This window comes from Oncorhynchus clarkii, chromosome 32, assembly GCF_045791955.1.
Source record: "Oncorhynchus clarkii lewisi isolate Uvic-CL-2024 chromosome 32, UVic_Ocla_1.0, whole genome shotgun sequence".
Lineage (NCBI taxonomy): Eukaryota > Metazoa > Chordata > Actinopteri > Salmoniformes > Salmonidae > Oncorhynchus > Oncorhynchus clarkii.
The window spans coordinates 28,217,568-28,351,872 of NC_092178.1; the positions used below are offsets into that span (position 1 = coordinate 28,217,568).

The 134,305-nt window shown below is 41.6% G+C and overlaps 5 protein-coding genes across 9 annotated transcripts in view; 1 reads left to right on the top strand and 4 right to left on the bottom strand.

Moving 5' to 3' along the window:
- The window catches only part of LOC139391849 (metaxin 1b), a 30,955-nt gene extending 18,241 nt beyond the window's left edge, over nucleotides 1-12,714 (bottom strand). The window contains exons 1-3 of the mRNA XM_071139442.1: nucleotides 12,611-12,714; nucleotides 3,197-3,266; nucleotides 1,636-1,721 (exon numbers count right to left, since the gene is read on the bottom strand). Of these exons, the coding sequence (XP_070995543.1) occupies nucleotides 1,636-1,721; nucleotides 3,197-3,266; nucleotides 12,611-12,691 (237 nt within the window). The 5' untranslated portion in view covers nucleotides 12,692-12,714. The remainder of the gene's footprint in view (nucleotides 1-1,635; nucleotides 1,722-3,196; nucleotides 3,267-12,610) is intronic.
- A 46,071-nt stretch (nucleotides 12,715-58,785) lies between these two features.
- LOC139391991 (membrane-spanning 4-domains subfamily A member 4A-like) lies at nucleotides 58,786-71,275 on the bottom strand. Of its 3 annotated transcripts, none has more exons than XM_071139605.1 (9): nucleotides 71,131-71,275; nucleotides 70,149-70,280; nucleotides 68,506-68,619; nucleotides 68,072-68,128; nucleotides 67,661-67,798; nucleotides 62,131-62,178; nucleotides 61,553-61,669; nucleotides 60,427-60,510; nucleotides 58,786-60,206 (listed from the first exon to the last, which is right to left on the bottom strand). In XM_071139605.1, exons 2-9 carry the CDS (start codon nucleotides 70,242-70,244, stop codon nucleotides 60,105-60,107), a joined length of 756 nt encoding a protein of 251 aa, XP_070995706.1. In that variant the 5' UTR covers nucleotides 70,245-70,280; nucleotides 71,131-71,275; the 3' UTR covers nucleotides 58,786-60,104. The 3 variants fall into 3 exon arrangements, with proteins under 3 accessions (XP_070995706.1, XP_070995705.1, XP_070995707.1); XM_071139604.1 differs by having other exon boundaries at nucleotides 59,965-60,209; nucleotides 71,131-71,262; XM_071139606.1 differs by lacking the exon at nucleotides 62,131-62,178 and having other exon boundaries at nucleotides 59,965-60,209; nucleotides 71,131-71,262.
- Nucleotides 71,276-81,214: 9,939 nt separating this feature from the next.
- On the bottom strand, nucleotides 81,215-96,752 carry LOC139391993 (hepatoma-derived growth factor-like). 2 transcript variants are annotated; one of them, XM_071139609.1, is made up of 6 exons: nucleotides 96,268-96,752; nucleotides 92,776-92,852; nucleotides 92,283-92,427; nucleotides 91,831-91,989; nucleotides 84,572-84,745; nucleotides 81,215-84,172 (listed from the first exon to the last, which is right to left on the bottom strand). In XM_071139609.1, the coding sequence occupies exons 1-6, from the start codon at nucleotides 96,352-96,354 to the stop codon at nucleotides 84,152-84,154; spliced, it is 663 nt and encodes a 220-aa protein (XP_070995710.1). In that variant the 5' UTR covers nucleotides 96,355-96,752; the 3' UTR covers nucleotides 81,215-84,151. The 2 variants fall into 2 exon arrangements, with proteins under 2 accessions (XP_070995710.1, XP_070995711.1); XM_071139610.1 differs by having other exon boundaries at nucleotides 94,944-96,742.
- Nucleotides 96,753-104,966: 8,214 nt separating this feature from the next.
- Nucleotides 104,967-113,171, top strand: LOC139392174 (proline-rich protein PRCC-like). Of its 2 annotated transcripts, XM_071139949.1 has the most exons (8): nucleotides 104,967-105,066; nucleotides 105,585-105,831; nucleotides 105,968-106,015; nucleotides 108,365-108,844; nucleotides 110,460-110,558; nucleotides 110,817-110,963; nucleotides 111,235-111,300; nucleotides 111,632-113,171. In XM_071139949.1, the coding sequence occupies exons 1-8, from the start codon at nucleotides 105,029-105,031 to the stop codon at nucleotides 111,716-111,718; spliced, it is 1,212 nt and encodes a 403-aa protein (XP_070996050.1). In that variant the 5' UTR covers nucleotides 104,967-105,028; the 3' UTR covers nucleotides 111,719-113,171. The 2 variants fall into 2 exon arrangements, with proteins under 2 accessions (XP_070996050.1, XP_070996049.1); XM_071139948.1 differs by lacking the exon at nucleotides 104,967-105,066 and having other exon boundaries at nucleotides 105,275-105,831.
- A 210-nt stretch (nucleotides 113,172-113,381) lies between these two features.
- LOC139391981 (mitochondrial ribosomal protein L9) lies at nucleotides 113,382-120,847 on the bottom strand. The gene is made up of 7 exons (XM_071139592.1): nucleotides 120,541-120,847; nucleotides 115,983-116,142; nucleotides 115,755-115,879; nucleotides 115,528-115,581; nucleotides 115,185-115,286; nucleotides 114,509-114,592; nucleotides 113,382-113,742 (listed from the first exon to the last, which is right to left on the bottom strand). The coding sequence occupies exons 1-7, from the start codon at nucleotides 120,637-120,639 to the stop codon at nucleotides 113,602-113,604; spliced, it is 765 nt and encodes a 254-aa protein (XP_070995693.1). The 5' UTR covers nucleotides 120,640-120,847; the 3' UTR covers nucleotides 113,382-113,601.
- Between the last annotated feature and the right edge of the window lie 13,458 nt (nucleotides 120,848-134,305).

A 134,305-nucleotide genomic window follows, 5' to 3' on the forward strand; every position in this document is an offset into this window, starting at 1 on the left:
GTTCCAGTCATTGGCAGCAGAGAACTGGAAGGAAAGGCAGCCAAAGTAGGTGTTGGCGTTGGGGATGACCAGTGAAATATACCTGCTGGAGCGTGTGCTACGGGTGGATGTTGCTATGGTGACCAGTGACCTGAGATAAGGCAGGACTTTACCTAGCAAATACTTATAGATGACCTGGAGCCAGTGGGTTTGGCGACGAATATGAAGCGAGGGCCAGCCAATGAGAGCATACAGGTCGCAGTGGTGGGTAGTATATGGGGCTTTGGCGACAAAACAAATGGCACTGTGATAGACTACATCCAATTTGCTGAGTAGAGTGTTGGAGGCTATTTTGTAAATGTCATTGCCGAAGCCAAGGATCGGTAGGATAGTCAGTTTTTAGTAGTCATGTTTTTAAATGTATGTAAAGTTTTTTGTCTGTAATGTATTTTTTGTTATGTGTCGGACCCCAATAAGACTGTTGCCATTGGCCCTAACCCCTCAATCTGTAAGGTCGAAGCAATATGGGAGACGCTTTACCACAACACTGCTAAACAAATCATCTGTTGCTCAACCTGTGGGGTATACTACAAAGTAGGATCAATGAGTTAGCCAACTAATTTGATAAACAACCAGAAACAACTATTGATTGATTTCTGAAAGCTAAACTTAGATGTGTTTTTGGTTGTTGTAGTCAATTAGACCATGTCTAAACTTATCTTTCTAAATTGTAAAAGGTTATTTCAGAATATTAAGGCAAGTTAGCTGGCTAATTTATTCATCCTGATTTGTAGTATACCCCTCTGGTGACTTGATGAGAGACCCCTTCCATCTATGCAGAGTTATGGCCAAGATTTCTACACCAGAGGCTCACAACCCAGCCTAAACCACAAAATTAAGCCTAGTAAATCACTATGCCAAGACTTTCTACCAATAAAGGTCAATGCAACAACTCATAACCAGTTAATCTCCACCCCCAAGACTCACTGTCCCTGGACAGCAATATATTTAAGGACCTCAAGTTTTGCCTACGGTCTTCCTTTTGCATACCAGTTGTATCAGTTTGGCAGACGAGAAAGACCCCTGCACTTATGCAAAAGTGTGCCTTTTTTAAGTTTCTTAACCATACTTCTTAATATGGTTGGTTAAATGGTTATATCAAATAAAAAATTGTTTAACATAAACTTTAAATCCGAGTGTGTGAACCTCCACTTTGAGTACTGACAATTTAACTTGAACGCACCAACAAAATAACTAGTGCCCAACCCAACTATAGATGTGGAGGTCTTGTAGAGATTACCATGTTGTTACTGGAGCTCAAGAAAATACTTGTGTAACTAATTTGTAACTTGAATCTGCATGCCCAGAATTTATAAGCAAGGGAATATACCTTGAAGCCAAAAGCAGTACACATTGGAAATATATCTACAAATGGCTCCGGATGTCACTCACCTGTTTGTTATTAAGAATGTCTCAACCTTTTAGTGTTACATTAACACACGTTTCCTATAGAACAGCTCATAATTTGGAAGAGCATCATCACCCACCTGTTCCCTCTCCAAAAGGATGGGGGTGGAGGGGGAGGTTGTCTTTCACCTGCTTACCATTCATCTCCCCTGTGGGAAGAGGAAGAGACATGGTAGGAATAGGACTCACCTGTTTTCTAAGGTGAATGATGATATTACTGGGTTTGGAAAGACTACGAGTACTTTCCTCCGTGGTCTTCAGTGCCGGCAAGGTACCTGAAACGAGGGACCAGAGCAGTCAGCCGAAAGGGCGCAATCAAGGTCGTCTTTATTGCAATCGCTCTGCGCAGATTATCTGACCTCACTCACAACGCGTGGAAAAGTGTTTAACATCTCAGGAAACACATTAAAATGATATAGCGATCTTCTGAAATGGATAGCGGGAATGCAAAAAACAACGATCCAGACAGTAACCATAAAGACCTCAGAGTCGTCTGAACCCCCTGTGGTGTGAGGAAGCCAGGAGGGTGCAGCAAAACTGGGCTGGCATACAAAGAAGGTGGTACTGAGAGATATGAGAACGTCAGGTGCTCGCTGACCTTTTGACTGTTACCACACGACCTGTGACCCCTGTTCTACTCCAGTGAGAAGAGGGGGAAAGTAAGAGCTTCCTGTTCTCATATATCAAACCATGGCTTTCTTCGTTCCTAAGGGTGAGTGAACGCAGACGGTAAAGTAACGCTATGGGAGTTGTGTGATGTGTGAGCCTGTACTGAGTTCAGTGAGTTCATTCCAAAAAAGGCATGTGAGTACTAGGGCTGGGAATTGCCAGGGACCTCATTACGATATCAAAATGCTTAGATGCTGATAAGATAAGAATTGCAATTCTCCCTATTCTATATGTATTGTGATTCGATTGCGATTTGATGTTCCAAACATATTGCTCACTATACACTGTGTACAAAACATTAGAAACACCTTCATAATATTTACATGCACACCCTTTTGCCCTCAGAACAGTCTCAATTCGTCAGGGCATGAACTCTAAACGGTATCGAAAGCATTCCACAGGGATGTTGGCCCATGTTGACTCCAATGCTTCCCACAGTTGTGCCACGTTTGCTGGATGTCCTTTGGGTGGTGGACCATTCTTGATACTCACATGATACTGTTGAGTGTGAAAAACAGCAGCATTGCAGTTATTGACACATTAAAACCGGTGTAGCTGGCACCTACTACCATACCCTGTTGAAAGGCATTTCAATCTTTGTCTTGCCCATTCACCCTCTGAATGGCACACATACACAATCCCTGTCTCTTAAAAATCCTTCTTTAACCTGTCTCCTCCCCTTCATCTAGAATGATTGAAGGGGACTTAACAAGTGACATCAATAAGCTTTCACCTGGATTCATCTGGTCCAGTCTATATCATGGAAAGAGCAGGTGTTCCTAATGTTTTGGACACTCAGTGTGTGTCTGCTGAAGAGAGACGACAGCATAAGAAAATGACTTTTGATCAGTCATGGAAATAAAAGTGCTGAAAACGTATTTAAAAGAAGATAAATACTGGAGTTTTAGCGCAGGCAATGCCGACTAGCGCTAGCCAAGCTACCTAGCAAAAAAATACAACATTTCAAATTGATACTTGAAGTCAAAATATCAATATAATATCATCCAAAATAATATTGCAATATGTATCGATTTTTACGATAGTGAGAACAGAACATAGCAGTGCTCTGGGTTGGAATTACCTGTGGGGCTTCTCCAGGGGTTGGTGATCTTGTGGACTTTGAGTGGAGCACCAGCAAACTTGGCATAGGCCTGAGAGAAAGAAAGACAGAGAAACAGATGAGCAAACAGTTTCCAATAAAGTTTATGACTCAATATAATAAATGCCATTTAGTAGAAGCTTTTATCCAAAGCAAGTTACAGTAACGCGTGCATACATTTTACATATTGGTGGCCCCGGGAATCAAACCCAGAACCCTGGCTGTGCAAGCCCCATGCTCTACCAACTCTCTATCAACTCTGCCATACAGGACCACAGTAATGGAGTCTTATGGATTACTTTGGTACCTTATACTTTAGGACAGCGAGATGCCTCTTTCACCACAGAGAAACTATTCAAGCAAGAAGAACACCACTTCTTCCAGATCGCACTGAAGAAATTACATGTCTTTGGAACTGAAGAGAGGTGCATGACTCTTTTCCGGCCAAAATACCAGATTACAAAGCTCATTACCTTCTTGAAAATTCAGTGAATGTTTAAATAACACAACGGCTCCTTCAAAGACCAAGAGATCTTGTTAGGAAAACTCAAAAGGCAAGAATATCCTGACATTTTCAACCTCCCCTGTCAGAGTCTGTAATACCAACATGTTTCAAGCAGACCACTATAGTCCCTGTGCCCAAGAACACTAAGGTAACCTGCCTAAATGACTACCGACCCGTAGCAATCATGTCTGTAGCCATGAAGTGCTTTGAAAGGCTGGTCATGGCTCACATCAACACCATCATCCCAGAAACACTAGACCCACTCCAATTTGCATACCTCCCTAAAAGATCCACAGATTATGAAATCTCTATTGCACTCCACACTAGAGGTCGACCGATTAATCGGAATGGCCGAATAATTAGGGCCGATTTCAAGTTTTCATAACAATAACATTTTTTTTTACACCTATATTTAAATTGGCAAGTCAGTTAAGAACACATTCTTATTTTCAATGACGGCCTAGGAACGGTGGGTTAACTGCCTTGTTCAGGGGCAGAATGACAGATTATTTATTACCTTGTCAGCTCAGGGATTCAATCTTGCAACCTTACGGTTAACTAGTCCAACGCTCTAACCACCTGCCTCACGGGGAGCCTGGGGAGCTTCAAGCATTGAGCTGTTTATGACTTTAAGCCTATCAACTCCCGAGATTAGGCTGGTGTAACCGATGTGGAATGGCTAGCTAGTAAGCGGGGTGCGCGCTAATAGCGTTTCAAACGTAACTCGCACTGAGACTTGGAGTAGTTGTTCCCCTTGCTCTGCAAGGGCCGCGGCTTTTGTGGAGCGATGGGTAACGCTGCTTCGAGGGTGGCTGTTGTCGATGTGTTCCTGGTTCGAGCCCAGGTAGGGGCGAGGAGAGGGATGGAAGCTATACTGTTACACTGGCAATACTAAAGTGCCTATAAGAACATCCAATAGTCAAAGGTATATGAAATACAAATCGTATAGAGAGAAATAGTTCTATAATTCCTATTATAACTACAACCTAAAACTTCTGACCTGGGAATATTGAAGACTCATGTTAAAAGGAACCACCAGCTTTCATATGTTCTCATGTTCTGCGCAAGGAACTTAAACATTAGCTTTCTTACATGGCACAGATTGCACTTTTACTTTCTTTTCCAACACTTTGTTTTTGCATTATTTAAACCAAATTGAACATGTTTCATTATTTATTTGAGGCTAAATTTATTTTATTGATGTATTATATTAAGTTAAAATAAGTGTTCACTCAATATTGTTGTAATTGTCATTATTACAAATAAAAGATACATTTATTTTTGTAATTTTTTTATATATTTATTTTTAAAATCGGCCGATTTATCGGTATCGGCTTTTTTTGGTCCTCCAATAATCGGTATCGCTATTGCCGTTGAAAAATCGTAATCGGTCGACCTCTACTCCACACTGCCCTTTCCCACCCGGACAAAAGGAACACCTATGTGAGAATGCTATTAATTGACTACAGCGTTCAACACCATAGTGCCCTCAAAGCTCATCAATAAGCTAAGGACCCTGGGACTACACACCTCCCTCTGCAACTGGATCCTGAACTTCCTGACGGGCCGCCCCCAGGTAGTAAGTGTAGGTAACAACACATCCGCCACGTTGACCCTCAACACGGGGGCCCCTCAGGGGTGTGTCCTCAGTCCCCCCCTGTACTCCATGTTCACTCATGACTGCACGGGCAGGCCCGACTCCAACACCATCATTAGGTTTGCTGATGACACAACAGTGGTAGGCCTGATCACCGACAACGATGAGACAGCGTATAGGGAGGAGGTCAGAGACCTGCCCGTGTGGCACCAAGACAACCACCTCTCCCTCAACGGGATCAAGACAAAGGAGATGATTGTGGACTACAGGAAAAGGAGGACCGAGCACGCCCCCATTTTCATCGACGGGGCTGTAGTGGAGCAGGTTGAGAGCTTTAAGTTCCTTGGCGTCCACATCACCAACAAACTAACATGGTTTGAGGGCACGACAAAACATATTCCCCTTCAGGAGACTGAAAAGATTTGGCATGGATCCTCAAAAGGTTCTACAGCTGAACCAGAGTATCCTGACTGGTTGCATCACTGCCTGGTATGGCAACTGCTCGGCCTCCGACCGCAAGGCACTACTGCGAACGGCCCAGCACATCACTGGGGCCAAGCTTCCTGCCATCCAGGACCTCTATACCAGGCAGTGTCAGAGGACGGCCCTAAAAATTGTCAAAGACTCCAGCCACCCTAGTTATAGACTGGCGAGCAGTACCAGAGCGCCAAGTCTAGTTCCAAGAGGCTTCTAAACAGCTTCTACCCACAAGCCATAAGACTCCTGAACATCTAATCAAATGGCTACACAGATTATTTGCATTGCCCCCCCCCCCCCCCCTCTTTTACACCGCTGCTACTCTCAGTTATTATCTATGCACAGTCACTTTAACTCTACCTACATGTACATATTACCTCAATTACATTGAATAACAGGTACATTGACTCTGTACCGGTACCCCCTGTATATAGCCTCATTATTGTTATTTTACTGCTGCTCCTTAAATTATTGTTTGTTTTGTTTATTATTCTTTCTGTTTTTAGGTACTTTAAAAATGTTAAACTGCATTGTTGGTTAGGGCTCGTAAGTAAGCATTTCATTGTAAGATCTACACCTGTTGTATTTGGCGCAATAAAATTTGATTTGATATCCAGGATTATCCTACCTTTACGAGGTAGAGTTTACAGCACTCCGAAACCCTTAAGGGCACATCACTTTCATTATGCTGACAGGGCAAGTGTCCAAATATTTCCATTTACCTCAACTTTAAGTTAAACCCCGAGGACGTCAGGCCAACAAAATGAAACAACCAACCTGCACTCCCTAAATTAGGTCTACATGTAGGCTAGGCCTCTTGAAAGTTGAGGAGGGATACATTCAATATTCACGAGACTCAAACTAGCTGGGTTTAATTGAAAACAAAGATGTCAATCATCGCTTTGGCATAAAGTAGCCTAAAAGTAGTCACCCTTACAGGGGAAAACTTCAAATCTATCTGGGTGGTGGTGGTAGGAGGGGAAAGAAAAAGAAAGGAGAGGAGGGGTGACGAGTCCCTAAGTCGTCTTCCTGAGGTTCAAACCCCCCATTTTCGGAAACCCCTAGGAAACCGCAGTTAAAAAACATAAAAACGCAGATACCCTCATCCGCGGAACTGTTGGCAAATTTCACTGAGGATTGAGGTACTCTGTGGCGCTCGGAGCACTCTATAAATCATCTTCCTTTTTGGGTGTCCATAGGGATGGAGAGGAATGCATAGCCTATTTCACATAGAGCAATAAAAACCTACAGTACCCTAAACAAACACTGACTGACATTTACAAGGATATACAAGCCAAGTATGCTACAGCCTAAACGTGGCCCAGCCATCACATTCATTTTGAAATCCATCCTGGAAATGTTTAAAACGAGGGCCTGAACTAAACTCAGCAAAAAAGAAACATACCTTTTTCAGGACCCTGTCTTTCAAAGATAATTACTAAAAATCCAAATAACTTCACAGATCTTCATTGTAAAGGGTTTAAACACTGTTTCCCATGCTTGTTCAATGAACCATAAACAAAACTTAGGACACTAAAGAGGCCTTTCTACTGACTCTGAAAAACATCAAAAGAAAGATGCCCAGGGTCCCTGCTCATCTGTGTGAAAGTGCCTTAGGCATGCTGAAAGGAGGCATGAGGACTGCAGATGTGGCCAGGGCAATAAATTGCAATGTCCGTAGTGTGAGACGCCTAAGACAACTCTACAGGGAGACAGGACGGACAGCTGATTGTCCTCGCAGTGGCAGACCACGTGTAACAACACTTGCACAGGATCGGTACAACCGAACATCACACCTGCGGGACAGGTACAGGATGGCAACAACACCTGCCCGAGTTACACCAGAAATGCAAAATCCCTCCACCAGTGCTCAGACTGTCCGCAATAGGCTGAGAGAGGCTGGACTGAGGGCTTGTAGGCCTGTTGTAAGGCAGGTCCTCGCTAGACATCACCAGCAACAACGTTGTCTATGGGCACAAACCCACCGTCGCTGGACCAGACAGAACTGGCAAAAAGTGCTCTTCACTGACGAGTCGTGTTTTTTTCTCACCAGGGCTGATGGTTGGATTTGCATATATCGTCAAAGGAATGAGCGTTACACCGAGGCCTGTACTCTGGAGCGGGATCGATTTGGAGGTGGAGGGTCCGTCATGGTTTGGGGCAGTGTGTCACAGCATCATCGGACTGAGCTTGTTGTCATTGCAGGCAATCTCAACGCTGTGCGTCCTACTCCCTCATGTGGTACCCTTCCTGCAGGCTCATCTTGACATGACCCTCCAGCATGATAATGCCACCAGCCATACTGCTCATTCTGTGCGTGATTTCCTGCAAGACATGAATGTCAGTGTTCTGCCATGGCCAGCGAAGAGCCCGGATCTCAATCCCATTGAGCACGTCTGGGACCTGTTGGATCGAGCGGAGGGCTAGGGCCATTCCCCCCAGAAGTGTCCGGGAACTTGCAGGTGCCTTGGTGGAAGAGTGGGGTAACATCTCACAGCAAGAACTGGCAAATCTGGTGCAGTCCATGAAGAGGAGATGCACTGCAGTACTTAATGCAGCTGGTGGCCACACCAGATACTGACTGTTACTTTTGGCTTTGATCCCCCCTTTGTTCAGGGACACATTATTCAATTTATGTTAGTCATATGTCTGTGGAACTTGTTCAGTTTATGTCTCCGTTGTTGAAACTTGTGATGTTCATACAAATATTTACACATGTTAAGTTTTCTGAAAATAAAACGCAGTTGACAGTGAGAGCATTTATTTTTTTGCTGAGTTTACAAATAAGCTAGACTGCTAAAGAATTGAGTTCCTGCAAGGATCTAGCGTAGAGTAGGCTATACCACGAAAATGTGCCAACATTAGATGTTGGCTATCCCTGGATAATAATAACAAAATCAATGACTTTCCCAGAATTACCAGTTTTTCCATAAATCCTGGTTGGGAATATCCTGGAATCAGGAGAGAATAAGTGCAAAATCCAGAATTCAGGATTTCTAGAAAACCTGTGGATTGTAGGTAAATTGCAACCCTACACCTGACCAAGACACCTTTATTGTTAAGTAAAAAATAGGTAGCTAGAAAGTCAAATTAGGTAAACTGGCCTGGATGTTGATACTGTGAATGCATGCTGTCAAACAATGGGGTTCTTAATAGCTTAATGTGTTTTGTGCCCAGTATGTGTGGGTTCACATAGCAGGACAACACTGACACAGCTTTAGAAAACGGCCCATGACTTAGGAAAATATCTTAAGTGAAAGAGTTGAATTCTGTGGCCTGACAAAATAAAGCCCTGTCTGCCTTGTCATGGCAGATCATATAACACTGCCAAGTAGCCTCCAACCCCACAGTGACTGCTGTGCAGCTTTAGAGCAGCTAAGCAGAACATTCCTCCCTCCCTCAATCTGAGTGTGATGAAGTCCAAACATCACTTTCTCAGCACAGTAACTAAACAGTAGATTCCCTTATGTCTGAATGTAGACAGTTTGGGCCTATAGACCTCTCATCTCTCTTTGAGTAGCTCAATTATCATAGCCTACCCTTTAGGCACTATCGTGCTGACCCGAACTGTGCTGGTCTGACTTGGATATGTCTTTGACCCTAGATTGTAATTTCTAGCATGGTTCAAGCAACTAACCTATGCGTAACCAGGTCAGCACAGAACAGTTCATCTCGGCTTGTGAAATGGCTATTAGATCACTTTAAGCTCTCAGAATGAAGACAACCTTAATACTTGGATGTGTATACAAGAAAATCACCTTTACCCCTCCCATATGGCCTCTGTGTGTGACTGTAGTTATAATAAGAGAGGGTTCAGGACATTGTACCATTTGTTAGAAACCATAACCCCACCCTCATCCCGCTCGGGTGTGGGTTTAGTAAATGGAGACCCCACTTTGTTGCAGATGAGAATGAAAGTCATTACATTTTTCCCTGCCACAGGAAAAATAATGGGAGTGTTTCCTTCCCACTGTGGGATTTGCCAGACGCTTTTAAATCCCATTTCCTTCAGGAAAAAAAGCTATTTGGGTTTGCCAGCTGAAGTGTGTCTGGCTCGAGGGAAACGAAAGAAACACTAAGGTCTAGATCACTATCCTAGTATACCTAAGTCATTAAACAGAAGCTGTGGAATGAACATTGTTCATTAACATGGTTTTAACTACTGTCGATTATGCCAACACCTGCCTGAGATGGGGAGAGAGAGAGATGGTAGTCTGTGGTTTATGCTGTATAGACGGCATTGGAGCTTTAAAGTAAGAGTGTGGTAGTATTGTGCAGTGCAAATCATGTAAATTGAGAAAGCTCGACAAGCATTGGGTTTCAGATCCCCTAAAAATACAGACAAAGGAGGGAGCCACAGTAATTGACAGACCTTTGTCAGGCAGTAGGAAATTTCCTTGTGGCTCCCAATCATGTCTACACATATTTTGTTGGAACTTACAAATCTTATCCCAAAACCATGGGCATTAATATGGAGTTGGTTCCCACATTTGCTACTATAACAGCCTACACACTTCTGGGAAGGCTTTCCACTAGATGGTGGAACATTGCTGTGGGGACTTGCTTCCATTCAGCCACAAGAGCATTAATGAGGTCGGGCACTGATGTTGGGCGATTAGGCCTGGCTCGCAGACATTGATCCAATTCATCCCAAAGGTATTTGTTGGGGTTGAGGTCAGGGTTCTATGCTGGCCAGTCAAGTTCTTCCACAGAGAGGTCAGTACAGGTCCATCAAAGCTTGGACCGAGAGCGTAAAAAACAGCTTCTATCTCAAGGCCATCAGACGGTTAAATAGCCATCACTAGCTGGCTTCCACCCGGTTACGCAACCCTGCACCTTAGAGGCTGCTGCCCTGTATACATAGACTTGGAATCACTGGCCACTAATAATGGAACACAAGTCACTTGAATAAATGTTTAAATAACACATACATACGGCTTTACTCATCTCTTATGTATATACTGTATTATATTCTCCTGTATTTTAGTCAATGCTCGATTTTATAGACCTGTCAGCAGCGGGTGTGGGGAGGGGGTAACAGGGCATCTTTCCACAGGAAACACCATTTTTTGTAAATTATACAAGGGGAAGAGTGTGTGCTTATTTATGTTTTCTTCCCCTTTCTTGGCTTTTCTCTAGTTTCTTAGAACCCCGCTAGTTGGGTGGTGGTGGTGATGATGGCTGCATGCTGTTTAGACAGCTGCACTGGACAGTGAGATAATCCATGCTGGGTAAATTAAAACAAAGACAAGTAATAACAGGCTAGCCAGGGTTCAAAGCAAGTCCCTATAACACCATCTAAAGTGAGCTAAAGTGAGAGCGGTTCCCTTTCCAGTCGCCACCATTCACAATGACATCAGCATCAATTGTGTGTTAGTTAAATGAAGTCTGCCATAGAATGAGGAATTATAATAATGTAATAAATAGGATCTCCATGTTACCAGCCCTCCAATGTTCACTGGAGGAATGAGCCTCCATATTAATTACCATATGCCGAATACAAAGAAAACACCAGGCTAAAATCGGTTAAATTATTGACACTTTTTCTTACAGTCAAAGATCTCAAACACCATCTGGGAATTAAAGTGTGCACAAATATTTGGGTGTATGAGAACACATTCTCATTTGCAGAAACAACCCGGAGAATAGTTACAGGGGGATGAATGAGCCAATTGTAAACTTATTAGGTGGCCAATATTTAACATCCTGCGATAAAAGTGCCATGGGACCGCAGAGGACACCGTTGATTTTTTACCTTTATTTAACTAGGCAAGTCAGTTAAGAACAAATTCTTATTTTCAATGACGGCCTAGGGTTAACTGCCTGTTAACTGCCTGTTAACTGCCTGTTCAGGGGCAGAACGACAGATTTGTACTTTGTCAGCTTGAGATTTGAACTTGCAACCTTTTGGTTACTAGTCCAACGCTCTAACCACTAGGCTACCCTGCCGCCCCTAATGCAGGGTGGTATGCTGCTGGCGAATTGTATGCTTAGTTAGAAGTAGTGAATTAAACTAACTCTAAACTACAAATTATTGCCATAATAAATAATGTAAATGTTTCACTTCACAAATGAATGCGTATTGTGAACTGGACATTGCAGTGGCCACTTATTAGTCACTTTAATAATTTAAAAAATGACACTATAAATGACATTTATTTTAGGCATAACTATTTTTTTTCCGGGGGCAAATTATGAAATTGGTGTCTGAGCAAAGACAGTTGAGCAAAACAGAATGGAAAGCGTTTAACATAACCTTTGACAATTTAGGCCATTACTCGATCCTTGGCATTAGCTAATACCAAGACATGTAGCTAGTTCAAACTGTCATCAAATGCGGCACTAGAAATTCTCAACACAATATTCCAACAGAGTAGTACAGTAGGCCGTTTAAGTCATGTCACACTTGACTTGTCAAAAGCAAGCAACCAGAAACCTGAAATTGGCTGTTCCCTGACCAAGTTGCATATCCAACTAGTTAACGTTACCTGGCTAAATAATAAGAGCATGTTTTACTGGATTTGAGCTAAATGTTATAACTGAGCTAACATAATGGGAACGTGACGATCATTGACCAGCCTAGGATTGTTGGATCAATGCATGTCATGTTGTCAATAACACATGATGTAGTTAGTTAGCTAACTAACATGAGTGTGCATTCAAGTCATTCATCAAAGCGGAGCTAACCGTTAGCTAGCTAGCTAGGTCACCTCAGTCCTCACCCTCTGTTGCCTTGTGTTGAAGGGAAATTATTTATGCGACGACAGTAACGGTGAATAATAATTTACGTATTGTAATCACCTATTGTATTTCTTACCAAAACGGTTAGACAGTCTGTATCAACTGAGGGTAAACCCCAATCTCCTTTCCAGCAGTACAACTCCAAGGGGGCAGCCATCTTAATTTGTTAACCCTTCACTCGGAAGCTAAGCTGTGAACGCCTCGATAACATCGACAGTGTCATTGTGCAAAATGGTACGCAGCATCATCTGGATGTGTGCAATAAAAGTTAAACATTCACATTCTACTACCATTTCGGTCAAGCCTTCTCTGCATACAATTTGATGCATACGTTCGATAAATCCACACATAACGCACTGCTTCTGCAACGCAATGCTGCAAGGTACACGCAGCGTTCCATTGGAAATGAAGTACTTCTGGGGTACCAAAACCCTAAACACTGTCGGTGTGCTCAAGGCGTTCGCGCCTCTGTAACCACTGACAACAATCTCAGGATTTCCTTAGCAACGTTGAATGAAGGAACAGATATAACAATGAGCTATTTGATGAAGACACAAGAAGGGAGGACAAAGATGGTGAATACATGAAGATACTGGTAATTCACTGAGGCTGTTTACCAATTAAAAAACATATTTTTAAAAAGTATTTTTTTAAATCCAATAAATGTTGTATTACCGCCACCTACTAGCCTGGAGTACAACCCCGTACACTTTGCTTGAATAAATAAATAAACACATACCCTACCATCTAACACCACACTCATATTTGTATTTATTTTTATAACAAATAACACCACCCTACCCTATTTAAATCTATTTAGTCCTACCTCAGGCCAACAACCTGAAAGGCTGCGACACCACCACTTAACACACCCAATTACTTCTCTGCAGCTGCCACTACAACCTCAATTTTCTGCAACCTACGTTCCATCCCTGCTGTACAGTTGATAACCATTGCTATAAATGCTAAAAATCCAATCTCACTGAAACATATATCACTTGTTGGCCAATCCATATGTACTGGTAAAGATCTACTACTCACACCACTCCTCTAATGATCCTGCCCACTTTACCCATCTACCTCTACTTTCTTCACTGCCTCACCATATGACAACTTCTGCACTACTCTAACCCTGGAAATCTCAACCTGCCTCTCTCACACGGGACATTTCTGATCCCCAGCCCCATGGGCACCCCTACAATTAACACATACCACTACTTTCCCCTATGCTACACATTCATTTATCTCATGCCCTTCTGCACACTTCTCACACCTATGATAAAATCAAATCAAATGTATTTATATTGCCCTTCTTACATCAGCTGATATCTCAAAGTGATGTACAGAAACCCAGCCTAAAAACCCAAAGAGCAAGCAATGCAGGTGTAGAAGCACGGTGGCTAGGAAAAACTCCCTAGAAAGGCCAAAACCTAGGAAGAAACCTAGAGAGGAACCAGGCTATGAGGGGTGGCCAGTCCTCTTCTGGCTGTGCCGGGTGGAGATTATAACAGAACATGGCCAAGATGTTCAAATGTTCATAAATGACCAGCATGGTCAAATAATAATAATCACAGTAGTTGTCGAGGGTGCAACAAGTCAGCACCTCAGGAGTAAATGTCAGTTGGCTTTTCATAGCCGATCATTAAGAGTATCTCTACCGCTCCTGCTGTCTCTAGAGAGTTGAAAACAGCAGGTCTGGGACAGGTAGCACGTCCGGTGAACAGGCCAGGGTTCCATAGCCGCAGGCAGAACAGTTGAAACTGGAGCAGCAGCATGGCCAGGTGGACTGGGAGTCATCATCAAGGAGTCATCATGCCAGGTAGTCCTGAGGCATGGTCCTAGGAACCTCCCTCCTACACACTGCCGCCACATGCCCAGAAGCTTGACAACTGTAACAACATAATTTATTCGGCACAAAAGCTGAATAAATGATATATCCTAGCATCACTTTGTCGGGCAAAGTCTCAACATCAAAACTCATAAGAACAGACAATGACTCTTCTGTTTCCCCACTCACGCCACCCTGTCTGTTGCACCAAATGACGAGCATCACAAACACTGGGAATCTTCCCCTTCAGTTGGTCAACTTTTACATTTACTGTTACCCCGGTAATCACTCCTTTCAATGGCACCCTTTTCTTGAGAGCAAAACAATTCACATTTCTTGCCCCCATTCGTTTAATGTGGAACGCCTCTCCCTCTGACCAGCAGAAACACAAACAATTATCACAAGACCACTTCTGGTTACCTTCACCGATTCCACAGCACCCAACTCTGTTTTCACCGACCCTGAAACCACAAATGGATCAGCCAAAAGGCAAGGGTATACTTTTCCAAAAACTTCACTTCTACTGTCACAGACTCATCTTTATCCTGACCCTCAGTGCAAGCCTCATGCTCTGAGAACTTCACCAAGCCTACCATCTCCAATACTTTGACCTCATTCACCTCCTCCTCTGTATTCCAAGTATACGTCTCCTTATGATAATACTGCACTTCTCTTGACATACATCTTGTTCTTGCCTTCTCAAGAGACGCCATTTAACTGGCTGTCACAATCTCCTTACAATCAGCACGAACCCCTCGAGATGTAGCGCTCAACAGTGCATCCCACTAATAAAGCAGCTGCTTCGTCTTGATGTTGTTCTTCATCAAAAGCTACCGCAACGCTTTTCCATTTCAAACAAGCGCGCTCTTCCAACCACCATCTCGCTTCATGCCATTCATGGAAAAAATTATCAGTTCCTGTCTAATTAAGGTGGTGGTTCTCCCATTGACACAGATGTGACAGCAGCCTGGTCTGGTTGACTTAGTTCATTGACTTCCATTGAAACAGAAAAAATAAGAGAATGGAATGTTTCGCTTCCTCTTCCATCTCTGGAGAGGACAGGATACATGTTTCTTGAACTAAAAATATACTTAATTTATGATACTTGTAAAAATAGATCCAGACTACAGAGATACAAGTGTCAATACATGTGAGAGTGTAAGAACCATAGTTTTGGTCCATGTTTCCTAGGGGACCTTAATTGGCAAACAATATGTGAGATGTAGCCTATTAAACCACCAGGGGTGTGTTCATAAGTCAGATTCTGTTGCAAAACATTTAATCTGTTGCAAAACTTTGCAACGGAAACTGTTTACTCTGAAGAAGTTTTGCAACGCAAACAAGAGTTTCTGTTGGATGCAGGTCGCCCGCCCAAAAAGGCGCTGTTGCGCCTTCTTCACCACACTGTCTGTGTGGGTGGACCATTTCAGATTGTCAGTGATGTGTACACCAAGGAACTTGAAGCTTTTTACCTTCTCTACTGCGGTCCTGTCGATGTGGATAGGGCCGTGCTCCCTTTGCGGTTTCCTGAAGTTCATGATCAGCTCCTACGCTTTGTTGATGTTGAGGGAGAGGTTGTTTTCCTGGCACCACTCCGCCAGGGCCCTCACCTCCTCCCTGTTGGCTGTCTCGTCATTGTTGGTAATCAGGCCTACTACTGTTGTGTTGTCTGCAAACTTGATGATTGAGTCGGAGACGTGCTTGGCCACATAGTCATTGGTGAACAGGGAGTACAGCAGGGGGCTGAGCACGCACCCTTGTGGGGCCCATGTGTTGAGGATCAGCGAGAGCCATAACTGGCATAGGCATAGGCAGCGTGTGAGTTTCAAGTTTGGGGAAGATCATTTTCACCATAAAAATGCATCTCTATAATAAATAATTACATGGCAATCTCATTTACGGTCACTTTTGAGAGCAGTGTTTTCAGCTAACTGATTGCATTTTGGAACATTCACGATTATAGCTTATAATGTGAGGAAATATCCTAATATTTTACCAACATTTTGAGCTAAGCGTTCTGATCTGTTGCATCAGCCTCATTGCTTTTAAAATGTTTTTTGATGCCAGCGGTGTATTAATTTGGGATCTACCGCATCCTACAACTGAAGATTTGTCTCTACTCGGTTTTGGACGTAGATAAGTTTAATACACACTAGTACGGGTTAGTACGGGTTAGAGGGCCTTGTCATTGCGTGTTAGGGTCTGCTCATGGACTCGACGACTGACCTGTCGTTGAATTTTAGAGCAATGCCTGTTTGATTAGCTTGCCAGGTGTGATTATTGACACTTTCGGACGAGTGTCCTTATATTCCTCAATTTTTTAGTTTTGTTTCATTATTTATTCATTTATCAATTCTTACTTATTATCATTATCATACCTTTTTGTTTTGCAGGGGGTGATGGTTGGGGCAGGGTAGATGGGGTAGCATCAGACACCTGGAAATCGTGTTGATGTTTTGTGCCGTTCCGCTGGTTCCGCTCCGATCATTTCCGTGGGCCCGTTCTCCCCAATTAGGTTCCCACCAGCCTCCTGTGGTGTTTGTGTATGTATGTATGTATGTATGTATGTATGTATGTATGTATGTATGTATGTATGTACAGTATGTATGTACAGTATACATGTGTGTGTACATATAAATAGTATTTGTACTTTATTTTTTCTCATCGTTTTGTTATTATGTATGTGTATATATATTTTAATTTAGTGTAGATTTTTTTATTAGTATTTATTTTATATATATGTAATTTCTATTTATACGTTTTCTCTTTCTATTTTTTGGATTGGGGGGTACGTTTAATTTAGCAAGATCCTTGTTCCGATTTCCCAACCCACAATATGTAAATGTACTGCTGTCTGTATCAGTTTCTGATGGTTTATGTTTAGATCTGCATTGCTCTGCAATATAACCTTGAGCTGTTACATCTTGCTTATCGCATGGAGTCAATCCAGGATGGAGCTTAAGTGCGTAATACATTTACATTGCAACTTTTTTTGTTTTGGTTTATTAGATGCTAAATTAACACTTGATTTGCGGGATCCTCCTCAATTCATATGTTAGTAGAAGTTCTAGGATAGTGAGTGGTGAACATACTGTATATTTGGGATTTTATTTTTGTTCTCGTTTGAGGTCACGCCGTGAATTTTTGGCATCAGCCAGACAGTGTGTTCTTTATTTAAATTTGTAATCATTTGTTTCCTATTTGTATATGCTTGTTCAAGGTTGGTTGAGGGGGAGGGTAAATGTTGGGGAAAGTTGGGGGACAGGGTGGCTAGTAAGGGTGTTTGCTGGGGGAGGGGTCAGTGTAAGTGCTACATATGCTGCTCTTGATGGTTTGGTGGGCTTTCATACCTTTTTATTGAGTTGCATGTTATGCAGGTCACCATAGGAACAATAAACGAGAGGCGGGCGGGGCTTACATTTATTTCCTGGAATGTCAAGGGTTTAAATGAACCAGTCAAGAGAGGCAAGGTCCTAGCCCACTTGAAATCACTCTCGTCTGATATTACGTTTTTGCAAGAAACCCATCTGAAAAACAATTCTTATAGCAGACTTAAATGTTGGTGGGTGGGTCAAGTGTATCATTCTAGCTTCTCCGCCAAAACGAGAGGCAAAGCAATTCTGGTACAGAAAATCATTCCTTTCTACTGTACATAAAACCCCTATTGCGGATAAAGAAGGTTGCAATGTGATCGCAATAGGAGAGATCCATTCTACTTCTGTAACTTTACTGAATATCTATGGGCAAAACAATTGATAACCCCACCTTTTTCAAAAGAGTCCTTGTCCTAATTCCAGCTATCTCCCATACTAACCTGGTTATTGGAGGGGACCTTAACTGTGTGCAAGACCAATATTTGGATAGATCCTCTACCCGGCATACCCCTGCCCCCTATTCAAACAAATGTTGAATACCTACATAAAAAAATCTAACTTATTTGATATTTGGAGGATCTCCAACCCTACGTGAAGGGAATAGTCCTTTTATTCTCATGTTCAAAATGTTTATACCCGTATTGACTACTTTTTGGTTGATGCTAAATTACTCCCGGATACCTGTAATGTGAGGTATCATGATATTATCATCTCTGACCACAGTTCACTCACCTCTTCCCTGAGATTGGGTGACATTGTATCAAGCGAGAGTGTCTGGAGGTTGAAAAGTCAGCTCCTCACAGAACTGATATTCTGTGAGCATCTTAAAGACCAAATTACATTTTCCTTTGATACCAACAACAACAAAGAGACTTCCCCAGCAGTATTGTGGGAGGCTGTATCATCTTCTTTAAGGCTGCCAGAAGAAGGTAAAGCAGAGAAAAATGTGTAGAATTGGAGGAACAAATTCACTTACTGGATTGGGAGAATGCTAGTCATCCATTTATAGAGAAACAAAATAAATAACCTCTTTAAAATTGGAATATATTGCAAAATCTTTTCTCTATTCCAAGCAAAAATATTTTGAGTTTAGTGACAAACCGCACAAATGACTTGCCAGACAACTCTAAAAAAGTGAGTGACCAAATGATTCACAAAGTTAAATCTGAAAATGGGGAATTACTCTCTTTCCCCAAGGACATAAATGACATATTCCATCAGTTTTACGAGACTCTATATACATCTAAAGCAGATTCTAACCCCTTCTCCATGCCTTGAACCAGGAAGATTCTAACTTCCTGAATGAGAAAATATCTCTCTGAGAAATTCGAGAAACAATTAAATCTCTAAAGAGTGGCAAGACCACGGGCCTCGCTCTACAACAAAGCTTTCTTAGTGTCCAACAAGCTTTCTCTGCCCTTAACCTTGTTCTGAACACCCACAAAACAAAGGTCATGTGGTTTGCTAAGAAGATTTCCCCTCTCCCAACAAGTGTGATTACTACCTCTGAGGGTTTAGAGCTTGAGGTAGTCACCTCATACAAGTACTTGGTAGTATGGCTAGATGCTACACTGTCCGTCTCACAGCACATATCAAAGCTACAGGCTAAAGTTAAATCTAGACTTGGTTTCCTCTATTGTAATCGCTCCTCTTTCCTCCCAGCTGCCAAACTAACCCTTATTCAGATGACCATCCTACCCAAGATAGATTACGGAGACATAATTTATAGATCGGCAGGTAAGTGTGCTCTCGAGAGGCTAGATGTTCTTTACCATTCGGCCATCAGATTTGCCACCAATGCACCTTATAGGACACATCACTGCACTCTATACTATTCTGTAAACTGGTCATCTCTGTATACCCGTCGCAAGACCCACTGGCTGATGCTTATTTATAAAACCCTCTTAGGCCTCACTCCCCCTATCTGAGATATCTACTGCAGCCCTCATCCTCCACATATAGCACCCGTTCTGCAAGTCACATTCTGTTAAAGGTCCCCAAAGCACACACATCCCTGGGTTGCTCGTCTTTTCAGTTCGCTGCAGCTAGCGACTGGAACAAGCTGCAACAAACACTCAAACTAGACAGTTTTATCTCAATCTCTTAATTCAAAGACTCAATCATGGACACTCTTACTGACAGTTGTGGCTGCTTTGCGTGATGTATTGTTGTATCTACCTTCTTGCCCTTTGTGCTGTTGTCTGTGCCCAATAATGTTTGTACCCTGTACTGCTGCCATGTTGTGTTGCTACCATGTTGTTGTCATGTTGTGTTGCTACCTTGCTGTGTTGTCATGTGTTGCTGCCATGCTATGTTGTTGTCTTAGGCCTCTCTTTATGTAGTGTTGTGTTGTCTCTCACATATGTGTTTTTTCCAATATTTTAATTTAATTTATTTTTATTTTGAATCCCCCGTCAGTGCAGGAGGCCTTTTGCCTTTTGGTAGGCCGTCATTGTAAATAAGGATTTCTTCTTAACTGACTTGCCTACTTAAATAAAGGTTAAATACAATAAAATTAATAAATAAAATGAAATAAAATATGGATTCCCTGGTGAATTCTATAAAACATTCAGTAACATTCTCTCTCTCTACCTGCACAAACTGTTTGTTCAGGCCAATGAGGATGGAGCTCTCCCACCTACTTTGGATGAGGCGTTTATTACAGTTATACAGAAAAAGGGTAAAGATCTGTAAGAAGTAGGGTCATACAGACCAATATCTCTCCTCAATACAGACCAAAAGAGCTTAGCAAAAACTCTGGCTAACAGGCTTAGCACTTTAGTGGGCAAATTGGTTAATTCAGATCAGACCAACTTTATCCCTAACAGAAACTAATTATTCAATCTCAGGCGCCTCTTCAACATTATGTATTTTCAGAGGTTACCGAACGTGGACTTTGCCGTTATATCGCTGGACACCGTTCCATCTACCAACTTATGGCTCAGCGATTTGGCAAACACGCTACACTTGGAAATAATTAGATACATTCTGAGCAATAAATTATCAAAATGTTATCAAATCTTGCAACCTCTCCTCTCTTATTTGGACCATTTCCATGCACCCTTCCTTGTGATATTTTAATCTACCCGGCATGCGCTTGCCGCCCAAGGGTAGATTAAAGGGGGGATGATGAAGGGGGTGTTGATGAAAGGATGGATATGGGGGGTGACATCTGCCCTATTTCTGTTTACCTGTCCCTGTTCTGTATATCTTATTATGAATGATTTATTATTTTTGTATCTGTCTGCTCTTTTATGTTTATATATGAATTGTCTTTTCTACGGAGTACCTACACACCATTCTTGTGTGCGTTCAATAACAAATATTTCAGTAAAAAAAAAGCTAAACCACTCTCCTAAACATCCTAAACACCCGCCTGCTTAACCCGGAAGCCAGCTGTACCAATGTGTTGGAGGAAACACCATTCAACTGACGACCGGTGTCAGCATGCAGGCGTCCGGCCTGTCACAAGGAGTCCCTAGACTGCGATGAGCCAAGTAATGCCCCCCTGGCCAAACCCTCCCCTAACCCGGACGACGCTGGGCCAATTGTGCGCCGCCTTATGGGACTCCCAGGCACGGCCAGGTGTGACACAGCCTGAGATCAAACCCGGGTCTGTAGTATTTTTATTTTTATTCATTAGGGATCCCTATTAGCTGCTGCCAAGACAGCAGCTATTCTTCCTGGGTTTCAAGCACACCAAATCATCGACATTACATATAAGACAAAAGATAAAACAGTGAACTATGTTTGTACATCTTATAACATCCCTAGACCACCACATTTCCTCAACACAAAATGTTCAATACCACCATACAACAGTATCACAATGTGTGCGTATGCATGTGTCTGTACCTTTGTGTGTGTCTCATGTGTTGGTACCTTTGTGTGACGCCTCAAGCACTGCGATGCAGTGCCTTAGACCGCTGTACCACTCGGGAGGCCAATGCCACGGAATTCTAAGCAAATCTTGTCTACTAAATGAACTAATCTAGCCCACAGCCATATGGCATAGCCATATCAGGTTCTAACATGCTATTCTGATTTATTAGACTGTAGATGTTCCGAAGGTCTGCATCAGTGGCTTGTAGGCTCTGCAGGGGAGCCAGGAGATGCTAAATGTGTTGATGTTAATAAACGGTCAATTACCATGAGACAGGCAGTTATTTGCTTGACAATCACCAGCTGACAAAATGTCATTACCGCCACAGTACTAATTCTGAGAAAAACATTTTTCTTCTTTTAAAGACTTATTTTAAATTGCATGTACCCAGTTAAGATCATGTATGTGTCTAATCTGTGATATGTCTCAACAGCTCTGCCCAAGGCTTCACTGACTAAAGATCCAAGAGACAATCACTCTGACCTGTACTGTGTGATCTCACAGTGACTGGAGCTATCAGTGGTTCAAAGACAGCGGTAACAATAGTGTTCCATTAGTATAGCTTCTGTATCTGACCAGGGTCAGTACTGGTGTGAAGGGAACAGATTCTCTAGACCCACATCTTCATAACCAAGTGACGTGTTTACTCTGACAATAAATGGTGAGTTACTCTCTTGTGTGTGACTTTTTGTCATACAGTTGGACATTGAGTCAATGTTGAGTCAATCATAGACATGTTATGTGTCAGTAGGCTATTCTGCCTCACTGAATTTTGATCAGTTACTCATCAAGAGGACATATCAGGCAGCAGATTCAAGAGATGTTTTCCTGTTGCATAACACCCTTTCCTAAATTCCAAAAGATAATCGTCCGACAGCCACACTGAAGTCCGGCCAAAGGGCCTTATTCACAGGCGATACAGTGACACTGACCTGTACAGTCGAGTCTTCTGGGTGAACAATCTACTGGTACAGACACAGCCAAGGCTCTGACCCAGTTACTATCGCTGGATACTCCTACACAGCCGAGTCAGTGTCTCAGATGGAGGGCAGTACTGGTGCAGAGCTGGGAGTGAGGACCCTGCCTACTACACCCTGTACAGTGATCCAATCCAGATAAATATTAATGGTGAATCTGAAATAAACTATATTTTTTACCAAAACATGAATGGATGATGCATTTTACTTAATTGTATTGTCTACACATGATCCATTTACGGTTCTTAATGTAACCTCAAGCTTTTTGTCATGAATATCGATGAATATATTCAGAATTGTAAAACTGAGATAATTGTGTGTGTTGTGTTCGTACAGTCAGACCCAATGCTGTTGTGACCTTGTAGTCTGACTGGACCCAGATATTCAGTGGAGAGATAGTCATTATTAGATGTAAGAGACTGGGAGTATAAGTGGTATAAGGACAGGATGTCCGGCTACTCCAGTACAGCGCCCTAGTACAGAATCAGTCCTGCCAAAATGACTGACAGAGGTTCAAGCCCTGGAGACTCAGTGATTGAGCTGTGGAGTTAAAGAGTTATTTACAGGCTGGAGATTCTTCTGGAACAAGATTGTTCCCTACAGAAAATAATAACCTCTTGAGCCCCTATATGACATAAGTAATGGGCATGCAGGGAGATTCTACACTCTTATCCCTGCTGGTTCTACTCACAAAGGAGGGTATGTGTGTGTAGCTGGGAGAGGCAAATAGCAAACTTCAGTTTCTCTGGTCAGGAGGTAAGCGTCTATGGTTCTGTCTGTCTGCCTGCCTGCTTGTCTATCTCACACTACTGTATCTCAGTTGAAACTCTGACCAAGTATGTCTTTGTATTAGATATGCATCCTCCTTAAGTTTATTTTACCACAAGTCCCAACAAAACCCAGCATTTTGCATGGAAATCTCTCACATTGAGCTCTGAGGAGAAGGGGAACGCTACTGGATGGAGACTGAAAAGGTACAGACAGAGGATACCTGTCAATGTCTGTCTGACCATAACAAGGGGTCAGTAACAGGGTCCACATGTACCATCAGCTACACACTTGAAGGGGACAGTGGAGTAATACTGGCGTGAATCTGGAACAGGAGAGTACAGTACTGCTGTCAACATCACATTGCATGGTATGACTGTTGTACTCCATGACAATTGTAATTGTAGAGTTCAATGCATTATGAGACACAAGCTCAAACAAAATTGTTCAATTGTGTGTGATGTCTGTCTATGACGTCTACAGTGATGTTGATTAATGCATGCCGATTTACAGTGTAAATATGTTTTTGCTGCGATCCGGGAGACGGAGGGAGAATCTACTACTATGCGCTGTGGATTTAGATATCAGGACTGAGTACTTACAAAGACGGATTACGCATCAAGAATGAGACCAACAGAGAATTTAACTATCCCCATAGTGGCATAATCAGGCAGGTGAAAGCTCCTATAAGTGTATGTCTAATGAAGGAGAATAACTAGAGAGCTGGGTGACAGTTGGAGGTGAGAGAACCTATTTGACCACTTGTTATCTTTTCATAATGTCTTTGATAGTCTAATATTTGTTATGTTAGTGTTAACAAGCATAGGTTTGGAGGTGCAGCCTTTGCCAGTCAGTTGTCAAGATATTTATTCTATATTTTATCTACAGCAATGTGTCCACTTCAATAAATTATATTTATTCTCTATTTCATATACATTTTTCTTTGAGTATTGGTCTGATGTTTTGCGGTCCTTAAAGTCTCATCAGTCCCAGCTTTTGGATCGTCTTCATCAGTCCCAGTTGTGGGTCTTGTGGCCACCTGTGTTTTACTGGTCATTCTACTGATACTGCTGTGTTCATATAAATATGACAAAAGTGAGACCTTTACTAGAATTCAGATGTGCTAGCACTACTTAAAGACTTCTCTGGAATGGGGTACTTTTTTTGGTATTCCAAAAAAATGACCGTAGCAACAATGTTTTTAATTCATGGTGCTCTTATTATTTTTAAAACCTGACAATGCTTGCCATGCTTTAAAAATAGTTTGAAATGTCCAAACAAACTCCATGTGGTGATTTGTTGAGGGTACTTGAGGGGGATGGAGGGACACCCCTTCAGAGGAGGAGCATGAGAAAACGAGGAACATTCATGTTTTTATGCATGCACACACACCCACGCAGTTATGCACACAGGGACGCAGCCAGGTATACACACACACACACACACACACACACACACACACACACACACACACACACACACACACACACACACACACACACACACATGCATGCATGCGGCTATGCACACACATGCAGCCATGTCAACACACACAATAACAGCTTGTACATTAAAGATTTTAAACTTATTTTATAAGCTATATTTTATTGAATTGTGGATTAGTTTGTGTTGATTGTGTTGAACTATATGCTTGTTAATATGCTATGCTATGTTTATATGCTATTCTCAGTTTTTTCCATTGTGGTCTGAGAGGCATTTGAGAAGAAGTCAGTTACAGTTCATACGATGTTTGATATTATCAGATGTGTGGAAGGCTGAAGACTCCGGGTTGGTTGCCTCTGACAATGGCACTTGCCAATATCCCTTACAGAGGTCGGGTATAGTGAGGTACTTGTGTGCTCAATATGTTTCACCCTGATTGGTTTCACCTGTCTTCGTCCTTGTCTCTACACCCCCTCCAGGTGTCGCCCATCTTCCCATTGTCCCCTGTGTATTTATACCTGTGTTCTCTGTTTGCCTGTAGCCAGTTCATCTTGTCTTGTCAGGTCTTACCAGCATTCTTTCACACCTTTCTGTTTCTCTAATTCTGTTTTCTATTTTTTTCCGGTTCTGCCCCGCTTGCCGTCCTGAACCTGACTCTGACCTGATCACGAACCTCTGCCGGCCCTCGACCTGCCCTTTGCCTGCCCCGTGTTTCTAATAAATCATCTGAGAACTGTACTATCCGGCTCCCGTGTCTGCATCTGGGTCATATCTTGAGTCATGATACAATAAGCTTAGTAATATCATCCTTTCTAAGCAGCATAGGGTAGAGGTAAAATGTTGAAATGGAGATTTCATCCTGACCCCCATACAAAACCTAGGCATGATGTGGAGTGTTTGGTTTCAATCTTTTTTAAATGTATTTCATTTATTGTTACCTAAACCCAACCTTTTCGCGGTTCTTGCATCAAAAATTGCATCAAAATTCAACGTCTGTGGTAAGCGAGATAAATAAAAAAAAACATGGACACAGAACCCTATAGAGGCTCTTCAAGGACCACGGTATAGGTACTGTATATAGCAGACAAGTTGGGCAAGATATTAATCACATTCTTCCACTGGGCGGCACTAACTGCATACAGATTGCGGGCAGCTAGAATGGAAACATAGTTTTTTATAGTTGAAAATCAACAGAAAGTCTGCACCCAATGTATTACTAGCCTGTGAGTAATATGATGTTCATTTGGTCATACATTGGTTAATACAATCCCAGCCTTGAAACATTTTGTGGCCATGGAAGAAAATTCAAGATTACAGGTACTGTACCTCACTTGTGTTGTTGATTATTAGTGTTGTGTTGGATAGTCAATCACTCAGCTCAATCATTGTCTAGACAAAAATAATCCATCAAATGCATTTGGCATTTCATCATAGTGGTCTCTGACTTGTGGCCAGACTCGCTCAGGTGTAACAAACTTAAACTTGAGCCTTTTTTTCAATGGTGAATTGAATGTCATTGAGAAAACAGAAAAGTGTCATAATCAAAACATTTTGGAAACATCCCATTCTGAAATTAAAAGTAATCCAATGAGTAATCATCAATTTTTTCTAAAGTATCTGTAATCTGATTACAATATTTTTGCAGGTAACTGATTACAGTTACATTTTTTTTGTAATCAGTTACTCCCCAACCCTGGTCTTATTCATAGTTTTATTTTCTGGTTGATGAATTGCATCCCACGGGGTTTGCCATTACGCAACAGTGTGTAAATCGTTGGGTGGATACAAGGACCTAATAACAGTAAGCAAAGGCTCCAAGGCTTTGCGACAGCAAATACAACCTATTATAGATGGATTAAAAAGCAATTTTACATACTGGTGACAAGCTACATACGTCAAAAACTTTCTTTGTGTCCTCCTTTGCCACACAACTCCCTTCCCCTTTGAAGCACAATTATAAGAATAGGTTAGGCAAAAACTAACGTCAAGGTGATGTTTTGTTTGTGTATAAACAGATCCTAATCAATGACAACATTTGAAATTTAGTTATCAAGAGGTTTAAGTTCAATATAAAAGAGCTGCATCATAACCAAAGATATTAAAGCATTTTGATTGAGATACTGAAAATGCTGATTTTAGAATGATTTAGAATGATTTAGAAAATCCCTTTTCTGTTTTAGTCTAACTGAGAAAACACAAAATCAGAGTACATTGTTTGAAAAACACCTATTTGGTTAGCCTTCTCAAGTCTCAATTGCATGCCTTCCTCTCTCCTCTGTCTAAAATGTTATTTAATAATGCTATCCGTACGCTAACACAACTATTTAGCTATCCAATAATAAGCAAGTTCTGTCTGACTGGCATCATAACAGAAGAATGGGATAAATGATGCTTTTAATCATCATTTTTATCTCGGTAGGCTTTTTATTTGAGAGAAACGGTGGTGTAGTTGACCCTGGTCAGTAAATCAACTGCTCTTCCCTCTGCCAGCCTCTAGCTGACTCGACAGTTAACCTGTTAACTTCTGGTGAATCTTTCATTTCTACAATTGACTATCTGTGATGTGCTAGATGTCTTGCTTAAGATGTATGTATAACAAATCCACTGGAGCTGAAATGCTTGATCCATTGATTATGATTATATCTGGTACTATCCCCAAGGTTTGGAAGGCAGCCCATGTACTCCCCCTTCACAAAGGTGGTGATCCTTGTGACCTAAATCATTATCAGTCTAACACTCTTGCCTAGCTAAACTATTAGAATCCTTGATCAATTCTCACTTAAGATCTTTCTTATCTTTGAAATGTATTCTAAATGTCCATTAGTCAGGTTTTAGACCAGGTCAAAGCACTATCTCTGCTGCATCCCTACTTATAAATGAGGTGGTTAACTGTATGGATAAAAGGCAACATTGTGCTCTCTTCTTCATTGACCCGTCAAAGGCTTTCGATACTGTTGATCACTCACTGCTAATTCAGAGGCTTTCCTCAATTGGCCTAGACCAGGCTGCATGTAACTGGTTTAAAAATTGTGTCCATATTGATTGTGTCCCTGCTTCCAAATATCTGGGCATCTGGATAGATGAAAAGCTGTATTTTAATAACGATACTGAGGAGTTTGTTAAGAAGCTGAGCTCTTCTATAGAAATAGGTCCTGCCGCTAAATAGTTGAAAGCAGATTATTCAGTCGAAGTTCCTACACTCTAAAAATAAAAGTTTTTTGGAGTATCATTTAGGGGTTCTTCACATTGAAACTTTGAAGATCTTCAAAGAACTGATTTTAATGGATCCTCGAGGAAGAACCCTATTATTATTAATAATAATAATAATAATAATAACATGCATAATAACAATAACACAATATTTTAGTTGTCAGTGATTATTATGATTTTAGAGGCTAAGCAAATATGAGATAAACTCCCAGCAGAGCCCCAAATGCAATGGGAATACCCTCTTGCGTGTTGATGTTAATGTGTTGACGTTCTACGTATCCACAGCCAGAATGATTTTGCAGTGCATGGTGATCTAACAGGTAGACTGTTATATTCATCAGAGGTGTAGGGAGGGTGAAGTCTGAGAATTCAAAAAATAGTAATTATAAAGATGATTAACAAAACATGCACACAACAGCATTCATAACTTGTTTTTTTGTGGTAAATGTGAATGATTTTGTTTTTTTATATAATGGTTTTCATACTCATACCTTGTCCAGAATGTAGAGGCCTATGGAATTTTCATTGAAGATGTAAGGGAGGAGGATGGTACATGTGATCTGCTTAACATACCAATACCAATTGACATACCTTTGTGTGCCCCCTTGTCTGCATACCTGCAGACACAGACACAAAGTGAGTAGTTCTGCACCCAATACGGCTAGCCTTCAACATATGCTTATAGCCTACATATTCTTACCTCTTTCTTGATTGATATCTATTGAATTGTGTCCATTTTCTGTTTTAGAAAGATTTGCACAAATATGTATAGATGGTATTATAAAACAACATCAATTTAGATCACACAAGGGACAAACCTTACCTTAAAATGAGGAGATCTTAAAATGTTTCAGTTAAGTGCCTACACCAGCTATCGTTCTAAATTCAAATGTTTCATTTGGGCAGTTAGGTTCCTGCAAGACTAAGGAGGGTGGTCGATGAACCCCATCTCCTATGGGGTTCTTGGAAGAACCTTTTGGTGGCAATTTTCAGTACCAAGAACCCTTAGATTCTTGAAGAACTTTGAGGATCTTAGAAGAACCCTTGTTGAACCCCTAAGTATTTGAGTTAATCGGTCCTAGACTATGGCAACATCCTCTATATGAACGCAGCTGCCACTTCATTAAAGCGCTTTATTACGGGCGACAATTTTTGTACTCATCACTGCATTCTCTACCAGAAAGTTGGTTGGCCCTCTTTGATGTCACGTAGGTTGATACGAACTATGTTTTCGTGTATAAAGCCCTTTTTCAAAAGGTCTCACTCTACCTAACATCCTTATTAAACTTTAGACATACGAGTTACCACACCCTGTCTCAGGGATGTCTAACTGGGAATTACTTTGGTCTCTACTGAGTTAGGTAAATCAGCTTTTAGTTTTTGTTGCACCTTATTTGTGGAACAATCTTCAAAATGTTGTTAAAAGTGATGTTCTGGTGCCTCTAGGGTAATTCAGAAAGCTGATTGAGGACCTTTTTACTGATGAATGTGTTTGTTTTTTACGACCATGTTTTTGTTCCTGCTTGCATTTTGAATTTATGTTTTAAAGTGTGTATTCTCAGTCATTTATGTAATTCAGGGCTCATCTGTAAATGACACCTTGGTCTCAGTATGACTCCCAGATCAAATAATTGTTAAATAAATTGCAGCCCAGCCAACGATTTACACAAGTGTCAGGACAAATATAGATATAATTTTTTTTCTGATCCAATTCAGTGTATTGTGTGTACAGGTCAAACAAATGTGCCTTGATGCTATATCTCAAGAATCACAGAAGCAAACAGAGTTGAGGTATGATTCACCTCTCACTCAGTTTTATCCCGGCCCAGCCTCAGACCCACGTGGCAATTGAGTTAGGTTAACCCATATAAAAGACTGGTACCTCACCCTGCAGATGACAAATTCCACTCATCATTGAAAAGTCCATACTTGAGAAGTTAAATAGTTTGTATAATATATTTGGTTGAATTTGTTTAAATAGCCTGACTTTAATCATCAAGATGGTACGACCTTCGACTAACCTTTTGAGGACTACACAATGCATTTTAGTATTTGCCATCTCAGGTAAGAAAACTCATTCAGTTAAGTAAATACAACATTATTGTTGCTTTATGGAAAAAGGAAGGAGAAATGTTTCTGTAGCTTGAAGTTGGAAAAATGTCACACTTGACTTGCCCTAACATAAAATGTATCAACCCCTACAAAATAATGGACTGGTGATTGTCTTGGTAATGATTCAGGTATATTTGACTGATTTTAAGTGGGAAAAGATGGCCTACTTTCTATGACTTGAAAATACAATTATTTTGAAACATATCCATAATTCAATTCAATCTACTTTGGTTTGGTTAATTTGAGCTAAAAGGACAATGGTCCTTGTATTCTGTAGTCTTAGTCCCAACCCTAAATGCATATTAATGACAGTGATGGAATCGCTTGAGTGTTCTCTACACTCAGATCTCCATGAGTTGATCATCCCACAACAACTAATTAGCAAGTCAATCTAAGTGCAAACACGTTTGAGAGGTGTATTGTTCTTCAATTGATGTCTGATGCGAATATAGTAATCTAAGCTAAAGAGTAATGAGGATAGAGTAATCCGGTACACATTGAATTCTATGTCGGGCATAAATGAGTGTTTGAATAGGAAAGTTTCCTTTTATGAACTCTACAGGCCTGAATGTTAAATATAATAAAATTTAACTTTACGGGTTGTACGTGTCCTTTTACAGGTAGGAATGTGACACAATATACAGTATCCCCAGAAAAGTATCATTCCATCCAACTTTTGAAAGCGCAGGTAATGCGTTCAGATTTATATCACCTGAAGCATGCGCACAAGATGAAAATACATGCAAGAGACCTATGCATACTTCCCAAGATCGTGTTTACATGGTTCTCCGCATGCGTCAGGTGATAGAAATCTGAAAGCACTACCAGCTCTTTGACAAGCTGATGTAATTATACTTTCCTGTGGATATGTTGTCTCACATTCCTACCTACAAAAGGACCAACCGCACGGACAACTGGCAAAGTAAGTCAAAATAAAATGTTATTTAACGGTCGTCAGGCTATCTTAAACTATACAGCCAACGGCTAACTCTATGTGTGTGTACAGATGTAGGATCTTAATCTCTTTTGCTGCTGAGAATTTTCCTGCACTTTTACTTTCCTGACTTTACTGTCTCCACAAGTCAATTTTATTGCAGTATCATGTACACGTTTAAAGTGGCGTTTAAATACAGTAGACAACAAATGGATAATACAAAAATCATAACAGTTACATACACAGCAGGAAATGCAAACTTGTCATGTCTTCAAGATTTTAAAAGGCTTCTAAAAGTGTGTAATTGATCTAGTTGATTTGCCCTCACAGAAAATGTATCAACCCCAACAGGAAGTGTCCATTTAATTGTAATACGTTTAATAATTCACATTTCCTATTGCTGCAGGATTATTTTCTTGCTGTAGCAAACTGGCTCAAATTAAGACTTGACATCTATCTGTTAGCACTTTAGGCTCCCTCAAATATCCTCTGACTCCCAACATGAAAGTTTACCTTACACTTTAGCCTTAATTTATCGACTTGAGTAAGGTGTATCTTTTTGCTTCTCACAGGTGCCCTGTGTGCCAGCTTCTTTCGAGTGCCCCGTTCAGTCACCCCAGCGGGTATGAGCACCACCCCCACAGCAAAAATGGCCTACCAGATCTGCTTGGAGATCATCAATCGTGTCTTCAATGACTCCCTGTTGAGTCCAAATTCTAAGGACTACAAGAAAATGTATGACGAGGTCAACCAATTGGTAAGCTTGAGAACCATGCCTTGAATTAAACAATACCACTATACCACAGCAAGGACCTATGGGCTGTTCTGGCCTTGTCCAAGGCTGACTTACTTCCTTACAGCAATTATAACAGCGGGAATGATCTCGGAATGGGATGGTCTCATGACAATGATGGAAATAGGGTACTAATGTAGTATTTTGCAGCTTGCTGAAGTCTATGGGTGTCGTACGTGCTCAACAGGATCCGTTTATGAGGGCATTGCAACAATGACTTTCAGGTACAGTAAGCTTGGCTGAGTCACCTGGATCCTCAATCTGCTTTTAAGAGGATGTGTCACTAAAGTATAAACACTGTATTTATATCTGTCCTTGACTTAGATAGAAACGTTAAATTATGACTTGGAATGACATGTCTCGTCTAAACTACATAATCTCATAAAAATTATAGCTTCAATGACGCAATATCCTTAATGTTACATTTTGGTGGGTTAGGGTAGAGACATATCAAACTTTGAAACAAAACAAAAACATTGAAAATGGCTGTGCCTCACGCAGGGCCAAACTTATGATATTCTGGTTTGCAAGCCGTGTTTAATGCCCGCAATCCACCGGATCAAGGTTGGGTGTTGGATTTGTTATTATACTGTATTATCTTTAACTTTCTTAATTTTCTGAATCTTATCTTTCACAGTCATGGATCAGTGATAGCAAACGCTACCATAGTTTTCTACACAGAGGGTATCAATCAATGGGTGGTCAAGTATCTCTTCCTGAAACATATCAAAGACAATCCTTCTGCCGTTCTCCAGATAAATTCAAATTATACCGAATGTAAGACATACAAATATACCAATTGTATTTTTACATGATGTAATATTTATTGATTCATTACTCTGATTGAATGTTTTACCTGAGTGAGTTCCTCTTTTCTCTGTTCAGTTCAAGCAACACCAGTACCAGCCGTGGTTCCAAACATAACCATCCCCACCACACCTGCTAAAATCATAACAAATACGACTCCCATGTCTACAACCACTACTACTAACCAGCCAACAACCACTACTACTAACCAGCCAACAACCACTACTACTAATCAGCCAACAACCACTACTACTAAACAGCCAACAACCACTACTACTAAACAGCCAACAACCACTACTACTAAACAGCCAACAACCACTACTACTAACCAGCCAACAAACACTACTACTAAACAGCCAACAACCACTACTACTAAACAGCCAACAACCACTACTACTAAACAGCCAACAACCACTACTACTAATCAGCCAACAACCACTACTACTAACCAGCCAACAACCACTACTACTAAACAGCCAACAACCACTACTACTAATCAGCCAACAACCACTACTACTAAAGAGCCAACAACCACTACTACTAAACAGCCAACAACCACTACTACTAAACAGCCAACAACCACTACTACTAAACAGCCAACAACCACTACTACTAAACAGCCAACAACCACTACTACTAAACAGCCAACAACCACTACTATTAAACAGCCAACAACCACTACTACTAAACAGCCAACAACCACTACTACTAAACAGCCAACAACCACTACTACTAAACAGCCAACAACCACTACTACTAAACAGCCAACAACCACTCCATTGGCTACAACTACGAAATATCCCTCATTTGACAAAACCAAAGAAGGTCCAATTGGCGTTGCAACCGTCTCTACCACTATAGGCAGTGGGAAGAGAAACGATAGTGCACGCAGTACATCCAGTGCTACATCTACTTTATCTTCAGTGATAACCGATGGCTCAGGAGGAAACAACAGGACCAATACAACTTTTCCACCAACCACAAGTCATGGTGCCAGTACTTCACCTGGGAGGGTGGACTCAGCAAAAACCAGTAAGAGATCAACCACCTCCCCATCTGGCGGTTCTACTAAACGTCCCCTGAAGCCTTCCACCAGGCCTCAGTCAAGCACCACAACTAAATCTAGCACAACTGCCAACGTTGCTTCCGGGGGTAATGGTGGTGGTTTCAGAGACTGGGTACCGGGATGGGCCATTGCTCTGTTGGTGTTAGCCGCTGTCATCCTGCTACTCCTCATTATCATCTTCATCATGATGGTGAGTAACCTGCATTGTATTTTGTGTCCATTCGGAAACAAATATTTTGTGATACTTTAACGCAAACAGTTTCCCGCAATGTCTTATAGCTTTCTTATATGTTGCTCTCTCAACAGGTGGTGCGTTGGTGCTGTAAAAGGTCAAAAGATGAAAAAAAGAGCACCCCCAACATCGGCTCTTTCCCCGGACATGTCTCCCATGGCCCCCAGTACCAGCCGGAGCAACCCAATGGAAAGACCTTTGAGACCATTGTAAGAATACCTCTAAACATGAAATCTGATCATCTGATCATGCACTTATAGTGGTCTACCTCAACATAGCCTTTATCTGCCATTGGCGCTGGAAATGTTGAATATTACAGCAGCTAATATTACTAATACCACATTTAGTACAATACAGTGCCTTGCACTGCAATACAATGCCTTTCATCCCCCTTGGCGTTTTTCATATTTTGTTGCATTACAACCTGTAATTTAAATAGATTTTTATTTGGATTTCATGTAATGGACATACACAAAATAGTCCAAATTGTTGAAGTGAAATTTAAAAACGACTTATTTCAGACAATTCTAAAAAATTTAAAACGGAAAAGTGGTGCGTGCATATGTATTCACCCCTTTTGCTACGAAGCCCCTAAATAAGATCTGGTGCAACCAATTACCTTCAGAAGTCACATAATTAGTTAAATAAAGTCCACCTGTGTGCAATCTAAGTGTCACATGATCTGTCACATGATCTCAGTATATATACACCTGTTCTGAAAGGTGTGCAACACTACTAAGCAATGGGCACCACGAAGCAAGCGGCACCATGAAGACCAAGAAGCTCTCCAAACAGGTCAGAGACAAAGTTGTGGAAAAGTACAGATCAGGGTAGGGTTATAAAAAACGATCAGAAACTTTGAACATCCCACGGAGCACCATTAAATCCATTAGTAAAAAAATTGAAGGAATATGGCATCACAACAAACCTGCCAAGAGATGGCTGCCCACCAAAATTCACAGACCAGGCAAGGAAGGCATTAATCAGAGAGGCAACAAAGAGACCAAAGATAACCCCGAAGGAGCTGCAAAGCTCCACAGCAGAGATTGGAGTATCTGTTCATAGGACCACTTTAAGCCGTACACTTCACAGAGCTGGGCTTAACAGAAGAGTGTCCAGAAAAAAAGACATTGCTTTAGAAAAAAATAAGCAAACACGTTTGGTGTTCGCTAAAAGGCATGCGGGAGACTCCCCAAACATATGGAAGAAGGTACTCTGGTCAGATGAGATTAAAATGTAGCTTTTTAGGCCTCCCAGGTGGCACAGTAGTCTAGGGCAGAGACTTTGGGTTCGAGCCCAGGCTCTGTCGCAGCCGGCCTCGACCGGGAGGTCCATGGGGCGACGCACAGTTGGCCTAGCGTCGTCCGGGTTAGGGAAGGTTTGGCCGGTAGGGATATCCTTGTCTCATCGCGCACTAGCGACTCCTGTGGCGGGCCGGGCACAGTGCACGCTAACCAGGTCGCCAGGTGCACTGTGTTTCCATCCGACACATTGGTGCGGCTGGCTTCCGGGTTGGATGCGCGCTGTGTTAAGAAGCAGTGCGGCTTGGTTGGGTTGTGTTTCGGAGGACGCATGGCTTTCGACCTTCATCTTTCCCGAGCCCGTACGGGAGTTGTAGCGATGAGACAAGATAGTAACTACTAACAATTGGATACCATGAAATTGGGGAGAAAAGGGGCTAAAATTCAACAACAAAAAATGTTTAGCTTTTTGGCCATCAAGGAAAATGCTAAGTCTGGCGCAAAAACAACACCTATCATCACCCTGAGAACACCATCCACACAGTGAAGCATGGTGGTGGCAGCATCATGCTGTGGGGAGGTTTTTCTTCTGCAGGAACTGGGAAACTGGTCAGAATTGAAGGAATGATGGATGGCACTCAATACAGGGAAATTCTTGAGGGAAACCTGTTTCAGTCTTCATGAGATTTGAGACTGGGACGGAGGTTCACCTTCACCTTCCAGCAGGACAATGAGTCTAAGCATACGGCTAAAGCAACACTTGAGTGGTTTAAGGGGAAACATTTAAACGTCTTGGAATGGCATAGTCAAACTCCAGACCTCAATCCAATTAAGAATCTGTGGTATGACTTAAAGAGTGTTGTACACCAATGGAACCCATCCAACTTGAAGGAGCTGGAGCAGTTTTGCCTTGAAGAATGGGCAAACATCCCAGTGGCTAGATGTGCCAAGCTTATAGAGACATACCCCAAGAGACTTGCAGCTGTAATTGCTGCAAAAGGTTGCTCTACAAAGTATTGACTCTGGGGTGGTGAATAGTTATGCATGCACAAGTTTTCGTTTTTTTGTCGTATTTCTTGTTTGTTTCACAAGAAAAAATATGTTGCATCTTCAAAGTGTTGTGCATGTTGTGTGAATCAAATGATATGAACCCCCCCCAAAAAATCAATTTTAATTCCAGGTTGTAAGGCAACAAAATAGGAAAAATACCAAGGGGGGTGAATACTTTCGCAAGCCACTGTACAATACAAATGAATCAAATTGGCCTGGCCCCCTCTGTACATTTGATGATACTTAATATGATCAACAACAAAAGAATAGGAACAATAATATTTTTGATAATCTACAATCCAGCTTCCTCTTTAATCTTAGTGGCCTTCCTTTTGGCCTTCGGTCTTCCTTTGGGGCTATCTCTGAGTAAAGTATGTTATCAAAGCACTCTAGTGTCCGGATGTAAGAACTCAAGTGCATCTTGAAGTCAAAAGCTGTGGTTATCTGTAATAGCAACAAATAGAAAGAACCATATAGTGGGGGAAACAATGTGGCATACCTCTACAAAACCACATCATGGCAACAGCTGCAAATTGAAAAGCCAGAGTGAAAGACTTTAAACCAAATATTTGAATTACTGTGAGTGTTAAGTGTATTGGACTAACAATGCTGAATGGATTTCATGAACTTCACCTACATCATTTTGCATACGTTTAGTGAGGATGGGATAATCTGACAATAGACATTAGAGGAAGGGTTGTTTTGAAAGGAAGTTCTGAAATGAATGCATCTGTCTGATACTGAGTTATATCTCTCAGCAGGATGAGCCCCGAAAGAAGAATAAAACAGGCATGTACATAGTGAACCCCTGAGCAGGAAGATGTGGAGGTGACATACCAACAGGTACCTAAATCCAACACAGCTCCTGATTGGTGATGTTAACAGATCCACAATCTAAGACCTTTCCGGATTGGTTGTGAATTTTATGTCACTAAAATATGGCTTAAAATATCATTGACCTGTGACATGCAAATAACATATTGCTCAGGATTGTTGTGACAGCCACATTTTGCGTATTCAAGTTCAGGTACATATGGATACTTGATTGAATGATGTCTGCAGGTTCCACCTATTGACAGTATCCATATCCCATTGTCCCAATCTATTGCTTTTCCCAGTTGTCATCATAGCATCAAGAATAATGTTCCAAGACACTTGCAAAACACAAAGAGCAGTAACGAAAGGACTGAGAAAGAAGGAAGGGCCAGAAAACTTCGGGCTCAAGTGCTTACCACAGGGACAAATGGGTAGAGCGAGCCCTTTCAGCTTAAACAAATGTAACCAAGCCACACAGTACACAGCCATATAATCCAAATAATAGGAGAGAAGCATAATGCAAACAAATGCATTCAGCTCTGCCCTTTGCTGTTGTTATTAATACATATCAAGTCAACCTCATAATACTGCTCTTTAATGGCTTTTACATTGCAGCAGATTACACACAAGCAGAGCACACACACACATTAAACTATTTAAAATACACTACACAGCGGAGAGAGTTACAGGACATAGTCAGGTAATCACATTACAGGAATTTATGCAAATAATTTGCAGCACAAAAATGAAATACATATGTTTTCATTGTGTTGAGTGTCACGTGCACATTGATGGAATGATAGAACACATTCAATCTAATTTGCAATCTGTAGCTTAGTTTTGTTGACATCCAATTGGCCTGCTATGGCCAAAGAGGAGTCCAATTAGAACAGTTGGTCTTTCCTATTTGATATCAGATTATGTTGGATCAGTACCCAGCTTGTCCATTCACAGCAACGCCCTACAATCTTTTATGCCACTATATGTCACTCTTACAAAGGCTTATAAGGGATACTTCCTGTGAATGGCACCCAGCACCATTGTTGTGTTGGTGATTGATACCCCTGTACTTACTTTGGTAGTAAAGGCGGCAGATTGACTCACACCTGCATTCTAGTGGCCCTGCCCAGTGCATGCCAATCATATTCATAATATCCTTAAATGTAATGGATATATCTTGTATGGGAAGAAGCCTATACAATGCTGCCTCTCCCCACCTCCCATTGTGAGTCATTCATTGGCCAATCTGTTCCCATATGAGGCTTAATCGAAATGAGTCATTATTTTTGACGAATGGCAAAAAAACATTGATTGATTGTCCACCTTGTGTGTGTGGTTTGAATAACCTGTCATTTTCAGTGTAAATGACCAGTAAATTGGGTTCAATGAGAATATGTAATATTGACATGAACAAGCAATTAAATTATTGTGAGAATCAACAGTAGGGCCTTGGTTCCATACTATGGGGGAGAATGTTTATTAATAGGTCTGGTCAAGCCAAACCCCCTTGAACAATATTACTATTTTCTTGCTTGATCAAGAAAATAATAATCTATCTGATATGACAGATATTAATGATAATCATTATTTATTTTTTCAGGCAAACTCTGGTCAACAGAACAAGAGCAGATAAGGATGAGCTACAAGCAAAATCAAATCACAGCCCCTGTAGATATGTATAGTTTATCAGGAATTTAGTGTGTTATATTTTAAGAATGAAAATGATCGGAATGAATGGTTTCATACTTTTTTATTTATTACACTTTTGTTTGTGCATAAATATTGGGCAACCTTGCTAGTATTTGTATTACTCTATATGACGTCATCATCTTTGACCCTGTTATCAAGACAACCAGCATCTTTATTACATTCTGGCTTGTCCATTGGTACAAAACAATGTTGGTACACACATCTCAGATGTTTTGCTTTGCATCTTATGTACCTGTTCAGTTGTATAATGTTAAAGATTATTGTTAAAAAAATATATGTAAAAATCAGAGTGCATTCCTTAATTGGTCAGATATTTGAATAGGGAGTTTACACTAATAATGTGATAACTTGCAAAATGGAAATGAATCCTAACTTGACTTGAGATCCCATTGATGTCAATGGAAGATTTGCAAAAACTCAAGTTACATGCACAGATCTTAAGTTAGTTTTGGGAGTTGAGCACTACACATCATTAGTGTCCTTGATTTCTGTGTATTGAGTTTGTATCACATCATGTTATATACAGTTTAATAGAAGACTTCTTTGAAGTGTCCTCATTAAAGTGACAGTTCACTCCAACATCAAAGTTGCTATTTTTCTACCTTAAAAGTCGTTTCATGTAGAAATAACTACATGCTTCAAGTAATCTAATCTGAAGTCATTCAAAATGCATGCAATCCCAAGTATCCTTTGATTTACATGAAATTTGGTTTAGGCTTTATTGATTTACAGAAATAGGATGTGGGCTGGTACAAAGTAGATTCATTAATGAAAATGCATTCAACCGCTTACCTCTGTCCATGTAATCTACACACCCCACCCTTAAAGGAAGGATACGCCTTTTAAATGGCAATTTCATATTTATTTGAACCCAATGCAAATACCATTAACATTACGTAAGCAGACAGGTTGTTTAGCATGTGTGGTATATGAGTAATGTGTGAATGACACGATGCTCCAAGAAAATGATATATCTCTCCATCCATCTCACTGTAAGATGCAAGTGTCGTGGAGGTGGTTTGATGAAGTACTTGATGAAACATGAACTATCTTTGCATGATGAACCTGGCTGAGATCTGAAAACCTGTGCTTAGTATTTATTTTTAATCATTATTAAATATTAAATTAAGATAAATGCTTTATTAAACATTGTGGCGTGTTTTGTTTTGTCTTGCAATGTATTTATTTTTACTCAAATAAAATATATGAAAACCAAATATGTACTTAATGCTTTAGCTCAGCAGGCTAACCGTCTGTTGGAGTGCAGACATTCAAAACGAGGTTCAAACCCAGTTGGTATTATAGGTGTATATACTTTATATATCCGGAATAAGAAGGATATATATATATACTGTACATAAATATAATAAACCTGTTAAAATCCTCCTTTACAACCATGAACACCAAATCCACATTGTGCTGGTGCATTATGAGTTGTAAAGTACAGAGTCAATACACGATTGGGAAAGTAAACAGTCTACAGACTAAAACAGTCCTTCAGGCCATAATCCCTCTAAGCTTTACACAAATAATCAGGTGTGTTAAGCTGAGCTCTTCCTGTTGTACATGCTCCCAGTGTGATTGAAATCAGATGGTTTTGAGGAAACCTCATAAAAACCCTCAACCAGAACCGTGTAATCCATCTAATATATTTCTATTCCATTTTTTGTTCCATACACGTTACAAACAGCAAAGTTACCAACTACGAACGCACATACAAAACTTGATATGCCTATTTTGGCCCAATCATTGAGAATTCTTCAATATCTAACTTTTATGTGCATTCCTTATCAGTGACTGTGTTGTTAGGAACATGTGGAACTAGAAATGGAATGAAACCATTCTATGGATCACACAGGCCACCCACAATCACGGGTTTCTGATGTTTTGGAGCTCACAGCCTTCAACAATTGTTTACTCCTCCCCATACCCTAAACATCATTATAACCTTCGAGGCTTGTGTAACATCGCTTGTATAACATCAAATGTGATTATGTCAGTTTAAAAACTATAAAATACCTGGATGTGTAGTTTTTATATGATAGTTACACAGATAACAAAGAGAGCCAACCCAACTTAATACTATCTTACTACATTTGATTTATTTTTCATTGACTGACATTGGGTACTGTTGTATTCCTGTACATTGTTCATTTAACATTGTTTCTGTTATATACACTGAACAAAAATATAAACGCAACATGCCACAATTTCAAAGATTTTACTGAGTTACAGTTCATAAAAGGAAATCAGTCAATTGATATCAATTCATTAGGCCCTAATCTATGGATTTCACATGAATGGGAATACAGATATGCATCTGTTGATTACAGATAACTTTAAATAAGGATAGGGGCATGGATCAGAAAACCAGTCAGTATCTGGTGTGTGACACATGCGACACATCTCCTTCGCATAGAGTTGATCAGGCTGTTGATTGTGGCCTGTGGAATGTTGTCCCACTCCTCTTCAATGGCTGTGAGAAGTTGCTGGATATTGTTGGGAACTGGAACATGCTGTTGTACACGTCGATCCAGAGCATTCCAAACATGCTCAATGGGTGACATGTCTGGTGAGTATGCAGGCCATGGAAGAACTGAGATATTTTCAACTTCCAGAAATGGTGCATAGATCCTTGCGACATTAAATAAACAAGATGTGAGGAAACAGGCAATGTGCGTTTCAGCATTATCATGCTGAAACATGAGGATGAATGGCACGACAATGGCCCTCGGGATCTCGTCACGGTATCTTTGTGCATTCAAATTGCCATCAATAAAAATGCAATTGTGTTCATTGTCCGTAGCTTTTGCCTGCCCATACCATAACCCCACTTCCACCATGGGGCACTCTGTTCACACTGTTGACATCAGCAAAGTGCTGGCCCACACCATATCTGCGGTTCTGAGGCCGGTTGGACACCCTACCAAATTCTCTAAAATGACGTTGGAGGCAGTTTATGGTAGAGAAATGAACATTCCTGCAGTCAGCATGGTGGACATTCCTGCAGTCAGCATGCTAATTGCACGCTTCCCCAAAACTTAAGACATCTATGGCATTGTGTTGTGTGACAAAACTGCACATTTTAGAGTGGCCTTTTATTGTTCCCAGCATAAGGTGCACCTGTGTAATGATCATGCTGTTTAATCAGATTCTTGATGAGCCATACAGTCAGGTGGATGGATTATCTTGACAAAGGAGAGATGCTCACTAAGAGGGAAGTAAACAAAGTTGTGCACAAAATTTGAGAGAAATTGTCACGATCGTTGGAATAAATGGACCAAGGCCACATGTTTAATTGAAATGAAACTCACAAAAACAATAAAGAGCAAAATGAAACATGAAGTCATGGAGTGCTCACAGGCACTACACACAAACAAGATCCCACAAAAACCCAGTGGGAAAACGCTGCCTAAATATGATCCCCAATCAGAGACAACCATAGACAGCTGCCTCTGATTGGGAACCATACCAGGCCAACATAGAAATACAAAAACTAGAGTACCCACCCTAGTCACACCCCGACCAAACCAACATAGAGAATAAAAGGCTCTCTATGGTCAGGGCGTGACAGAAATAAGCTTTTTATGCGTATGAAACATTTCTGGGATATTTTATTTCAGCTCAGTAAACATGGAACCAACACTTAAATGTTGCATTTATATTTTTGTTCAGTGTATACAACATATACTTATGATAGCATAAAGAGTTAAACCTATCTGATGCTGATGATGCCAGCCATTCATTGCCCTATGTTACTACTAGCATACAGCATTACAATACTGGACAATGTTACATTTTATTATTTCAATGGACACTGTAGCAATGTTCTATTGTTCTTAAATAGTTAATTATCATGGCACTGGTCAAAATGATAAGACACTTATCAGCTACTGCAAACTGTTTCACACTATCACGTTTTAGGGAAGACCCAGATGCAGACAGTGTCGAAGTAACAAAAGTTTATTACTAGAACAGGGGGCAGGCAAAACAACAGGTCGAGGGCAGGCAGAGGTCGGTAATCCAGATCAGAGTCCAAACGGTACAGAACGGCAGGCAGTCTCAGGGTCAGGGCAGGCAGAGTTCAATAATCCAGTGTGATGTGACAAGGTACAGAACGGCAGGCAGGATCAGGGTCAGGGCAGGCAGAATGGACAAAACCGAGAAAACTAGAAAAGAGGAACTAGAAACAGACAGGAGCAAGGGGGGAAACGCTGGTACACTTGATAAACAAAACTTACTGGCAACAGACAAACAAAGAATAAATACACTGTGTATAATGGGGAAGATAGGCAATACCTGGAGGGGGGTGGAGACAAGCACAAAGACAGGTGAAACAGATCAGGATATGACAGTACCCCCAGGCGCAACCTGCGTCCTACCTGAGCGCATACCTAGTTGAATGGGGTGCCTGCATTGGAAATCAGCGATGAGGCCTGGGTCCAGGATGTCCTTAGCGGGGACCCAGCACCTCTCCTTCGGGCCATAACCTTCCCAGTCAACCAGGTACTGGAATCCCCTGCTCCGAGGTCGAACCTTCAGGAGACAGGAGACAAAGGGCTGTGAGACATGGGTTTGATTCTAGACACAGGAAAAGTGTGATGTATACGGAGGGTACGGGGCAATAGAAGATGAACAGCAGAGGGGCTAATGACCTTGGAGATGGGGAAAGGGCCAATAAACTGGGGGGAAAGTTTGCGGGACTCCACTCGGAGGGGCAGATCCCGGGTGGAGAGCCATACCTTCTGCCCGAGACGATACCTGGGATACAACAGCGGCGGATAAACATCTGGGCCGAAGGTATGCCGACCTCTTCCTCTTGCTCAGGGAAGAGCGGGGGCTGATAAACCAGGGAACCCATATCAGGTACCCATCAGGACGGTAGCGTCCCACCTCAACAACAGCCAGTGAAATTGCAGAGAGCCAAATTCAAACAGAAATCCCCAAATTAAAATTCCTCAAACATACATGTATTATACACCATTTTAAAGATAAACTTCTTGTAAATCCAACCACAATGTCCGATTTCAAAAAGGCTTTACTGCAGAAGCACACCATGCGATTTTGTTAGGTCAGCGCCTAGTCACAGAACACCATACAGCCATTTTCCAGCCAAGGAGAGGGCTCACAAAAGTCAGAAATAGTGATTAAATTAACCTGCTGAGTATAGGGGGCAGAATTTTGACGTTTGGATGAAAAATGTACCCAAATGCAACTGCCTATTTCTCAGGCCCAGAATTTAGAATCTGCATATAATTGTCAGATTAGGATAGAAAACACTCTAAAGTTTCCAAAACTGTCAAAAATATTGTCTGTGAGTATAACAGAACTGATATTGCCGGCGAAAACCTGAGGAAAATCCATCCAGGAAGTGCTGTTTTTCCTGAAAGCTCTCTGTTCCAATGCATGCCTTCCATCCATTTAAAGGGATATCAACCAGATTATTTTTCCTTCGGCTTCCCCATGGTGAGAACAGTCTTTAGACATAGTTTCAGGCTTTTATTCTGAAAAGTGAGCGAGAAAGATCACATCACGTCAGTGGATGGCTGGGTGCCAGCAGCGTTTTGCATGTGCCAACAGAGTGGAGCAGACATTTTCTCTCTCTCTCCTATTGAAGAAGCTACGGTCCGGTTGAAATATTATCAATTATATATTGTAAAAACAATCTGAGGATTGATTATAAAAAATGTTTGACATGTTTCTAGGAATGTACGGATACTATTTGGAATTTTCGTCTGCCCCGACATGACCACTTGAGCCTGTGGATTTCTGAACATAATGCGCCAACCAAATGGTGGCATTTTGGATATAAAAATAATCTTTATGGAAAAAAAGGAGCATTTATTGTGTAACTGGGAGTCTCGTGAGTGCAAACATCCAAAGATCATCAAAGGTAAGCGATTCATTTTATTGCTTTTCTGACTTTCGTGACCAATCTACTTTGCTGCTGGCTGTTTGTAATGTTTTGTCTGCTGAGAGAGATGTCCTTACATAAACGCTTGGTATGCGTTTTTTGAAATCTGACACGCCAGGTGGATTAACAACAAGCTAAACTGTGCTTTGCTATATTGCACTTGTGATTTCATGAAAATTAAATATTTGTAGTCATTTAATTTGAATTTGGCGCTCTGCAATTCAGCGAATGTTGATGAAAATGATCCTGCTAACGGGATGGGTGCATCAAGAAGTTAATCTGCAACATGTTTCATAATCTTCTGCAAGCCTAACAGTTTCTCCACTCCACGGGTGGGGAGAGAATGTCCTCTAAGGAACACAGTAGTACAACTTGTCTGTCGATCGCTCCTCTTATCATTTGTTTCACACTTGCACCCTGCTTACCTACTAAAAAGTAGCAAAGGTCCTTGATCTAATTCTGATTAAAACTACACACATCATCAGATTATAGTTTTATGATTCTAATACATTTCATACAATTATATGGTTTCAGGGTGGAATTCTTTAGTCATTATTTTTAACATATAAATTCCATTATCAGGGTCCACTCCAGGACCGAGGAGCGGACCTCGTCAGGAGCAAACATCCGGTTAACGTCTAATCTACCACCACTCTCACCTTCCCGGGATCCATCTGTACACTCCCTGCAGTAATGATGTAACCCAGGAAGGGGATGGTGGAGCGAAAGCACTTCTCTGCTTTCACAGAAAGCTGGTTCTCTGGGAGGCGTTGGAGAAACTGTCGGACATGGAGCACGTGTTCTTGGGCAGAGCAGGAGAAGGCGAGGATGTCGTCAAGGTAGACGAAGATGAACCGGTTCAACATGTCGTCGCAAGGAACATAATTAACCAGAGCCTGGAACACAGCTGGGGAGTTGGTAAGGCAAAATGGTATGACCAGATACTCGTTGTGATTGCTGGCCATGATGAAGACAGTCTTCCAATCGTCCCCTTCCCATATCCTCACCAGGTGGTAGGCATTCCGTAGGTCCAGCTTGGAGAACACAGTGGCCCTCTGGAGCGACTCGAAGGCCGATGAGATGAGTGGTAGCAGGTAGCGGTTCTTCACCATGATGTTTGTCCTTCTTCTCCACAAAGAAGAACCCTGTGCCAGCGGGGGAGGCAGAAGGACAGATGAACCCAGCAGTTATGGAGTCCTCAATGAAAAGGGGTGCGAGTAAAGGGAGAAGAGAAGTTCTCTGTATGGCCCACCAGAGTACTCGCTCCTACCGGTGAGCCTGGTCTTTTAGTGGACAGGTGGAGACGAAATGATCAGTAGTTCTGCAATACAGGCAACTCTTACTGTGAAGCCTGTATAGCCGTTCTGCTGGAGACAGCCTACTTTAGCTCTGCCTAGTTGCATTGGCTCGGGAAGGGGTGAATTGGTAGACTTCGGAGACGCTCAGGAGAACCCGGGTAGCCTCGGGTTCTCTCGACAACGGGGATGGGGTGTCTCAGAGGCGAGTTTGAATCCTTGGGCAGGCGAGTGAAATCGAATCCCCTCTCCTTCTTTCGTTCCCGAAGGCGATGAGCGAGTCGACATCTGTCGGTAGTTCCCTGGCTGCAAGCTCGTCCTTTACTTCCTCCGAAACTCCATGCAGGAACATGTCGAACAGCGCTTCCGGGATCCAGGGATTGGTAATCCAGTATAGAGTCCAAACTGTACAGAACGGCAGGCAGAGGTCAATAACCCAGTGTGATGTAACAAGGTACAGAACGGCAGGCTCAGGGTCAGGGCAGGCAGAATGGTCAAAACCGGGAAAGCTAGAATAAAGGAACTAGAAACAGTCAGGAGCAAGGCGGAAAACGTTGGTCAGCTTAACGAACAAATCAAGCCGATAAACAGATAAACAGAGAACACAGGTATAAATACACTGTGGATAATGGGGAAGATGGAAGACACCTGGAGGCGGATGGAGACAAGCATAAAGACAGATGAAACAGATTGGGGTGTGACACACATACACAGTTGTTCTTAATGACGATAGCCTGACAATAGAGTGGGCAGTACTTTCAGTACCATTTGCATGATGATCAATTGTTACTCCATTGAGAACGGAGAGTCAAAAATTGAATTAGAGATCATAGGATCCAAAAGGCCTCGTACACAATGCAGCTTGTAGACAAGTACAATCCCAATATGGCCATAAGCATGTGCCCACACTTAGAAAATAGAAAAACATATTCACACATCATGCACACTCAACATGGGCTCAGCTTTGCATCACATTTCAGAGTCTTGAGTGCCATTCAACTGTGTAATGCAAAGGGGATTAATTACAGAATTTGGAAATTGAAATTATGACATTATTTACTCTACCATGTTACAATCCATTATTAGATAGTACTAGCTTCACCGAACCAAAAGTTGTATTCTGTAAAGAATGGAAGTCTGGCTTTCAAAACTTTAGAATGTTTTAGCTTTTTTCCTTTACCTGTCAATGTTTAGAGATACTGTACGCAAGAACGTGTCTGTGATCATTCATTATTACCTTTTGACCTTACTTTACACATTACCTCCATCCTGTCTAGTGACCCCAGTTATGTTTTAGAAATAGTAAGCTAACATATGATATGTTTTTGATACGCATTGAATAACATTCATAAATGGCGAAAAAAGACAGTCAAAAAATGTAACATAAGGAATAAGCTTTTGAAGTGTCTGTCCTATATCAAGGAGATAAGAGAGCTCAGGAAATATTTGTGTTTTTTTGGACACATATTTAACCCCTTATTTTTGTTGGCACAAAACTACCTCCATACTTCCATTTGTTTGTAGGCCAAACCATTTGGACACTACTGACGTTTTTGTGAGAAGACCGATATTCGGATGTCTCATGGTGACAAACACCATTGTGAACGGGGCGGCAGGTAGCCTAGTGGTTAGAGCGTTAGACTAGTAACCAATAGGTCAAATCCCCAAGCTGACAAGATAAAAAAAAAACACTGTTCCTAGGCCGTCATTGAACAAATAAGAATTTGTTCTTAACTGACTTGCCTAGTTAAATAAAGTTTCAATGAAATTGTAGCTCAGCCACCTTCCACTGCAGATGCTGACATAGGAGAAAGTGGTGGATTGAGATGCAACCCATGCAAAAAAATATCTATCTTAAATTGAAAGATTTTGATGAGGATATTTTTATTATGTTACTTAGATTGACGTCCAGGTTCATCAATAGGACCTCTTAAGGAGTTTTAACTACCATTTATTCCAATAGCAAAAAAATGCAAAAACTGTTATTATTCTGAAATTCTGAATAGAAAGAATAGTAGATGGTAAAAATAATTTTCTATACAGTCGTGGCCAAAAGTTTTGAGATTGACACAAATATTAATTTTCACAATGTTTGCTGCTTCGGTGTCTTTAGATATTTTTGTCAGATGTTACTATGGAATAGTGAAGTATAATTACAAGCATTTCATAAGTGTCAAAGGCTTTTATTGACAATTACATGAAGTTGATGCAAAGAGTCAATATTTGCAGTGTTGACCCCCCTCTTTTTCACCTTTGCAATCTGCCCTGGCATGCTGTCAATTAACTTCTGGGCCACATCCTGACTGTTGGCAGCCCATTCTTGCATAGTCAATGCTTGGAGTTTGTCAGAATATGTGGGTTTTTGTTTGTCCACTCGCCTCAAGACCTTTGCAATCCGCCCTGGCATGCTGTCAATTAACTTCTGGGCCACATCCTGACTGATGGCAGCCCATTCTTTCATAATCAATGCTTGGAGTTTGTCAGAATATGTGGGTTTTTGTTTGTCCACTCGCCTCAAGACCTTTGCAATCCGCCCTGGCATGCTGTCAATGAACTTCTGGGCCACATCCTGACTGATGGCAGCCCATTCTTGCATAATCAATGCTTGGAGTTTGTCAGAATTTATGGGTTTTTGTTTGTCCACCCACCTCTTGAGGATTGACCACAAATTCTCAATGGGATTGAGGTCTGGGGAGTTTCCTGGCCATGGACCCAAAATATCAATGTTTTGTTCCCCGAGTCACTTAGTTATCACGTTTGCCTTATGGCAAGGTGCTCCATCATGCTGGAAAAGTTATTGTTCGTCACCAAAGTGTTCCTGGATGGTTGGGAGAAGTTGCTCTCGGAGGATGTGTTGGTAACATTCTTTATTCATGGCTGTGTTCTTAGGCAAAATTGTGAGTGAGCCCACTCCCTTGGCTGGGAAGCAACCCCACACATGAATGGTCTCAGGATGCTTTACTGTTGGCATGACACAGGACTGATCGTAGCGCTCACCTTGTCTTCTCCGGACAAGCTTTTTTCCGGATGCCCCAAACAATCAGAAAGGGGATTCATCAGAGAAAATGACTACCCCAGACCTCAGCAGTCCAATCCCTGTACCTTTTGCAGAATATCAGTCTGTCCCTGATGTTTTTTCTGGAGAGAAGTGGCTTCTTTGCTGCCATTCTTGACACCAGGCCATCCTCCAAAAGTCTTCAACTCACTGTGCGTGCAGCTGCAAATGCAGTTCATTTGCATGGCAAAGAGGGACTTTGCAATTAATTGCAATTCATCTGATCACTCTTCATAACATTCTGGAGTATATGCAAATTGCCATAATACAAACTGAGGCTGCAGACTTTGTGAGAATTAATATTTGTGTCATTCTCAAATCTTTGGCCACGACTGTAGAGTACTTTACTTTCAAAATACAAAATTCTGGCCCGTATGATTCTCTTGAAAACTTGATTGCTGACATGTAAAACATTTTCTGACTATATCAACATTGGAATAATGAAACAAATACCAAAGGATTTGGGGTTTTGGGCTTTTGGGTGGAGTTTTCCTTTAACGTGTCAAAATGGTCTAGAACATATCAATGGTTAAACAATTGGAGGATTAATGGAGGAGCAATTCAGCAGGTCGGATACGTGTGTGGCAGGGGCTTCTAAAGATCACGGATTACAAAAAAAAGCCAGTCATGTCGAAGACACCAACACCGCCCTACTGGATGAGCTAAACAACTTTTTCTTACGCTTTAAGCAAAATTACTCTGAGCTGCTGAGGAGAGCCCCTGAGGACCAAGAGGACTACGTGTAAGTCATTCAAATGGCATCCCTAGTTGCAGACCAACTAGCTGTTGTGTTTTCAGACATTTTATGTCTCTAGTTCTCCATTATAGCCACCTGCTTCAAAGTGTCCATTACCATCCCGTGCCCAAGAAAGGGAAGGTAACTGAACTAAATGACTACTGACCTGTAGCACTCACTTCTGTTATCAGGCTAGTCAAAAACTACATTGAAGAGGGTTGATTGTGTCATGGAGGGAAAAGGTCCATGACACAATCAACCCTACAATTCGTCTACCGCCTCGACAGATCCACGGACGATGCAATCGCCATTGCACTGCAAATTGACCTCATCCAGATGGACAAGCGGAATGCATATGTGAGGATGCTGTTCATCAACTACAGCTCGGCCTTCAATACCTTAGTGTCCTCTAAGCACCACAAAGCTCACAGCCCTGGGACTGAACTCCTCCCTATGCAACTGGGTCCTGGACTTCCTGACAGGCCGCCCCAATGTTTTGAAGGTAGGCAACATTACCTTCTCCACACTGATCCCCAACAAGGATGCGTCCTCAGTCCTCTCCCATACGTCCCTCCTGGGGCGGCAGGGTAGCCTAGTGGTTAAAGCGTTTGACTAGTAACCGGAAGGTTGCAAGTTCAAACCCCTGAGCTGACAAGGTACAAATCTGTCGTTCTGCCCCTGAACAGGCAGTTAACCCACTGTTCCTAGGCCGTATTTGAAAATAAGAATTTGTTCTTAACTGACTTGCCTAGTTAAATAAAGGTAAAATAAAAATAAAATAAATACCCACAACTGCGTGGCCTCCACACTTCCAACTCCATCATCAAGTTCGCTGACAACACAACAGTAGTAGGCCTGATTACCAACCATGATGAGATGGCCTACAGAGAGGAAGCAGGCATTCTGACAGTATTGTGCCAGGAGGAACCAGGCGGGGCATGCCCCCAACTTTGTCAAGTTCCTCAGCGTACACATCTCATAGGAGTTGAAATGGTCAAGCCACAAAGACGTTGTGGTAAAGAAGGCACGACAGCGACTCTTTAACCTCAGGAGGCTGAGGAAATTTGGACTGTCCTAGAGGGCACTCACAGTGTTCTACAGGAGAATCATCGAGAGTGAGGTGAAGATGCATTTTCTCGGTGCTCCAATCCAGGGCGAACAATTTACTATTCATGCCTGACCAACACTTCCCCCACAGTGTTCATTTTGTAACATTTAATTTGGAATCGAACCCAATGTACTAATCTGGCTTTTTTTCCTGAAATTGTTGGCGTTTTAATCATAAAATGTCTAGACAACAACGGCTACGGGTCACAAAAGAGTTGGCCTCTGCTGAAGCCTCGGGCTCACCTGACAAGGACTCTGATCCCCTACGACCTAGCCGTGGTAATGGCGGCTATCATTAAATCTGAACAGACTGTGCTGGCTAAGGTGGAGTCACTATCCACTGACCTATCCGCACAAATAGCTATTCTTTCCACCAAGGTCAACATAAAGACCAACTCCGTTAACGAAGACTTGGCGAGACATGGCATCCGTCTGAATAGCCTGGAAGATGCTGCAAAGTGGTGACACTGGAAGAGCAAGTCTCCCGGCTATCATCAGATGTCATCAAACTCACTTCCAAGGTTGAGGACCTCAAGAACAGACAGCGGTCGCATTTTTGGTGTGAGAGAAGGGCTCGAGACAGTAGGTGGAATGTGGCCTACCCTGTCCATAGCTAAACTGCTACAGGAAATTCTAGGCCTCGATTACGCCCCCACCCTTGACCGTGCGCACAGAAGCATACAGTCTGCACCGAAGAATGGGTAGCCGCCCAGACCCATAGTAGTTAAATTCCACTACCTTCAGGAGAAGGAGGATGTCTTCTTCCGTGAGGCAGCGCAAGTGGCTCCCATCACCCACGACGGCCAGAATATTAGCATTTACCCTGACTACACGGCAACAGTCATGAAGAAGAGGTCAGTCTTCAACGAGGTGAGGGGGATACACTGGATACACTGGATACTGTCTGGATACCAACTGTACCGAAGATCACTACTTCCTCCTGCGAGCAGAAGACATTCTTAGACCCAACCAAGGCCAAACAATACATTGTCGTGCACATACATCCACAGGAGGACAGGCAATATTATACTAGCTAGCCATTGTAGGCTCATACTCTGACCCTGCACTAGCCGTGCTAACGCGACCAAGGACCAACTAGTGAATTCATATCTTGATTAGAAACGTGCCTCCACCCTGCTGCCAAAATATTTACAATTATTCATCCAGTAACTTAATTAACGTTATGAACAATGATGGTATGTATAGCGTGACATGTTCTAACAAGGACAATATAGTTAGAGTAATATTTTATTCACAGTATATGGCACAATTAGCTTTTACCAACTCGCTGCGGTGCTAGGTGGTGCGGTAATAATTAGCCTAGTCGCTACCTAAGGCTAGCCACTGAGCTCTCTTTCCATGCCTTAATTAATAGGATACCCTACTAAGATACTGTGAGCATGTTTAATACATACAAGTTTATACTCCCAAAGGACCATGTGTATTATTCTTTACTATTTGACTGGTTGGTCCGCCCTGGTGCTTGGTGGCGGATGGCATGGGTGTGCAGGTTGTATAGCCGAGTGGACACTGCAGGACGGTTATTAATTACCAAGCGTTTGCCAGTCATTTTTCAGTGTTCTGACTTGTTGGGGTGTTCAACAGGGGGTTACATTTATACAAATGTTGAATTTTACTGGGTATGTTTTCCTATTTACTTATTTAATTATCTTTTTTTTTAAGTATGAGTGTGAGTTTTTGTCGCAACCCAGCTTGTGGGAAGTAGCGGCCAGATCTAGGAAAAGTCTTGGTGGTTCCAAACTTCTTGCATTTAAGAATTATGGAGGGCACTGTGTTCTTGGGGACTTTCAATGCCGCAGAAATGTTTTGGTACCCTTCCCCAGATCTGTTCCTTGACACAATCTTGTTTAAGAGGTCTACGGACAATTCCTTTGACCTCATGGCTTGGTTTTTACTCTGACATGCACTGTCAACTGTGGGACCTTTTATAGACAGTTGTGTACCGTTCCAAATCATGTCCAATCATTTGAATTTACAACAGGTGGACTCCAATCAAGTTGTAGAAACATCTCAAGGATGATCAATGGAAACAGGATGCATCTCAGCCCAATTTCGATTCTCATAGCAAAGTGTCTGAATACTTATGTAAATAAGGTATTTCTGTTTTTAATTTTTCATAAATGTAAAGAAATGTCTAAAAACCTGTTTTCACTTTGTCGTTATGGGGTATTGTGTGTAGTTTGCTGAGGATTTTTATTTACTTAATACATTTTTGAATAAGGCTGTAACGTACCACAATGTGGAAAAAGTAAAGGGGTCTGAATACTCTCCGAAGGCACTGTATATATTATTTCTTCATTCACACCTGCACTGTTGGAGCTCAGATCTAAAGTATTTCACTGTACACTACATCTACATCTGCGACCCTGTGTAAATTACTAAATAAAAACTGTAATCAATCCAATCTAACAATAAGCACAACATAGAGGATGTTTAAGGAAATATATTGAACATTTGACATGTAGGTAACACTTTGTTTGGACAGTACATCCGTAGATGCTCTACAGATTATCAGTAACATTTCAACTAACTACAGTGTCTACTAAGCCTAACCCTAGTGCTAACCCTAACCTTCACCTTAACCCTTACTCTTACTTTAAACCTAACCCTAATCGTAACCCTAGCAAGCAGTTGCATATCAGCAGATAGTTTGATAATAGTATGACCATATGTAGAGCATCTACAGATCGAAAATCCGGACTATCCAAATAAAGTGTGAGCTTTTAATCACTCTTTTGTTGCTGAGACTGAAAACCCGTAGTGTATTCAATGATTAAAAAGGCTTCTAAAGTTTGTCATTTCCATTTAAAAAGCCAGACTTGATTTGCCCTAACATTTTTTTTTAGATTAGTTATATACCACATAATTGTTCACATTTCCTATTGCTGCAAGTGAAGATCCTACATCTCTGTACATGGTAAAGTATACAGTAGTCCTCGTTTCAGGTTAGACCCTGCTAAAATATTTTACTAATGATTAGTCAATGGTTTATAAGGGCCTATAATAAACATCTTATGAATGAGTAATGATTAATACATGATCAGCAAACTGTTTGCACATTTCTTATACAAGTTTATTACTGAACGTTATTATAAAGTGTTACCAAAGAGTTTGCTTTATGGATAGCTGTGTAAAACCAACTTGTTGTTTTTTGGAATATGTTTAGTGGTTGGTTTCCAAGGGAGAACATTGGCAAAGGCCACCACCACTTCACCTAGATCTATCAATAGAAGATTCTTTACGTCAGAAGGGGAGAGGTGGGCAGAACAAAGGTCTTATTTGTGGATCATTTATCAACATGCTTTTCCTTTATTAAATGGCCATCATTATTCATTGAATTGGAAACCCGCCCTAAGTGCTTGAACGTACTGTAGGTATCAGATCCTAACACACACGCACGCACGCACGCACGCACGCACGCACACACACACACACACACACACAAACACACACACACACACACACACACACACACACACACACACACACACAGGACCGAAGGACTGAATGTTCTATATCGTACACCTGGATAGGTAATTATGAGTGCCCTTGTGAACTACTGGCAGCGTACGGAGGATGCCGGTATCGCTATAATCTTGATATCAATAAAATAAAACAATCTATTTTACACATTGTTATGTAAAGAATGATAATTACAGTCTGTCTTCCACAAAAAGCAAAAAGGACCTGTAATTAAATTAAAATAAAATAAAATCGTATTGGTCACATGCACATGGTTAGCAGATGTTATTGCGAGTGTACCGACAGTGCAGCAGTATCTAACAATTCCACAACAACACCTAATATCTAACAAATTCCACAACAAAACCTAATACACACAATCTAGTAAAGGAATGGGATAGGAATATATAAATATAAAACATATGGATGAGCAGTAACAGAGCGGCTAAGATGCAATAGATAGTATAGATTAGATAGTGTAGTGTACAGTATGGTCCAGTATAAACATATGAGATAATTCATGCGAGATATGTAAACATTATTAAAGTGACTAGTGTTCCATTTATTAAAGTGCCCAATGATATCAAGTCTGTAAGTAGGCAGCTGTGCTAGTGATGGCTGTTTAACAATCTGATGGCTTTGAGATAGAAGCTGTTTTTCAATCTCTCTGTCCCAGCTTTGATGCACCTGTACTGACCTCACCTTCTGGATGGAAGCGGGGTGGACAGGCAGTGGCTCAGGTGGTTATTGTCCTTGATTATATATTTTGCCTTCCTGTTGTAGGTGTCCTGAAGGGCAAGTAGTTTGCCCCTGGTGAAGGGTTGTGCAGACCGCACCACTCTCTGGAGAGCCCTGTGGTTGTGGGCGTTGCAGTTTCCGTACCATGCTGTGATACAGCCCGACAGGATGCTCTCGATTGTGCACCTGTAAAAGTTAGTGAGGGTTTTCGGTGACAAGCCAAATTCTTTCGGACTCCTGAGGTTGAAGAGGCGCTATTGCGCCTTCTGTCTGTGTGCGTGGACCATTTCATTTTGTCGGTGATATGGTCACCGAGGAACTTAAAACTTTACACCTTCTCCACTGCTGTCCCGTCAATGTGGATATGGGGGTGCTCCCTTTAATGTGTCCTGAAGTCTGTTGTTCAATTTCTTCAACAAATGTTCATGTCAAAATAATTATCAAACACACATTAGTAATGGAAAGGAAACACAGACTCTTTATTTAAGTATTAAAATACTCCTTTTAGTACTACAATTGTAGGCAGATGTTGATACAGAGTACAGTATAAAAGTATATGATAGTTCTCCCTAAGTTCTGCAAAATGTCTAAGACATCCTGTAACTCATATAGCCTCCGCAATTCCCCTTACGTAACTTTCCCTAGCAACAACATATTAATAATTATTGTATGCATCGCAGAAGTTAGAGTAGCAATGGTCGAGCGTGTTACTCGCTCATGTACTGCAATCGATATGCTGATAGAATTTAGGTAGCTTTGTTCGCAAATTAGCTTTGTTAAAATCCCCAGCTACAATAAATGTAGCCTCAGGATATATGGTTTCCAGTTTGCATAAAGTCCAGTGAAGTTCCTTGATGGCCGTCTTGGTATCCGCTATACATGGATATACATGGCTGTGACAATAATGGAGGAGAGTTCTCTTGGGAGATAATACGGTCGGCATTTGATTGTGAGGAATTCTAGGTCAGGTGAACAAAAGGACTTGAGTTCCTGTATGTTGTTACAATTACACCATGAGTCGTTAAACATGACAGAATACATCCCCGCCTTTCTTCTTACCGGAGAGATGTTTATTCCTGTTGGTGCGATGCACTGAAAATCCCATTGGCTGTACTGACTCTGACAGCATGTCCCAGGCTAGCCATGTTTCCGTGAAACAGAGTATGTTACAATCCCGGATATCTCTTTGGAAAGCAACTCTTGCCCTAAGTTCGTCGACTTTGTTAACTAGGGACTGGTCATTAGCGTGCGCACATCCGAAGCTTCGCTAGAAGACCACTCCGGCTCCCTCTCCTCTGGTGGCATTGTTTTGGGTGGGCCTCTGGAATCAGTTTGAATGTCCTGGGAGGTGCAGACAAAGGATCCGCTTTGGGAAAGTCGTATTCCTGGATGTAGTGCTGGGTGTGCTGGTAAGTTGACGTCTCTCTGATATCCAATAGTTCTTCCCAGCTGTATGTAATAACACTTAAGGTTTTCTGGGCTAACAATGTAAAAAATAATACATTAAAAAACAAAATACTACACAGTTTCCTAAGGGCTAGAAGCGAAGCTGCCATCTCCATCGGTGCCATCTTAAAGTTAATTAACAAAATTTATGGAAAGTCTCAAAAACCTATTAAAATCTATAAGTAATGTCAAATTAAATTAATTTCCCTGTATCCTTTGGCATTGAACGTGGTTTTTCAAAGACCATGTAGTGCAATGCCGTATGGATTAGTAAACACTGACAATCAACACAATCAGAATGACAGTCTCACTGGATTTACAATATAAATGTAAGGATTGTTGAGGAGGACCCTATTAACATACAGTGCCTTTGGAAAGTATTCACACCCATTGACTTTTTCCATGTTGTTATGTTACAGCCGGAATTTAAAATGGGTTAAAAATGTCGATTTTTTTGGTGTCATTGGCCTACACACGATATCCCATAATGTCAAAGTGGAATTGTGTTTTTCAACATTTGTACAAATTGATTAAAAATGAAAAGCTGAAATGGCTTCAGTCAATAACTATTCAACACCTTTGTTGCATGGACTCACTCTGTGTGTAACAATAGTGTTTGACCAGATTTTTGAATGACTAACTCATCTCTGTACCCCACACATGCAATTATCTGTTAAGTCCCTCAGTCAAGCAGTGCATTTCAAACACAGATTCTAAATAAATACAATTATTTAAAAAATGCAGACATTAAATATCCCTTTGAGTATGGTGAAGTTATTAATTACACTTTGGATGGTGTATCAATACACTCAGTCACTACAAAGATACAGGTGTCCTTAACTCAGTTGCCGGAGAGGAGGTAAACTACACAGGAATTTCACTTTGAGGCCAATGGTGACTATAAAACAGAGTTTAACGGCTGTGACAGGAGAAAACTGAGGGATGGATCAACAACATCGTAGTTACTCCACAATACTAACCTAACTGACAGAGTGAAAAGAAGGAAGCCTGTACAGAATCAAATTACTTTTTGGGGGGTAAAATCAATACAACACATTGCTGAGGACCACTCCATATTTTCAAGCATAGTGGTGGCTGCATCGTGTTATGGGTATGTTTGTAATCATTAAGGACTAGGGAGTTTTTCAGGATAAAAAATAAACGGAATGGAGCTAAGCACAGGCAAAATTCTACAGGAAAACCTGGTTCAGTCTGCTTTCCACCAGACACTGGGAAATTAATTCACCTTTCAGTAGGACAATAACCTGAAACACAAGGCCAAATCTACACTGGAGTTGCTTACCAAGAAGACAAGTGAATGTTCCTGAGTGGCCAAGTTAGTTTTGACTTAAATCTACTTAAGAATCTATGGCAAGAACTAAAAATGCTTGTCTAGCAAAGATCAATAACCAATCTGACAGAGCTTGAAGGATTTTGAAAAGAATAAAAGGCAAATGTTGCACAATCCAGGTGTGTTAAGCTCTTAGACTCACAGCTGTAATTGCTGCCAAAGGTGGTTCTATAAAGTATTGACTTTATGTGAATACTTATGTAAATTATATATTTCTGTATTTTATTTTCAATACATAAAAGAAATTAGGTAATATGTGTGTTCTTTTTTTGTAATTCAGGCTATAACACAACAAAATTTGGATTAAGTCAAGGGGTAGGAATAGATTCTGAAAGCACTGTAGTAAACAGTACCAGTGTCTATTGCCTATGATCCAATGAAACTGGCTTGCTGGATAATTAACCATTTTAAAGTTTCTTACATGGTTTCTTGGTGGGGAGGGAAGGTGTGGGCGGACAGATGGGGACTGAGGGGGGGGAATGGGTTTGGGTTATTTCTGTATGTATTTCTTTGATTGTTTTTGTACCTGTAACCCCCCCCCCTCTGAAAAAAATGATATAACTAAATAAAAAGTTGGCTCTGAAAGACTTACTTTATTGCATGTTACAGAAATACCCATATCAATAGCACTGTCAAACACATTGTAAATAAACTGCAAACCAGACCTTTAGAACATCAACACATTCTCCAATGCTGCCCTCTAGTGAGGACAAGGCATCAGTGGACCATGCACAAATATTACAGTAACAGCAGTGACTTTTCTTCACAATGAAAAGAGGGTGGTCAACAAGTGCTGTAATGTCGCAAAAGGAAGAACTGCAAAAGTTAGTTCAGTGGTCAACAAGGGCTGGAATGACACAAAAACGAGTACTACAATGTCAGTTAGCTTTTGGTTAAAATGTCAAATGGACATACATTTTATTATTTTTTTTAGAGCAGTCCAGAATATTCTTACTGTTTGAGTATTTTAGTATGTCTAGAATATTAGAGCATACGCAAGAGACTCTTTTGCTTTGTTAGAGCAAATTGTTCAATAAAAAAACAAGTAATAAATAAACAAATAAAGAAAGTAGATATTCAAACAAATGCAATACAAGTCAGGTTTCTTATGATGGAATCATAACACACACGGAAAAGGTTAGGCTATGGTAGGGATCAATTACGTATTCTGTGTGTTGATGTGGCATGTAACAGTATTTGCTTGCTTTTTTCTAATGTGTTCATCAGTGTTCATCTACAACTATTCTATATTCTAACATGATACAATCCTCTCAATGAGCACGACAATACATTGCCAGCATTGGTTGGTTAGCTTGGTAAGTGATTAGAGCTGTGATATCATTCACTTTAAAATACATGAATGTGCAAAACTAGACTAAAAACAATGAACAGAATTATATTATGTAAAGCAAGAAGCATCATGAATACATCACTATACAGTATTATGACACGGTAGTGATAAAGGCGTGTATTATTTGGTCTCAAAAAGTGTGATGCCACCAAAGAACAAAAGAAGCAATGAAAGTATACCTACATACAATTTTACATTAGCTTCAGTTAGTCCCTAGAATCCTCCAATCCATGCAGTGACAGTGTTAGAAACTAAGACCTTGATTAGTTGATTATTTGAAACTGCTGTGTTAGTGTTGGGCTAGAACAAAAGCCTGCATACCCTCCTCAGGATCAGAGATGTAGAACCCCTGTCCTATATGTTCATCCTTCACTTTCTGCATCCATGATAATACTTATAATCAGTCTCGTAGCTTTGCAAACATCCTCAAAATGAATAACATTGGTAACAATTGACATTTTCTTCCCATTTTATATAGCTTAATAATTACTGAGGCAATACAGGTTTGAGTGCCTTCATTTACGGCAAAACAGTTATATGTCATTCATGAGAATTTGCACTGCCAGTCACCACACCATCTCCTTAGAAAGCTGAATTCCCAATGAACCCCTAGCCCCTATACCCCTTGGCATTCCTGTAGATCTGAAAGGATATGAAAGGTTTGAACAGTATGTAGGCCAAATGCTTCACCTTGCCTTTAGGTAGGCTGGGTGGAATTTCCACCACCTATCTAATCGTTTCAGATCTACAGAACTGTCTAGGGCTCGATTTGGAATTCAGATTAAGACCAACACTGTTGCGCATATAATCCGGCCCAAGTGGCTGGAGTGGAGGATGAAGGAGGTTTGGTTTAGGGCTCAGCCGCCTCGATGGGCTCCACCTGTGGGTCAGTGGGGGGAGTGGAGACCTCCTCTACCTGGTCAGAATCGGGTTCAGTGACAACAACGGCCACCTGCTTAAGGAGAGAGGCGGAGAGAGAAAGACTGAGAAAGAGACAGTTATTATATTGACATGTAATGTTTGACATTAGAATAATCTATTACTCGAACACATCAAGGTAATCAAACCTCAAGAGATGCACAGTAAATGGTAGCCAACAGTGCTAAATGGATAAGCCATTTTAGGCTGGCACTATATGGTAGGCTAACCCCTCCGGGCTAGCTAGGCCCTACCTGAGATGCTGCAGCCTGCACAGCAGGGGGACCTGCCGGGGGGCGAGTCTGGGGGTAGGCTGGGCGCTGAGTTCCACTGGATGACTAGAGAGAGAGCAAGAAAGAGGAAGTTAAAGGGAGAACAAGACATAAACTTGTGATGTTCAGTATCTATATGTAATAGAGGGTTCACCCTGACATTTTTTTTAATACATGAAGGGTATCATTTTTGTTTTCTTAAAAAAGGCACAATTTGCACTGAAAGAACTCACAAACTTTGAAGTAAAATGTCTTAAAACTTCCCATACAACAAAGTCCTTAAGAAGGTGGCAATTATTTATGCACATATGGGGGAATTCAGATCCGACTTCTCTCCACATGTATTCTGACCAGTACGCGTTTTGTGCCCGCAAGGGATGCGTACCCTTATTGTTATAGTTTTCTCCTCTTCCAATATTTAATGGATTGAACAACTGAATGGCAACTTTCAGGATAATCAAACCACTGTATTTTGTATTCCCCAATATATTTTGTCAGTAAAGGCTCTCCAAACCTGTTTTTTTAAGTAGGTAGATCCCTAAATATGTTCCTAACCCTTAATAATGTACAGATCGGATACTTTTTCAATTTACCAATTGGTGCTAAAACTGAGATATGCATAGGCCTATTATTGTATGGCTTTCTTTCATTGATCCCTAATTATTATAGTGACTGTCAAGAATATTTGAATTAAAGGTGCACTGTATTTAAAGGGATGGCTTTAGATAACTGAAAACCACATTGAATGAAAAGTCCATGAGGAAATCAGTTGGCCAGCAAGTGGGAGGGTTTTCAGCAGTTTAATTAAATGTATTCAGTGCGCATAAGGGAGCCACTCTCAAAGAGCTTGTTGCGCACCTGTGTAAAGTAAGTCTAAATCCCAAATACTGAGAAGCGCAGGAAAGGCAAACATTTCCTAAGTCTGAATTGAGCCCATATAAAATAAATAGATTGAAATACATTTTCACATGCAGCAAACACCATCTGCAGTGTTCTAAATTGTTACAGTTTTTAAATCGCAATGCCCGGGTAGCGCTGCACATGTAAAATGGTGCGTGGAGCATTTTAGAATGCCCTTTCCCATGTGTTCTGTTATATGTGGGTTCACCTGCATTCCACCACTTGAGGCCAGCACACTGAGGCCAAACAGCATGGCTGTGATGCAGATGATCAGCTCCAGAATAAGGAAGATAACCAGAGTACCTATGATGCCGTCAATCAGGAGCTATAAGAAACCACCCATGCGGGAGAGAGACAGGTGATGAAAGGCATGCGGGATGGACAGTGGTATTGTGGTCCAGAGAAAAATGCTTGATATTACAGTAGCATCAATAAATTCCATACAGCATCAAATGAATGCAATTGCGGGATAAAACACATTGTCCAAAAAGCAAACTATAATGTCAGATCTTATTAATTAATTAATTTAGCAAGATAATACAAACAGATGTCAAACTAGGCCTTTTGAATAGCCAAATAATCAACCACATGACAGTGAATAAAATGTATAACAACTAATACCTATCTAAACTTACAATTGGGTAAGATGTTATTTAAAACTTTTGCTGCAATACCTCTTCGGGTAATGCTTTGTTATATTACCTATACGAACAAGGCAGAAATACTGCAACCTACCAAGTGTTAGCATTGACCAGAACATATCTACAATAGTGGTCAACTACTTACTTTACATTTCATTTCGATCAGCCCAGTGCATTTCCTGAAACAATGTTGCTGCAGTAAACAGTAAACACAAAGAAAGACATGTTCCATTTTGAAGAACAATTACACTTTTTCCCTTGAAACTACATTAACCTAGATAAGATACTCATATGGTGTTTCTATTCTATAAACAGAAACTCTTCATATGTTCTTACATATTTTTTACTTTAAAATATGGCAAAAATACAATAGATGATTGGCTGTATCATCAATTAAAACCTTAATAGTGTCATCAAAAATAGAAATGTCATTTACATTCAATTCTAGATCCCACACAGGTTTCGTACTGTTCTATATGAGGACTAAGTTTCAGCAGTCGTGTTAGCACAGTAGAATATGTGTGTATGCTACCTCCTATGCAGACACAGAATAAAGTGGGTCAAAGACTTTGATGCATGACCCCATTTTGACATAGCTCCCACCATAAATAGTTTAGGCAAAATTGTTCCATTGCAGCCTTTTTACAGTTTAGAACAATGTTGTTAAAATTGGTCTTTGCCTTGCCACAATAATCAAAATCCAAAACTCCTTTGCTGAATTTTTTTAAAGGTCGTTTTTAATCATTCTAGGTAATACCAAACCCTAAAACACTTATTACATGTTTCATCAATGATTGCTTTAATTTGCTGTTTTGTTTAAACAATAATGACATTTAAACAATTATTTTTGTTGTGGTACTGATATCTACTACTAATATGTGATGTGGCAGAAAAAGAAAAGCCTGCACACTTAATTGACACATTTAAAGTTGTTGTGGGATGTTTTTTTGAGATATTCATATGTTTTGATAAAGTGGTCATAAATCATGTGTAATGGGAGCAATGTTGAAATATAGGCCATTAAACAAATCCACTTGGCGGCCGAAATAAAGGTATGCATGTCTGCCAGTATTCCCTGGTGGAGATTGGAGTGCCTAACTCAAAACAAAAAAAATTTGTGTAGATGAAATACTCATGAAAACCATGTAACTGATCCTCTCCGTCATTACTGTATGGTTTGAAGCTGGGTGCTGTGCTGAACCAATTAATCAACTAATGTTTTAATGCTTATTTTACAGAAAACTTTGCTTTAATCAGATGTACTGTATATAGGCCACACGTTGCTTTTAACTAGCAGCACATAGCAAAGAAAAATATACACTGACTATACCAAACATTAGGAACAGCTTCCTAATATTGACTTACACCCCCCCACCCCCTTTGCCCTCAGAACAACAAAGATTTAAGTGCCTTTGAACGGGGTATGGTAGTAGGTGCCAGATGCACCGGGTTGTGTCAAGAACTGCAAAGCTGCTAGTTATTTAATGCTCAACAGTTTCCCATGTGTATCAAGAAGGGTCAAACACCGAAAAGGACAGGCAGCCAACTTGACACAACTGTGGGAAGAATTGGCGTCAACATGGGCCAGCATCCATGTGGAACGCTTTTGACACCTTGTAGATTGAAAAAGGTGACATCAATGAGGGATTATAGCTTTCACCTGGATTCACCTGGTCAGTCTGTCATGGAAAAACCTTAATGTTCTTAATGTTTTGAACAGTGCATAATATCTTGAGCAGATAAGTGTGCGCAACACAGATTTACGCATTCATCTTTGCTCATTTAAGTTAAGCGTGCTGATCTCATGTCAGAATACCGCCTTGAGTGAAGACATTACACTAATACTTCCACGAAAGACATAATAGATTTTTTTGTATAGGCTATTGTTGGATGCAACAACCCTTTTGCTCTCTATAAAAATTGAAATGTTTTTTCTGAAATCCCGGTTGGAGGATCCCAGAATCAGGAGGGAACAGGCAGGATATCCGGAATCCTCCAACCAGGTGTCTGAAAAACCAGGGAATTTATTAAAGTTCCAGGAATTCTGCAACCCTAGTCCTGAGCAAACATTGTTTCAGAAAATGCATATCAGCAACTGATACAAATCTATTCAAACAACAACGGTAACGATCTTTCAAAACATTTGTCAGAATAAATTAAAGAACTACCTTAAAATTATATGAAATTCAGCAAATGAGTTGGGGAATTTTACATTGTGACTCTGATTGTATGTCTTTTGACCACATGAACTCTCAAGGGGGAGAATGTGTGACATGGTAAGCTACTCAATCAAGATGACCGAGAAGGTTGACTAAACAATGATGACTACATCAAAATTCAGCCTGCACTTCATTGTTTCTTCCTAAAATTATGCAATTCTTTTAGACGCTTTTTTAAATAATGTTATTCAATTTGCAAATGTATGTAAAAAGTTTGGGGTCAATTAAAAATGTTCTTGTTATTGAAAGAAAAGCTCATTTTTTGTCCATTAAGATAACATAAAATTGATCTGAAATACAGTGTAGACATGGTTAATGTTGTAAATGACAATTGTAGCTGAAAACTGCTGATTTTTTATGGAATATCTACATAGGCTTACAGAGGCCCATAATCAGCAACCATCACTCCTGTGTTCCAATGGCACGTTGTGTTAGCTAATCCAAGTTAATAATTTTAAAAGGCTAATTGATCATTAGAAAACCATTTTGTAATTATGTTAGCACAGCTGAAAACTGTTGTTCTGGTTAAAGAAGCAATATAACTGGCCTTCTTTAGACTAGTTGAGTATCTGGAGCATCAGCATTTGTGGGTTCGATTACAGGCTCAAAATGGACAGAAACAAATAAGTTTCTTATGAAACTCGTCAGTCTATTCTTGTTCTGAGAAATGAAGGCTATTCCATGCAAGAAACTGCCAAGAAACTGAAGATCTCGTACAACACTGTGTACTACTCCCTTCACAACTGAGCAAGAGGACAAGTATATTAGAGGGTCTTGTTTGAGAAACAGACGCCTCACAAGTCCTCAACTGGCAGCTTCATTAAATAGTACCCGCAAAACACCAGTCTCAACGTCAACAGTGAAGAGGCAAGACTCTGGGATGCTGGCCTTGTAGGCAGAGTTCCTCTGTCCAGTGTCTGTGTTCTTTTGCCCAGTGTCTGTGTTCTTTTGCCCATCTTAATCTTTTATTTTTATTGGCCAGTCTGAGATATGGCTTTTTCTTTGCAACTCTGCCTAGAAGGCCAGCATCCAGGAGTTGCCTCGTCACTGTTGACTGAGACTGGTGTTTTGCGGGTACTATTTAATGAAGCTGCCAGTTGAGGACTTGTGAGGCGTCTGTTTCTCAAACTAGACACTCTAATGTACAGTGCCTTGCGAAAGTATTCGGCCCCCTTGAACTTTGCGACCTTTTGCCACATTTCAGGCTTCAAACATAAAGATATAAAACTGTATTTTTTTGTGAAGAATCAACAACAAGTGGAACACAATCATGAAGTGGAACGACATTTATTGGATATTTCAAACTTTTTTAACAAATCAAAAACTGAAAAATTGGGCGTGCAAAATTATTCAGCCCCCTTAAGTTAATACTTTGTAGCGCCACCTTTTGCTGCGATTACAGCTGTAAGTCGCTTGGGGTATGTCTCTATCAGTTTTGCACATCGAGAGACTGAAATTTTTTCCCATTCCTCCTTGCAAAACAGCTCGAGCTCAGTGAGGTTGGATGGAGAGCATTTGTGAACAGCAGTTTTCAGTTCTTTCCACAGATTCTCGATTGGATTCAGGTCTGGACTTTGACTTGGTCATTCTAACACCTGGATATGTTTATTTTTGAACCATTCCATTGTAGATTTTGCTTTATGTTTTGGATCATTGTCTTGTTGGAAGACAAATCTCCGTCCCTGTCTCAGGTCTTTTGCAGACTCCATCAGGTTTTCTTCCAGAATGGTCCTGTATTTGGCTCCATCCATCTTCCCATCAATTTTAACCATCTTCCCTGTCCCTGCTGAAGAAAAGCAGGCCCAAACCATGATGCTGCCTCCACCATGTTTGACAGTGGGGATGGTGTGTTCAGCTGTGTTGCTTTTACGCCAAACATAACGTTTTGCATTGTTGCCAAAAAGTTCAATTTTGGTTTCATCTGACCAGAGCACCTTCTTCCACATGTTTGGTGTGTCTCCCAGGTGGCTTGTGGCAAACTTTAAACGACACTTTTTATGGATATCTTTAAGAAATGGCTTTCTTTTTGCCACTCTTCCATAAAGGCCAGATTTGTGCAATATACGACTGATTGTTGTCCTATGGACAGAGTATCCCACCTCAGCTGTAGATCTCTGCAGTTCATCCAGAGTGATCATGGGCCTCTTGGCTGCATCTCTGATCAGTCTTCGCCTTGTATGAGCTGAAAGTTTAGAGGGACGGCCAGGTCTTGGTAGATTTGCAGTGGTCTGATACTCCTTCCATTTCAATTTTATCGCTTGCACAGTGCTCCTTGGGATGTTTAAAGCTTGGGAAATCTTTTTGTATCCAAATCCGGCTTTAAACTTCTTCACAACAGTATCTCGGACCTGCCTGGTGTGTTCCTTGTTCTTCATGATGCTCTTTGCGCTTTTAACGGACCTCTGAGACTATCACAGTGCAGGTGCATTTATACGGAGACTTGATTACACACAGGTGGATTGTATTTATCATCATTAGTCATTTAGGTCAACATTGGATCATTCAGAGATCCTCACTGAACCTCTGGAGAGAGTTTGCTGCACTGAAAGTTAAGGGGCTGAATAATTTTGCACGCCCAATTTTTCAGTTTTTGATTTGTTAAAAAAGTTTGAAATATCCAATAAATGTCGTTCCACTTCATGATTGTGTCCCACTTGTTGTTGATTCTTCACAAAAAAATACAGTTTTATATCTTTATGTTTGAAGCCTGAAATGTGGCAAAAGGTCGCAAAGTTCAAGGGGGCCGAATACTTTCGCAAGGCACTGTACTTGTCCTCTTGCTCAGTTGTGCACCGGGGCCTCCCACTCCTCTTTCTACTCTGGTTAGAGCCAGTTTGCGCTGTTCTGTGAAGGGAGAAGTACACAGCGTTGTGTTAGATCTTCAGTTTCTTGGCAATTTCTTGTATGGAATAGCCTTCATTTCTCAGAACACGAATAGACTGATGAGTTTCAGAAGAAAGGTCTTTGCTTCTGTCCATTTTGAACCTGTAATCAAGCCCACAAATGCTGATGCTCCAGATACTCAACTAGACTCAAGAAGACCAGTTTTATTGCTTCTTTAACCAGAACAGTTTTTAGCTGTGCTAATATAATTACAAAATGGTTTTCTAATGATATATTAGCCTTTAAATATGATACAACTTGGATTAGCTAACACAACATGCCATTGGAACACAGGAGTGATGGTTGCTGATAATGGGCCTCTGTAAGCCAATGTTGATATTCCATTAAAAATCATCAATTTCCAGCTACAATAGTCATTTACAACATTAACAATGTCTACACTGTATTTCCGATCAATTTTATGTTATTTTAATGGACAAAAAATTTGCTTTTCTTTCAAAAACAAGGACATTTCTAAGTGACCCCAAACCTTTGAACGGTATTGTATGTAATAATTGTTTATACGCAAATTGATGTAATAATTCAAGGTATACTGTTAGAATGACTGGTTACCACGGCATGCAGCTCCAGTCTCCGGCAGTGTTCACAGTGGTAGGAGTCCTGGCGGTAGGGCAGGTGTTTGGACATCAGGCCAAGAGCAGCCGTGGAGAAGGCAGCACTAATCAAGTGCAGCACCAGGGTACATTTCACCTGGGGAGAGAGTACACCACTACACTGAATACGCCCAGATTGACAGAAAATATTATACATTGAAAGTTATTTTTTGGGGGGTTTGTGTGATTTCTTATAAATTGCCTACATCACTCACAAATATCAGTGGTCACACTCTGCCACAACAGGAGTAAACATACCTCCAAGAATGGTGTGCAGCATTTTGGGATAATGTGTTGTTCGGTACATACTGTTGAAAAATGCAGCAAAAAATGTAACCAGCTGAATGCGCACCAATTGCATTATACCCACCCAAAAGAGAGAAGGCTTCCTGCCCGCGTGGACAAGGACCGACCCAGACAGGATGAGCTGTGGGAGTATACCCATAACAGAATAAGACACATGACTCACAGGTCAGATTACACACCTATACAGAGATTAAAATAACTGATTCAACAAATAAATGATCTATTCTAGAAAAGCCTGCAGGAGGGTAGCTCTCCAGGAGGAGGGTTGGCCCGATCTGGCCTAAAGACACACTGCCAATGTAGAGGGCGCTGTTGTAATAGTTGATACTTGGCCAGTAAATTCTGACTGGTACATGTCATCTGGAGTAGGTAGAAGTTGCCCTTACTAACTGATAAAGGGCTGGGATTGATTTTATTGCCCTAATGGTTAAGATTAGGATTGGGGGTAGGGACATCTAATTGTAGATCTTTGGTTGGGGTCAGCAATGGCTCACTCACCTGTAAGACAACAATCAAAAGGACAGCGACATCACCAGTGAAGTGGATCTCGTGGAGCTGCAACACAGAGGCGCTCAAGCAGAGGACAAGACACCCGATGATGATCTGGACGGCCTGAGACAATACATTAAGAACTCTCATCAGTACCATTAAAAGGACATTATGTGGTTCGATGGCTCATCTACAGCAAAGTGTTTGGTAACCCCATAGTTGTGTTCAGCAGGACACACCATAGCAAAACATTTTGAAATTCGAAAATGGAATTGGGCCTTCGCTATTATGTCCAGAAATCACTCCCTGATTAATTTTTTTCCTGCTTCATTTGGTGCCTACTGAACAAGACCCAGTTATGGATTTGATTCAGGCTGGGAATATGAATATATTATCATTATATTATAAGGTATCGTGATGATGCTTTATTCTACAGTACAGAATTTAAGCTGTTATTGATTCATATCATATCCTTATAGTGTATCACAACCATCTGTATTGATGACTGGAGTATTGGTGTCGCTGAGGGGTCTTTGACCTGGTTTGCTAACTACCTCTCTCAAATGGTGCAGCATTTAAAGTCAGAACATCTGCTGTCTCAGCCACTGCCTGTCACCAAGGGTGTACCACAAGGCTCGATCCTAGGCGCCACAGTATTCTCAATTTACATCAACAACATAGCTCAGGCAGTAGGAAGCTCTCTCACCCATTTATATACAGATGATACAGTCTTATACTCAACTGGCCCCTCGCCAGAATTTGTGTTAAAAGCTCTACAACAAAGCTTTCTTAGTGTCCAACAAGCTTTCTCTGCCCTTAACCTTGTTCTGAACACCTCCAAAACAAAGGTCATGTGGATTGGTAAGAAGAATGCCCCTCTCCCCATAGGTGTGATGACTACCTCTGAGGGTTTAGAGCTTGTTTAGAGCTTGAATAAAAGTACTTGGGAGTATGGCTAGAAAGTACACTGTCCTTCTCTCAGCACATATCAAAGCTGCAGACTAAGGTTAAATCTAGACTTGGTTTCCTCTATCGTATTTGCTCCTCTTTCACCCCAGCTGCCAAACTAACCCTGATTCAGATGACCATCCTACCCATGATAGATTACGGAGACGTAATTTATAGATCGGCAGGTAAGGGTGCTCTCAAGCGGCTAGATGTTCTTTACCATTCGGCCACCTATTGTCCTTATAGGACACATCACTGCACTCTATACTCCTCTGTAAACTGGTCATCTCTGTATACCCGTTGCAAGACCCACTGGTTGTTGCTTATTTATAAAACCCTCTTAGGCCTCACTCCCCCCTATCTGAGAAACCTACTGCAGCCCTCATCCTCCACATACAGCACCCGTTCTGCCAGTCACATTCTGTTAAAGGTCCCCAAAGCATGCACATCCCTGGGTCGCTCCTCTTTTCAGTTCGCTGCAACAAACACTCAAACTAGACAGTTTTATCTCAAGCTCTTCATTCAAAGACTCAATCATGGACACTCTAACTGACAGTTGTGGCTGCTTTGCGTGATGTATTGTTGTCTCTCCCTTCTTGCTTTATTGTTGTTATTGTAAATAATAATTTGTTCCTAACTGACTTGCTAGTTAAATCATTTTTATTTTTTATTTTTTTTAATGCCTATGTGAAGACGTCACTCACCCCCAAGGTTTTAGGCTCCACCTTCTGGAAGGAGCCCACTTGTCCTGAGGTGAGATTGCTAGTGGGAGGCAGGGGGTCCTGGCTTTTGAGGCCCATGTTGTCGAGGCTGACAAGGCTTTAGATGCAGAAAAGCTACACAAAATGGCATAGATAAACAGTAATGAACTGAGAAAATGATGGACAAGGCAATGAATGAAAGCTGCAGTAAATTACTAGAGGAGTATACAAAGATGAAAAGGGTTATGAGGAGGGGAAAATGTATGTTTTTTGAGGAGCCCAGCAATAATAAAGACAGCTAAAATGAAACTGCAGGAAATCTTTTTGCAGGATAATATGAGGAATTTGGGATACTTCATTGACATTGGTTGTAAACACGCCATCTTTCGTTTGAACAAAAATGCATATGCATTAGTGGGCAAAACCTGCAATTTGTCTTGACAAAGGTTATTATGAACTCTGGGAACAACAGGCAATTACAGGTCATTGTGATCTTGAACATGCAGGCTCTCAATTACATTTAAAAAATAACAAATATATGACGTAAATGATCAAGAACTCTTCGTTAACATAAATCAATATCATGTTTGCATTCCAATTAACTTCAAAATATTTCAGAGGGAGGTAAATTGAGACGTCTGCCGCTGGTGACAAAAGAGCAACATCAGGACCGCAGTCGATTTTGGCAATTCTCCAAACCCTGTACTGCGCCATCATCACACAACTTTAACCCATGTGAGGACGAGCTCATCACCATACTATAGATTATCTTCTTCACAAATATCGAAGATAAAGCTTTAGTCAGAAAACCGATAAATATCTGCAATGTTCTGTGGTCGTCAAATTAGATAAATACGGGTAGGATATTGTAAATGTAACCATACACCTGCTAATTTGGGCTACATAAGACAGGAACGTGCTACGTCATGTCCCAGTTAGACCATCTCACAAAGCATGCCGCATTAAAGTGTGTATTCTGTCTTACCTCCTCTGGTTCGAACAAGAAAGTTATTCCTTAATTTATTTTCTGATTTATAATGTCGATAAGGCGCGTTCAGCTACTCCTAACGCGTTGGTGTTGATGGGAGCTAAACAAAATAACTAGCGGAGACGCAATGCGTGTGTGCTGTAGGTGGATGGGACGTTTTTCACTGCAGTGAGGCGCGGGATGCGCTGCTGCACCGAACTGCGTGTGCATGTGTGCGCGTGTGTGCTGCGGCACTCTGGAAGAAAGACATGCATGACTCATGCTTTTTTAAAAACTTGCATAGCAATGGAGTAGTTGAGATGAGACCGGTGTAAAATAAAATAACATATATTCACTATTTGCTGCTAGACCAGAGAGATAAAAATCAGAGAGATAAAAACGCCTGTAGTTAATATTGATCAAACGTATTCCCAAAAACGCAGCACAGGGGCAATGTCCTACATTTTTATCGGACATTTATCCCAAATTTTTATCTGATGCAAGACGACAAGCATCAGGGCGGTTCTATACTCAATGCAGGTATCCTGTATAGTAGCGTGGTTTATGCAATCTAAACTCAAGGACATGTGAAGCTTTACCTAAGGGGGGTTCCTCTGCTCAGAGGCATGCCAGATTTTACAACGCCTGGATATACATTTTATGTATCTGCTAACCACATCATATGTTATAGCAATCTGTGGCAACCCGTCATTCAGGGCACGTGGGGGGGGGGGGGGGGGGGGGGCTTCCTGTTTTGCATGTTATTTTGGCTGTGTCCCATATCAGTTTGCAAACAATGTAAAAAATATATATAATTGAGTTAATAAAGCCGCATACAAACATGGTCTCTTTTTTGTTTTCTTGAGTAAGGCAGCTCCAAAAGCAGGTGTTTCAGCCTAGCTCAGTGCTTTCTGTGGAGGTGAGGCAAGCCAGCAGAAAATACGGAGCATTGCACCGTGATTGGCTCAGTGTTCTGTCACCCATGGTGAAACTACGTCAGCACCAAGTCTAAGGGTAGACCTAAAAAATTCTAGCCCCTGGGGTGCTGCCGTAGAGTTACATTAGAAGTGCCCATCCAAGAAGGCTCAAGGTCATTGGCCACAGATAAAATGACATCAAATCACATTATATGTACAGTAGCTTTGATTGGACTGATCATGTCAACATCATACTTTCAAAATCTTAGCTAGCAGTCATCATCATAAATCAAGTCGACAATCTACTGGCAAATCCTTTTTAATCATTGTCATATGAAGAGAAATAATGAAGAGAAATTATAGATAAAATGTTTCGGTGCTCATCGGCCATTGGACATAAACATTACACAACAAATTCAACAATGAGTGGTTTGAAAGGAATCCGTGGCTAACTGCAAGCATTGCAAAGCGATCATTAGCCTGCTATTCAGTGGAGTGGCTGTGTGGTCCCAAGTCTAAGATTAAGGGTCTCTTCTCCTAGTTTAAAATTATAAACATTCAACATTGACCATGCTGTCAATGAAGTATGATTTGTGCCATGCTCAAAATAACTGTTAACTCGGAACTGCAAAATCTGACTTTAGTGAGTTCAAGACAACTGGGAACTTGGGAAAAAACTAGCTACTACTGGGAAAATACATGTTTAAGTTTCTAGAGCTACGACCTGAAGATCACTGGCATCATAACGATTCAACCCTTTTTCTTCTTTGAGTTCCCAGTTGTCTTGAAAGCACCATAAATCCAGAGAATGGCAGACTTTGATGACAAAGTTTGATGACAAAATTTGCCCACGAAGGAATGTCGCTCCACCTTCCTGTTCAAGTGAGCACAGCACAACAAGGAAAGTCCAAAAATGTATTGTATGCTGCTGCATAAATTATGTAATATGCCAAGGAGATATGTATACTGTAGCTAAGAAAGTAATACTAAGTATATGTTGTGTAGTAAGCTGTTAGTAAGCCTTTGTGCCTCACCCTAAGAATTTGGTCTATTTTCACCCCTTAATTCCACCTACTGTTCTGACTTGTTGGTGCACATGTAGCCTATAACCTGTTTCTGAGAAAAATAATCATTGAATATTGTAAGAGCCTTCATTGTTTGCTTATGTACCCCCTTTATTTATCCTACAGTTCTGCTTTGGTGTACAGGGAGAACACTGTAAGAACGGCCCATGTTCTGAAATCTGTCGCTATATATTTCAAATGTGCTGAACAAATAATTATATTGACTACGTCTATCCTAGCTCGCTCATTAATGTCTTACACTTGGAACAAACCAACAGCGTCATGGCAAAAAATAGTATGTATTCATCTGGATATGCATGCAGCCAAAGTTCAACATTCACCTTCCGCTACCATTTCGCTCAAGCCATCTAGGCATACAGTTTGAAGCATACAGTTTGATGCATATGTTCGATAAATCCAATGTATGCACTACACCGAAAGCTCTGCAACTGCCTCTACAACGCAATGCTGCAAGGCAAACAGTGTTTCATTGGAAATTAATGTAATTCTGGTGTACTAAAATGCAATGACGCTGTCGGTGTGATCGAAGTGTTACGGATTACGGACTGCCTCTTATACGCTTGTCGTCCCTTTATGCCATAGTTTTTTGTACTTCTCAATTGTCAGTAGAAACCACATTTTTTTAAGCAAGTCAGCCATATCAGCTACGTTTTTTTAAAAGGCAGTAAATAAGGCTGAATGAACTGTTTCGCTGCCAGATAAGGCTCCGCTGATAGACAGGTGTAGCATTGGTAAGGTGTTGGGATTGCTGTTGGGGCTCTGCTGTTGGGAGAGCTTTATGTAGGGCTCCTGGGTCGCGCAGCGGTCTCAGGCACTACATCTCAGTGCAAGAGGTGTCACTACAGTCTGGTTCGAATCCAGGCTGTATCACATCCGGCTGTGATTGGGAGTACCATAGGGCAGCGCACAATTGGCCTAGCGTCGTCTGGGGTTGGCCGTCATTGTAAATAAGAATTTGTTCTTAACTGACTTGCCTAGTTAAAATACAAATGTAGGCCCTAACAATTGTGGGCAACGTTATAGTGCAATTTTAGTGTTGTGTAAGTGGCTTTGCTGGCATGCATCCCACACACAAAAAAAAATCCCCCCCCCCACCAAAACAGCTTCCCTTTTTAGTTGAATTCTCCTGCACTTTCTCTCTCCTCATTAATACATCTCCAACAGCATCCTGTAGAGGTGTGCTAGGCATGGACAATCTAAATATTTTGTGACACTGCATTTGGTAAAGTTGGCACTGGTTATCACCGGGCGACATCAGCACTCACCTAAATAGCCCTCATGCCACTGGGTGAGAGAAGTTTCGATGTTTTTAGGCAGAACAATTTTTTTTTTAAACATATTGTTGTCATTATTGTGATAGGCTCATGTTTTACAGGTATAGAGTACCCTCACTATTTATTTTGCCGGGATGCTATACCGGACCGTACCGCTTTATATTCACTGCTTGTAGTGTATGTACAGTAAAGTGCTACCCCCTTCAGTAACAGAACTGCCCTTGTAAAATTCAAATTAATTGGGCATTAGAGAGGCCCAAACTTTGTTCTTTGGAGCTGGTTTTCCTTATCCTTAAAGGCAGATTAATAATGTAGGCCACTAGCAACCATGCACAAAACATTAGACTGAACAAAAATATAAATGCAACATGCAACGATTTCAATGATTTTACTGAGTTACGGTTCATATAAGGAAATCAGTCAATTTAAACAAATTAATTACGCCCTAATCTATGGATTTCATATGACTGAGCAGGGGCACGTAGGCCTACCCACTTGGGAGCCAGGCCCACCCACTGGGGAGCCAGGCGCAGCCAATCAGAATGACTTTTTCCCTTCAAAAGGGCTTTATTACAGACAGAAATACTCCTGTTTCATCAGCCATCCGGATGGCTGGTCTCAGACAATCCCGCAGGTGAAGAAGCCGGATGTGGAGGTCCTGGGCTGGCGTGGTTACACATGGTCTGCGGTCCTGAGGCCGGTTGGACGTACTGCCAAATTCTCCAAAATGACGTTGGAGGCAGCTTATGGTAGAGAAATAAACATTAAATTATCTGGAAACAGCTCTGGTGGACATTTGTGCAGTCAGCATGCCAATTGCACGCTCCCTCAAAACTTCAGACACGTGTGGCATTGTGTTGTGTGACATAACTGCACATTTTAGAGTGGCCTTTTATTTTCCCCAGCACAAGGTGCACCTGTGATAATGATCATGCTGTTTAATTAACTTCTTGATATGCCACACATATCAGGTGGATAGATTATCTTGGCAAATGGGAAATGCTCACTAACAGAGATGTAAACAAATGTGTTTACATAATTTGAGAGAAAGAAGCTTTTTGTGCATATGGAACATTTCTGGGATCCTTTATTTCAGCTCATGAAACATGGGACCAACACTTTATACATGTTGCGTTTATATTATTGTTCAGTATATAACCTAAGTAAACTGGCATTACACTGTCTCACAAGGCATTTTCCAAAGGGGTCTAATATGAGAGGTTTGCAGCAGCTCTGTATGATTACGGAGTAGAGTGAAAGAGATTCATAGCCAAAGGCTCGAACCAACTAGTCTGGCTAACACCCAATCTCAAAGTCCTCCTGACTTCAGTGTCCAGAAAGGCTGCTTTGATGTTGTTGAAACAATGTGTTGATAATGAAGAAGACTGTGCTTTTACTGGATGGTTCTCCTAAGTGTCTCTCTCACTCAAACACACAGGCAGAGTTAAACACAGCCCCTGAGTGCCAACCCCTGCCATTACGACAGGTCTCAACTACCCAGGAAAAAAACGAACATTTGAGAGAACCAATCAAATGTTGCATTGACAAACAGCCTCCTGTCCAGACCAGTGAGTCACTGCTCTTTCTCGCTGTGTGGTCACGTGGGTCACGTCAGCTGGGCTACGAACCTACAGGCACAACCAACAAACAGATGAGCGGGTGCACTTACACATAAAAGGTATGGACAATGTAGGCGTGCATTCTCAAAGCCTGAGGATGGCAGGTTGAGGATCACTGACCAGGTCTCCCTTCTCAATACAATCTAGTAAAAGCAAAACTGATATTCTATCTGCCCCAAAATTATTTTTGTAGATCATAAAAGATGGGTGTGTGGTCAGTGGTGAGAGCTTATGATGAGGTGGGAAAATCCAGACCCCGGTGCGTGTGTGTGTTCTCATCATTTCTGGACCAATGTAATGCATGAATTATATTAACAAAATTAACTAGAAAATGAATATAGTTGCTTAAAAACACACATGTCATTATATTATAGCACTGCAGTGGTAGTGTTTCTGTTTTAAGGCGTATGCTCCTACTGTAGACATACTGCCTAGTAGCCAAGAGAACTTGTAGAATGTGAAACTCAATGCGTTCACTTCTGACCATTTGTTTTCAAGTGTATCTCCACAAAAATAGTGGGCCGACAAGGCCACACACAGAGCAGAGATAATCAGACAGCAATGGATAATTGAAGTACACAAAAGGGCCACTAGATGTCACATTGACAGAGATAAAAACAAAAGTAGATCGTATAAATCAAATTATAGATGTATCTCTACCAAAAAACACATGTTAAATGTAGTGTTAGTACAAGGAGCCTATACTCTCAAGAAGCAAACAATAACCGTACAATTTTAAAAACAGACACAACAATATGCAACACTAGAAACATTGCACCAGGAGAAAAAAAATAGATGTAAGTAAAGGGCAGGTTTCCATGACACAGATTAAGCCGAGAAATATTAGACTGAGTAGGTGGAAGTAGTTCCAAAGCCATAGTGAGGCAAACTATTCTCAAACTCGGCACTAATATTATGACATTCTCATCCTAATTTAGTTTTATTGTGGCAATGGAACCTTTGGGCCAGCATACAGTGCATTCGGAAAGTATTCAGACCCCTTGACCTTTTCCACATTTTGTTATGTTACAGCCTTATTCTAAAATTGATTAAATTACAAAAAAATCTTATCAATCTACTTACAATCCCCTATAATGAATACTTATTTACATAAGTATTCAGACCCTTTGCTTTGAGACTCGAAATTGAGCTCAGGATCATACTGTTTCCATTGATCATCCTTGAGATGTTTCCTCAACTTGATTGGAGTCCACCTGTGGTAAATTCAGTTGGTTGGGCATGGTTTGGAAAGGAACACACCTGTCTAATATAACGTCCCACAGTTGACAGTGCATGTAAAAACTAAGCCATGAGGTCAAAGGAATTGTCCGTAGAGCTCTAAAACAGGACTGTGTCGAGGCACAGATCTGGGGAAGGGTACCAAAACATTTCTGCAGCATTGAAGGTCCCCAAGAACACAGTGGCCTCCATCTTTCTTAATAGGAAAAAGTTTGGAAGCATCAAGACTCTTCCTAGAACTGAGCAATCTGGGGAAAAGGGCCTTGGTTAGGGAGGTGACCAAGAATCTGATGGTCACTCTGACAGAGCTCTAGAGTTCCTCTGTGGAGATGGGAGAACCTTCCAGATGGACAAGCATCTCTGCAGCACTCCACTAATTAGGTCTTTATGGTATAGTGGCCATACGGAAGCCACTACTCAGTAAAAGGCACATGACAGCCCGCTTGGAGATTGTCAAAAGACACCTACAGACTCTCAAACCATGAGAAACAAGATTCTCTGTTCTGATGAAACTAAGATGGAACTCTTTGGCCTGAATGCCAAGTCTAGAGGGAACCTGGCACCATCTGTTACAGGAATTAAATTCCTCTGTTTTAATACCCAATTAAAATCAAACAATCTGTCAATTCATAAGAATTTGTATGACCGTTATTTGTATAAAATGGACAGAGCCCAGTCTTAAAGTCAACCAGCAGCGTTTATTCACGAGTACTGCTCATGATACATTTTACCACAGATTATAAACTGAAAATGACGTCAGCGTTTTCTAAATGTTTCGTCTCTTCTTGACACTGGTAGAAAGGCTCTAGTTCTCAAGCCTTCCCACCTCGCCTAGAGCCAAGGTCAGCCTGTGTAGATAAGCATTCTAGCCAGTCTGGTGATATAGTTCATTCAGTTCTACCAAGGAACAGACAGTCATTATTCTAATTCTTGATTATATTTACACACATTATATTCAGTACTAGGATTAAAAAGAAAATTCATACATATACAGTAACATAATAGTATTCTGATTAGTCAGTCGTGATTGAAATGTATACATAGTCATAATTTATAAAAATTCCCTTAACACCATACCTACGGTGAAGCATGGTGGTGTCAGCATCATGCTGTGGGGATGTTTTTCAGTGGCAGGGACTAGGAGACTAGTCAGAATTGAGGGAAAGATGAACAGAGCAAAGTACAGAGAGTTCTTTGATAAAAACCTGCTCCAGAGCGCTCAGGACCTCATACTGGGGCGAAGGTTCACCTTCCAACAGGACAACGACCCTAAGCACACAGCCAAGACAACACAGGAGTGGCTTTGGGACGAGTCTCTGAATGTCCTTGAGTGGCCCAGCCAGAGCCCAGACTCGAACCCTATTGAACATCTCTGGAGAGACCTGAAAATAACTGTGCAGCAACACTCCCCATCCAACCTGACAGAGTTTGAGAGGATCTGCAGAGAAGAATGGGAGAAGCTCCCCAAATACAGTTGTGCCAAGCTTGTAGTGTCATACCCAAGAAGACTCAAGGCTGTAATCGCTGCCAAAGGTTCTTCAACAAAGTACTGAGTGAAGGGTCTGAATATTTACGTGATATTTCAATTTTTTTATGTATATAAATTAGCAAACATTTTTTTTATTTTTTATAAAACGTTTTTGCTTTTTCATTATGGGTTATTGTGTGTAGATTGATATGGGGAAAAAACAAACAAGTTAATACATTTTAGAATAAGGCTGTAACCTAACCAAATGTGAAATACTGAATGTCTGAATACTTTTTGAAGGCACTGTATATTGTAGAGAATTCAGGGCGTAGCTTCTACTCAAACCCGGATCCAGTGACTGTCATTCCAACACTGTACACAAAAAGGTTTGGAACACACACGGCAAGCCAACAGCTACCAACATACCCACTATTCACTTACATTTTCAATGTTAAAAAATCATTTTGAAGATGGATTGATGACCACAGGCCTTTGAATGACATCTACATGTATTATTTTTTTCTATAGTATTATAAGGTCTCTAATAATACTCAAACACTCATGTTAACATGTATTCACACTTCTTAAATCTTTATCATACCATTTTCATTTTCTTACTCCCCATCAGGTCATCTCAGATTAAATAAGTGTGGGTCTTTGGACTGTTTCATGCATAGAGCAGGTAGGCTCTAAAAAGCATAATGTCATAGGGAACATTCTGTAATGAGACAACTAATGGTCACTGCTCACCTGTGTTGGTGGTTGTCCTACTGTAATGATGATGATTACTTTAAGAAACAACAATAAAACTTAAGAATGGGAAGCATAGGAATAGAGCACATAGAACATATATCCCGCTTTTTAGAGTTGCTTTCAACACGAATGACAGATCTATAACTCACATGGCTATGTGACCTTGGTCAGTTCACCCAAAAAGTTCCATATTGCAACTTTAAGAGTCCTTGTTTCCATATATGTTTTTGTCTAAAAACAAAAGAATGTGTAAATGTTTCATTGTTTGAACGGGGGGATATGTTTGGAACTACTGGCCAGGCAGTTTCTATGCCCTGAGAGGCTGACGCTGGTCATGTTCACAGCGCTCTGTGCCTATATCATGAGAAGTTTGCACGTCCTTGTTGAGCCCCATTGTCCTGAAAATGTTGGAATTACTATTTCGCAAAACCGTGGATTTCCATACTCCATAATGCAATCCACCATTTGCATGATGACAGCCCCCGTCAGATGGGTGGCAATCAACTCCTATTCCTCAGCGTGGCAGTCCGACAACTTTTTGTGTTCTCTCCGATTGTTGTTGCTGAAGTTCCAGAGGTCTACGGTGACCACTTCTGACAAAATGTCAGGGCCAAGTCGACCTTTCCACAAAAGATTGGGACAGTTCTCTGCTACACGGAGCCTTTTAAATTGTCTTCGTCGCAGGTCGAGAGGTTTGACTGTGAACACCTTGCTCAGTTGCATCAAACAGGGTTGCCCTGGCTGGCTGCAAGTAAATAGGTCAAAAGATTTTTGGAGATTAGTGGCCTCAACGGTGGCCTCAACGGTGGCCTCGGACAATACCTTGCCATGGTCAATGATTTACAGAATCTTCATGTTTACAGCTTGTTTTACCTCAGAGCTCGTTCTAGTCTCATTGACCTCCACTGCCTCAACACCTCTGTGAAGATACAACCCAACTGCATAGTAAAGTAGAGGTAGCCATAGTAAAACTGAGCACAGAATTAGAATGACTGATTGTCTGTACTGTAGGTGTGTATTACCTGGCATTCTCAGTAGCTGTACGGTTGCTGCCTGTACCCTTGCTCTTAGTATCAAAACAGATACACACATTTAAGAAAAGCCTACCCTTACCCTACAAAATAACATACCTACCATAAGCATCACTTTTCAAAAATACCTTTGGATGACAGATTGATAACCACAGGTCTTTGAGTGACATCAACCTTCATTTATTTTCTGTTAATTAGGGTACTAATATTACTCAAACACACGTTATTAAATCAACCAACAGGACTTGGCACTTCAATAACTATACCTTTTTCGATTTGTTTCCTCCCATGGTTGACCACCTTAAGTTGAAAATGTTACTGGAACGTTGCATTCAGAGAACAATGGTAGTAGGTAACATGTCATAATGCATGATGCCAGTTATTCCAGGGTGGAACGTTCTAAATGATCCACATGTTCTGAATGGATTTCTATAATAAGTTAGCAGAGGTCTTAAATCATACGGCTACGGAACACACGGCTAGCATTAATGGGATGTTTAAAATCGACTTGTGTGTTTGATCACCACCGATTATTGTAAACCATTAATAAATAAATATATTAATAAATATATATAACATTACACTACATACAGTTTCATGCCTCAATCCAAAAGTCATATCAAGGAATTACAATGTATTATGGCTAACATCTTGTGGCCAGAACAGGACACAACAGTTAACCATACATCATTGTGAAATAAAATGGCTCTCATAAATACACTGAAGAGTTCATTTATTAACCCATTGAAATAATTTATGATTTACCCATTCCCAGGATAAATAAGAAAATGCTTTGACAGGAATCTACAAACATATTTTCCACAAGTCAACAATGACACTGTCGGAGAGTAGACTCTTCAGTAAAAGATGCAGGTCTTCTCGTACCCCCCCTATCTTACATTTGGTGGCAGCTGTGGGATGAACGTTAATGTCCAGGTGAAACGATAAGAGGGGAAGGTGAACATTCTATAAGGAAAGGCACTCCTGGTGGGGTTGACATAAGTCCACATAATCACAGGCACATAGAAAGTTAAACATGACAAGCAGGTGGACTCATTTTGTAATCAACATGTTTATTGGTTTGAAATAAAATGGACTGGCGGCTAGCTACAATGGTAGAACTAAGCAAGAAGCGTGGCGGATTGACAATCAGTGAAAAAGATCCAAAGAAAGTAACTGGAATTGTACTCCCCTTACATTTTTGAGGGATTTTAAGTCCACTGTGAATTGCTGAGGATCTGGCTATGACCCACCAAAAATAGAATCCTTTTGACAGCATTAGGTTTTGAAAGTTGAAATGTAAAAGGGAAAAATAATGAAAAGGTCCAGAATCATGGAGCAGGTCAGTCAGCGTACAAAGTTGACTATGAATGAGTGACGGTCTAGCAGTTGAAAGGGAAGCCTGGTGTAAAGGTCTGGGCCATATTCAGTAAAGACTTAGAGCAGTTCTAAGGCCTGTTCCTGAAACGCCCCTGTGTGTCGTGGTTCAGTTAATTAATGACTTATGGAATTCTAAAAAGACCTGATGATTGAATGCATATAAGGATTTCACCAAACAAGGGCCACAAAATTGCAACAACAAATTAATGACATATCCAAAAATCATCCAATCATAAAACTGAAGACACGGGGCCCCCCACAAATCACAAAACATACATAAGGGAGGGACCAATAAATGTGACAAAAAAGGGCTCCCCCGAAAAAAAGAAAGAAATTCACATATTGCATTTCAAATAACAACACAAGGGTTATATTCTTACGACAACACAAAATAATAAAACATTTGGTTTAGCAGCCAAAATCAGAGGACAAGTCTCACTCTGTTTCAGTTCAAAAGGTTTGAAGGGCAAGTCACTCACACCAAAATATTAAGCTACACACAGTTACACATACTCTAAGTATGCCCCACAGTGGATAGTATAAGGGAAAAAGCAGAGCAACTTCAAATCAGAATTGTGACAATCATGTACCCAAAGACAGAGCTATTCTGCACAGTGTTGAAGTGTTCGGTTTTCACAGGTGCCCCAATATCAAAATAACCTGAACACCATCTTGTTGGCCACAAGGCTGATGTCCTTTTCACAACATTGTCACCAATAAAGCACCATAAGAGATGGATGACATGAGATTGTAAAATGTCTGGACCAATGAACAGTGCAGTTTCTATCAAGAAATTTAAATGTTTTTTCAAGAACCCTCATATTAAAATCTGAACCTTCCACTGCTTTTTTCCACTTTTCATTATTCCCTTTCTAAATCAGGTTTAACCTGGGATATCAGGTAGGTGAAATTAATTAGGTGCAATTAATAGAACTGAAAACCAGCAGTACTCCAGACCTCCAGGGTAGGAGTGAATGCCCCTTCCATAGAACATAGTCCCCTTCCTAGTCATCTTCCAGACCTGAAAGTATTGCGCTTCATCAAACATGTCACTGGTTAATACCAACATTGTCACAGAAATATTCAGGAATGTTTTTCTTGCTTTTAACAATGCACATTTCATTTTGGGGTAGTTTTTGAAATATAGATTTCCCTTCACTATTTACACGTTGGAGTAAGGGAGAGATGGGGGCAACTTCTGAACTTGAGCACCGCACACGACAAGAAAGGCTGTCATTCAAAACCCATACAGCGCTGTGACACGCAGAGCCAGAGCTCTGACGTCATTTATAGCATGTTACTGTAGAGCCACTGCGTTCCAATTTAGACTTATCAGTGCCCAAATCTGCCATTTTCAACCCATAAATGGGTTTGAGTGTAAAGGGGTTTGCAAAGTGGTTTTCGTTTCCTTGTGCTTCTGTAAATAGATGTGACATTCAATCAAAAAAGGGAATTCGGTGTCATTGAAGGCGCATTATTTGGTCACCTACCATGTACAGGTAACATGCAACATGTTATATAGCGTTAAAACGATAGTTGTCGCTAGAAAAACTTGCTAATGATCTAGGCAAAGTTAAATATCTTAAAAGTGCAACACACCATGAGTAAGAAAATACATTGCCTGTTTCAAAGTCAGGCCGAGGAAAGGGAAAGAAAAGCAAGTACAATTACTATTATGTATACACCTTAAAGCCAAGAACACATCGTTTTATAAAGCACAACGACATAGCAAAAAGCTATCAAGTCTAACACCAACGACCCTCATAACTAAAAACCTATTCAAAAACAGGATTTTTTATGTCAAATGGAAATTAATTATGAATGTAATGTTTACTAGATTTCCCCAAATGTGTTGTTTTTGTATTAATTTGCTTATGTTTAGATTCTTGTTAAAGAAACCATATGTGTACTCTCTAAACTGTAATGCATTTGACACCTAGCAGCCAGACATCATAATTGGACAAAAGAATAATAATTATACATCCGAAACACATTTCCTCTTGAGCCTTGAATTTCTCATCATTATTGGTTTGACTTGACAATTTCAATCCTGGGATATACAATATCCCCAACTGGCAAGTAAGTTTTTTTTTGCCTTTCAATATATATCTATCGATATATAGCAAGTACAATTTCTATATAGGTCTTAACACTTTCCAGTTACTTAAACAGCAGAAAACTAGCATTCAAAGATTAGCCAATTACTGTATGTTGACGCCCCAAATTCCACAGAGAAGAACCAAGGGTTCTTGGTCATCCTCGGAGGCTTGATGTTAAGCACTGTCCATCACAGGCTGAGAAGAAAGCACGGAGAAAATGTTACATCGCATCAGTAATTTAATTTTTTACAATTTTTATATAATGTTGGATATGAACCAAACACCACCAACTACTCAAAGTTAGGTGGATTAGGTGCGAGTTTCTCGAAAGCCTCGTTGCCAGTGCAGTAGTATATACAGTATCTATTGATGAACAATTCCGCGTAGAACAGCAAAGTGCTTCATTTGTTCAATTTCGTTAGTTCAAGCACAGAAGATTGTCAACAGAAATAACAGGCCACATTAGCTAGAAGGCTTTTGGGAAACTCACCCTGGACCAGGCCCTGATGTATGACCAAATTAATAGATCTCCTCTGAACAGGAGATCGATGTAAAACATATCTAACTCAACGGTCAAAAGACAGCTTCCCTCACCTTCTCTGATGTTAGTTGGCCCTCGGTCGGTGGTTTTGATTCACCCGGCGCAGAAGACAGCTCAGTGGGCTTATGCCCTGCCTTGTCATTAAGCTTCAGCTCAGTGTCAGACTTCTTACTATCCACCGTCGAGTCACCTTTGCCCTCTGTGTCCTTAGGTCGTTTAGGAGAGCTCTTCAGAGAGAGAGAAAGACGCATCACCCTTATTCAAGTGACATGTTTCCCCAAGTGGCAAGAAAAAGCATGTGAACCCTTTGGAAATATCTGGATTTCTGCATAAAATGGTCATAAAATTTGATCGGATCTTCATCTAGGTCACAACAATAGACAAACAGTCTGCTTAAACTAACAACACACAAACAATTATGTTTTCAAGTCTTTGTTAAACCCCCCGGGTAAACATTCACAGTGCAAGGTGGAAAAGTAAATGAAACCTTGGATTTAATAACTAGTTGACCCTCCTTTGGCAGCAATAACCTCAACCAAACCTTCTCTGTAGTGGAATTTTGGACCATTCCTCTTTACAAAACTGTTTCAGTTCAGCAATATTATTGGGATATCTGGTGTGAACTGCTCCCGAGGTCATGCCACAGCATCTCAGTCAAGTTGAGGTCAGGACTCTGACTGGGCCACTCCAGAAGGTGTATTTTCTTCTGTTGAAGCCATTCTGTTGTTGATTGACTTCTGTGTTTTGGGTCGTTGTCCTGTTGCATCACCCAACTTCTGTTGAACTTCACTTGGCGGACAGATAGCCTTACATTCTCCTGCAAAATGTCTTGATAAATTGAGAATTCATTTTTCCATCGAAGATAGCAAGCTGTCCAGGACCTGAGGCAGCAAAGCAGCTCCAAACCATGATGCTCTCTCCACCATACTTTACAGTTGGGAGGAGGTTTTGATGTTGGTGTGCTGTGCCTTTTTTCTCCACACAGTGTTGTGTGATCCCTCCAAACAACTCAACTGTAGTTTCATCTGTCGACAGAATATTTTGCCAGTAGCACTGTGGAACATCCAGGTGCACTTTTGCAAACTTCAGACGTGCAGCAATGTTTTTTTTTGGACAGAAGTGGCTTCTTCCGTGGTGTCCTCCCATGAACACCATTTTTGTTTAGTGTTTTATGCATCTGCGCTGTGCTCTTGCAGTAATCTTTGCAGGGCAGACACTCCTAGGTAGAGTAGCAGCAGTGCTGAACTTTTTCCATTTATAGACAATTTGTCTTACCATGGTCTGATGAACATCAAGGTTTTTAGAGATACTTTTGTAACCCTTTTCAGCTTTATGCAAGTCAACAATTCTTCATCTTAGGTCTTCTGAGATCTCTTTTGTTCGAGGCATAGTTCACATTAGGCAATGCTTCTTGTGAATAGCAAAATAATGTTGAGTGTTTTTTAAATGGCAAGGCAGCTCTAACCAACATCTCCAATCTCACCTCATTGATTGGACTCCAGGTTAGCTGACTCCAATTACCTTTTGGAGAAGTCATTAGCCAAGGGGTTCACATTCATTTTGTAGGTTGGGAAAAGTATGTTTAAATTATGTATTCAATGTAGACAAGAAAAATACAATAATTTGTGTGTTATTAGTTTAAGCACACCGTTTGTCTATTGTTGTAACGTCGATGAAGATCAGATAAAATTTTATGACCAATGTATGCAGAAATCCAGGTAATTCCAAAAGGTTCACATAGTTTGTCTTGCCACTCACTGTACATTATTGCTTATTTGTTCGTTTTTTTTTTTACTGTTTTAAATAAACAAAAAAACTTTAAAATGCCATGCAATGATAGTTTCATTATGACAAGCAAAGTGACCCACACCTGCCACTCGTCTATTGAATAGTCAGTAGTACTTTGTTAGAACACCTTGAAATACATTTCACAAGGGATTAGTTAATAGCTTATTCATCATTACTCCCACATTTGTTAATGTTAACAAGCTAGTTATTCACACATGTATGAACAACTTTAAAAAGTAATAATGATCCATATCATTTATAAGATGTTTAATAGTAGATTCATAAACCATTTACTAATCATTTATACTTTATAAAATGCTTTGAGTGAACAGTGTAATTTATCACAAAAATAACTTCATTGGTAGACATTCCAGCCGTATCCGATTCTACTTAAGGTCTCAAAATAGCCTAGAACATATCAATGGTAAAAGAATAAGCACACAACACAGGATGTTGAAGGAAATGTAAAGCATATTGTTTGTAAACGAAGAAGTGTTGTAACGCAAATGTTTTGCTAATGTCAACCTTGCAAACCCAAACTAATCATAAATCAGGGAGATGTAACCTACACATAACAGCTGGCCGGATCGGCCCGTTTTCCTCTAGTGGATTTTCATTCCTTCATTACAGCTGATATGTGACTGAAGAAGAAATGTTACATGTATGATTTGCAGGTGGAAATGTTACATGTATAACCTTTAAGCGCAGACTATTTTCACACTTTGGTTTTGGTATATCACTGGCAAGAAAAAGGTAATACCGTGGGGCAAAAAAGTATTTAGTCAGCCACCAATTGTGCAAGTTCTCCCACTTAAAAAGATGAGGCCTGTAATTTTCATCATAGGTACACTTCAACTATGACAGACAAAATGAGAAAAAAAATCCAGAAAATCACATTTTTAATTTATTTATTTGCAAATTATGGTGGAAAATAAGTATTTGGTCAATAACAAAAGTTTCTCAATACTTTGTTATATACCCTTTGTTGGCAATGACAGAGGTCAAACGTTTTCTGTAAGTCTTCACAAGGTTCTCACACACTGTTGCTGGTATTTTGGCCCATTCCTCCATGCAGATCTCCTCTAGAGCAGTGATGTTTTGGGGCTGTTGCTGGGCAACACGGACTTTCAACTCCCTCCAAATATTTTCTATGGGGTTGAGATCTGGAGACTGGCTAGGCCACTCCAGGACCTTGAAATGCTTCTTACGAAGCCACTCCTTCGTGTCATGTCATCATTGTCATGCTGAAAGACCCAGCCACGTTTCATCTTCAATGCCCTTGCTGATGGAAGGATGTTTTCACTCAAAATCTCACGATACATGGCCCCATTCATTCTTTCCTTTACACGGATCAGTCGTCCTGGTCCCTTTGCAGAAAAACAGCCCCAAAGCATGATGTTTCCACCCCCATGCTTCACAGTAGGTATGGTGTTCTTTGGATGCAACTCAGCATTCTTTGTCCTCCAAACACAACGAGTTGAGTTTTTACCAAAAAGTTATATTTTGGTTTCATCTGACCATATGACATTCTCCCAATCTTCTTCTGGATCATCCAAATGCTCTCTAGTAAACTTCAGACTGGCCTGGACATGTACTGGCTTAAGCAGGGGGACGCGTCTGGCACTGCAGGATTTGAGTCCCTTGCGGCGTAGTGTGTTACTGATGGTAGGCTTTGTTACTTTGGTCCCAGCTCTCTACAGGTCATTCACTAGGTCCCCCCGTGTGGTTCTGGGATTTTTGCTCACCGTTCTTGTGATCATTTTGACCACATGGGGTGAGATCTTGCGTGGAGCCCCAGATCGAGGGAGCTTATCAGTGGTCTTGTATGTCTTCCATTTCCTAATAATTTCTCCCACAGTTGATTTATTCAAACCAAACTGCTTACCTATTGCAGATTCAGTCTTCCCAGCCTGGTGCAGGTCTACAATTTTGTTTCTGGTGTCCTTTGACAGCTCTTTGGTCTTGGCCATAGTGGAGTTTGGAGTGTGACTGTTTGAGGTTGTGGACAGGTGTCTTTTATACGGATAACGAGTGGAGGACAGAGGTGCCTCTTAAAGAAGACGTTACAGATCTGTGAGAGCCAGAAATCTTGCTTGTTTGTAGGTGACCAAATACTTATTTTCCACCATCATTTGCAAATAAATTCATAAAGAAATCCTACAATGTGATTTTCTGGATTTTTTTTCTAATTTTGTCTGTCATAGTTAAAGTGTACCTATGATGAAAATTACAGGCCTCTCATCTTTTTAAGTGGGAGAACTTGCACAATTGGTGGCTGACTAAATACTTTTTTGCCCCACTGTAATTCCGTTTTCGGACGAAAATGTTACTTGACCAGCATAGAGTGCGTCTGAAGTTACACATCACACTATTACAACAGTGTGACTGTTTGAATGAAATTATAAATAGATTCCCTTAAACATCCTCTGTAGTGTGTGATTGTTTAACCAATGATATGTTCAAGGCCATTCTAGGATAAAATATGCACTACATATTCTGCTGTTCTTTCCACCACGTTTCACAATGCTCCTCACCTCCACTTCGTTCAAAAAAGAAACAGATTCCCTTACTGCAGATTCAGTCTAAGGAGCATCAGGTACTGCTGAATGGTATACCAATGGCATGTACATTATTTTATGAGAATGTGCACTGTTCACTCAAGACATTATGAATAATTATTACATACTTAAAAGGTTGTTTATAAATGTGAGAATAACTAGCTTACTAACATTTACACATGTGGGAGTAATTATTAATTAATTATGAATAAACTATTTACTTATCGTTATTATAAAAGTGCTGCAGAATATTCCTGTGGAACATGTAACTCCGTTTAAAGCAGAAAATGGTAACGTCACATTGCCTGTGAGGCAGTTCTTCTGCGATACCGGCCATCAATGTTTCCAAACATTTTTTGGGCACTGAGCAAATTTCAGGTCTTTATGAGCAGAATCTTGAACACTGTGAGCATTCTGTGCAACTTACAGCACGCTTTTACTGTGAACACTGAGGCTGTGCCCACTTTCAGTTACAGTTTTAGAAAATGTCCAAGTAGACAACTGAAGCTATTTGGAGCCTATTAGGACATTCACAGTTGCCTATCAACAAAAACAATGGATCAAATGCATTGCATAACATTTTCAGATGAAAATAGCTATTGATTGAGGCCTGTATTCCATGAGACTTTTTAAAAACATTATGCAGGGCTTAACATTAACCTTAGGTTTTTATTTGTCTGAAAGCTCAAGTCACTTATCAGAAAACAGAAAAACTTGTCTGTAAACAGTGAACACCATGGGCAAAATATGTGACTGGAAATTGTGTTCTATTGTGACGAATGAAGGAAGAAACTACTTTACAAAATAAAAGTATCATTATTGGTACCATACAGAGAATTGTAAAAAATATTGTCTTCTTTGTATATTCAAGCCCGTCTCATAATTCACTACTGCCCATTTGAGACAAAAACAAAGGTCTTAACCTGACGTGCTTTTGAAAGATGGCAAGAAATGCGTTGCGGCGGTCTAAGGCACTGTATCTCAGTGCAAGAGGCGTCACTACAGTCCCTGGTTCAATTCCAGGCTGTATCACATCCGGCTGTGATTGGGAGTACCATAGGGCAGCGCACAATTGGCCTAGCGTCGTCTGGGGTTGGCCGTCATTGTAAATAAGAATTTGTACCGACTTGCCTAGTTAAATAAAGGTTAACAAATGAACAGCGTTTGTATTAGCTATTACCTGCCTAATAACTTGCTAACTATTAAAGAATATGAAAACATTTTCACACATGGCACTGCTCTTTGATCTCAAAAGCGCTTCTATTCCAACAGTGGGTGATTCCTGATGGGCTGGCCCCAGGTGGTAAGTGTATGCAACAACACATCTGCCACGCTGATCTTCAACACGGGGGCCCATCAGGGGTGCATGCTTAGTCCCCTCCTGTACTCCCTATTCACCCACGACTGCTGTGCCAAGCACGACTCCAACACCATCATTAAGTTTGCTGACGACAACAGTGGTAGGCCTGCCTGACCACTAACAACGATGAGTCAGCCTATAAGGAGGAGGTCAGAGACCGGCAGTGTGGTGCCAGGAGAACAACCTCTGCCTCAACGTAATCAAGACAAAGGAGCTGATCGTGGACTACAGGAAAAGGAGGGCCGAACACACCCCCATTCACATCGACAGGACTGTAGTGGAGAGGGTCAAGAGTTTCAAGTTCCTTGGCGTCCATATCACCAACAAACTATTATGGTCCAAACACACCAAGACAGTCGTGAAGAGGGCACGACAACACCTTTTCCCCTTCAGGAGACTGAAAAGATTTGTCATGGGCCCAGAGATCCTCAAAAATTTCTACAGCTGCACCCTTGAGAGCATGCTGACCGGTTGCATCACTGCCTGGTATGGCAACTGCTCGGCATCTGACCATAAGACGCTACAGAGGGTAGTGCGTACGGCCCAGTACATCACTGGGGCCAAGCTTCCTGCCATCCAGGACCTATACACTAGGCAGTATCAGAGGAAAGACCAAAAAATGGTCAAAGACTCCAGTCATCCAAGTCATAGACTGTTCTCTCCGCTACCGCACGGCAAGCGGTACCGGAGCGCCAAGTCTAGGTCCGAAAGGCAACTTAACAGCTTCTACCCCCAAGCCATAAGACTGCTGAACAATTAATCAAAATGGCCACCTGGACTGTTTACATCGACACCCCTTGCCCCTTTGTTTTTACACTGATGCTACTCGTGGTTTATTATCTATGCAGTCACTTTACCCCTACTTACATGTACAAATTACACCGACTAACCTGTACCCTTGCACATGGACTCAGTACCGGTACCAGATGTATATAGCTTCTGTTAATTTATTGTGTTACTTTTTATTTTTTAATTAAATTACTTTAAGCTTATAAGGTAAATGTTTTCTTTATTATATTTCTTGAACTGCACTGTTGGTTAAGGACTCGTAAGTAAGCATTTTACGGTAAGGTCTACTACACCTGTTGTATTCGGCGTATGTGACAAATACAATTTGTAATACAAATTTTGAAACTGCTTGTGCCGGCCAATGCAATAGAATTCTATTCTGATGCGCTCTGCCTATGACAAAATCACTGACAATCTTGCCAAGTTGGGTTTGATGCATTGAAAAAGAATGATATGTTCATTTGATCATAATTCCCACACTACTGTAGAAGGAAACGTTGATCCGTTTCAGGAAAGAATGTAAACTAACGGGGCAACTAAAGGTCAGTAAAGTTACATTTCATGCAACAGGATCTCTGCGCAGGCTGGCATTTCTTCTCCACTGCAGACCTGAAGGAGCTGCGCAGCTTAGAGGGAACATTGTCATAAATTACTACCTACAATAGTGGCTATATAGCCAATTGACTTCTTAGTAAATGCTCAGCCGTTTGAATGCCCAATCAATTGAAATTGGCAAAATATAAACAAATACAGTAGCGATATAGGGTATGGTTTTACTTGTTAAGACTGACTAGACATGTGAATGTTTGACACTTACCTCGCTGGAACCCCCAGCTTTCCTCTTGGCCACTCCCTTGTCATTCTTCTCATCGATGACGAGGGTCCCTTCGTCCTCGTCACTGCTTCCTTCTACATCCCCCTTTTGTGCCCCTCCTGCCTCCACCGCCCCCTCTGCTGGAGTCTCCTTCTTTGCTGGCTGGGGGAGAAAGAACAGAATTAAGGATGGGAAACGTGGTGAACTACTCTCAATGCACACCTGTATTTGCTGAGGTTGAGTATAGGTAAATGTGTATTTGGGACTACTTCATCATCAATGATGAAAAGTACTAGGGTTTTTGTGTTCCCAGAATAGCAAAGAAAAACATTGGGAGGTGTGCGTCTTAATATCTGCTAAAATCATATACCATCATGTGTCACACAGGAACAAAGGCTCAAGCATGTCAGCAGGCACACAAACAGACACGTCCCTTTCCATCTCTAAGCACACACCTCATAGCCTGCGGGTTCGTGTATCACTGTAGGGTTGTTCTCAATTTCCCAGAGACCCTCGCTGAAGCCTTTCCTCTTGGTGGGCTTGCCAAACTTCTCCTTGCCCTCCTCATAAGGGAACAGGTCCTTGGGACCCAGGAATGCCCTGAGAGGGTGAAGGTTATAAAGTTCAAAGGTTGACGCATGCAACCACCTACAGAGCTTCAAAATACTGTTCTATGGAACTACCAGGTAAACGACTAATGTGTCATTCCAAATGAACCACCCAGTGCACTCATGGAGATCTGGAGAGAATTTGATAGGTGTAAGGAACGATATGGTGGTAGCTTCAACTTGTTCTCCGATAGGTATAAGTAATACGGAGAAAATACAGACTAGCCTATTAAAGCCTCTCATATCGCGACTATTGTATAGAAGGTAAGGGCTAGGGATTCATTTGGAATTAGGCAAGACTATGTGATAGGATTCATTGCATCAAAAATGATTTACTTACGTCTCATGTGTCCCAAAGAAGAACACTTGGTACTTGTTGGAGGGGGACTTGACCACTCCTTCGGGTAACTCGTTAATCTGCGGAAGAAGGAAACAATGAGTGTAATTGTTAGGGAGGGCTTCAAACTAAATAACTAGGGGCAAAAGTGCAAAGATGGTGATTTATGAATTTCAGGAGCTACCGCAAAAAATACAAAAAAATATTTTGTTTGGCTACTGAAACAAAGAAAAAGGCAGACCAGCGTAAACTAAAAAGGCCAGAGCTGCTTTAAGAATTAGGTAATTAAAAAATGTACTTCATACACTCACTTGAGAGGCCAGGTTTCAAGTGCTTTAATGACTGACACACACACACACACACTTTCATTTTCTCAGTCAAATATACACACATAGCGTAAATGACTGACATTCAGAGTTCTGTCAAAATGGTGTCTCTCCCCCCAAGGCAAATATTGGGCACTGGACACAGTGGCAAATCAATGAGTCTCTTCACCGACCCCCTTCACCCAATTTGAGCTGAACAACAAAACAGATAGCCCTGTGTGTATATGTATGACATAGTTTAGGGAATAGTAAATAATTGTTGTTTTGTGTCCTGTGAATGTATTATGAATGTGAATGGGATCATGCACAAATGTATTGATAACCCAACGCTTGTTTGTGTAGTGAGTGTATACTTTTCTGAGGGCTCATTTGACACATTCTTTGGTGTAGTTGAACACAGAAATAGAATTCCAAATTCTAAGAATTAACATTTCAGAAGTAGGCCTAACTAATTTAGGCCTACTTCTGAACTGTTAATTCTTAGAATTTGGAATTCTATTTCTGTGTTCAACTACACCAAATAATTATCTCTAATTACATTACAATTACATGCGATGTATCCACAGGCACACTCAAGATACATTTCTTATGAGCACATGATACAATAGCCCTGTTGTAATTTAAGGAGGAAAAGAGATGACGCCATTATGTCAAACATGTAGGGACAAATATGTCTATTAAGCAAACCAGATCACACTTTTTTATTTATTTTCACAAATAGCCAGGGAAACACTCCAACATAATTTACAAACGAAGCAGATCAGAGGCATTAGGGACGACCATGGATGTTCTCTTGATAGTGTGTGAATTGGACCATTTTCCTGTACTTCTAAGCATGTAACGAGTACTTTTGGGTGTCAGGGAAAATGTATGGAGTGAAAAGTACAGTGGCGCAGTGTCTAAGGTAATGCATCTCAGTGCAAGAGTGTGCAAAACTGTCAGCAAGGCAGCGAGTGGCTACTTTGAAGAATCTAAAATATCAAATATATTTTGATTTGTTTAACACTTTGGTCACTACATGATTCCATGTGTTATTCTACAATGTAGAAAAATAGTCCAAATAAAGAAAAACCGTTGAATGAGGTGTGTCCAAACTTGAGGTACTGTCTGTGTGTGTGAGATATATATATATACAAATTTTAAAAATAAACAAATGGCAATTCTTAATGAAAATACATGACCTACTTTCCACTAATTTGCAAAAACACCCGTACACCATTTACATTACCTTACAATAGGCTCATGCATTGCTGCCAGACAATCAAATGCCAACCGCTGCCACCAAATACCATTATATATATATATATATATATATATATACACACACAAAAGTATGTGGATAACACTTCAAATTAGTGTATTCAGCCACACCCGTTCGCGACAGGTGTATAAAATTGATTACACAGTCATGCAATCTCCATAGACGAACATTGGGCTTACTGAAAAGCTCAGTGACTTTCAACATGGCACCGTCATAGGATGCCACTTTTCCAACAAGTCAGTTCGTCAAATTCCTGCCCTGCTTGACCTGCCTGTCAACTGTAAGTGGTGTTCTTGTTTAGTGGAAGGGTCTAGGAGCAACAATGGCTCAGCCACGAAGTGGTAGGCCACACAAGCTGACAGAATGGGACCGGCGAGTGCAGAAGCGTGTAGCACGTATAACTAGTCTGTCCTCGGTTGCAACACTCACTACAGAGTTCCAAACAGCCTCTGGAAGCAACGTCAGCACAAGAACTGTTCGTCAGGAGCTTCATGAAAACGGGTTTCCATGGCCGAGCAGCCGCACACAAGCCAAAGATCAACATGCACAATGCCGAGCGTTTGCTGGATTGGTGTAAAGCTCACCGCCATTGGACTCTGGAAACACTTTTTCTGGAGTGATGAATCACGCTTCACCATCTGGCAGTCCGACAGACAAATCTGGGTTTGGCTGTTGCCAGGAGAAAGCTACCTTCCCCAATGCATAGTACCAACTGTAAAATTTGGTGGAGGAGGAATAATGGTCTGGGGGTGTTTTGCATGATTCGGCTAGGCCTTTTAGTTCCAGTGAAGGGAAATCTTAATGCTACAGCATACAATGATATTCTAGACGATTCTGTGCTTCCAACTTCGTGGCAACAGTTTGGCATTCTGTATTTTATTAGGATCCCCATTAGCTGTTGCGAAAGCATGAAAACACAGAACATGAATAGACAAGAACAGAACAGTTTGGGGAAGACCCTTTCCTGTTTCAGCATGACAATACCCCTGTGCACAAATAGAGGTCCATGCAGAAATGGTTTGTCGATGATCGGTGTGGAAGAACTTGGCTGACCTGCAGAGCCCTGACCTAACCCCCATCAAACACCTTTGGGATTCATTTGAACGCTGACTGCGAGCCAGGTTTAATCACCAAACATCAGTGCCCGACCTCACTAATGCTCTTGTGGCTGAATGGAAGCAAGTCCCCAAAGCAATGTTCCAACATCTAGTGGAAAGACTACCCAGAAGAGTGTAGGCTGCTATAGCAGCAAAGGGCGGGACCAACTTCATATTAATGCCCATGATTTAACAATGTTCGACGGGCAGGTGTCCACATACTTTTGGTAATGTGTATTATCCATTCGGAATTCCCACACCAGCAAACTCCGTAACAATGTTTCAAAGTATCCATTTCGCGTCTCGACTAGTAGCAACTTTGTATCACAATCACATTTAAAATAATACTGGTTGGACTTGGAATAGTCTAACATCTTAGAAGTCGAGGGGTAACTGACATTAAATGTACTCCAGCCTATTTGTTACAAGTTGAATATATGATATGTTTGTTTACTTGAAGCCAGGATCTATCGGACAGCCTATACTAGGCCTCGTATCAATGATTAAATTAAACAGCATCTCTGCGAAATGAATAGTACTCAGGACGGCATTTGCTAGGTCAATGTAAAAGTCTGTTTACTGCTACAATTTAGATTTCCCAAAATGAAACACCAAATGTACAACAACAAAAAACATGTCACTAGCCTATTTCACAGCGCGTAGTCATACGCAAATAAACTTTGCAAAGACCAGGGGTAGGCCTCAATGAACTGATCTAGCAGATAGGCCCATATACATGTGGGATAGAAACAAGAAGACGTAGGCCTACTATTAGCGTTTGGTTAAGAAGTAAAAGTCTGAAGTTGCTTACCCTCGCGGGCCAATGTGGATAACCCTTCATTTTCGCAAACACGAGATCCCCAGGCTTATATTCTTTTTGCCTATTCGACCTCGGCATGGCTTCTCAGTGGATGAATAAGATTTTTTTTTAAATATATATATATATAGAAATGGACAATGTCGGTTTACTGTTGCAAGAACAACGAAATATAGCAACCTAGAGGATTGCACTTGTTAGGTTAGGAGCTCCAACTTTCGGTTGCTTTAGGTTTTCGCGTCAAAATTCAGCCACGCGTAGAAAATTGGAAAGTGGACGCAATCGAATTGGTAACTTTGCGCGGTCTAGTGCTTTGCAGAGTGTGGTTACAAGCTGCACCTATCAATTGTAATTTTCGTATGTTTTATAAAAAATCCCGTTATTCCTGCCGTCCTAATCCTCTGTATATAGAGACTTGTTTTTGTTTGAAATTGGAACCGCTTCCCTCTTCCGAGCAGACTCATTATCTGAAATTGACTAGTATGGGCTAGGCTTGAAACCGAGGTTGCAAAGATATTGGAATTCTGCAAGATTACATAACCTCCAAGGATTTTAAGCAAAATAAACCTACCAAAACACCAACAAAATCCTTATTTTGTATTTGATTTGCTTTACCTCAGATTAAAATTGTCCATAATATTCTACTGATACAATATCATTGATGTATCTGAATAGCCTATCTAGGGAGATCCAATTCAATTTTCTCCACTATTGTGTCAATCCAAAAAGGGTACTGTATTGGCTTTATTTTCTTTCACACCTTCCTTTGTAGCATGGTTCCAGAAACCATATGGTGAATGAATGTGTAACCCCACAATTCAGCTTGGTGCAGCTCTGCTGGCTAGTAGTGTGAAAAGGGTTGGGTAGTACACAAGTTTCAAACTGACAATTAACTCTGAAATGTCCAACTGAACTTTTTTTATTTTAAATGTAACCTTTATTTAACTAGGCAAGTCAGTTAAGAACAAATTCTTATTTACAATGACCTGCCTACCTGGGAACTGTTGTTCAGGGGCAGAACAACAGATGTTGACCTTGTCAGCTCAGGGATTTGACCCAGCAACCTTTCGGTTACTGGCCCAACACTCTAACCACTAGGTTACCTGCCGCCCCAATGTTATGTCCCAGGGTTGCTCCTGGTATTTTCAATTTAAGACAAAGTGTGGGAATATTGAAAACTCCAAAGAACCTGTACAAATCTGTGTAAAAATGATTGACATTATTGGATATACCAAGTAAATGTAGTTTTAGCAGTACTTTCACAGGGTTCATTAGTGAGCACTGTCCAGGAGAATTGCTGAATTTCCGTCAAGGGTGGAAGAAATTTGATCTTGTAACAACATATTTTTATGCCCTTAGGGAAGACACACCACAAACACCCTTACATCAGAACAGTCATATGAGAGCACTTGACAAGGAGTCCTACCCCCATTGCAACTGGGGTAGTACATCTTGGAACTTAACAGAATCTTTGTAACTATGCCTCTTTTAAGACATTATGCATCGAATAAAGATAGACTCTATTTGGAATACCTTGGAGCAGTGAGACTCATCACTCTTTACATTCACCAGAACACAAAAGCGGTGTGACCATCAGTCGGCTGAAAGAGTCCAGTCTTCCTGTGAGATATTAGTAAAAATCCAAGACCAACCAAAATATGTCCAACTAAACCAAACCCGTTGGATGTGATGCCAGACTAACCATAGTGCCTTAGTCTCACCTATACACTTTTGACACTTCATTGTATAGCATCTCAAGTATCTTGTTTGACAGGTTCTGAGCAGCACAGACAAAGGTTGCAGAAAAACCTGTCAGCAGGTTTGGGTCCATCCACACTTATGCCTAAGGATAGCTTCCTGGGTATTCCAAACAAGGCATCTGCAGCTACAATTTGAGTCCCATTTGCCTAAAATAAATTACTCCCACCTGTCAAATCCATATGGTTGTATACTTGCTGTATACCCGAGGACATAGAGAGGTTCTGCTGACATCTGAGGAGGCTGGTGGAATCCAACTACTAGTTTTGAGTACATGCCCAGTGGGAAAAACTTGGTTGAAAGGACGTCAGTATGACGTCGTTTTATGACATCTTATTTTGGTGTCAAACTGGTTGAAAAATGATGTTTTTTAAACCCACCAGAAAATAACGTATTTTTCTGACCACCATATGACCAGTTGGTCATAATTGTGACTATCTGACCAGCTGGTCATAATTCTGACCACTATAATATGTGATATATTATGTAGCCTACTGGTCATAGTTAAGACCGCATCATAGACCCCATTATTACCTAAGCTGCTAGTCGGAAGTCCTTGTATGACTCATTTGTGAAGTTCCTGTAAGATCGAATTTCTCCTCCAAATAAAGTACAGGAAATGAAAACCACAAATGTTGTTGTTGGGTATTCATGGATCAGTATTTCAACCCAAACACGGTGTGCTGAGTAAAGACAGTAAAAGTTGCTAAAATACACTCACTTTGGATCAACATGATAGCAACATTAGATTTGTAAAAAAGAAAAAAGAAATAAACAAAAAAAACTAGCAATCCCATGTGGCAGTCTGTGAATGAACTGTCCTGTCTAAGAGAAACACAGCATTGCATTCGCACTTCATTTAGCAATATCTGTTATGATTATGCAGAATAGTGCAGAAAAGCTAGAATGATCAGCTGCTGATGAACAGGTGCTCTAAGGTCAATTGAAAGCTCATTGGATACAGTACATACCTCGCACAATTCCAAATGAAGAACAATGTTTCTACCATTGCGAAACCTAAGGATGCCAGTGCCACAGTCTCTACAACACCAGATCTCACCGCCTCCCTCCTGTGACACTCCACAACTGACACAGCATGCTGTGTCTAGTGGAGTTGAAGCTCAACAGCTGGGATGTGAAGCAGCAACTCCTGCAGGGTCCTCCAGTGTCCTCTGTATCAGTCTCTTGGTCTTGGTCTTAGTCTTTGTATATTTAAAGGGTTAATTTCCCTGAAAGGTTTAAAGGATGTCCATGTACTTGAAAGATACCATGTACCAATAGCTTGTTTTTTGTCAGATCACCATAACAATGGTAGATTTGTACCTGCTGGACCTAATACACAATAGGTACCTACTGTTCTCATTCAATAGGGAGATTTGTTTTTAGGGTTAGTGTTTGGAATTTTTTAAAACATTTTTATGGTTAGGCCCATCAGGTGCGTGTTCAGCATAGGGCTGAAATCTATCTACATGTCAGAGTCCAATCTAATTGTTTTGTATCCTTTGACAATACCGACAATTATTGAAATTGACCCTTTTTTTGGTTTGATATGACTTTTATGAATATTTGTACCATAGGATATTGATCTATGGGGCGAATAACATTTTCCATGTCAAAGTCAAGGTGCACAGAAAAGGTGGATTTGCAGAGTCTGATGGTGTGTTCAGTAAAGTTGATGGATGTGAGTGGAAGACTGTGACATTGGAAAATGGAGCAAATGGGAGATGTATTTTGGGAGACCCAATTGCTTTCGCGCAAATGGTGGAGGATGCATTGGAAAAGGTGGAGTTAACCAGTGTTACCAGGAGTGGTATGTGGTTGATTTATTGTGTATCGGAAGAACAAAAGGAACCGGTAAAAGGTGTCATCTCTGGCATCTCGGTGGAAATTGAGGCTCCATGTCATAAACACCACATACCAGGAGCAGTGGAGGAACGTAAGAAACGTATGGTGAATGGACAGAAGAAGGGAAGTCTATATGTTATTGATATTTGATGAAGAGTTTCTCCCCACACATGTATAGCTGGGGTATATGAGATACGCAGTGAGAGGTTTGTGAACAAGCCGTTGCAATGTCGTAATTGTAAAAGGTTTGGGCATTTGTCAAATGTGTGTAGAAAGGAATAAATATGTTACTGAAAACGCAGTCAAATCAAATCAAATTTGATTTGTCACGTGCTTTGTAAACAACATGTGTAGACTAACAGTGAAACGCTAATTTACGGCCCTTCCCAACAATGCAGAGAGAAAGAAAATAGAAAAATAATAGAAAAGTAAAACACATAATAAAATAAATAATAAATACACAAACATGGCTATATACACGAGGTGCCAGTACCGAGTTGATGTGCAAGGGTACGAGGTAATTGAGGTAGATACTCCATATATACAAAAGTATGTGGACTCCCCTTCAAATGAGTGGATTCGGCTATTTCAGCCACACTCGTTGCTGACAGGTGTATAAAATCAAGCACAAAGCCATGCAATCTCCATAGACACACATTGGCAGTAGAATGACCTTACTGAAAAGCTCAGTGACTTTCAATGTGGCACCATCATAGGATGCCACCTTTCCAACAAGTCAGTTGTCAAATGTATGCCTGCCCCAGTCAACTTTAAGTGCTGTTATTGTGAAGTGGAAACATCTAGGCGCAACAACGGCTCATTCCGCGAAGTGGTAGGCCACACAAGCTCACAGAATGGGACCTCTGAGTGCTGAAGTTGTAGCGCGTAAAAATCATCTGTCCTTGGTTGCAACAATCACTACCGAGTTCCAAACTGCATATGGAACCAACGTCAGCACAATAACTGTTATTTGGTAACTTCATGAAATGGGTTTCCATGGCCGAGCAGCCGCATACAAGCCTAAGATCACCATGCACAATGCCAAGCGTCAGCTGGAGTTGTGTAAAGCTCGCTGCCATTGGACTCTGGAGCAGTAGAAACGTGTTTTCTGGAGTGATGAATCACGTATCACCATTTGACAGTCCGACAGAGGAATCTGGGTTTGGCGGATGCTAGGAGAACGCTACCTGCCGAATGCATAGTGCCAACTGTAAAGTTTGGTGGATGAGGAATAATGGTCTGAGGCTGTTTTTCATGGGTTGGGCTAGGCCCCTTCGTTCCAGTGAAGGGAAATCTTAACGCTACTTACATTATAGACGATTGTGTGCTTTCAACTTTGTGTCAACAGTTTTGGGAAGGCCCTTTCCTGTTTCAGTATGACAATGCCCTTGTGCACAAAGCGAGGTCCATTCAGAAATGGTTTGTCGATGATCGGTGTGGAAGAACTTGACTGGCCTGCACAGAACCCTTACTTCAACCCCATTGAACACCTTTGGGATGAATTGGAACACCGACTACGAGCCAGGCTTTGTCGCCCAACATCAGTGCCCGACCTCAATAATGTTCTTGTGACTGAATGGAAGCAAGTCCCCGCAGCAGTGTTCCAACATCTAGTGGAAAGCCTTCCCAGAAGAGTGGCTGTTATAGCAGCAAAGGGAGGACCAACTCCATATTAATGCCCATGATTTTGGGTTGAGATGGTCGACAAGCAGGTGTCCACATACTTTTGGTAATGTAATGTATGTACATATAACTAGGAGTAAGTGACGGATAGTAAACATTAGCAGCAGCGTATGTGAGGAGTCAAATAGGGTCAATGCAGATAGTTAAATAGTTAACCAAATAGCTACCCAGACTAACTATTTAGCAGTCTTATGGCTTGGGGGTAGAAGCTGTTCAGGGTCCTGTTGGTTCCAGATTTGATGCATTGGTACCGATTGCCGTGCAGTAGCAGAAAGAACAGTCTATGACGTTGGTGGGTGGAGTCTGACAATTTTTTAGGGCCTTCCTCTGACACCTCCTGGTATACAGGTCCTGGATGGCAGGGAGCTCAGCCTCAGTGATGTACTGGGCCGTACTCACTACCCTCTGTAGCGCTATGTGGTCGGATGCCAAGAAGTTGCTATACCAAGCGGTAATTTCCAATAGTCCACGATCGGCTCCTTTGTCTTGCTGACGTTGAGGAAGAGGTTGTTGTCCAAGCACCACACTGCCAGGTATATGACTCCTCCCTAAATATTGACTCATCATCGTCAGTGATCAGACCTACCACCATCATGTTGTTGGCAAACTTAATGATGGCGTTGGAGTCGTGCGTAGCCGAACAGGTTGTACAGGAGGGGACTAAGCATGCCCCCTTGAGGGGCCCCGTGTTGAGGGTCAGCGTGGCAGATGCATACTTGCCTAACATCACCACCTGGGGGTGGCCCATCAGAAATACCAGGATCATGTTTCAAAGGGAGGTGTTCAGTCCCAGGGTCCTTATCTTAGTGATGAGCTTGGAGAGCACTATGGTTTTAAAAGCTGAGCTACACTCAGTGGATACACAGTGCTGTAAGAGTGAAAGAGGTTGAAGTAGCAATCTGTCCAGCCGGTCTCCTATGCAGAGGCATTGGAAATTGCAGAAGGAGCAAGTGGAAATTAGGAAGAAATGTCAATAGGCATCTTGAAGCCTGGAAAAAAATGTTTATTAGTTGAAGGATCCTGAAATTCTGATAGTAAAGAAGGTGGATTTTGTTGCGTTTATTGCGCATGTGACAAATTATACATGCCAAACAAACAAGAAATCAAAGAAACTGGATATAATTGTGAATGTGGCTAAAAGGTTTTTGGATCTCCAGCAGTGGTGGGAAAAGTACTCAATTCTCATACTTAAGTAAAGGTAAAGATATCTTAATAGAAAATGACTCAAGTAAAAATCACCCAGTGAAATACTACTTGAGTAAAAGTCTAAAAGTATTTGGTTTAAAATATACACTCCTGTTCAAAAGTTTGGGGTCAGTTAAAAATGTTCTTGTTTTTGAAAGAAAGGCACATTTTTTGTCTGATAAAATAACATCAAATTGATCAGAAATACAGTGTAGACCTTGTTAATGTTGTAAATGACTATTGTAGCTGGAAACGGCTGATTTTAATGGAAATATCTGCATGGGCTTACAGAGGCCCATTATCAGCAACAATCACTCCTGTGTTCCAATGGCACGTTCTGTTAGCTAATCCAAGTTTATCATTTTAAAAGGCTATTTGATCAAAAGAAAACCATTTTTGTAATTATGTTAGCACAGCTGAAAACTGTTGTTTTGATTAAAGAAGCAATAAACTTGTCCTTTAGACTAGTTGAGCATCTGGAGCATCAGCATTTGTGGGTTCGATTACAGGCTCAAAATGGACAGAAACAAAGAAGTTTCTTCTGAAACTCATCAGTCTATTCTTGTTCTGAGAAATTAAGGCTATTCCTTGCGAGAAATTGCCAAGAAACTAAAGATCTCGTACAACACTGTGTACTTCTCCCTTCACAGAACAGAGCAAACTGGGTCTAAACAAAATAGAAAGAGGAGTGGGAGGCCTCGGTGCACAATTGAACAAGTACATTAGAGTGTCTAGTTTGAGAAACAGATGTCTCACAAGTCCTCAACTGGCAGCTTCATTAAATAGTGCCCGCAAAACACCAGTCTCAACGTCAACAGTGAAGAGGCAACTCCGGGATGTTGGCCTTCTAGGCAGAGTTGTAAAGAAAAAGCCAAATCTCAGACTCTTTTTATTGGCCAGTCTGAGATTTGTCTTTTTCTTTGCAACTCTGCTTAGAAGGCCAGCATGCCGGTACTATTTAATTAAGCTGTCAGTATATGGCAGCATGCACCTTTAACGTTTGTTTGCAGCCCGTTATAATACCATAGAAGAAGAAGAAGGGAGCATGGCAGCAAAATGGTTACCAACGTAATTAAATAGGATCATAAACTGGGTTGTTCGAGACCTGAATGCTAATTGGCTGACAGCCGTGGTATTTCAGACTGTATATAACGCATATGACAAAGCATTTATTTTTACTGCTCTAATTACGTTGGTAACCAGTTTATAATAGCAATAAGGCACTTCTGGGGTTTGTGATATATGGCCAATATACGATGGCTTACAGGCTGACGACACTGCTCGCGTCGCAAAATAAATTTAGAAATCTATATTATTAAATTATTGCACCCACACTGCTCGCACGCGCCAATGAGCGTCTGTATTGCCAAAGGCTAAAATAGAAGTTAGTTCTATTTGTGATGCAGATCGTGCTGCAAGCCCTGCCTCTCCCATGTCCTCATTTGTTTATAGAAGCAGGTACCCACGTGCCATCTCCTCATTGGTTATACCCACGTGGGTGACTGAAAGACGATCGAGGTCGGTGGCGGTAATACACCTAATTTATGAAAGTTGCCAATCGCAATATAAAGTCCAGAGAAGAAAAAGCCTGGAAGGAAGAGAGATGACTAGAAACAATTCGGTTGACCATTTTATATATGGATTAATTGTCAGAGTAGAGGACCTTGTGCATTTCAAGTAAAATAACAACTCAATGTTTATATCCCTGGACAATTTAGCTATCAACAGCAAGCTAGCTAAACAGGACAAATTAGCAAGTGCAAGCTAGCTAGCTAAATTGCCATACATGTTTAATGCTTTCAACCTGTCCCCAAATTAATGTAATTGGTTCAGAGTTTGTTTTGATATTTTAACCTGCATGTCGTAATCACGTTTGGTGTGGGGGGACAAAATACATTTATGCACGATGGAGCATGCGCACAGCCGGTTTGGGTTCCATGTAAGGACTGTGTCCAGGCATTCTGCATTGCGCATAGGAACAGCCCTTAGTCGTGGGATATTGGCCATATACCACACCTCCTCTGGCATTATTGCTTAATTAGATGGCGGTGTAATGTCCTTTTTTCCCCCATTTCCATAAAAAAATGTGCAATCCCTTTTCCAAACTATGAAAGGCAGCAACACCCAACAAAGAAAGCATCTAGTCTGCCGGAAAACCAAACGAAGAAAGTGGATTTGCGTCGAAGCTGCGCAATTAGTAGCAGCTTGAACACTTCTGTTTTGCACGCATCCATCATGGTATTAGAGACCCCAAAAAGGATATGCTAGCGATTGCTGTTATTGGATGGAACGAGCTATTTTGGTGGAGGAAAGAAACCATGGGTATTGACTGCATAATATTCAGTGTAACGTTAAACTAGAACTAGCTTAACATTCACATTAAAGGTATTTTAAGCACCTGCCGAGGCCTTGTTTTCTTCGAGTCTAGTCAGTAATCGGCCTGTTTGGAACATTATTAACTTACTCTGCAGTGGCTCGACTTGAGCCGCAGGATTTAGCCTCTAGCTAGCCCTTGGCGAGTCAATTGTTTACAATTTGAAAATTGGCTATAAAGTTTGTCATAAATGTAAATTGTTGTCCACAATTTATTGGTTGTTCTCATGAAGTAAGCCTCGTATACGTGTACGGCCAAACAATTTTAGCTAGCGAACGTTAGCTATCGTAAACTTGGCAGGTGTGGGTCGGTGGGTGCAGCTAGCTAGTTAGCCATATCAGTATTTACCCGTTACTTATGCCAAAGCTGCTCCAGAAACATCAACAATGTCTTTGGTAGCGTATGCTAGCAGTGATGACAGTGATTCAGACGAAACGTCTAACGTTAGTTCCATCGTCCCGGGTAGCAAACGTGGGGGGCTTTTCGCACGCCTCCCTGACCCCAAAAGATCTGCCTCAGAGGCACTAGGAAACGTGCGACCAAGCAAAGGGACAACACACTTCTCTTCACGGAACACTGTGTCAAACGATGGCGACGAGGACTCAGTTACCCGTTCTCAACCGTCCAAGGGAGGGTTGCTTTTCGACTTACCTAAACCGAAGAAGCGAACAGAGCCTGTCAAAATCCCTATACCTGAGATAAAGAGAGGGGATGTAAGTAACAGGGCCACAGGCTCATAACCATGCTAGATTTTAAACATTTAATTTAGCTACATACCAAATAACAAGTGCTTGTTATGAAATGGATTAAAAGTGTTGATTTCAAAATGATCCTATGTCTTGTCAACAGTCTGACTCTGATGAAGATGAACCAAGGAGAAAGAAATCCCTGCCCCAGGTAAAACATGATTTGCATTTTAGATCATTTTCAGTGACAAATTCTCAGTATATTTAACCTTTATTCAACTAGGCAAGTCAGTTGAGAACTAATTCTTATTTACAATGATGGCCTACCCCGGCCAAACCCGGATGACGCTGGGGGGGGGGGGGGGTCTGTATACAGTGTGTGCAAATGAGGTAAGATAAGGGAGGAAAGGCAATAAATGGGCCATGGTGATGAAATAATTACAATATAGCAATTAAAAGCTGAAGTGATATATGTGCAGAAGATGAGTGCAAGTAGAGATACTGGGGTGCAAAGGAGCAAAATAAACAACAGTATGAGGTAGTTGGATGGGCTATTTACAGATGGCCTATGTACAGGCGCAGTAATCTGTGAGCTGCTCTGACACCTGGTGCTTAAAGCTAGTGAGGGAGATATGAGTCTCCAGCTTCTGTGATTTTGCAGTTTGTTCCAGTCATTGGCAGCAGAGAACTGGAAGGAAAAGTGGCCAAAGGAGGAATTGGCTTTGGGGGTGCATAGTGAAATATACCTGCTGGATGGAGCTCGTGCTACGGGTGGGTGCTGCTATAGTGACCAGTGAGCTGACATAAGGCGGGGCTTTACCTAGCAAAGACTAATAGATGACCTGGAGCCAGTGGGTTTGGCAACGAATATGAAGCGAGGGCCAGCCAACGAGAGCATACTGGTTGCAGTGGTGGGTAGTATATGGGGCTTTGGTGACAAAATGGATGGCACTGTGATAGACTGCATCCAATTTGCTGAGTAGAGTGTTGGAGGCTATTTTGTAAATTACATCGCCTAAGTCGAGGATCGGTAGGATAGTCAAGGGTATGAGTGAAGGATGCTTTGTTGCGAAAAATAGGAAGGCAATTCTAAATTTAATTTTGGATTGAAGATGCTTAATGTTAGTCTGGAAGAAAAGTTTACAGTCTAACCAGACAGGTATTTGTAGTTGTCCACATATTCAGAACCATCCAGAGTAGTGATGCTGGACGGGCAGGCAGGTGTGGGCAGCTATTGGTTGAAGATGCATCACTATCTGGATTTGGGTGAAGGAGAAATGGGGGAGGCTTGGGCAAGTTGCTGTGGGGGGGTGGACTGGGGTAGGGGTAGCCAGGTGGAAAGCATGGCCAGCCATAGAAAAATGCTTATTGAAATTCTCAATTATCGCGGATTTATCGGTGGTGACAGTCTTTCCTAGCCTCAGTGCAGTGGGCAGGTGGGAGGAGGTGCTCTTATTCTCCATAGACTTTACAGTGTGCCAGAACTTTTTGGAGTTTGTGCTACAGAATGCAAATATCTGTTTGAAAAAGCTAGCCTTTGCTTTCCTAACTTCCTGTGTGTATTGGTTCCTAACTTCCCTGAAAAGTTGCATATCACGGGGGCTATTCGATGCTAATGCAGTACGCCACCAGATGTTCTTGTGCTGGTCAAGGGCAGTCAGGTCTGGAGTGAACCAAGGGCTATATCTGATCCTGGTTCTAATTTTTTTGAATGGGGCATACTTATTTAAGATGGTGAGGAGAGCACTTTTTTAAAGAATATCCAGGCATCCTCTACTGATGGAATGAGATCAATATCCTTCCAGGATACCCGGGCCAGGTCGACTAGAAAGGCCTGCTCGCTGAAGTGTTTTAGGGAGCGTTTGACAGTGATGAGGGGTGGTCTTTTGACCGCAGACCCATTACGGACACAGGCAATGAGGCAGTGATCGCTGAGATCCTGGTTGAAGACAGCAGAGTTGTATTTGGAGGGCAGGCTGGTTAGGATGATATCTATGAGGGTGCCCGTGTTTACGGATTTGGGGTTGTACCTGGTAGGTTCATTGATAATTTGTGTGAGATTGAGGGCATCAAGCTTAGATTGTAGGATGGCCCGGGGTGTTAAGCGTGATACAGCCTGGAAATGTGGACGTAGGCCAACCATACCTATCATGTTCTAAGCCCTCATCTAAGTCGCCACTAGCCGGCCTCCGCCCAGTACCCTGCCCTGAACCTTATTCACTTTTCTAGCCGGCTACCACTTGGTACTCTACCCTGCACCCTAGACTGCTACCCGATGTATATAGTCATGAACACTGGTAACTTTAATAATGTTATACGGTTTCACCCACATTATATGAATACACAGTATTTTAGTCATGATTCATCCTATATAACTTATTTAAAAAATGTCAGGATTGTGTGTATTGTTTGTTCTTCTAGTTATTAATGCACTGTTAGATCTAGGAACATAAGCATTTTGCTGTACCCGTGATAACATCTGTAAATCTGTGTATGCGACCAACAAACTTAGATTTTTTTTAGGACATGTTTTCTTTCTCTCTTTCCATCTCTATCTCAGGGTCCTGGCACTGGCCTTTCCTCCCTCCTGCCTCAGCCAAAAAACATGGTTGTGAAGGAGATGCAGAGGGCCCTAGTGCCGCACACCCTCACCAAGCGGCCTGAGCCAAGGAAACCCACAAAGCCCTCCTTAGGGGCCTCCCAGGGCCACCTCAGCTCCAGTGCATCCCCCTCCGCCATCAAAGCAGCAGCTAAATCGGCTGCCCTGCAGCTAGCGAGGCAAATAGCTGCTGAGGAAAGTGACGAAGAACTTGCTCCCGAGAACTACTTCTCCCTGGAAGACAGCGCCAAGCCTCTCCCCGCTGTGGTCCCCAGCTTGAACCCGGAGCCTGTCCCCACCTCAGGCCTGCTACCCGCTCCTCCAGGCATGCAGCGTGGTACATTCCAGTCAGATGCCCCTCTGGACTTTAGCGCAAACCAAGAGGGAGCTTGGGGAGGTCAACAGCTAGGGGTGTACCAGCAGGCCTCGGCAGAGCCTCAGGTACGGAGAAAATGTTGGGTCAATGGATACACTACATAACCAAAAGTATGTGGACACGTGCTTGTGGAACATCTCATTCCAAAATGAGCATTAATATGGAGTTGGTCCCCCTTTACTTTAATAGCAGCCTCCACTCTTCTGGGAAGGCTTACCACTAGATGATGGAACATTGCTGCAGGGATTTGCTTACATTCACAAGAGCATTAGTGAGGTTGAGCGCTGATTTTGTGCGATTAGGCCTGGCTCGCAGTTGGGTTTATCAATTCATACCAAAGGTGTTTGGGGTTGAGGTCAGGGCTCTGTGCAGACCAGTCCAAGTTCTTCCACACCGTTCTCGACAAACAATTTCTGTATGGACGTCGCTTTGTGCACGGGGCATTGCCATGCTGAAACAGGAAAGGGCCTTCCCCAAACTGTTGCCACAAAGTTGGAAGGTAAGAATTGTCTCATACTGTCATTGTATGCTGTAGCGTTAAGACTTCCCTTCACTGGAACTAAGGGGCCTAGCCCGACCCATGAAAAACAGCCCCGGACCATTATTCCTCCTCCACCAAACTTTACAGATTTCACTATGCATTCGGCAGGTCGCGTTCTCCTGGCATCTGCCAAACCCAGATTAGTCCGTCGGACTGCCAGATGATGAAGTGTGATTCATTACTCCAGAGAATGCGTTTCCACTGCTCCAGAGTCCAATGGCGGCGAGCTTTACTCCACTCCAGCCGACACTTGGCATTGCGGATGGTGATTTTAGGATTTTGTGCAGCTGCTCGGCCATGGAAACCATGAAGCTCTCAACAAACAGTTTTTGTGCTGACGTTGGTTCCAGAGGCAGTTTTGAACTCGGTAGTGAGTGCTGCAACTGAGGACAAACTACTTTACATGCTTGGGCACTCGGCGGTCCCGTTCTGTGAGCTTGTGTGGCCTACCACTTCGTGACTAAGCCGTTGTAACAGCACTTACAATTGACCCGGGCAGCTCTAGCAGGGCAGAAATTTGACGAACTGACTTGTTGGAAAGGTGGCATCCTATGACGGTGCCACGTTGAAAGTCACGAAGCTCTTCTGTAAGGCCGTTCTATTGCCAATGTTTGTCTACGGAGATTGCATGGCGGTGTGCTCAATTTTATACACCTGTCAGCAACGGGTGTGACTGAAATGGCTGAATCCACTCATTTGAAGGGATGTCCATATACTTTTGTGTATATATAGTGTGTAGCTCTTTATCTCTCTAGCTAGCTAGATGGACATATATAAGCTTAGCAATGCATTGTGTAAAACTATGTTGCCAATACATCAAAATAAACTCCAATAATACTCAACTTCCACAATAGACCAAATACAATAGACCTACTGTGCATTACCAACTCAAATGTCCAACTACAACTTATTTTAGATGAGAGCAAATTATGGATATCAGTCGTACCAAGCTGGTATTCAGTTTCAAACATCAGATGTACTATGCCCATAATTGATCCTTATTGACCCCTGTGAGTTTGGCACACAGCAGTTTGCTGTAAAATCTCTTGTTCTCATCCGTTGAGATGACTCAGGGTGGCGTAATGCTCTTATGTCATGTTGCATTGATACAGGCTAACAAAAAACATCCTGTTGGATAGGGTTACTACAACGAGGCTTACTACCAGGATCCAGAGTCTGACCCAGCGTTGCCCGAGCCAGAGCAACCTAGTTCCTCCGCCCTGTTTGATGATGAAGCGGTAAGAATGTTTCTTGACTTGACATTGGTCTGTTGGCTTGTTATTGATCAGGAACGTGATTTTTCCCTGATCAATCAAGAAGCCCTTCCCTTCTGACATCCTGTATATCACTGAATTTGACCTACCCCGAAACCAATATCCTGCTCTTCTTGATTTGTTTAATATTGTCCTGATTGCATCCATAATTGTCAGCATAGTTCATACACTGAATAGAGGTTGCTGCTTCAAGATATAGAAGAGTATATTTTCTGGTTGCAGTTCATGAGGCTGCAGGGGAAGAGGAACAGGGGCAAGGAAGAGGTGAAGTTCCTGGAGATTAAGGGAGATGACCAGCTGAGCGGCAACCAGCAGTGGATGACCAAGAGCATGACGGAAGAGAAGCAAGAGCGCAAATCCTTCAGCAAGGTGAGGGAGATTTGCACTGGAACCATCCCCATATTGCTTACACTTGTCCATTCTTTTCAGATCTGTTAACATCAAAGGGTTAGGTGCTAGGAGCTGAATTGGAACCTGGATTGTAGTAGTGATTATGGGGTAGGGGAATGTAAGGCGACAGTGGATTTAGAGTTGAGGAGTTGGTAGGTTAGGACTTTTTTCATGTCGCTTAGTGAGGATTTTGTTATCTGATCTCAACCTTGCTTGGGCTGACTCCCTAACCTCTTCCCTATGTCTGTAGAAAAAGGGAGACCAACCCACAGGGCAACAGCGACGCAAGCACCAGATCACATACCTCATCCACCAGGTGAGTAAATACTGTTTACATTGCTACAGTACTGTCTTGGACCCTAACAACAAGGTCCCATTCAGTAGACTCAAACCGGAGAAAAACAAAATGTGTTCCCACTGGACAAGTTGTCCTTCTCTTCTGTTGAGAATTTAAAAAATATGTTTTTCCCTGTTTGGCGCCTACTGAACACGACTTGGCACACCTATCACTGGCAATCATTTTGGAAACACTTAACATGCATGGTTATTGGCCTCATATCAACAGACCTGAATTTGACCAGATATGTGATTTTTACAAGCAAAATGTGTCAAAGTTTGAGTTAACTTGTAATTCTGATCACCTATAGGCAAAGGAGCGAGAGCTAGAGCTGAAGAACAACTGGGCTGACAACAAGCTGACTCGCCGGCAAACACAGGCCAAATACGGCTTTTAAGAACCGTAACAGAAGGCTTGGTGGCATGCATAGCCCCCCCCCCCGGAGATTTAGAGTAGTACAGTCCAGAAGATTTTCTCAACATGGGGCATATACCCTTGCCGTGGGGGAGGGGTTACACACACCTCATAGACCCATCCTTGGAGATGTTAGCACTGACTTTCCTTTTTGTCCCCCCTGTTTGTGGGCCTCCCTGGATTTGATACTTAAAACATTGCTGATATAAACAGTAGTTTTGGTGGTCTATATGATATTTGTTTGTTGGCTGCATAGGAAATCAAACTAATCAGACTGCTGCACAGACTTTCCTGGGAAATTGTATTTAAATGCAATTTTATGTGGTGGTGGTATTTCACCAGATTACACATTACTGATAATTGGTCGTTCCAGTCTGAGCATAAGAGGAATGTTTTCCTTGCGGAATCCATATTGTATGTTTCCAATGGTGGGACAGTGACGTGCTCTAAAATTCTGTCAATCCAACCACAAGCTTCCCTAGTTTTTTAAATGTTAGGAAACACTTTTTTTCCTTGGTGGAATTTCCCTGTTGTGGAGATGCTTCAACCTGACCTGTTTGGAATACATCTCTTTACTGGATTTTGGGGGAGAGTTAGTCTTTGAAAGGAGCCAGAAACTCCTGTCTGCCAATAAACACAATCATATACAGTGATGACTTATTGGTATTATAATGAACTGTGCAATTTGAATAAATACTGCCTGTTGCTCAGCCTGTGGAGAATCTTGTAGGATGTTGCCTTCTCAGAGGGAGCATGGATGTGAAATTGGATCCGTTTTGTATTTTACCATCCTGGCTAGCTAACCAGGTTTTTAAATGTCTCTTTTGCCAGACCAACATTTAGTGAGGATTTGGGAATCCATGTTTCTGAAGGGTGCTCTCTGCACATTCTGCTGGTGTTGTAGTGTTATGGTGATTCTGGATCTAAAGGCATCAGATACTGTATGTATCAGAAATATGCTACGGTACATTCCTTGCTTACACTTACCCAATCCTCTCAGATCGTCAAGGGTGTGAATTAAGAGAAATGGAACTTGGAAGGGCAGTTTACTAATCCCATTGCACCTGGATAAACCCCGCCCCCAAAGAAAATGCTGAAAACCAGCATCTCGGTTCTACCTTTCGTGATGAGCTAGCTCAAGTGTTTTGTATATTGACACTCCTATTAAGTCAAAGCAGAAATAATGTAACCATGTTCACAACTTGGCAGGGACAAAGACTGGCGCTGCCAAAAGCACCCCATTGGGGACAATGCTAAAGACAGACTGCTAGATTTCTAAAGGTGTTACGGCTAACTATTTTAGGCACTCAGCTCTTAAAGCTCATTAGGAGGTATTTCAATACTGTATATCTATGTAAGAGGCAGGGGAAATACCTTTTTTACCCTATACTGTTACATGTTTTGTGCTGTTACAATAAATGTATTTAATTTCCTGACTTGCCAGATTTGATACGTATTGTCCCAATACCTCAGCTCTTAACATTAAGGACAAACCGAAATAAAAATTAGTCGATGGTGGTGACACCTGGAAAACCAGACCGAGTTAACAGCTCCATCCCAGGCAGTTGCACTGTAACTACTCATGTGAAAGTGATTGGCATGCATATGAAAATAATTAAATTACAAATTGAGACTAGAATACAATATAACTCAATCTTGCACTTTCAAAACAGATCCAAAGATGCTTTAATCATTTGTCAGGAGTCAAACAGTAAACTGTTCCGTGAGCATCTAGTAATGACATTTAGTACTCCAAAGCTAAGTTTAAAGTTTAGTCCTCAATCGTGGGGTTCTTTGTCTTTTTCCTGAGTCGCTTCTGGTGCTGGAGCAGTTTCTGGAATGGTAGCCTCTGGAACAGTAGCTGCCTCAAACTGTAGGGGCCTCTTGTACTGCAGCTGCAACGGTCTCCTCCTGCTTTTGCCTTTTCAACAGTTTGCGCCCAGTCGCTGTAGGGTCTTCAAAGGGCACCACCGACATGGGGATCCGCACAGTATCTATCCCATTAACCTGGGGAGACGAGAAAAGGCAAATTAACACTGGAACAACAAGGACACTATCCTTAACCCCCCCAGAAAGCATATGAACATCATAAGCCATGGCAAAATGTGTAGAATTGTAGGAAATGAGCTATAAAAAGGCAAATGTGTAGCTGTAAAACTGCAAATTTCTCTCAGCACCATGGCAAAAACGGTATAATTGCAGCAAATTAGTTCCCCCAAATAACACAAAATAAAAAAAGCTAAATCTACGTGTGAAAATAGTTTTGATATAGGTGTAGTTTCGATGGGACGTTGCTAGATGGGCAGCCAACTCTCAGGTAAAGGAAGGAAGGGCGGGCGGGCAATGACATGTCCTCCTAAAACGGCTTAGAACAAACTGATATCTAAATTCTAACAACGTCAGTGTGTTAAATATACTTTAGTTAAAGTAAAGGATGGAGGGGGACATAACTTTAAAATGGCAGTGATACTATTCACAAAAGTCAGTGGCGGTTCTAGTGTTAATGGAATGCCTTTAAAATCATCTCAACCATTTTTGCTCCTCAGTCTCCAGTTTCTGGGAGGCAACCATGCTCATCCTGTCTGATACCAGACCAGAGCCATTTGAGCTGCTGCTCTCTTCATTAGTAATGAAAGAGAATCGTTATTTTGGTAGTAAAAAGCCAATGCTTTCATTTGAGAAAATGTCCAATAAAACCCACAGTTCCATGCATTTAGACCAGACAAAATAAAAAATAAAATTGTCACAGTGAAATATGGAGTTGTGCCCTTACCGTGACCTCACACCAGTAATCTCCCAGGTCCTTGATTGACTCTTCCGGTAGTCTCAGTGCATGAGGTGGCACAAATATGCCCCGCTGAATAGGAAAAAGATGAGAAGAGAAGACTAAATCAAAAGATTGCTTTCACTTCAATGACGGCTTCTCGGTCATCATTGGCAACCTTTGTTACAGAACATGGTAGAAAATTCTACCAAACCGACACCACTTAATCAGTAGAGGATGATTAGACATGAGTGAATGTGGACAATTAACAGTGTTGCTGAGACTTCCAATTTTTTTCACTTTAAAATGTCAAACAAAAACCAATCATTGAAAAGTTGAAACACACAAGGACTACTTTTAACAATTTTACAAAAACACATTTGAAGTTGCAAAGTTTGGTAACAGAATGACGGTTTGTGCCATCATTCTGCTACCCAACTTTGCATCTGCCCTGTTCTTCAAGTAAATGTGTTTTTGTAAAATGTTCAGTGAAAATTGTTAAAAGTAGTCAGTGTGCATAGAGTTGTATGGTTTGTTGAACATTTTCAACCGTGAAATTGCTACATTACTGTCTGTTTGATGAAAATGGTGATAATCCAACCCTCGCTGATCTGTGACTGCTTTAAGGAAGGATGAATGTACTCCATTTTTCATTTTACTGAATAATCTACAAGCCCGGTCTTACCTTCTGGAGAATCTGTCTGCAGACCATCTCTTTGGTGATGTCATACTCAATGGAGGTTCTTTTCTCAACCTTCAACTCCATATGCTTCAGGATCTCCACCGTCTGTAAACAAGACACACAGCTCGGTTGTAGACAAGAGGTTGTAGACAACTGACAGACTAATGGGTAGTAGGAGCAATGTTCATTTGCAAATACAGAAGTACAAATAGGATCTATTAAATATTATTCTAGTTGTTTCAGACAAACGGTTGGAGATGAGCAACACAGCCACAGTACACCAACTTAAGCAGGGGTTAGCCTTAGAAATGAGATGAACTAAAGGAAAAAGGAATGCCCTGCTCACCAGCTGTCCTGTGCGGGTTTGGATTCTCTCCTCGGGCCTCCCTTCATGTAAAAGCTGTAGAGGGAAATTATACGCCTGTTTTAGGAGGTGCAATATAAGGACTGCATATAACATAGCTGGATCCTATGTTTCATCAACCCTACAATAAAAATGGCAGACTCACACCCATGAACCTTTTTCTACAAACCATACCCCCAATACATCTAAAGACTCAGAAGAAAACTCACCCTCAGCTCCTCTGCAAACATTGCTTTGTTTTCTGGTGATGGGTAGACTGCCAGGCCTTGGGCCAGGAGGTTATTGCGTCCAACAGACTTTTTCACAAACACAGTGTCACCTCGCCCACCAAGCTCTGATAATAAAGCCACAAATACATTAGAATGCATGCATGCCCAATACTTCATGCTAAGTAATATCCTTGTCCGGAGATTGGAAGAACAAACAGGCATACGTACTAGCCACAGTCTGTGAGAGGATGAGTTCCATCTTCTCCTTAGGAGCATGCTTTGTGTCCTCTACCACTTTGTAGACTCGATGTCGCCGAGGGTATAGTCTTGGTGGGCGGCCCTCTTTGGACAATGGGACCTGCCACCAACGCTCTACCACAACTGTATTCTGTGCAAGAGAGAGAATGGGGTATAGTAGGAGAGCTTGGTTCCCCAGGGGTGTATTCATTAAAGAAACCATTTACTGTTTAAGAACCAAATGGAAGCAAACAGAGAAAATGTAACTAAAACCGGGTGGGACATACCTGAATTTGTCCAATACAAATTCTTGTTTAGGAATCATGACATTGTGTACTTGAGGAAAATAGGCATGTTTCTCGACTCAAACCCTGACTTTAAAATATGATCAATGGACAAATAGCTTAGCAACCACACAATGCAGCATGACAACGTGAACACGACTGATCAAAAGTCTGCTTGGCAGGGTGTTATACGTTCCTTTTCATACTATTCGGTATGTAAAGCCGGGATAATTAATTCAGTATATGTTACATTTTGTATGGTTACAGACAGATGCTTACTTTAAAAACAACGAATGGAGGGTGGTTGGTCGGGTAGATAGGTGGGGGTTGAGTTCAAATCTCATCATGTTCAACGTTAGCATTTTAGCAACTTTTCAACTACTTACAACTTTTTAGTTACTTTGCAATTACTCAGCATGTTAGCTAACCCTTCCCCTAATCTTAACCTTTTTAGCTAACTCTTCCCCTAACCTAACTCCTAAACTTAAACCCTAGCCTAGCATATGTTAGCTACCTCGCTAGAATTCATAACATATCAAATTGAGCACATTCGTAATCCATTGTACGTTTTGCAAATTTGTAACATATAATCCAAATTTTAATTCCCATATCATACGAAATGGGTAATGGACAGCCACACATGAATACATACCGTACTAAATGGAGAGAGTCTCAGATTTATGTACAGAATAATACGAAATGCTCTGAGACAAGGTTGTTCATTGTCCAATGGGATTCCTGACTCCTTTCTCTAATTTCGCTGTCTAATTCACGGGAGGCTGCTGAGGGGAAGACTGCTCATAATGTCTTGAACGGAGCGAATGGAATTGCACAAAACACATGGAAACACTAGCAGTGTTTGAATACTCATACTAACAAATCAAAAGAAAATAAAATTATTTGTCACATACACATGGTTAGCAGATGTTAATGCGAGTGTAGCGAAATGCTTGTGCTTCTATTTCCGACCATGCAGTAATATCTAACAAGTAATCTAACCTAACAATTTCAGAACAACTACCTTATACACACACAAGTACACACACAAGTGTAAAGGAATGAATAAGAATATTTACATAAAAAATGTATGAATGACTGATGGCTGAACGGCATAGTCAAGATGCAGTAGATGGTATAGAGTACAGCATATACATATGAGATGAGTAATGTTGGGTATGTAAACATTAAGTGTCATTGTTTAAAGTGGTTAGTGATACATCTTTACATCAATTTCCATTATTAAAGTGGCTGGAGTTGAATCAGTATGTTGGCAGCAGCCACTCAATGTTAGTGATGGCTGTTTAACAGTCTGATGACCTTGAGATAGAAGCTGTTTTTTAGTCTCTCGGTCCCCGCTTTGATGCACCTGTACTGACCTCACCTTCTGGATGATAGCGGGGTGAACAGGCAGTGGCTCAGGTGGTTGTTGTCCTTGATTATCTTTTTTGCCTTCCTGTGACATCAGGTGGTGTAGGCGTCCTGAGGGCAGGTAGTTTGCCCCCAGTGATGCTTTGTGCAGACCTCACCACCCTCTGGAGAGCCTTACGGTTATGGGCGGTGCAGTTGCCGTACTAGGCGGTGATACAGCCCGACAGGATGCTCTCAATTGTGCATCTGTAAATGTTTGTGAGTGTTTTTGATGACAAGCCGAATTTCTTCAGCCTCCTGAGGTTGAAGAGGCGCTGCTGCGCTGTCTGTGTGGTGGACCATTTCAGTTTGTCCGTGATGTGTACGCCGCGGAACTTAAAAACTTTCCACCCTCTCCACTACTGTCCCGTCGATGTGGATAGGGGGCTGCTCCCTCTGCTGTTTCCTGAAGTCCACGATCATCTCCTTTCTTTTGTTGACATTGAGTGTGAGGTTATTTTCTGACACCACACTCCGAGGGCCCTCACCTCCTCCCTGTAGGTAGTGTCATCGTTGTTGATAATCAAGCCTAATAAAGTCTGAAAACTTTTTTATTTATTTAATATTTTTTTTTACCCCTTTTTCTCCCCAATTTCATGGTATCCAATTGTTTTTAGTAGCTACTATCTTGTCTCATCGCTACAACTCCCGTACGGGCTCGGGAGAGACGAAGGTTGAAAGCCATGTGTCCTCCGATACACAACCCAACCAAGCCGCACTGCTCCTTAACACAGCGCGCGTCCAACCCGGAAGCCAGCCGCACCAATGTGTCGGAGGAAACACCGTGCACCTGGCAACCTTGGTTGGCGTGCACTGCGCCCGGCCCGCCACAGGAGTCGTTGGTGCGCGATGAAACAAGGATATCCCTACCGGCCAAGCCCTCTCTAACCCGGACGATACTAGGCCAATTGTGCGTCGCCCCACGGACCTCCCGGTCGCGGCCGGTTACGACAGAGACTGGGCGCGAACCCAGGGTCTCTGGTGGCACCCCGGAGGCTCGGTTGCATGGCGACGCAGTCGTGGGTGAACAGGGACTACAGGAGTGCTGAGAACGCACCCTTGTGGGGGGCCCCAGTGTTGAGGATCAGCGGGATGGAGATATTACCTACCCTCACCACCTGGGGGAGGCCCGTCAGGAAGTCCAGGACCCAGTTGCACTGGGCGGGGTCGAGACCCAGGGTCTTGAGCTTAATGACGAGTTTGGAGGTTACTATGGCGTTAAATGCTGAGCTGTAGTCGATGAACAGCATTCTTACATAGGTATTCCTCTTGTCCAGATGGGTTAAGGCAGTGTGATTGCGTCGTCTGTGGACCTATTGGGGCGGTAAGCAAATCGGAGTGGGTCTAGGGTGTCAGGTAGGGTGGAGGTGATATGGTCCTTGACTGGTCTCAAAGCACTTCATGATGATGGAAGTGAGTGCTACGGGGCGGTAGTCATTTGAAGAAACCAAGTGGCTGTATCGACTCCGATAGCGTGTCTCGAGTGAGCCATGTTGCCGTGAAACAAAGAACGTTAGTCTCTGATGTCTCTCTGGAAGGCAACCTTTGCTCGAATTTCGTCTACCTTGTTGTCAAGAGAATGGACATTGTCGAGTAGTATGCTTCGGGAGTGGTGCGCGATGTGCCCGTCTACGGAGCCTGACCAGAAGACCGCTCCGTCTGCCCATTCTGCGGCGCCGTTGTTTTGGGTCGCCGGCTGTGATCTGATCCATTGTCCTGGGTGGTGAGCCAAATAGAGGATCCGCTTCGGGAAAGTCGTATTCCTGGTCGTAATGTTGGTGAGTTGACGTTGCTCTTACATCCAATAGTTCCTCCCGACTGTATGTAATAAAACCTAAGATTTCATGGGGTAACAATGTAAGAAATAACACATAAAAAACAAAATACTGCATAGTTTCATAGGAATGCGAAGCGAGGCGGCCATCTCTGTCGGCGCCGGAAGTAAGACCATACTATTTGTGACAAAAATGGAGTATGCTTATTGGACATAGTAGTGTATGCCAAAAGTTCCCAGATGTCGTACTACATTAACTAAAATACAAAGTATACAAGCAGTGGACACTATTTCTGTGCATTTAGGGCTCATAATGCAATTCTTCATAAAATGGGCGTGGCTTCATTTTCAGATTTGAAGTAAATGACAAAAATACAAATACATTGCTTTAGGTAATTAGCACAAATATTAAGATGTCATTTTTTTCAGCAATGTAATAAAGTAATTACTTTTCAAATAAGTTACACATTAGGTTGGCTGACAATTTGTTAGCTATGCTAGCCTCACTACTGCAGTTGCTTGTATGTACCGTTGTTAGTTAGCTACTTAACATTAGTTGGCTACTAATACATCAAACTTGCTGGTATATTAACTAAATGCTATCTACACTACCCAATGTTTACTGTCTTGATTATTCACGTAATTATTAGCTTAGCTAAGTGGTATAGTCGTTGTGTGTTAATGGACATTTTCAATGAAGTCGTCAGATCTCTAGCTAGTCAGTTTTTATTCTAACAAGATGCATAGAAACAGCATCAACTTCCGGTAGACAGGTGAATCGTTAGTACACTCAACTGAAAGGATAACATTCATTTGCAGTATACTAAAATTAACTAGTAGTATATGCTCATTATGTAGTATACATTATTGGTATTCTTACACAGCTCATGTGTTTGACACCTTTCCACACATTCTGCTCCAGCCATTACCAAGTGCTCATCCTCCCCAATTGAGGTGCCACCAACCTCCTGTGTTGGCTATAGTTAGCAGGACCCATTTAGCTTGCAACCTTATATATTATTCCTGCCTACGTTTAAAAAACAGAAAAATGTTATAATTCACTCAAAAACAAAACTAACTTTACCTTGCATGATGTTTGTGAAAAACACTGAACCGAGGAATGTGTCTTTTTCGTAAACTCCCGGACTAGATCCTGAAGGACATGACGGCTGGTGCTCCACATGGTTGTCAGATTAGCTGCCTATACAATACCCGTTTGTATTCAACACTGCAAAACTGCTATTTTCAAACTGTACTAAAGCAAGGTGGCGTTAATGCACCTAAAGTTTGATGTTATGAATCAAACAAGATCTTGAAATTCATGCTAATCGGCTAGCTGGTTACACTTGACTAGGCGCTGTTGATGTGCGTCACCTGAGCGACTACGAAGGAAAGGACCCCAGATAGGAATCTTAAATGAAGCCTGCAATAACTTGTATCTTCCGTCAAAATGTTTAAGGGTAATTTATATTAATAATTATTTTATGCAATTTCATAAAAAACAAACCTGCGGCCTTGTGAATGTTGACCTGTTTAAAGATCCATGTTTCTTCTGTTTTCTTCTATTTAAGAAAACCATTTTCAACCGACTCTGTGGAATAAAAACACCCCTGATCACATGCAAACACAGTTCACTTTCATTGCAGCCACATAAAAACAGCATGATCATTTTGCTCTTTGTAGAGTTCCTACTCGCATCTAGGGTTGGTCCTGGTCAGTCCCTGGATGGGAGACCAGATGCTGCTGGAAGTGGTGTTGGAGGGCCAGTAGGAGGCACTCTTTCCTCTGGTCTAAAAAATATCCCAATTCCCCAGGGCAGTGATTGGGGACACTGCCCTGTGTAGGGTGCTGTCTTTCGGATGGGACGTTAAACGGATGTCCTGACTCTCTGAAGTCACTAAAGATTCCATGGCACTTATTGCAAGAGTAGGGGTGTTAACCCCGGTGTCCTGGCTAAATTCCCAATCTGGCCCTCAAACCATCACGGTCACCTAATAATCCCCAGTTTACAGTTTACAACCTCTCCACTGTAACTATTCCCCAGGTCGTTGCTGTAAATGAGAACATGTTCTCAGTCAACTTACCTGGTAAAATAACGGATAAATAAAATAAATAAATAAATATACATGCTCTCCTCCTCTCACCTTTTACCTTCGCTTGTGGACTTCAGTGCACAACACATCAGCTGTCTGTGACCAAGCAAGAAAATCTTTCCAAGCCAAACCTTCATATTATAACTGCTACACACAGCCTACAACATTGTCACCATATTAGCTAACGTCATAGCTAGTCAACATAGCTACTAGAACTAACGCGTAAGTAAAACCGCTACAATCATGCAGTACAGTACAAGCAGTTTAGCAGTTACACCGGCGGGACCGGTAGCAATAAATGAATCAAACCAAAAGCTTACCTTGACTTGGAAGAGTTCCAGTATTGGATAGCTATAGCCAGCTAGCTAACATAGCATCCCTCTCTGTTCGAGCTGGGTGTTTGAGTAGACTAAACTAGCTAGCTGCATTCGCTAGCGAAGTGAGAGAAAAAAAATACAATGAAATATAGCTAGTTCTATCTCTCTCTTGCTTCTCCTTCATTTTTCAAGAAATATATTTGGTCAAAACTGTTCAACTATTATCTTTCTCTCTCAGTGAACTACTCACCACAATCTATGTACCGCAGTGCTAGCTAGCTGTAGCTTCAGCTTTCAGTACTAGACTCATTCTCTGATCCTTTGATTGGGTGGAAAACATATCAGTTCATGCTGAAAGAGCTCTGAAAGGTTGGAACATGTCCTGCGGAAGTTGTCATAATTACCGTGTAAGGCCGTGAAAGGGGGTGAGAACCATGAGCCTCCTAGGTTTTGTATTGAAGTCAAAGTACCCAGAGAATGATGGAAGCTAGCTGTCCTCCGGCTGGCTACACCATGGTGCTACCCTACAGAGTGCTGTTGAGGCTACTGTAGACCCACATAGCAAAACAGTGTGTTTTAATCAATTATTTGGTGACGTGAATAATTTTATCTAAAAAGGATAACTTTATTAATTTCCCTATTTTTAATTTTATGAAATTCATTGAGGACGATGGTCCTCCCCTTCCTCTTCTGAAAAGCCTCCACTGGAATTCATTGTCTCATGATAATGTCCACCAGGCTGCTGTCTTGCTGCCATCATCAGGGTTATAGTCTACCAAGCAATGTCTTCAACTGCAAGCGAATTGGTCCCTCAATAGTTTTATTCATACTTGCCTCTTCACCAGTTTTGACAACAATTATCGTTTTACATTGCAATGCCTCTTTTAATAACTTCTAGAGAATACTCAAAGCTCCCAAATGAAATCCACTGAGTCCTCAAACCCACATAGGCCCATTTTAGCTGTTGGAGCCATAGGTCTACCAATGGATCCCAAAATAAGCCTTCCATCTGGTCCCTTGGACCAAAGCAGCTGCAGTGTGATACATAAAGCTTGTGTTTTTGTAACAGGTGTGACTATTTGTCCCTGTTAATTCAGCAAGCGTTTCCATTGGTCAATTAAATAATCAAGTGATCTAAGTGATGTGTATATAAACTACATTTTGTGTTCAATGCGGCTGTCCACAGGAAGTGATGCAGCCCTGAGGAATAAGAAGGGAAAAAAGATATGGAGCCCTACCTCCTGTGTAGCACCAATTCCTGTGCTGTTTTGTGTTTGGCTATTTGTTTGTGTTATTGATATTTTCAACTTGCATTGGCTGTACAGGGTTGAAGCTGTGCCCTATTAAATATGTTATTTGTTTGAAACTTTTGTCTGCCTCTACAGCTGCGTTCACACAGGTAGCCCAATTCTGATATTTTGACCAATCAGATCAGCTCTGAAAAAGACATGCAAGATATGCAATTAGTGGAAATAATATTAGAATTGTGTAAATGTAACGAGTATTAATATTGTCTTCTATTTCACCTAAATCAATTCATTTTTATCTTCCATATTCATGGAGTGTGCGACTATTGATTGCTCTGTGGTGTATTGCTCTGGCCTGCAGTACAATCAAGTCCTAGCTCAGTGGTCAAGTCAGCATCTGTCAGATTGCCATGTCCACGGTTTTGAAGCCAAATTGGGCTACTTAAACTGTCGGATAAAAATGTATTGGTTGTTGGTTTTTGGGATACTCTTACATTTGTACCGCGGCCTACCATCAAAAACAATGGAGAAAAAGCATACCATAACATTTTAACATGGAAATAGTTGTTCTATCATTCAGCCTGCAGTAACAGCCCAATGTGTGGTGTTCAATGTAGGCCTACATTCCATGAGACTTTAAAAAGAAAGCATGCAGGGCTTGACATTAGGACTGCCTTGGAGATCAACCAGATCCCCCAAAAGTTCTACAGCTGCACCATAGAGAGCATCCTGACCGGTTGCATCACGGCATGGTATGACAACTGCTCGACATCTGACCATAAGGTGCTACAGAGGGTAGTGCGTACATCAGTACATCACTGGGGCCAAGCTTCCTGACATCCAGGACCTACAGTACCAGTCATAAGTTTGGACACACCTATTCATTCAAGAGTTTTACTTTATTTTGTACTATTTTATACATTGTAGAATAATAGAGAAGACATCAACAATGTGAAATGACACACATGGAATCATATAGTAACCAAAAAAGTGTTAAATCAAAATGTATTTTATATTTTTCAAAGTAGTCACTCTATGCCTTGATGACAGCTTTGCACACTCTTGGTATTCTCTCAACCAGCTTCACCTGGAATGCTTTTCCAACTGTCTTGAATGAGTTCCCACATATGCTGAGCACTTGTTGGCTGCTTTTCCTTCACTGCTGTCCAACTCTGTCACGCCCTGACCATAGATTGTTGGTTTGGTCGGGGTGTGACTAGTGTGGGTCATCTAGGTAATTTGTTTATCTATGTTGGCCTGATATGGTTCCCAATCAGAGGCAGCTGTTTATCGTTGTCTCTGATTGGGGATCATATTTAGGTAGCCATTTTCCCCATTGTGTTTGTGGGATCTTGTCTATGTGTAGTTGCCTGTCAGCACTATTTGTATAGCATCCTGGTTTGTTCGTTGATTTTGTTCGGTGTTCATTTATTAAAAGGAAGATGTACACCTACCACGCTGCACCTTGGTCCATTCCTTATAACGAACGTGACAAACTCATCCCAAACCATCTCAACTGGGTTGAGGTCGGGTGATTGTGAAGGCCAGGTCATCTGATGCCGCACTCCATCACTCTCCTTCTTGGTCAAATAGCCCTTACACAGCCTGGAGATGTGTTGGGTCATTGTCCTGGTCATTGAAAAACAAATTATAGTCCCACTAAGTGCAAACCAGATGGGATGGCATATCTTTGCACAATGCTGTGGTAGCCATGCTGGTTAAGTGTGCCATGAATTCTAAATAAATCATTGATAGTGTCACCAGCAAAGCACCCCCACACCATCACACCTCCTCCTCCTTGCTTCACGGTGGGAACCATACATGCGGAGATCACCTGTTCACCTACTCTGTGTCTCACAAAGACACGACTCATCCGACCATAGGACAAATTTCCACCAGTCTAATGTCCATTTCTTGTGTTTCGTGACCCAAGTAAGTCTTCTTATTATTGATGTCCTTTAGTAATGGTTTCTTTGCAGCAACAATTTGACCATGAAGGCCTAATTCACACAGTCTCTCCCGAACAGTTGATGTTGAGATTTGTCTGTTACTTGAACTCTGAAATATATATCTGTTCTGCAATTTCTGAGGCTGGTAACTAATGAACTTTTCCTCTGCAGCAGAGGTAACTCTGGGTCTTCCTTTCCTGTGGCGGTCCTCATGAGAGCCAGTTTCATTATACAGCTGGATGGTTTTTGCGACTGCACTTGAAGAAACTTTCAAAGTTCTTGACATTTTCTGGATTGACTGACCTTCAAGCCTTAAACTAATGATGGACTGTTGTTTCTCTTTTCTTATTTGAGCTGTTCTTGCCTTAATATGGGCTTGGTCTTTTACAAAATAGGGCTATCTACTGTATACCTACCCTACCTTGTCACAACACAACTGATTGGCTCAAACGCATTAAGAAGGAAAGAAATTTCACAAATGAACCTTTAGCACATCACGAAGCTGGTTGAGAGAATGCCAAAAGTGTGCAAAGCTGTCATCAAGGCAAAGGTTGGTCATTTGAAGAATCTCAAATTTTATTTTGATTTGTTTAACACTTTTTTGATTCCATGTGTTATTTCATTTTGTTGATGTGTTCACTATTATTCTACAATATTGAGATTTTAGAATATTCGCATGAATATGTGTCACCAACTGGATGGAAACCTAGCTAGTGCGCTAGTCCAGTGTCACTTTCACTATGGCTGCACATCATGGTTCACCAGCAGCCCCAAACATCTAAAGAATAAGCTGCCAGTCAAACAAAGGGAAACAAGTTTGAAAGAATTGTACTTAAACTCCCCCCTCATACTCACCTGGAGGTTGAGCATTATTTCGTCTCTATCTCTGTAATGTGTCTGCATCTATGTAATTGTATATGTATTTACGTAAAAAATAGGGACCACAATGGAAATAGATCCCCGACTTTGAAAAATGTTTTTGTGTAATATATGTATTTTTTTAATTGACAAAAATATATCAATATAAACTGTGCAGCGGCCAATTGATGAATTGAAAGATACATGTACATCTGTTACAAAACACCAAACAGTTTAATGACAATCAGAGATTGTCAAGCCAAGCCTTCTGTACTAGGTAAGTCTGCAAGGTAGGGAGGGATGTATTTTCTGTTTGTCGAGATTGACATAGTCTATTTATTATGGTGTTGAAAACACAAACCATGTTATTGAAGTGCCCGAAGTCAGTATGCTTTGTTTATTGGTTATGTGGTGCATTGTCACAGAAACCTGTTGGTGGAAAATTTGTTGCATATATTTTATATAATTATAAATATGGCATCAACATTTAGAAAATCTGATTTCCCTCTAGTTGATCATTGTCTGCAGCCAGTGCTGATCGTAGTGTAATGAAACAGGCAGGGAGAGTGAGCTTGTCTGTGCTAGTCGTGAACCTCCAACCTTCTGGCCTCCCTGCGTGGCATTGTCTGTGCCACAAAATCATGCTGAAGTCGATATCCACGTATACAAACACAAGGTCACTACAGTTATTGTTATTTGTGGCCCTAAGCATTATTTTGAGTTAATTATAGGATGTTCTGTTTATTTTACTGTACTGTACTGTACCAGGGGAGGGTCATGTGAAAATAACGTTGGGAGGAGGGTGTATTTATTTTTATGACACCTTGAGTTGGACTAGATCTGTCCCTAAGTAACAATGGAATGTTCCTCAATAAAATGTAAGAAGACTGGACTTTAAATGGGTGTTCTAAATCTCTGTGGTCACTAAAGATACCATCACACTTATTGCAAAATTATGTAATGATGAGTACCATTTTAGGTGTAATGTGTGTATCAAACTGTATTCCTATCATGTAATACTATGTATAAAAGTACCATGTATGTCAAGTGTATTTTGAATTCTGGCTGTAACCCAGCAAAAATGTGGAATAAGTCAAGGGGTATGAATACTTTCTGAAGGCACACTTAAATTGTACTGCTTACTACTTGTGAATAACCATCATATTTTTGACATAGCACATTTCATATTACATACTGTAAATTCTATAGTGTACAGTGCCTTCACCCATCTACATAATGACAAAGTGAAACATGTTTTTAGAAATTTTTGCAAATGAATTGAAAATAATACAGAAACCTCTCATTTACATAAGTATTCACACCCCTGAGTCAATACATGTTAGAATCACCTTTGGCCAAAGCCGATGTTGGCATTTTTAGCTAATATTGTCCGATTCCGATATGTTCACTAATATCACGTGCATCCCTAGTTCAAATGGTCTGACATTGGCATGGGAATCCCTCTTCCCATGTTGTTAGTCATACAAATCACACATTTTGCACAAAATTGTTAAGTAAACACAGAAAACCCAGGTGCAAACAAAAATGTATTTACAAAATCAACTACTCCCCTCTTTGACACATGATCCACATCATGTGACAACTTAGCTATGTAAGGGAAACAAGAAAGTGGTAGGGCTGGTAGCCCAGCCGGGACCAGACAGAGTTTCTGCACCTGGTCATATGTACATACACTTCCACAACTCAATAGGACCTACAGAGGATTCTAAGTCAGAGATATCAGTGGGAGAGAAAAGGTTATGAGCAGGAAGTGAAACCATCTGTAACACAGGGTTCTCCATGGAGACAGCCACGGCCTTTGCTGCCAAGTCAGCCATAGCATTACCTTTGGAGACAGGGCCAGAAGAGTTATTATGAGTGAGGCACTTACAAACAGCAACTTCAGAAGGGAGCCTTCAGTAAGTTATCAACAAGTTTTAAATGAGAGATTGTCTTACCAGATGTCAGGAAGCTGCGCTGTTTCCACAGAGTACCAAAATCATGTACCTCACCAAATCAAATCAAATCTATTTATAGAGCCCTTCATACATCAGCTGATATCTCAAAGTGCTGTACAGAAACCCTAAAACCCCAAACAGCAAGCAATGCAGGTATAGAAGCACGGTGGCTAGGAAAAACTCCCTAAAAAATCCAAAACCTAGGAATAAACCTAGAGAGGAACCAGGCTATGAGGGGTGGCCAGTCCTCTTCTGGCTGTGCCGGGTGGAGATTATAACAGAACATGGCCAAGATGTTCAAATGTTCATAAATGACTGTCACGTTCTGACCTTTATTTCCTTTGTTTTGTATTTATTTAGTATGGTCAGGGCGTGAGTTGGGTGGGCAGTCTATGTTGGTTTTTCTATGTTTTGGGGCATTTCTATGTTTTTGGCCTAGTATGGTTCTCAATCAGAGGCAGGTGTCATTAATTGTCTCTGATTGAGAATCATACTTAGGTAGCCTGGGTTGCACTGTTTGTTTGTGGGTGATTGTCTATGTTGATGGCTTGTTTCAGCACAGTCCATATGATTAGCTACACGGTTGTTATTTTGTTTACTGGTTTTTGTATAGTTTTCAGTGTTCACTACTTTATTTATTAAAGATTGACCATGGACACTTACCACGGCGCGTATTGGTCCTCAGATCCTTTTCGCCTCTCCTCTTCAAATGAAGAGGAGGACGGCCGTGACAGAATCACCCACCAACCAAGGACCAAGCGGCGTGGTAGAAAACAGCGACGACAGCAGCAGCAGCAACAACAGCGGCCGGTATCACAGGACTCCTGGACATGGGAGGAGATACTGAACGGAGAGGGACCCTGGGCACAGGCTGGGGAATATCGCCGCCCCAAAGCAGAGCTGGAGGCAGCGAAAGCTGAGCGGCGGCGATATGAGGAGGCAGCACGGCAGTGCGACAGGTACGACCTGCGCTCACTCCTCGTGCTTATTATAAGCAGCGCGATACTGGGCAGGCACCGTGTTATGCGGTTAAGCGCACGGTGTCGCCAGTACGTGTCCATAGCCCGGTGCGCTATAGGACAGCCCCCCGAGAGTGTCATGCGAGTGCGGGCATCGAGCCAGGGCGTATGGTGCTTGCTCAGCGGGTCTGGTCGCCGGTACGCAGTTTTGGTCCAGGGTATCCTGCGCTGGCTCTGCGTGCTGTGTCTCCGGGGCGCCGAAGGGAGAGGTGCGAAGGGAGAGGTGCGTGTAGAGCCGAAGGGAGAGGTGCGTGTAGTAAGCACTAGATCTCCCGTGCTTACCCACAGCCCGGTTCAACCTGTGCCTGCACTCTGGAGGGTCCGGGCTAGAGTGGTTATCCAGCTTGGGGAAGTGGTGCCAAGTTTGCGCACCAGAGCTCCAGTGCTCCCCCACAGCCCGGTCTTTCAGGTGCCTCCTCTTAACCCCAAGCCTCCTGAAGGTCTCCCCAGCCTGGTGGTTCCTGTGGCAGCCCCACGCACCAGGCTGTCTCTCTGTCTCCTCCCTGCAGGTGGTCCCGCCTGTCCGGCGCCGCTGCCGGAGTCTCCCGCCTGTCCGGCGCCGCTGCCGGAGTCTCCCGCCTGTCCGGCGCCGCTGCCGGAGTCTCCCGCCTGTCCGGCGCCGCTGCCGGAGTCTCCCGCCTGTCCGGCGCCGCTGCCGGAGTCTCCCGCCTGCCCGGCGCCGCTGCCGGAGTCTCCCGCCTGCCCGGCGCCTCTGCCGGAGTCTCCCGCCTGCCCGGCGCCTCTGCCGGAGTCTCCCGCCTGCCCGGCGCCTCTGCCGGAGCCTCCCGCCTGCCTTTGGGGGGGGGGGTACTGTCACGTTCTGACCTTTATTTCCTTTGTTTTGTATTTATTTAGTATGGTCAGGGCGTGAGTTGGGTGGGCAGTCTATGTTGGTTTTTCTATGTTTTGGGGCATTTCTATGTTTTTGGCCTAGTATGGTTCTCAATCAGAGGCAGGTGTCATTAATTGTCTCTGATTGAGAATCATACTTAGGTAGCCTGGGTTGCACTGTTTGTTTGTGGGTGATTGTCTATGTTGATGGCTTGTTTCAGCACAGTCCATATGATTAGCTACACGGTTGTTATTTTGTTTACTGGTTTTTGTATAGTTTTCAGTGTTCACTACTTTCTTTATTAAAGATTGACCATGGACACTTACCACGGCGCGTATTGGTCCTCAGATCCTTTTCGCCTCTCCTCTTCAGATGAAGAGGAGGACGGCCGTGACAATGACCAGCATGGTCAAATAATAATAATCACAGTAGTTGTCGAGGGTGCAACAGGTCAGCACCTCAGGAGTAAATGTCAGTTTGCTTTTTATAGCCGATCACCACTCCTGCTGTCTCTAGAGAGTTGAAAACAGCAGGTCTGGGACAAGTAGCACGTCCGGTGAACAGGTCAGGGTTCCATAGTCACAGGCAGAACAGTTGAAACTGGAGCAGCAGCATGACCAGGTAGACTGGGGACAGCAAGGAGTCATCATGCCAGGTAGTCCTGAGGCATGGACCTAGGGCTCAGGTCCTCTGAGAGAAAAAGAGAGCATACTTAAATTCACACAGGACACCGGATAAGACAGGAGAAATACTCCAGATATAACAGACTGACCCTAGCCCCCTGACACACAAACTACTGCAGCATAAATACTCGAGGCTGCGACAGGAGGGGTCAGGAGACACTGTGGCCCCATCCGATGATACCCCCGGACAGGGCCGAACAGGCAGGATATAACCCCACCCACCTTGCCAAAGCACAGCCCCCACACCACTAGAGGGATATCTTCAACCACCAACTTACCATCCTGAGACAAGGCCGAGCATAGCCCACAAAGATCTCCGCCACGGTATAACCCAAGGGCCCCCGCCAACCCAGACAGGAAGACCACGTCAGTGACTCAACCCACTCAAGTGACTCACCCCTCCTAGGGACGGCATGGGAGAACACCAGTAAGCCAGTGACTCAGCCCCTGTAATAGGGTTAGAGGCAGAGAATCCCAGTGGAGAGAGGGGAACCGGCCAGGTGCCTTTCCATTCACCTTCACACTCCTGGGCCAGACTACACTCAATCACTCAATCACATTCCTGAGTCTTCAGGAAACTTAAAGGTTGAGACCGAGTCTGCGTCTCTCACATGGGTAGGCAGACCATTCCATAGAAATGGAGCTCTATAGGAGAAAGCCCTGCCTCCAGCTGTTTGCTTAGAAATTCTAGGGACAATTAGGAGGCCTGCGTCTTGTGACCATAACTTACCTGTAGGTATGTACGGCAGGACCAAATCGGAAAGATAGGTAGGAGCAAGCCCATGTAATACTTTGTAGGTTAGCAATAAAACCTTGAAATCAGCCCTTTGCTTAACAGGAAGCCAGTGTAGGGAGGCTACCACTGGAGTAATATGATCAAATTTAGTGGTTCTAGTCAGGATTCTAGCATCCGTATTTAGCACTAACTGAAGTTTATTTAGTGCCTTATCCGGGTACCCGGAAAGTAGAGCATTGCAGTAGTCTAACCTAGAAGGGATAAAAGCATGGATACATTTTTCTGCATCAGTTTTTGACATACATTTTCTGATTTTGCAATGTTACGTAGATGGAAAAAAAGCTGTCATTGAAACGGCCTTGATATGTTCGTCAAAAGAGAGATCAGGGTCCAGAGTAACGCCGAGGTCCTTCACAGTTGTATTTGAGAAGACTGTACAACCATCAAGATTAATTGTCAGATTCAACAGAAGATCTCTTTGTTTCTTGGGACCTAGAACAAGCATTTCTGTTTTGTCCGAGTTTAAAAGTGGAAAGTTTGCAGCCATCCACTTCCTTATGTCTGAAACACAGGCTTCCAGCGAGAGCAATTTTGGGGCTTGACCATGTTTCATTGAAATGTACAGCTGTGTATCATCCACATAGCAGTGAAAGTTAACATTATGTTTTCAAATTACATCCCCAAGAAATAAAATATATAGTGAAAACAATAGTGGTCCTAAAACGGAACCTTGAGGAACACCGACATTTACAGTTGATTTGTCAGAGGACAAACCATTCACAGAGACAAACATATCTTTCCGACAGACGAGATCTAAACCAAGCCAGAACTTGTCCATGTAGACCAATTTGGGTTTCCAATCTCTCCAAAAGAATGTGGTGATCGATGGTATCAAAAGCAGCACTAAGGTCTAGGAGCACGAGGACAGATGCAGAGCCTCGGTCTGACGCCATTAAAAGGTAATTTACCACCTTCACAAGCGCAGTCTCAATGCTATGATGGGGTCTAAAACCAGACTGAAGCATTTCGTATACATTGTTTGTCTTCAGGAAGGCAGTGAGTTGCTGCGCAACAGCTTTTTCTAACATTTTTGAGAGGAATGGGAGATACGATATAGGCTGATAGTTATTTTTTTCTGGGTCAAGGTTTGGCTTTTTCAAGAGAGGCTTTATTACTGCCACTTTTAGTGAGTTTGGTACACATCCGGTAGATAGAGAGATTATTATTATGTTCAACATAGGAGGGCCAAGCACAGGAAGCAGCTCTTTCAGTAGTTCAGTTGGAATTGGCTCCCGTATGCAACTTGAAAGTTTAGAGGCCATGATTATTTTCATCATTGTGTCCAGACATATAGTACTAAAACACTTGAGTGTCTCCCTTGTTCCGAGATCCTGGCAGAGTTATGCAGATTCAGGACAACTGAGCTTTGGAGGAATACGCAGATTTAAAGAGGACTCTGTAATTTGCTTTCTAATGATCATGATCTATTCCTCAAAGAAGTTAATGAATTCATTACTGCTGAAGTGAAAGCCATCCTCTCTTGGGGAATGCTGCTTTTTAGTTAGCTTTGCGACAGTATCAAAAAGACATTTTGGATTGTTCTTATTTTCCTCAATTAAGTTGGAAGAAAAGGATGATCGAGCAGCAGTGAGGGCTCTTTGATACTGCAAAACCACCTACAGAGTAACCATGTCTTGCTTTACATGACCCTCAAAAATCCAATCTTACCTCGTTAATTTTAACCTCCACCTCCGGTGAAGTGCCAGGAATAACAAAAAACTCAGAATAATATCTAACAATAGTAACCCAGGGCATACCTGTTTACTTCATTTGTCAAATCATTTCATCAAAACATTACACGTTATAATTTTAAATTCACCAAGCCAGATGACCTCGCAAGGCGTCACCTGCACTGTAGTTCCTCATTCAATACATTAACCTCACCAGTCCTACTGTGATCAAACCAGTACCTCGGATCTGGACTTTTGGTAGACCGACCGCAACTGGCTAATTAACAATCACGTCCAAGGATACCTCACTTAAGAAAACTCTTATCAACTCAACTCAGTCCTGCTAGTTACCCCAGCCTTGGCCGTCTTAAGGAAGACCTTGCTCTGTGTACCCTCAACAGGGGCTTTTGTTATTTTTCCCCTTCATCTACACTGAATGAAGAGGAGTTAACAGTTGACATCAATAAGGGATAATATCTTTAACCTGGATTCACCTGGTCAGTCTGTCATGGAAAGTCTGTCTATGTCATGTTCCTAATATTTTGTTCACTCAGTGTATACAGTGCCTTGCGAAAGTATTCGGCCCCCTTGAACTTTGCGACCTTTTGCCACATTTCAGGCTTCAAACATAAAGATATAAAACTGTATTTTTTTGTGAAGAATCAACAACAAGTGGGACACAATCATGAAGTGGAACGACATTTATTGGATATTTCAAACTTTTTTAACAAATCAAAAACTGAAAAATTGGGCGTGCAAAATTATTCAGCCCCTTTACTTTCAGTGCAGCAAACTCTCTCCAGAAGTTCAGTGAGGATCTCTGAATGATCCAATGTTGACCTAAATGACTAATGATGATAAATACAATCCACCTGTGTGTAATCAAGTCTCCGTATAAATGCACCTGCACTGTGATAGTCTCAGAGGTCCGTTAAAAGCGCAGAGAGCATCATGAAGAACAAGGAACACACCAGGCAGGTCCGAGATACTGTTGTGAAGAAGTTTAAAGCCGGATTTGGATACAAACAGATTTCCCAAGCTTTAAACATCCCAAGGAGCACTGTGCAAGCGATAATATTGAAATGGAAGGAGTATCAGACCACTGCAAATCTACCAAGACCTGGCCATCCCTCTAAACTTTCAGCTCATACAAGGAGAAGACTGATCAGAGATGCAGCCAAGAGGCCCATGATCACTCTGGATGAACTGCAGAGATCTACAGCTGAGGTGGGAGACTCTGTCCATAGGACAACAATCAGTCGTATATTGCACAAATCTGGCCTTTATGGAAGAGTGGCAAGAAGAAAGCCATTTCTTAAAGATATCCATAAAAAGTGTCGTTTAAAGTTTGCCACAAACCACCTGGGAGACACACCAAACATGTGGAAGAAGGTGCTCTGGTCAGATGAAACCAAAATTGAACTTTT

What these genes read in the sequence shown, in the direction of transcription:
- LOC139391991 (XM_071139604.1), bottom strand. Translation starts at nt 70,244, where the DNA reads ATGGGCCTCAAAAGCCAGGACCCCCTGCCTCCCACTAGCAATCTCACC. An exon ending in TGGAGCCTAAAACCTTGGGG is followed by an intron (nt 68,620 to 70,148) that starts GTGAGTGACGTC and finishes GTATTGTCTCAG; the next exon opens with GCCGTCCAGATCATCATCGG. An exon ending in TGCAGGCTGCAGCATCTCAG is followed by an intron (nt 60,210 to 60,426) that starts GTAGGGCCTAGC and finishes TCTCTCCTTAAG; the next exon opens with CAGGTGGCCGTTGTTGTCAC.
- LOC139391993 (XM_071139609.1), bottom strand. Translation starts at nt 96,354, where the DNA reads ATGCCGAGGTCGAATAGGCAAAAAGAATATAAGCCTGGGGATCTCGTG. An exon ending in ATCCACATTGGCCCGCGAGG is followed by an intron (nt 92,853 to 96,267) that starts GTAAGCAACTTC and finishes CTTCTTCCGCAG; the next exon opens with ATTAACGAGTTACCCGAAGG. An exon ending in ACGAACCCGCAGGCTATGAG is followed by an intron (nt 91,990 to 92,282) that starts GTGTGTGCTTAG and finishes TTTCTCCCCCAG; the next exon opens with CCAGCAAAGAAGGAGACTCC.
- LOC139392174 (XM_071139948.1), top strand. Translation starts at nt 105,505, where the DNA reads ATGTCTTTGGTAGCGTATGCTAGCAGTGATGACAGTGATTCAGACGAA. An exon ending in CTGAGATAAAGAGAGGGGAT is followed by an intron (nt 105,832 to 105,967) that starts GTAAGTAACAGG and finishes TCTTGTCAACAG; the next exon opens with TCTGACTCTGATGAAGATGA. An exon ending in GAAAGAAATCCCTGCCCCAG is followed by an intron (nt 106,016 to 108,364) that starts GTAAAACATGAT and finishes TCTCTATCTCAG; the next exon opens with GGTCCTGGCACTGGCCTTTC.
- LOC139391981 (XM_071139592.1), bottom strand. Translation starts at nt 120,639, where the DNA reads ATGTGGAGCACCAGCCGTCATGTCCTTCAGGATCTAGTCCGGGAGTTT. An exon ending in AAACCCGCACAGGACAGCTG is followed by an intron (nt 115,287 to 115,527) that starts GTGAGCAGGGCA and finishes TCTTGTTTACAG; the next exon opens with ACGGTGGAGATCCTGAAGCA. An exon ending in ATTACTGGTGTGAGGTCACG is followed by an intron (nt 113,743 to 114,508) that starts GTAAGGGCACAA and finishes TCGTCTCCCCAG; the next exon opens with GTTAATGGGATAGATACTGT.